Genomic DNA, 121,896 nt, shown 5'->3' with positions numbered 1-121,896 from the left:
TAGTCTCTAGCCATTATGTCCCCAAAAATGTGGGATTCAATTTCGGATCTGGAGGACCACCTAGGGGTTGCTTTCCATGTGGCGGTTGTATTACATGCCCCAATATCAGTCGTGAAGCCACATTTGAGTCTGCAGATGGTGGAAGGACTTTCACCATCAATTACCATATTACGTGCAATACTACACAAGTTGTATATTATGCCGTATGTGGATGTCCTAAAATATATATCGGACTAACATCTCGCAGACTAGGTACACGAATACGGGAGCATATACGCGACATAGTGGCAGCTAAGGAGGTGTTGGATCCATCAAAATTGAAAACTATACCACGCCATTATAGGCAATTCCATGACTGCAACCCTAAATCCTTCAAGGCACGTGGAATTGATCACATCCAATGTGGCATTAGAGGTGGGGATGTGAAGCGTATTTTGGCACAACGGGAATGTCGCTGGATTACTATTCTTGGCACCCTCACACCAAAAGGTTTAAATGAGGCACATGGATTTTCCTCTTTCCTCTAGATTATTGCCCTGGAATAATATGTTCCAATTGTCTCTGTTGCATACTTGTCAGTTTTTAATTTGGTATCTTTGTTCCAATTTTAGTGTGCTTATGTTTCTGATCATGTCCATACCATTCTCGATGTTGGGAGGAGGCATTGGGGAGGATGCAATATGGAAGGATACTTAAAAAGTCTCTGGATGAATATTAAAGGATGAAAATGGACTCCCTTTTCAGAAAATATTTATTAATGGACACTGAGTATTATTTATTTATGAGATATGTTCTATTGAAGTTTTTTGCCCCCATATACTGCCCTCATGCTGAATATGTATGTGCTGGTCTTTAGCATATTTTAGTGTTTTGTTAATTGTTGTTTATATAATTTATATTGTGTAACTCATCATATGTATGATATCGTATTTAATCATTTATTCACTAATTTAGAATTTTAGGATATCTGCTGCGCGGCCCATTTCCTATATGATCTGGTTTATCTGAACGATGTGTGTCATCGGGCAGTGTTATACTAGATTAATGCATTTGTTATGCGCAGCATTTACTTAATTATTTTTTTCATTCTATTGATCGATATCTCTTCACTGGCACAAAACACTTGTCACTTTATGCGCTGATATACGCCGTGCGCTGTTACTTGCCTGTCTCTTGGTAGCGGTTCCCCGCTGCGTGGTGTGGGCGTGGTGCCGGCCCGCTCACGTGACGGGGACCTCTTGCTGGGAGGGAGGCTTGGAACTCAGTGTTGGCGTCTCTCTGCGGTTCACGCATGCGCACCGGTTACTCCTTTTAAAGTCACATGACCGGATGTAGTCACTATATGAGATGGACATTGATCCCTTATTAGCCACGCCCCCTGAGGAAGCGGTCACACATTTAAACGCGAAACGCGCGTCGGGGTAGTTTCCAGGACCTGGACGGACGGTTACAGACATCCATGGGTAAATAACCTTTTGTACACTATTTATACATTTAATTTTGCGGATAGTTGGGATGCGATGTGCGGCTGATACAGCGAGGGTGCACCATTGATATAGCTATACCTTTTTACACATCGCAACCAAGTGCTAGTTTGCACATGCATATGGAGCGCCCCCACACCGCCGCAGGGCCGAGGGGCACCCGGAGCCGGGCCTCTAGGTCTCAGTCTTAAGTTTGTCACGGTGGCTAGACCCGGTCCGTGGCCCTGTCCGTCAGTGGGGGACGTCCGGTGAAATAAGTCGTGTTGTAACGGTGCAGTTGTGGGGTGCAGGTCGCGGTAAATAACGAGGACACCAGGTTGCAGTCTCTTTACCTCTTTACTGGAGATCTCTGAGTCCTCAGTCCAGAGTACGGCTCACCAGGCTGCGCAAGTCCGGCCGGTCCAATGGCACCTCCAGAGTCCTCTTCGCAGGTGGAAATCGGTGCCTTCCTTCTTAGCGCTATGTGTTGTAGTCCTCCCCTGCTGTGCTTACGGAAAGTACCCCACAACTGTTGTGTCTGTTTCTTAAGTTCCCTCACAACTCGATTAAATGATGTTCTTCTAATCGTCCGTCCCTCCCTGATGTTACGGTTAGAACGGCACCCGTTTGTCGGGTAGGCCTGGAGTTCTTCCGGGACCCTAGAGACGCCCCTCTCCCGCAATTGCCTCCCAAGACTTCATAGGTGATATGTGTTAGACAGCTCGCCTGAGACTGACTGCCCTGCCGCTGTTTAGAGTATTGCTTGAAGCTGAATGTTATAATACTCCCTCGGCGTTCCGGCCACCGGTAGTGCGCCTCAGTAGGGTGTTGCTTCGGTCTTACAGCACGACCCCTGCTGGAATTCTCCTATCGCTTGATCTCGTTTCTCACTCAGCACAATCTATCTCGCTTCTAGTCCTTTCTTGGGTCCCGCCGCTTCCCGGAGCTGGCGCGGACCCGTTACGTTCTTTCCAATGCCAAGCCTCTGTCAGGATCCCACCCCTGACAGAGACCCTACTGTCTCTTTCTCCACAACACCCTCTGCCACTGAGTGTTGCTTCATCCAATCCAGTCAGCTTTCTCTCTAACTTCCTGCCTGACCCCCAGTTTACCCACTATGGTGGGGAGTGGCCTAATGAATAGAACCCTTAGCTCCCCCCGGAGGCCCTGCTGTGAAACATATTGGTGTCTGTGATACCTGATCAGATGAACTCCTTCAGTGCCATCGGACGCACCATGGCTCCCCATAGTGGCGGAGCCACAGTACTGCAACGACCAGGACTCTGGGGCGCTGCACATATAGACTATAAAGCACCGCAATAATATGTTATTTAATGCTCCGTTCATGGTTCCTGGAACATCTGATGCACCTTGTATGTAGTCACTAATCACTATTTTGACACTTTTGCATATTATTGCATATGATGTGTTTTTAATGGATTCTAAATAAAATACAATTTCATGGTACTTTTCATCTTCTTAGCCATTTTTTTGACTTGTGTTTCTCCTGTATATATTATGTGCTATTGAGTCGTGGCATATGGCAATTTACTGACGCCCCCTGTTTATATTTACATAACATTGCTGTCATCCATAGTGCTTACAAAGTTGGAGGAAATCAAGCCCTTGTTCAATTTTTGAAGAGTCAGCCTGTCTGCATCTTCTGTTGACAGCCATGTGCGCCTATCCTTTTATCATAGTAATAAGGCAAACTGAGAAAAGGAAGAGCGCACAATAGAGCTTTAAATGTTAAAACAACACCTAAACCAACATGGATCTGCTCACCTGGTAGTGTTGCAACAAAGCAACATGTAACAAACTCATAGGTGAGCTGCTGCAAGACACGAGTCCAAAGGACTTAGAGAAAGAGCATATCCAGGTGAAGTGTCACTGGATGCGCTGCTGATAATAGAATTCCATGAATATTTTCCTTAGACGCTTTATTTTAACAGGTTTACAAAGTCAACGCGTTTCGAGGTAAACGCAGGACCTCTTCATCAGAAACCTAGTGGATTCTTGTAGTAGATAAAGTTATTTATATGTGGTCCTTCTTTAGAAAAAAAACACCAAACAGGCACATGATAATGTCAGAGTTCATCATATCAAAGAAGATTAAACCGAAAGACGAAATCATCTTACTTATTTTAAAAGGAAATGCATTAGGATATAAAAACAATGAGCTGAAATTACTGAGAAACAACAAAATAATTCATATAAATTTGTGCCTTGCCATCATCAATAAAAACACATGATTGGGCTTATGTGTGTCTGGGAAAAAGGGGGATTCGAACAGGTATACATATGGTCTCTAGAGTGAATAAGTGCAAGATCCATTCTTGCGAGCCACTGAGAGGATGCCTTGAATAATCCTAAAACACACACGTGTAAAATGTGTAACGAACCAGAACACCACTGGAAATATTTTGTCAAAAATTTATCGCTACAAAATTATTTCAACTATTTGTATAAGAATTGTGTAATAAAATTAGTTAGAACGCATTATGACTTATATAAATATAAAAAAGTATATAAAAAGAATAATGAAACTGTATATACAGTATTTGAAGAAATGGAAGCAGCGCAGAATATAACCAAATAAGGCTTATTATACTCCTTAAGCCAGAGTTCTCAATGAACAAAAAATGTGTAAAGGGTGATGGACAGAATTTAAACTTCTGTCTCACAGTAAAACAATCAAGAAACAAAGGACTTGCCTGGCGGCGAGCCAGGAGACGTGCGTCGGGCTATATGAAGAACCTTGCAATGTTATGAGAGACAACAAATGGGCTATAGAACATCCAAAGGGAATAATGAGGGGATACTACAATCAAAAAGTGACTCCATGTGAGTATATTAGTTTTAAAGAAATAAAGTGCAGGGGCAAGTCTAGATATATTATAAGAGCTTCTTGTCCCTTTCTTATTTTCATTCACGATACACATACACTATGCAATTGAATTCATCAGCTTCTCCTAAGCCCCTGCACTTTATTTCTTAAAAATTATAGCACGGCTGATATTGTGTAACACGTGCTTATATAATGCGGGGAAGGCACACCGGGAAAAATAGTGTCAGCTGGGAGTCGAATACTGTGGGGCTATCACCTCCAAGAGGTCGCGGAAAGACTCAGTTCCCACAGGTTGAAACAAAAACAATTCCAGAGCTAGCAATCTGGCAATGTGGGTTTTTAGTGTTTTGGCCTGTGGGTGGGTGGCTGGATATTTTTGCTTTCTAGTAAATGTCTGGGGCAGGGACAACTGAACGCTGCGCTGGGACAACGAACTGGACGTGGTTGCTGACTGTTGTGTCTGTGCAACTGCTGGTTGTGGGCAGGAGGCATCAGCGCCTGCTTCCTGAACAGCAGATTGGAAAGGCCATAACCCAAGGGATGGGGCAGTGGTTTGACCCTCAGACACAGATTTGGTATCCAGGCGTTCTGCCCACCTACTGGGGTGCTTGACTGCCATGTGATCCTGCATGCTGGTGATGCTCAGGTTGGCAGTGTTCTTACCTCTTCTTAGCTTGGTTTGGCAGATGCTGCACATTACAGTTGTTTTATCTGAAGGACTTTCAGAAAAAACTGCCATACAGGGGAACAACGCACCCTTAGCCTGTTATCTAGCCGAGTTGGGGGGCTAAGTGGAACAGTTGACCAAGTTCTACCTCTGATCAAAGAGCTACCTCTTCTTGCCTGTTTTCTTACTACGGATCCATCCCTCTCTGCACCGCTGTGCTTGCTAGGCATGCCACTGTGCCAGGTTGGGTCAGTGGCCTAATCATCAACCACATCGGCTTCCAATTCCTCAATCTGATCCTTCTTGTGAGCTGCAATTTGAGGCTGATCTGATGGCAACTGTGCCTTATGATTATCCTCTACCACTTCAGACATCAATTGACCTTCCCTAATATGGCTTTCTCCAGGCCGCGGGTACTCAAATGTTTGGGCATCACTGCACTCCACCTCCTCGTGACCCTCTTTAATGGTGTACATTGAGAGGACTGACAAATTACAAGGGAACGTAAAGAGTTCCTCAGAGTGGCCAGCATTGGGGTCATATGTCTCCTTGGATTTTTTATGGTGGGAGGAAGAATGTTGAGGATTCAGAGGCCCAGCATCTTAACTTCTGAGACAGGACCATGTGGAAGACTTCGTGGTGCTGCTTGTAAACACACTGGAGCCTTTGTCTGCCATCCAACCCACAACATCGTCGCACTTGTTTGGGATCGTTAGTGGTGTAGTGCGCTGACCAAATTTTGACAGGAACCTAGAACTAGATACAGTCACCTTCAGATCTGTCACACTGCCTTGGCACACACCTATTGCAGCTGACATCCGGCGCTATGTGCCAGGAGCGGTCACGGACCGCCCTGGGCACATTAACCCCGGCTTCCCTGAGACCCTCGCAGCAATGCGATGTGATCGCGTTGCTCCGAGGGTCTCCTACCTCCTTCCTCGCTGCAGGTCCCGGATCCAAGATGGCCGCGGCATCCAGGTCCTGCAGGGAGGGAGGTGGCTTACCGAGTGCCTGCTCACAGCAGGCGCTTGGTAAACCTGCAGTGCTCTAAGTCAGATCGGTGATCTGACAGAGTGCTGTGCAAACTGTTAGATCACCGATCTGTGATGTCCCCCCCTGGGACAAAGTAAAAAAGTTTTTAAAAAAATTTCCACATGTGTAAAAAAAAAATAAAAAAAAAAATCCTAAATAAAGAAAAAAAAAATATTATTCCCATAAATACATTTCTTTATCTAAATTAAAAAAAAACAATAAAAGTACACATATTTAGTATCACCGCGTCCGTAACGACCCAACCTATAAAACTGTCCCACTAGTTAACCCCTTCAGTAAACACCGTAAGAAAAAAAAAAACGAGGCAAAAAACAACGCTTTATTATCATACCGCCGAATAAAAAGTGGAATAAAACACGATCAAAAAGACAGTTATAAATAACCATGGTACTGATGAAAGCGACATTTTGTCCCGCAAAAAAAGAGCCACCATACAGCATCATCAGCAAAAAAATAAAAAAGTTATAGTCCTCAGAATAAAGCAATGCCAAAATAATTATTTTTTCTATAAAATAGTTTTTATCGTATAAAAGCGCCAAAACATAAAAAAGATATAAATGAGATATCGCTGTAATCGTACTGACCCAAAGAATAAAACTGCTTTATCAATTTTACCAAACGCAGAACGGTATAAACGTCTACCCCAAAAGAAATTCATGAATAGCTGGTTTTTGGTCATTCTGCCTCACAAAAATCGGAATAAAAAGCGATCAACAAATGTCACGTGCCCGAACATGTTACCAATAAAAACGTCAACTCGTCCCGCAAAAAACAAGACCTCACATGACTCTGTGGTCTCAAATATGGAAAAATTATAGCTCTCAAAATGTGGTAATGCAAAAAATATTTTTTGCAATAAAAAGCGTCTTTCAGTGTGTGACGGCTGCCAATCATAAAAATCCGCTAAAAAAACCTGCTATAAAAGTAAATCAAACCCCCCTTCATCACCCCCTTAGTTAGGGAAAAATTAAAAAATTAAAAAAAACGTATTTATTTCCATTTTCCCATTAGGGTTAGGGTTAGGGCTAGGGCTAGGGTTAAGGTTAGGGCTAGGGTTAGGGCTAGGGTTAGGGTTGGGGCTAGGGTTAGGATTAGGGTTAGGGCTAGGGTTAGGGCTAGGGTTAGGATTAGGGTTAGGGTTAGGGCTAGGGTTAGGGCTAGGGCTAGGGTTAGGGCTAGGGCTAGGGTTAGGGCTAGGGTTAGGGCTAGGGTTAGGGCTAGGGTTAGGGTTGGGGCTACAGTTAGGGTTGGGGCTAAAGTTAGGGTTAGGGTTTGGATTACATTTACGGTTGGGAATAGGGTTGGGATTAGGGTTAGGGGTGTGTCTGGGTTAGAGGTGTGGTTAGGGTTACCGTTGGGATTAGGGTTAGGGGTGTGTTTGCATTAGGGTTTCAGTTCTAGTTGGGGGGTTTCCACTGTTTAGGCACATCAGGGGCTCTCCAAACGCGACATGGCGTCCGATCTCAAATCCAGCCAATTCTGCGTTGAAAAAGTAAAACAGTGCTCCTTCCCTTCCGAGCTCTCCCGTGTGCCCACACAGGGGTTTACCCCAACATATGGGGTATCAGCGTACTCAGGCAAATTGGACAACAACTTTTGGGGTCCAAGTTCTCCTGTTACCCTTGGGAAAATTCAAAACTGGGGGCTAAAAAATAATTTTTGTGGGAAAAAAAAAGATTTTTTATTTTCACGGCTCTGCGTTATAAACTGTAGTGAAACACTTGGGGCTCAAAGTTCTCACAACAAATCTAGATAAGTTCCTTGGTGGTCTAGTTTCCAATATGGGGTCACTTGTGGGGGGTTTCTACTGTTTAGGTACATTAGGGGCTCTGCAAACGCAATGTGACACCTGCAGAACAAACCAACTAAGTCTGCATTCCAAATGATGCTCCTTCCCTTCCGAGCTCTGCCATGCGCTCAAACGGTGGTTCCCCCCACATATCAGGTATGAACTTACTCAGGACAAATTGTACAACAATATTTACGGTCCAATTTCTCCTGTTACTTTTGGAAAAATACAAAACTGGGGGCTAAAAAATAATTTTTGTGGAAAATTTTTTTTTTTTTTATTTGCACGGCTCTGCGTTATAAACTGTAGTGAAACACTTGGAGGTTCAAAGCTCTCACAACACATCTAGATGAGTTCCTTAGGGGATCTACTTTCCAAAATGGTGTCACTTGTGGGGGGTTTCTACTGTTTAGGTACATTAGGGGCTCTGCAAACGCAATGTGATGCCTGCAGACCATTCCATCTAAGTCTTCATTCCAAATGGCGCTCCTTCCCTTCCGAGCCCTCCCATGCACCCAAACGGTGGTTCCCCCCACATATTGGGTATCAGCGCACTCAGGACAAATTGGACAACAACTTTGGGTGTCCTATTTCTCCTGTTACCCTCGGAACAATACAAAACTGGGGGCTAAAAATTAATTTTTGTGGGAAAAAATTTTTGTTTTATTTTTACGGCTCTGCATTATAAACTTCTGTGAAGCCCTTGGTGGGTCAAAGTGCTCACCACACATCTAGATAAGTTCCTTAGGGGGTCTACTTTCCAAAATGGTGTCACTTGTGGGGGGTTTCAATGTTTAGGCACATCAGTAGCTCTCCAAACGCAACATGGCGTCCCATCTCAATTCCTGTCAATTTTGCATTGAAAAGTCAAACGGCGCTCCTTCCCTTCCGAGCTCTCCCATGCGCCCAAACAGTGGTTTACCCCCACATTTGGGGTATCAGCGTACTCAGGACAAATTGTACAACAACTTTTGGGGTCTAATTTCTTCTCTTACCCTTGGGAAAATAAAAAATTGGGGGCGAAAAGATAATTTTTGTGAAAAAAATGATTTTTTATTTTTACGGTTCTGCATTATAAACTTCTGTGAAGCACTTGGTGGGTCAAAGTGCTCACCACACCCCTAGATAAGTTCCTTAGGGGGTCTACTTTCCAAAATGGTGTCCCTTGTGGGGGTTTCAATGTTTAGGCACATCAGTGGCTCTCCAAACGCAACATGGCGTCCCATCTCAATTCCTGTCAATTTTGCATTGAAAAGTCAAACGGCGCTCCTTCCCTTCCGAGCTCTGCCATGCGCCCAAACAGTTGTTTTATCCCCACATATGGGTATCGGCGTACTCAGGACAAATTGTACAACAACATTTGGGGTCCATTTTCTCCTGTTACCCTTGGTAAAATAAAACAAATTGGAGCTGAAGTAAATTTTTTGTGAAAAAAAGTTAAATGTTCATTTTTATTTAAACATTCCAAAAATTCCTGTGAAACACCTGAAGGGTTAATAAACTTCATGAATGTGGTTTTGAGCACCTTGAGGGGTGCAGTTTTTAGAATGGTGTCATACTTGGGTATTTTCTATCATATAGACCCCTCAAAATGACTTCAAATGAGATGTGGTCCCTAGAAAAAAATGGTGTTGTAAAAATGAGAAATTGCTGGTCAACTTTTAACCCTTATAACTCCCTAACAAAAAAAAATGTTGGTTCCAAAATTGTGCTGATGTAAAGTAGACATGTGGGAAATGTTACTTATTAAGTATTTTGTGTGACATATCTCTGTGATTTAATTGCATAAAAATTCAAAGTTGGAAAATTGCGAAATTTTCAAAATGTTCGCCAAATTTCCATTTTTTTCACAAATAAACGCAGGTAATATCAAAGAAATTTTACCACTATCATGAAGTACAATATGTCACGAGAAAACATTGTCAGAATCACTAGGATCCGTTGAAGCGTTCCAGAGTTATAACCTCATAAAGGGACAGTGGTCAGAATTGTAAAAATTGGCCCGGTCATTAACGTGCAAACCAACCTTGGGGGCAAAGGGGTTATAAAGGTTGTAGTGCAGCGGCATCCACGCTGTGCAGTGATGAGGCAGTGACTCAGGAAAGTTTCAAAACAAAACATGTTGTAATGTTCATCTCACAGCAATACACAGCAAATGATATTCTCCGGATCACAGCTGGGAAACATATCCTCCAGTTTGCAGCCAATATACACGCCAGTCCACCTCCAAGACCAGTTGACGTGGGCGACTGCACCACCATGTACGCTGTGGGTGCGAGGCCTTTCAGCTCCCTTGGCTGTTTGGCTCCATTTGCCTGTGTTGCCTTCTGCTCTGCACTCTTGCAAACACCAGACTTACACTGACAATGACCATGAAACACCCAAACCCTTTACTGCAGGGTTTTTAACTGGAATCTATGGGTTTGGCCACATGGAAAACCCGGCCAGAAAGGAATTGGACTGCCCCACTACCATCCTGTAGTTTGCTTCAAAAATTAAAGCCCAGCACTTTTTCTTAAATCTGCCCTGGACAAATAGTTTGCCCAAGATTAACACTTACTCCACATTTCAATCACAACTATGCCTGTGATTGCAATGCATTCCCATGGCCTCAATACACCTCCATGCGCATCCTGGGGGGAATACACAGCGACCCTCACATGTAACACCAGTCACTGCCTCACATACCCCCTCCCTCTGTTCAAACCTGTGGGGTTGAACACTTGTCACCCCACATGGGCGCGTGACAGGGCATCGGCATGACCCTGTGACACCCCCACCCGACACTGTACTGAGAAACTAAAGTAGGGACCGGAACCATCGGTTGGTGCAAGCATCCTTCCCCTTTGCGTTTCTCCTCCATACTTCATTATCCGACAAACCACCTCCATGTTCTCTGTTGCAGATGACACACCCGCTTTCCTGACTGACAGTAGACTTGGGCCAGTTTCGGGTGGCCTCAACCTGGTTTATTTGGGGTTTACTAACCCTGCAGCTCATCTCGTAACCTAAGCACCCGCCTTCGGGCACTTTGTACCATTTCCTCTGTACCCTTACCCATGCATTGATGACTACGTCCCGCCGAAACGCCGAGGTCCGCCCCGACAATTCTGGGCATACATCTGTACCATGTCGCACCCGAACCCAAGCCTCCCAACACTGCTGTCTAGCACGAGCTCTTTCCATTTTACTCTGATCCCGGCCACATCATTGGCCGGTGCCAGAGGGTTCCTCATGCGTATGTCCCTAATCGCCTCCGAGACCACACACTGCCAGTTGCTCCAGGCTTTCTTTTTACTCGCATGTTTCTGCATGAGTCCCTGGAACTGGACTGTGCTGAACTTACCAGGGAACATTTCCAGCTCAGGGTTTGATGGGTCTCCACGACCTCTCCTGCCAAAACCTCTAGGGGGAACCTATTGGTGTTACACTATATCTCTAAGTTGGCTACCCTTATGGCAGCTATCCCTGACTTGGGATCTTTGGGTTCCATGCCTGGAATAACATTTACCTTTGGAGAGTTAACCCAGGACTCCCACAAGGACCAGAACAGGGACAAGTCTCTTCTCAACACAGTCCCATATGGAACGGTCTTCACCACTCCCACCATATGTTTAATGTCCCCACATGGTGTGGAAAAATTAACCTTTGCTGTTGGGTACTTCTGGATTTCCCCATGGATACCCATCACCTCCACTTTCTGTCCTTTGGGGTTGTCCCCAACGGCAAAGGACCCATGGACCAAAGTCACTACACTCACCGAGTCAAGGAGAGTCTCTGTTTGGTACCCACTACCGAACTAACACTTTTATTCCGCATTGCAATCACAGCTACCCCTGTGACTGGAATACACTTCCATGGCCTAAATATATTTGCACATCCTGGAGGGAACACACAGCAACCCTCACATGTAACACCAGTTACTGTCTCACAAAGCTTTATGTACAAATTCACTGAATCTAGCAATGTGTGGCTATTTTTTTTAGATTGTCTAGCTGACACACTGTAAATGCGGAGTAATGAAGATTATTGCCCCTGCTAAATTGTCACGTACGATTATCTCTACCCGGATTGCGCCAGTCGCACAGCTGCTAGACAAATATTAGGTATTTTAAGTCGAAAATAGCAGAGAGCTGCAGCATGTACTTCCAAAGATGCCTGCCTTTCACCCACCCTCCCTCGCTCCCTCCATATATAATAATAATTTTATTTCTATAGTGCCAACATATTCCACAGCACTTTACATTTTAGAGGGGACTTGTACAGACAACAGACATTACAGCATAACAATAAACACATCAACATATACCACGAGGAATGAGATCCCTGCTAGCTAGCTTACAATCTAGGAGAAAAAAATAAATCTCTCATAATAAATCCCTACCTAACAAACAAAAACAACTAATCTTGACAATCTTCAGCTAGTAAAAGAGACTTTTGGAATAAATAATGCTCACTATAACTTTCTATCCCTACGCTCCTTTCACTCTCCCTACGCTCACACTGTGCTCTCCCTACCCTGTTTCCAGCTGCAATTTGCCAATATGGCATCAGCTGGGATTAAATATCCATTATGATGCTGTATGGAAAGCCAATCACAGTAATGCCACACCAAAGATGGTTCCGGCATTACTGTGGTTGGCAAGCCAGCACAGCATGTTCATTGGCTGCAAATAAAGCGCCAAACATGCTGGGTGGATCACTCGAATATACAGAGTCAAATAGACCCTATCACAGTGATCAAAATAAAAAAAATAGTAACTCAATACCCCCTACATCACCCCCTTAGTTAGGTAATAAATAATAAAATAAAAAAATGCATTTATTTAAAATTTTCCATTAGGGATAGGGATGAGCTAGGGTTATGATTGGAGCAAGGGTTAGGGTTGGGGCTAGAGCTAGGGTTAGGGTTGGGCTAGGGTTGGGCTAGGATTAGGGTTGTGGCTAGAGTTAGGGTTGGGGCTAGGGTTAGGGTTGTGGCTAGAGTTAGGGTTGGGGCTAGGGTTAGGGTTGGGGTTAGAGCTATGGTTAGGGTAGGGTTAGGAATGGGGCTAGGGTTAGAGCTAGGGTTAGGGTTGGGTTAGGGTATGGGTAGGGGCTAGGGTTAGAGTTGGGGCTAGTGTTGTGTTGGGGTTAGGGATGTGTTGGGGTTAGGGTTGTGGTTAGGTTTATGGTTAGGGTTGGGATTAGGCTTAGGGTTGTGTTGGGTTTGGGGTTGAGGTTAGGGCTGTGTTAAGGTTGGAGTTAGAATTGGAATCTGTTTAGATACATCAGGGGTCTCCAAATGTGACATGGCACCCGCCATTGATTCCAGCCAATTTTGCATTCAAAAAGTCCCTCCCTTCTTAGCCCTGCCATGCATCGAAACAGTGGCTTTTCCCCATATGCGGGGTATTGAAGTACTCAGGAGAAATTGCACAACAAATGTTGTGGTCCATTTTCTCCTGATACCCTAGTAAAAATAAAAAAGTTTGGTTCCAAAGTAAATTTTTTGTGAAAAAAAGTAAAATGTTCATGATTTCCTTCCACATTGCTTTAGTTCTTGTGAAGCACCTGAAGGGTTAATAATGTGGTCTTTAGCACCTTCAGGGGTTTAAATTTAAAGTTTGAAAATTGCTAAATTTTCTAAATTTTTGCCAAATTTCAATTTTTTTCATAAATAAATGAAAGTCATATCAAAGAAATGTTGCCAATAACATGAAGTACAATATGTCACGAAAAAACTTTCTCAGAATCAGTGGGATCCATTGAAGCTTTCCAGAGTTACAACCTCATAAAGTGACAGTGGTCAAAATTGTAAAAATTGGCCTGGTCATTAAGTACAAAATTTTATCTGTCGCTAAGGGGTTTATTCTGCTTGTGTCTTTATATCATCTTTCTGATTGTTGTTGTAACGATTTTAGCTTCTTCAATGTCGTTTTTGCATGTAAAAATGTGATGTAAATGTCATATTAACATGGTTAGTATCACTTTACACTGAGATACCCAGCCTAGGCCCTGATGTGCTAGTGGACCAAAGCCGCAAGAATAGCAGATGTACACCAGTATTGAATAACTGATGGTTGGTCCACCAGTCATACACCTCCTGTGGAGGTCTCAATGCAGTTTGGTATGACCCCAGTATGGTTGGAGAGTTGATTAAATAATTCTAGTTAAGTTTTGATTTGATCTAGGAGAAAAAAAAAAAGTTTTTAAAACATTTGCAGTAACCGATAGACCGTTGCATTACAGCTATTCTGCAGATTTTATTGATATAGGATAATGAGGTGTCACTTGGGATATTTAGTTGTATTAACATCATCCATTCCATTTGCAGAAGGTTCCAATAATATCTCTTAACCCCCCCAGGACTAATTATCTAATATGTATATAGATCCCTATTCCGACTGATCCTCTCGCTGTCTGTGAGATGTGTGCTGTGTGTCTGGTGCAAGCGTGGAAGACATTACACATGTGACTGAGACTTTGCTGCACTAAGGTGCCTGGGACTGGCTTGTTGTAGATTTCTTCTAGGCTTAAATATGTTTCTTGAAGGGGTTTTTGTAAGAGTAGAATAAAAGGACTTTTTTTTGAGAGATCGTAAATATAGTATCTTATTGTTTAGGTGGTTTTAATTTGAAAAAAAAAGGGAAAGTGGCAAAGGGAAGTAAGGAGAAGGGAAGGAGAGATAAAAAGGAAGGGAAGGGGAGATAAAAAGGAAGGGAAGGGGAGATAAAAAGGAAGGGAGGAAAATAGAAAGCGGGCAAAAAAAAGAGCAAAGAAAGTGAGGGAAGGGAGGAGAAGGGTAGGGAGGAAGAGAAGAGGAGGACCAAAAGTTAAAGGAAGAAAAAGGAAGAGAGATGGAGGAAAGGAAATGAAAGTAAGGTAAGGAAGTGGGGAAAGGAAAAGGAGAGGAACAAGGAAGGGAAAAAATGAAAGAGTGAAGAAAGTAAAAAGGCAAAAGGGAAGATGAAGAAATCTGGGAAGAGAAATACAGAAAGGAGAAAAAGAAGAATGTTATAAGAAAAATAAAGAAAGGGGAAGAGGAATTAGAGAGGGGAAAGGGAGGAAAGAAATAAAATATAAAGAGGAAAGAAGCAAAAGGGAGTCAAAAAGAGAGGAAGGGAAAAGGTAAACAGAAGAGAAAATAAAGAGGGAGAAAAGAAAAAAGGGGGAGGAGGATGGGATCTGTAAAACCGTTTACTCCAATATGGCCATTTTTCTGTGAGGTAGGTCATGTACTATCTATATAAGACTGAAGGAAGTCATCTACAGGTCTTGCATTTTTGAGCATGTGACAATTCCTTATGACATTACTTAGGTCTATAATATCTCTTATTGGAATTTTTTACAATTTGAGTAGAATATCGAATTGATTGTGGCTCTCTTGGTGGTCTTATCAATTTTTAAATCTCTATGTGAAAGCCAATCATGACATGTTATCCCATTTTTGACCTCCTAGTTCTGATTGTAACCTTACGACATATGCAGTGGCTATATAAGATCACATACTTTATGCTTTGTGAAGTTTGGCTTTTGTCTACCTGCGCTGTGCAAGTGTGTGAAGGCGTGACGTCCACTGCAGGCTGCCAGATACCTGGGGGCAATATCAGCGGGTATCTAAGTCAGCTTGGAGACCTGGTCATAGGAGGCATGTTCCCCATTCATGTGGACAGAATCTATACAGAAACTCATTTTACAAGCAAACCGGAAGATCTTAGATGCCAACTGTAAGTCTGCTGAAATTAGTCAATAGTTACATTTATTTTGTTTTATCAGTAAGTAGTTTTTAAGTCAAGCACTTTGGTGGAAAGGGCTCATTGACACCAAATATCCAAAACAAGCCTGTTGTAGAATGGCAAATGGTACAGGAGAACCAAAAGCATAAGTGCATATTGTGATTCATCATAGAAAATCTAGATGGAAAATATCTATGGCCTATGCAAATTAAGTTATTGAAGGACCATGATCCATGGACCTCAACATATATATTTATTCCGCATATGAATCCACTTTAGACTGAATGTATGAATTCCCAGCATAGTAAGCTTCATTGACCAAACCTTCAGTTAATGTCATGCCATGGAAACATTGAATCACTATTTGTGGAAAGTGGAAATCTGAGCTAAACCCTAAATAGGCTGAGGGCACTGCTAACAATTAAATAAAGGATTGTTTTTAAAGTTCTCTGATTGCATGTAAACTCTGACTTGGCCCAGAAACCCAATAATAGTAATGTGGAACTAAACCCATGCTATTTCAGTCCTACTAGAAATAAGGAGCTATCTTCTTATGGAAGTTGTGGTCAACCTATCTAGGCTAGTCCTGGTTTAACCTTAAGATAATAGTACCACCCTCAAGACAAGAGTGACAAAAATGCCATACTGTCAGCTTAGGGTAATTAGCAAAAGGACTTAGACATGGCAGTAGAGCCGTACAACCATAGAGGGAGTCAGAGTATCATGATGCTTCAAGGATGAGGGATCCTTGTAAGGAAAGGACATGGTTTCAATACGGTTACTAGATGAGTGTTTTCTACTACATTAATACATATATATGCAAAAATATTTCAACCTTCTACATTTTTACTCCATTAGACTTGAAGTTCAAAACTACCAGATCATGCAGGCTTTCATATTTGCCATGGAGGAGATCAATAAAAATCCAGATCTTCTTCCCAATATCACTCTGGGATTCCAGATTTATGACACTTGTACAGTCTTGAGAAGAGCAGCAGAAGGCACCTTGTGGATGTTATCTGGAAGGGAACCAAGTGTCCCAAATTATCATTGTGCTGAAGAAGGAACACTGGCTGGGATTGTTGGTGATTCTGGGTCTACACGCTCAATCTTCATGGCTCATATCTTGGGTCTATACAGGTATCCGCAGGTAAGGTGAACATTATCCTCACTGGAGGAGCAGTTTAGGCCCCAGAGCTTTTCTTTCCATAATAAATAATTTTAGAATGTACACAAAGATAAAGACACTTCACTGGTGTTTGCCTATATACCCCCCATGTTGTATGTTTTCTTGGACCTGCTTGGATTGGTTCACTATACAGCAAAGTCCATATGACAGGCATTATGTAGCAGAAATCAAAATTTGGCAGACTGGATTTTTCCAGTGCTTGACTCCCAAGATTTGATTAGTGGATGTGACCAATTTCAATATTTACATAGTCAATATGGCCCCTGTATTGAGCCAAAACAGGCAAAATAAATCCCTGATGGTTCTCATACAGATGAAGACCACATTGTACAGTGTTTGTTAAAAAAAAAATTGTTCTTGTTTAATTTGTCTACAGATAAGTTATTTTTCTACCAGTCCGTTCCTCAGCAATCGGAATTTGTTTCCCTCATTCTTCCGCACAATACCAAGTGACACATTTCAATCTCAAGGTCTAGCTGAGCTAATCTTGTACTTTGGGTGGACATGGGTCGGGTTACTTGCAACTGATAATGATTATGGTCAATTTGGCATTCAGATAGTAAAGCAAGAAATAGTCCAAGCTGGAGCTTGTGTGGCCTTCATTGAGAATATCATGACAGGACAACCCAACAGAGGTGCCCCACGTATCGTTAATGTTATCAAAGACTCATCAGCCAATGTGGTGCTAGTCTTGTCTTCAGATTCTGATTTCATGCCTGTGGTGGAAGAGTTGGCCAAACAAAATGTAACCAGGAAAATCTGGATAGCCAGTGAATCATGGTCAACTACTTCCCTTCTTAATAAAGAAAAGTTCCAACCAGTCTTGATGGGTACTATAGGTTTTGCTATTCATGGTGGACAGATGGCTGAATTTGTAGAACATCTAAACAACCTAAACCCCTCAAAGTCTCCTAGTGATCACTTTTTACTTGAGTTTTGGGAGGAGACATTTTTTTGCAGGTGGATCGACATCCATACTGGAGCTGATGGCATGCTCAACCAAACCATCAATGAATGTATTGGGAATGAAAAATTAGAAATTGCCATGACTAATTTGGACCTTAGAATAACATTTAATGTCTACACAGCAGTTTATGCCTTTGCATGGGCCATACATATCTTGCTGCAATGTGAACCAGGAAAGGGACCTTTCCTTAATGGTACTTGTGCCAACATCTCAACCTTACGTCCTTGGCAGGTAAATAAGTCTCATATTTACTTTTGTAACTTCTAAAGGCTTCTGACCTCCAGCAGATGAGCATCGTTGCATTCTCGCAACACATAACAACTGAAATAGCACCATACTTTAATAATAAACCACAGTATTAACATTAATAGTACCAGAATACAATGACCATATCGTGGAAAGCATCAGTATATTCTGTACAGGTAACTTCAAACATTCACCTGTGATACCTCCAATTGGAGAAATACATTGTTATTTTTTATCCGACGCAGACTATGTCATCTTTCAGGCAGGACTTATCCATGCAAAATGGAAGACCCAGAAATCTCTGGATGATCACCTCTAGATCACCATTGACACTTCCCCAACTTCTACAGTAACATAACCTTACTTTCGTTCCACAAAAATAGTATCCCGCTAAAAAATAATATCGTAGTGATGCTCCCTTTTGTGTCCCACATATAGAAATAATTGTCCCCAAATACAGTAGAATTGCCTCTGTAACATGCAGTAGTATTGTCCACTTATTATGCCCCCATAATGTCCCTCTTTGTAGCCTCGATATAGTAGTGATATTCCCATTGTGGCCCCATACATTAATAATATATGTGACCCCCATAGAATAAAAATGTCCTCCAATGTGGACTCTGCATAGTAATAAGGTCACTCTATGTGGCTCCATATAGAAATTAAGTCCCCATATGTGATTCCATAAAAGTAAGGCTAGGGTCACATTGCGTTAGGGCAATCCGTTAAGCGCATAGCGCTAGCGGGTTGCGCTAACGCAATGCTTCCCTAGGGTCCGCGTTCGGCGTCCCCGCTAGCGCAGATCCCCGATCTGCACTAGCGAGGAACGGACCTCGGGCGCGCCGCGGACGCTGCAAGCAGCGTCCGAGGTCCGTCACTCAAATGACGCGACATCGCTAGCGCCCGCCCAATGTGGGCAGGCGCTAGCGACGCGCTCACTATTACAGGCTATGGCGGCGTTAATGGACTACGTTAACACCGCGTTATGCCGCGGTGTAACGTAGTCCGTTAAACGCGGTCACATAACGCAATGTGACCCTAGCCTAATATAACAGAATATAATGTTCCTTATGAGGCCCCATATATTAGTATCGCCCCCTTATGTGGCACCATGTAGTAATAATGTCCTCTTATTTAGTCCTCATATAATAATATTGCCACCCGATTTGGCCTTCATCCAGAGGTAAAGCTCCAATTGTGCCACAATGGTCTGACCCCTCAGTGCTGTACTATTTATCTCAATAACCTGGCCACCACACCGAGCAGATATGTCTTGAGAGGCTTCGAGCTTCACAGCACATCAGCACCACATCGCAGGCAGCCTAATGAGGTCTCAACAATTGCCATCATTACAGTGGAGTGATGGCCACTGTGATGGCCCCAGGGGCCCTCTGCATCTCAATATTTTTCAACTGGAGGAGTGCCTGAGGACACCTTTCCTGTTGAAAATAGTGCTGGCCCCGATGGGCTCACCTCTTCCATGGGCTGGTTTACAACTGCGACAACCACGATCATTATGGGTTGGAGCCCTCTGAAATAGATTTTTTTTACTAGAGCCCAGTGGTTCTTTGTTTTGCCAGTGTATTTTCCATAAGCTTCAGAGATGCTAATAAAGACTTTTTTGGAGAGTAAGTTGGGGACACATCTCCTTCGGGAGATAGAGTGCACCTTAGATGTGGTGCTTGAGTGAAAAGAAGATGATCTCAGCCATTAAAAATTGTACATTTGTGACTTAGTGAATTAGAAAATAAATTAATGAATCTTTTGTATTTCTTCAGCTCCTTCAATATATTAAGACTGTAGATTTTCAGACTAAAGAAAATGCTCACATATTTTTTGACGATAAAGGAGATCCTCCAGCCCTCTACGACATTGTAAACTGGCAGATGAGCAACACTGGTTCCATGGAGCAGAAGATAGTGGGAAGTTATGATTCCAGATTGCCGGAAGGAATTCGAATGAAAATTAACAATTCAGATATTATATGGAGTACTGAGGTAGGACATTATATTCTTCACAGGTTTAATCCCACAAGTAAGTAGGTTGGAGTCAAGGTTTGGCAAGTGAAGCCTTGTGATACTTTCTTTTCAATTAAATTTAGATATGAGGTATTATTTGGCCAAGTCTTCATAGAGTGGGTCAGTTTAGCTGTCTCTCTACCCCACTATCACATGGAGGGAAACGGATGGATGATTTTGTATCCTTAGCTAATGCAATACTTGTTAAATAAACCTTGTTTGTTAAGGAAAGTAAAGAAGTGTAATGCTATGGAGAGCAGAAATTATTGTCGCACTTGGTGATTGAAGTCTAGAAGATTTCTGCCCATATGAATGCAATCAAGGGTACACAATGATTGGGAAAAAAGCTTGTTAATGATTTTCTGTTGAATTCTGGACCTGCTTTACTAATTCTTAGGTCTTGGGAGTTTTAGAAGTCTTCTTTCATGCCAATTTAAATAATTAGATAATAATTATTTAAATAATTAGAAAATGAGGCATGGGGACCCCTCTATTTTTGATAACCAGCCTTGCCGAAGCTGGCAGCTGAGGGTTGCAGCCTGGCTGGTTATACAAAATACAGGGGAACCCACACCGGTTTTTTAAAATTATTTATTTAGTCCTGCTCTCGCTGTTGTTAACGACAGCAGGCTTCGGATGATGGGAGCTGTAGTTCCATCAGCTGACACCAGTGACCGGAGGTAAACTTTACACCTACGATCACAGCTGAGCACTCACGCGGTCTTTTGACAGTGTGGGAATCACGGCTCTCTGGCTGGCGGGGATGATTTCACCGCCGATCAGAAGCAGTGTTTGCTGCACTGTCATGCATATGACAGCGCAGCAAACACTGGTTGTTCGGGCCCCCCATTCAAGTGAATGGGGTCCGGGTTCGTGTTCGGGTCTGGGTACTGTTAATGGTACCTGAACCTGAACTTTTTGTAACTTTTTGTAACCCGAACATCCATGTGGCCGCCCATCTCTGTACGGGATATAACTTTTATGATTTAAAAAATCCTCTAAAATTGGCCATACATTTCAGATAACTCTCCACCTTACAGGTGTTCTTCCCTTCTTGGGGAAAAAAGAGTAAACCACTTACAGCTTACACTATGTTCCTTGTGAGCAAGCTAAATCCAACAATCAGATTCTTATTTCCAATGACATCTGCCGTTGATGAAGGTTGAAACACCTTAAAACACTTGGTCTTCTGACAATAATCACATGTGTCTGGCCACCTTCATACATGTGAAGCAATAAGATGACGTGGGCTGCCAGGAGAGAAGCTGCAGGAGCCAGTGGACTATATTATCATGTAATGGTATGATGGACATGTGGCCTGGGATATTGAACTGCACATGTGCGGAGGGAAATGTGGAGTATGTGTTAGAAATAATTATGTGCTAGGGATCAGTAGAGAAGGGGACATGAGACAGGGATATCAATGTCCATCAAACAGGTATTTATCTGTACAAATCCAAACAAAATTACGAGAAAAGATTTCTGATGATGCTACACTAAGTTTATTTTTCCTCCAATTGTGTGTACATGTAGGAGAAAAGTTAAAATATTGGTAAGTTGCTTAGCAATCTCCTTGTAGCCCTGGAACAGGCTGAGAACCACTGGTGAATAAGCTGCTGCGAGCACAGCCTCAGTGACTAGAGGTGATGTCATCTAGGCTACTACAGGTCACTGAGGCTGCGTTCCCAGCCGGGATAAACTGCGGTGTCCTCGGAGAGATCCCCTCTAGCACCGTGAGATCAACCCCACAAATATTAACCCCACTTGCCACTGCTACAGGGCAAGTGGGAAGAGCTGAGCAAAGCGCCAAAATTGGTGAATCTAATAGATGTGCCTTTTCTGGGCGGCTGCTATTTTTAGGCTGGGGGGGCCAATATCCATGGCCCCTTACCAACCTGAGATTACCAGCCCCCAACTGTCTGCTTTAGCAAGGCTGGTTGTCAAAAATGGGGGGACCCCACGCCATTTTTTTCATTATTTATTTAAATAATGAAAAAAATACGGCATGGGGACCTCTCTATTCTTGATGACCAGCCTTGCTGAAGCTGACAGCTGAGGGTTGCAGCCCCCAGCTGTGAGTTTTGCCTGGCTGGTTATCAAAAATACAGGGGAACCCACGCTGTTTTTTTAAACTATTTGAATACACCCATCAGCCGCTCCTGTTCTCGCTGTTGTTAGCAGGCATTAGATGATGAGAGCTGTAGTCCTATCAGCTGACACCAGTGACCAGAGGTAAACTTATATCTCTGATCACAACTGAGCACTCACACTGTCTTTTGACAGCATGGGAACTGCAGCTCTCTAATCGGCGAGGATGATTTCACCGCCCATCAGAAGCGGTGTTTGCCGTGCTGTCATGCACATGACAGCGTGACAAACACCCAATGTTTGGGTAGCCGAACCCAAATAGTAACACGGACTTCCTGGTGAAGTCTGTGTTCTCTGACCATGCCCGAACAGTAGGTGTTCAGTACAGAAGCCGAACTTAATGTTCAGGTTCGCCCATCTCTAATCCCATACCCCCAAATGGATCCCTAGGCACCTAGCTATTCTGTTTACTTATTGCATACTAACCCACTTAGTTAAACATCTGTTCTCCACAAGCTTTTGCAGAAAATTTACAAGTAAAATATGAAGCTCTACTTTGTAGGTCTGTAATAGCTTGTTTTCAAGGTGTCAGTGTGTAATTGTCCACATGTTGAATTCTTTTATCTAGACTCCTCAATCAAAATGCAGTCCGAGTTGTCCTTCAGGATCCCGAAAGGCAGTGCAGCGCCCCAGAGTCCTGGTCGTTGCAGTACTGTGGCTCCGCCACTAAGGGGAGCCACGGTGCGTTCGATGGCACTGAAGGAGTTCCTCCAACCAGGTATCACAGACACCAATATGTTTCACAGCTGGGCCTCCGGGGGGAGCTAAGGGTGCTATTCATTAGGCCACTCCCCACCATAGTGGGTAAACTGGGGGTCAGGCAGGAAGTTAGTAGAGAAAGCTGACTGGATCGAACGAAGCAACACCTAGTGAGAGAGGGTGTTGTGGAGGAAGAGACAGTAGGGTCTCTGCCAGGGGTGGGATCCTGGCAGAGGCTTGGCATTGAAAGAACGTAACGGGACCGTGCCTGCTCAGAATAGCGGCGGTGCCCTAAGAAAGGATTAGAAGCGAGATAGATTGTGCTGAGTGAGAAACGAAATCAAGCAGAAGGAGAATACCAGCAGGGGTTTTGTTGAAAGAGGCAGCACCTTGCTGAGGCGCATTACCGGTGGCCGGAACGCCGAGGGAGTGGAATAATATACAGCTTTAAGCCATACTCCAAACAGCGGCAGGACAGTCAGTCTCAGGCGGGCTGTCTACCACATATCACCTATGAAGTCTTGGGGGGCAATTGCGGGAGAGGGGCGTCTCTAGGGTCCCGGAAGAACTCCAGGCCTACCTGACAAACGGGTGCCGTTCTTACTGTAACATCAGGAAGGGACGGAAGATTAGCAGAAGATCAGTTAATCGAGTTGTGAGGGAACTTAAGAAACAGACACAACAGTTGTGGGGTACTTTCCGTAAGCACAGCAGGGAAGGACTACAACACAAAGCGCTAAGAAGGAAGGCACTGATTTCCACCTGTGAGGAGAACTCTGGAAGTGCCATTGGACCGGCCGGACTTGCGCAGCCTGGTGGACCGGATTCTGGACTTAGGACCGAGAGATCTCCAGGAAAGAGGTAAAGAGACTGCAACCTGGTGTCCTCGTTATTTACCGCGACCTGCACCCCACAACTGCACCGCTATACCACCGTTAACAGCACCTATTTGCAACGGACGTCCCCCACTGACAGACAGGGCCACGGACCGGGTCTAGCCACCGTGACAACCCCAGGACTGAGATCCCAGAGGCCCGGCTCCGGGTACCCCTCGGCCCTGCGGCGGTGTGGGGGCGCTCCAAATCTTGGCGTCACGAACAGGATCTACTTAAGCCTGAAGAATCAGGTCATGTGTGCCTTGGAACTGTGATTTATCGTGCTTGGACTGTGCTTTATTACAAGGACTGTGTGTTGCCACTTGCCGCCAGAAGTTCCCGCCAAAACCGCCGCCATTACAGCGCTAAGGAGAGCGCAGGAGAAGAAGAAGGGCGTGGAAGTGGGCGTGAACAAGCTGAAGAGCGCGAAAGACAATGGCCGCCCAGTCTAAATATCTCGGCCCCTTGAGGACGTGTCCGTCAGCAGCCGAGATCCGCCTCCTGATCCTTAATGGTGGGCAGAGACAACGAAAACGAAACCGCCCACGAAGAAGAGAGCGGGAAAAGGACCAGGAAGAAGGAGCGAGCGACATGGAGGACGCCATGGCGAGCCGCCCGGAGCCGGAGCGTGGGGTCGGAGCAGAGGACTCCCCCAGCCACCCGGAGGGGCACCGCAACCAGGCCTCCACCGCTGATGCTGAATTCCTGCAGGCCGGAGTGGACGAGCTCAGCGACCGACCCCGGCGGACGCAGCTGAGCACCGAGGGCGGGTGGAAGAAGGCCATCATCAGGAGCCTCACCGGACATCTGTCGGCAGCCTCATCTGGTCCGGAGCAGGGAAGAAGTCCCAGTGCTCCGAAGCTGGAAAGCAAGGCCCTGCCGGAAAGCGAGGTGCTGCAAGCAGAGATGACAGCGTCGCAGAACAAGGCCCTGCAGCCAGCGTTCCAGACCCCAGCGGAGACGGAGCAGACCGGCACCGGAGGAACCGCATCTGAAGCAGGTAGGAAGAGCCACCCTGCCCTGACGACCGACACCACCCCAGCGACTGCTGGTGCCACAGCTGCTGACTCCGTTCCAGTGACTGATCTTGCAGCAGCCGCTACCTCTGCTGCAGCAGATGCCCCTACTCAAGCTGCGCAGACCTCCATCGCTGCGCATGATTTAATCGTACATGAAAGACGGATTAACGGCGTTTGTCCAGCACTGGGTGTAACCCTGGACCTCACTTTGCCCAGGCCAAGAAGGGTTAAGTGCCAGGTGCAGCCCTGGAAGCCGTCCAACTAAGCCTCGGAAACCTGAAACTGTAAATAGTTAACTGTTTATTTCCTTGCTGTTTTGCTGCTAAAACCCGTCCTGGGTTAACTCTTAAAGGGATCCCTTTGTTTACCCGGGATCCCTATTGCTTTTTATTTTTGCTTTCACTTTCATTTTTGCTTTTTGTTCCACAATGTTATAAAAACTGTTGAATCATGAACAGTGCATGATTTGAACTTTCTTGTAAATAGTTTGCACCTTCTTAAAGGTGCTTCCTACTGGTTTTGTTTAAAGACATTTTGCGAAGATACCATTCCGGAGCCTTTGCATGGACTGGTAGGCTGAGAAGAAGAGCTACCTCAGAAAGACTTGATCTCCTCTTAAAGGGGAGGTTAGAATTGAACTTGAAAGTGATACTGTTTTAGAACAGTAATGTCAAGATAATGCTTTGAAGGAAATGTAACTGTTTTTCATGGAAAAGTTATGTGTGTTTAATTTGTTTAAAATGTGAAACCTAGATAATGTTCTTTGAAGAGAAAGATGTAGGAAGCCCATAGGGGTAGATGTAGAGTTCCGTTTAACTGAAAGTAAAGAAGTAATAACGAAGGTGAGGATAGAAGGTAAACCCTGCGTCCCCATAGAAAGTTAGTTCGTTACTAAGGACAGAAAGTAGACCCGTAGGGGTTAGTGAGTGAGTCCTTATAGAAGCCAAGCAGAGTGGGCTCCATGCTCTCAAATTGAAAGGAATGTTATGTCTATACTATGTATAGTAGAGAAAGGCAGTAGGCCCTGGCTGAACGGGGCGGTCCTGTAAAAGAAAGGAGAGGCAGTAGGTCTGGTGCCATAGGGACAGGCGGTCCTGCAGGTTCAAAGTAGGAGAATGTGAAGTTACCTTGCCCTGTAATGTGATTATAGGAAGGCCTTTGGTAAACTAAGAGTGTATGTTTCCTAAAGGCAATGTTAATTTATTGTTCCAGCATTTGCACTTAGTAGAATACCCGGTTGGGTAATGAGAGTTAATTGTAGCCTGTTGCTATGATATTTGATTATGTTTTGTAACGTTAAAGTGTCCTCACCTCCCATAAAGGGAAGCCTGTTCAAGTATGCTTATTGTTTTGCACTCAACAAATTTGTATGTCTTTTTGCTAACCTGTATTGTTGTTTTCTTCCCAGTCCCGGAGTACTGTGTTTAACCAGGGGGGAGTGCAGCGCCCCAGAGTCCTGGTCGTTGCAGTACTGTGGCTCCGCCACTAAGGGGAGCCACGGTGCGTTCGATGGCACTGAAGGAGTTCCTCCAACCAGGTATCACAGACACCAATATGTTTCACAGCTGGGCCTCCGGGGGGAGCTAAGGGTGCTATTCATTAGGCCACTCCCCACCATAGTGGGTAAACTGGGGGTCAGGCAGGAAGTTAGTAGAGAAAGCTGACTGGATCGAACGAAGCAACACCTAGTGAGAGAGGGTGTTGTGGAGGAAGAGACAGTAGGGTCTCTGCCAGGGGTGGGATCCTGGCAGAGGCTTGGCATTGAAAGAACGTAACGGGACCGTGCCTGCTCAGAATAGCGGCGGTGCCCTAAGAAAGGATTAGAAGCGAGATAGATTGTGCTGAGTGAGAAACGAAATCAAGCAGAAGGAGAATACCAGCAGGGGTTTTGTTGAAAGAGGCAGCACCTTGCTGAGGCGCATTACCGGTGGCCGGAACGCCGAGGGAGTGGAATAATATACAGCTTTAAGCCATACTCCAAACAGCGGCAGGACAGTCAGTCTCAGGCGGGCTGTCTACCACATATCACCTATGAAGTCTTGGGGGGCAATTGCGGGAGAGGGGCGTCTCTAGGGTCCCGGAAGAACTCCAGGCCTACCTGACAAACGGGTGCCGTTCTTACTGTAACATCAGGAAGGGACGGAAGATTAGCAGAAGATCAGTTAATCGAGTTGTGAGGGAACTTAAGAAACAGACACAACAGTTGTGGGGTACTTTCCGTAAGCACAGCAGGGAAGGACTACAACACAAAGCGCTAAGAAGGAAGGCACTGATTTCCACCTGTGAGGAGAACTCTGGAAGTGCCATTGGACCGGCCGGACTTGCGCAGCCTGGTGGACCGGATTCTGGACTGAGGACCGAGAGATCTCCAGTAAAGAGGTAAAGAGACTGCAACATGGTGTCCTCGTTATTTACCGCGACCTGCACCCCACAACTGCACCGCTATACCACTGTTAACAGCACCTATTTGCAACGGACGTCCCCCACTGACAGACAGGGCCACGGACCGGGTCTAGCCACCGTGACAACCCCAGGACTGAGATCCCAGAGGCCCGGCTCCGGGTACCCCTCGGCCCTGGGGCGGTGTGGGGGCGCTCCAGCAGCAATTCCAGGAAAGCCCACATGTTGCTTCAGGTGTGTCCAGTGCCCAATAGGAGAGATTGCATATGAGACAGGTACCATTAACACATTAAGAAGGTATCATGTATCTTATATGTGGAATTTACAAAATATTTGACAGCATGTTCTTCTCTAGATTCCGTGGAGTGCAAAAAATGCTCTTGGGACACTTGGCCAAATATCCAGCAAGACATGTGCTTACCAAGAACAATTGAATTTCTCTCCTATGATGAAGCCATGGGTATCAACTTGGCATCCCTGTCTATTGTTTCATCACTCATCCCAATTGGAGTTCTTGGAGTCTTTATTCATTATAAGACAACACCAATCGTCCGAGCCAATAATTGGTCCCTTAGCTGTCTTCTCCTCATTGCCTTATTTTTCTGCTTCCTCAGTTCATTAGCTTTCATTGGATATCCACATCCTGAAAAGTGCCTGTTGCGTCAGGTGGCATTTGGCTTGGCTTTTACTCTTTGCATCACCTGTGTCTTGGCGAAAACAATAACGGTAGTTATTGCTTTCAAGGCCACCAAGCCTGGAACTAGTTTACAACGATGGACTGGGGCAAGAGTGTCTTACACTCTTATTGTGATTTGTGTTCTCCTCCAGATATCTGTCTGTGTGACTTGGCTTTCTTACTCTCCTCCGTTTCCTGAGTATGACATACAGACTCAATCCAGGGTCATCATTCTTAACTGTAATGAGGGGTCTCCTGTTGCATTTTGGGCTATGTTGGGTTATTTGGGTCTTCTGGCCACTGTCAGCTTCATTATGGCCTTCTTGGCTAGAAGACTTCCTGACAGTTACAATGAGGCCAAGTACATTACATTTAGCATGTTGGCCTTTCTTTGTGTCTGGATGTCCTTCATCCCAGCAACTCTCAGCTCCCGTGGGAAGTATACAGTGGCCATGGAGATCTTCGCCATCCTTTCCTCCAGTTGGGCTGTTGTTTTTTGTATATTCTTACCCAAATGTTTTATCATATTGTTTCGACCTCACTTGAATGTAAGGCAAAATCTAATTAGAAAAGAGATTGGCCACCTCTAGAACATCAGAGTTCCATCCTTGGCCTCAAACGTATGTGATCACTTCAGATCTACCAGCAAACCCTACTAGATATTGCTTAAGTACAGACAAAATGTCATGTAAAACTGAGCATTGCAGCTATAAATACATGTTTCAAAGTGTAGTTATCTCATATCATGTTATATACACTGTGGATACAATAGCACACAGTGTGCCCATGATAATCTTTCAGATCCAGGTAGACTTCAACATTGATTTTCACATCATTAAATATTTAATTAATGTTTGATATGATGAGGATAATGATGTGGATGGTGATCTGGATCTACACAATGCCACTGTGACTAAATTCTGATATCGGAGGTTCAGAAGAGGAAGTTTTCTATTGAGACCAACATGTATAATAGACTAAAGTCAGCCATATCAGCGGGATCTGCGAAAAGTCCACTTAGTTTGGGGCCTTCCCAACTCTCTCAATACATTATGATTGAAGACAGAAGATTCCAGCCTGCTGAACTTTAGAGGCTTGGTCAGAGAACACAAATACATTCTGCCTAGTTGAGTGTTCACGTATGTGGAGGATACGTCATGAGAGATAGCTGTTGGCTGAACAATCAGTTGGCTTTCTGTGATCTGGTGCCATCTTACATTTTAGTATCTCCGATTCCATTTTCATTAGTCATGGCTCAGTCTTAAATAAGACTAATAAATACATCCAGGTTAAAACCAATATGTTTTTGTTCTGTTAATGAAAATTTCTACTTGTTTCAAAAAATAATCAGATTTTGGGTGGGACCCACTAATGGCGATTATTACACTGCCTATAGGCAGGGGCATTGGTAGCCGTAGCATCTGGACTCTAGTGCCTGAAGAAACCCAATGTTGCTTTCACATGTAAAATACCAGAATAATAAATGACACTTGATACGTAAAAATTAGGTATTTTCCTTTGGCACCAAGGGAACCCTCTGCTCGTAGGGTTGTCAGTTGATCAGTTTTCCACAGATCATAAATTCCCACATGCTGTTGCCTCCCGTCTACTGCTGTAACATCCATAAAAAAAGGGCTAGGATTGAAGGGCAGGTAAGTAACCTATATTATAATCATTGAAAGGCAACTGTCCTTCTACATTACCACTTCTTATTCTTCACCTCAACCACTAGGTTTAATTTTTCGTAACATGTCGTCCAGATCCAAATGTGGGCAATGTACAGTATATGGCTGGTAAGAAGGACAGGTTTTTCTTAATCTGGAGATATGGAAGCCATTGTTATTGTCCACTGTATGATGACATTAAGGATGGCATCATGGTTAGCATACAGCACGAACACCAAGGTCACGAAATGAGGAAATGATGAGCCTTACTATAAACTGTAATGGATCTGAATCATCTTTGGTGGAATCCTTAGGGAACTACTTGATTTTAGTTGTACGAGGCTCTCAACGATAACTGACTTTGTTGATCCATATTTTTAAATCACATCTGAATGTTCCTCCAAAGATGACGTCATATTCTAAATTATGATGTGTCCATAGGATTATAGACAACAGAAAAATGCACCAATTTTTCATGGATCCAAATCAAATAGGGCCATTCTCATTAGACAGTGGCCTCCTAAGTGGCCATATGCTCCCTTATGTTGATCCGTATCACCATAAACATCAATGATTACTGTCATTTTCATGTGTCACATAGGCTCAGATCATATGAGCCTGGGGTTGCACTACTGAGATATTCTAATGATCTTGTACGCACTTCTGATTTTTATCGGAGCACAGTTTTTATCGAGACTTAGAGTGGGTCTAATTCGCCACATTACACCACAAAGTGAGTAAACATTGATGATTGGAACAAGATGCTTTGGGATCCTGTTGCTCAGTGGACCATCTGTTCTATTAACAAAATCCAGAGGAGTGCGGCAATGGCCTGTAGCTAGAGGATGGCGGAACACAAAAGAAAATTTACTGATCGCAGAAATTAATAACCTTGTCAAAGGTGATATTGTAACACAAAGAAGGAAAATTCAGGAAATTATGAAAATCACATGTTGGATATAACTGTTACTGGTCTGCAAATGGTGAAAAAATGGAAACTACATTTCTAAAACCTACAGTCATATGAAAAAGTTTGGGCACCCCTATTAATCTTAAGCTTAATGTTTTTTAAAAATTGTTTTTTTTGCAACAGCTATTTCAGTTTCATATTTCTAATAACTGTTGGACACAGTAATGTTTCTGCCTTGAAATGAGGTTTATTGTACTAACAGAAAATGTGCAATCTGCATTCAAACAAAATTTGACAGGTGCACAAGTATGGGCACCCTTATCATTTTCTTGTTTTAAATGCTCCTACCTACTTTTTACTGACTTACTAAAACACTTTCTTTGGTTTTGTATCCTCATTGAGCTTTGAACTTCATAGCCAGGTGTATGCAATCATGAGAAAAGCTACTTAAAGTGGCCACTTTTCAAGTTGTTCTCCTGTTTGAATATCCTCTGAAGAGTGGCATCATGGGCTCCTCAAAACAACTGTCAAATGATCTGAAAACAAAGATTATTCAACATAGTTGTTCAGGGGAAGGATACAAAAAGCTGTCTCAGAGATTTAACCTATCAATTTCCACTGTGAGGAACATAGTAAGGAAATGGAAGAACACAGGTACAGTTCTTGCTAAGGCCAGAAGTGGCAGGCCCAAAAAAAATCAGAAAGGCAGAGAAGAAGAATGGTGAGATCAGTCAAGGACAATCCTCAGACCACCTCCAGAGAGCTGCAGCATCAACTTGCTGCAGATGGTGTCACTGTGCATCTATCAACTATACAACACACTGTGTTTTTTTGCCGCCATGCATAACGCCTTTTTGTATTACCAAACAACTCAATCTTGGTTTCATCAGTCCACAGGACCTTCTTCCAAAAAGAAATTGGCTTCTCCAAATGTGCTTTTGCATACCTCAGCCGACTCTGTTTGTGGCGTGCAGAAACGGCTTCTTTCGCATCACTCTCCCATACAGCTTCTCCTTGTGCAAAGTGCGTTGTGTAGTTGACCGATGCACAGTGACACCATCTTCAGCAAGTTGAATTGCTCGGTACTCCTCCCTGCAATTCTGGTGCTTTTTAGAGCACCAATGACAATGCAGGGGTTGTCAGCCATGCACTGTAATGCCGCAGCCATCTTTGTTGTAGTATTACAGTGATTGGCTGGGCCGCACAGCGTCATCAGGTCTGTAAGAGACCTGGCACCACCCTGCTCGCCGCATTCTGCTCCGGACGTAGCGAGTGTAGGGAGAGCTGCTGCTGAGATAGGGTCAGAATCGTGTTTTTAATAGTGAGTGTAGGTCTGCAACTGTTCCACAACTCCTGAGAAACCAACAGTCCTTTTTAGGGCTAATTCATGGGTCCAGAGATTGCAGCGCTAGGTAGGCAGGGGAGTCTATGTGCGCATATCCACATCAGTGCAAGGCCTGCAGGCACTGTATGTGAGTACATAGCTCTCACTGCATACCCCCAAAAGCTCCATAACTGTCTGCTGCTGCCTATTTAATATATATCTAACTGCAGTTTTCTGTTACTTTTTTGTTCTTCACCTTATACCTGCTCCTTTAATTCCAACGCAATCCATAGCCCCCTTATTTTAACATGTATTTGCTTGTTCACGCTGCAGACTACAGCCAGGTTATTGAAATCTAACAGCGTGCAAATGTAAAAAATTTTTTGGTCCCAGTCACCATGTGAGTGCACCATAAAATCTTTTTTTTTTTGTGTCATAGCCACAATTTAGTTGTGCCCCCCTGTCATGGTTCTCAATGGCAAGAGAACGTAGTAAAGCATACAAAAAGGACTAGCTCTTGGAAGATGGGAACTCGAGCTGACTGTGAGCTAAACCTACCGCACAACTAACAGTGGCCGGGTAGCGTGCCTACGTTTTATCCCTAGACGCCCAGCGCCAGCCGGAGAACTGACTGACCCTAGCAGAGGAAAATACAGACCTGGCTTACCTCTAGAGAAATTTTCCCCAAAAGGCAGACAGTAGCCCCCACATATATTGTCGGTGATTTCAGAGGAAATTGACATACGAAGTATGAAGATAGGTTTAGCAAATTGAGGTCCGCTTACTAGATAGTAGGAAGACAGAAAAGGGAACTTCACAGTCAGCTGAAAACCCTTTCAAAACACCATCCTGGAATTACTTTAAGACTCTAATATCAACTCATGACACCAGAGTGGCAATTCCAGCTCACAAGAGCTTCCAGCCTCAGAAATAAACAATCACAGAGAACTGGAACAAAAATGCAAAACAAACTTAGGACTACAAGTCCAACTTAGCTGATAGTAGTCTAGGAGCAGGAACATGCAACAGAAAGGCTTCTGGTAACATTGATGGCCGGCATAGAAATGACTGAGGAGCAAGGCTAAATAGACAACTCCCACATCCTGATGGAAACAGGTGAACAGAGGCGATGAAGCACACAAGTTCAGTACCACCAGTGACCACCGGGGGAGCCCAGAAACCAAATTCACAACAGTACCCCCCCCTCAAGGAGGGGGCACCGAACCCTCACCAGAACCACCAGGGCGATCAGGATGAGCCCTATGAAAGGCACGGACCAAATCGGAGGCATGAACATCAGAGGCTGTCACCCAAGAATTATCCTCCTGACCGTAGCCCTTCCACTTGACCAGATACTGAAGTCTCCGTCTGGAAACACGGGAGTCCAAGATCTTCTCGACAACGTACTCCAACTCACCCTCAACCAACACCGGAGCAGGAGGCTCAACGGAAGGCACAACCGGTACCTCATACCTGCGCAACAATGACCGATGGAAGACATTATGAATAGAAAAAGATGCAGGGAGGTCCAAACGAAAGGACACAGGGTTAAGAATCTCCAATATCTTGTACGGGCCGATGAACCGAGGCTTAAACTTAGGAGAAGAAACCTTCATAGGGACAAAACGAGAAGACAACCACACCAAGTCCCCAACACAAAGACGAGGACCAACACAACGACGGCGGTTGGCAAAATGCTGAGTCTTCTCCTGGGACAACTTCAAATTGTCCACCACATGCCCCCAAATCTGATGCAACCTCTCCACCACAGCATCCACTCCAGGACAATCCGGAGACTCCACCTGACCGGAAGAGAAACGAGGATGAAACCCCGAATTACAGAAGAAAGGAGAAACCAAGGTGGCAGAACTAGCCCGATTATTGAGGGCAAACTCCACCAAGGGCAAAAAGGCAACCCAATCATCCTGATCCGCAGACACAAAACACCTCAAATAAGTCTCCAAGGTCTGATTAGTTCGCTCGGTCTGGCCATTAGTCTGAGGATGGAAAGCAGACGAAAAAGACAAATCAATGCCCATCCTAGCACAGATTGCTCGCCAAAATCTAGACACGAATTGGGTTCCCCTGTCAGACACGATATTCTCCGGAATACCATGCAAGCGAACCACATTTTGAAAAAACAGAGGAACCAACTCGGATGAGGAAGGCAATTTAGGCAAGGGAACCAAATGGACCATCTTAGAGAAACGGTCACACACCACCCAGATGACAGACATCTTCTGAGAAACAGGGAGATCAGAAATAAAATCCATGGAGATGTGAGTCCAAGGCCTCTTTGGAATAGGCAAAGATAACAACAATCCACTAGCCCGAGAACAACAAGGCTTGGCCCGAGCACAAACATCACAAGACTGCACAAAACCTCGCACATCTCGCGACAGGGAAGGCCACCAGAAGGACCTAGCCACCAAATCCCTGGTACCAAAGATTCCAGGATGACCAGCTAATGCAGAAGAATGGACCTCCGATATGACTCTACTGGTCCAATCATCAGGAACAAACATTCTACCAGGCGGGCAACGATCAGGTCTATCCGCCTGAAACTCCTGCAAGACCCGACGCAAGTCTGGGGAAACAGCAGATAATATCACTCCATCCTTAAGGATACCTGTAGGTTCAGAATTACCAGGGGAATCAGGCTCAAAACTCCTAGAAAGGGCATCCGCCTTCACATTTTTAGAACCCGGTAGGTAAGAAACCACAAAATTAAACCGAGAGAAAAATAACGACCAGCGCGCCTGTCTAGGATTCAGGCGCCTGGCAGACTCAAGATAAATCAAATTCTTGTGGTCAGTCAATACCACCACCTGATGTCTAGCCCCCTCAAGCCAATGACGCCACTCCTCAAAAGCCCACTTCATAGCCAAGAGCTCCCGATAACCAATATCATAATTTTGCTCAGCGGGCGAAAATTTACGAGAAAAGAACGCGCAAGGTCTCATCACGGAGCAGTCGGAACTTTTCTGCGACAAAACCGCCCCAGCTCCGATTTCTGAAGCGTCGACCTCAACCTGAAAAGGAAGAGTAACATCAGGCTGACGCAATACAGGGGCGGAAGAAAAGCGGCGCTTAAGCTCCCGAAAGGCCTCCACAGCAGCAGGGGACCAATCAGCAACATCAGCACCCTTCTTAGTCAAATCAGTCAACGGTTTAGCAACATCAGAAAAACCAGTTATAAATCGACGATAAAAATTAGCAAAGCCCAAAAACTTCTGAAGGCTCTTAAGAGAAGAGGGCTGCGTCCAATCACAAATAGCCTGAACCTTGACAGGGTCCATCTCAATGGAAGAGGGGGAAAAAATGTACCCCAAAAACGAAATCTTTTGAACCCCAAAAACGCACTTAGAACCCTTTACACACAAGGAATTAGAGCGCAAAACCTGAAAAACCCTCCTGACCTGTTGGACATGAGAGTCCCAGTCGTCCGAAAAAATCAAAATATCATCAAGATACACAATCATAAATTTATCCAAATATTCACGGAAAATGTCATGCATAAAAGACTGAAAGACTGAAGGGGCATTTGAAAGACCAAAAGGCATTACTAAATACTCAAAATGGCCCTCAGGCGTATTAAATGCGGTTTTCCACTCATCCCCCTGCTTAATTCGCCCTAAATTATACGCCCCACGAAGATCAATCTTAGAGAACCACTTGGCCCCCTTTATTCGAGCAAACAAATCAGTAAGCAGTGGCAAAGGATACTGATATTTAACCGTGATTTTATTCAAAAGCCGATAATCAATACACGGCCTCAAAGAGCCATCTTTTTTAGATACAAAGAAAAAACCGGCTCCTAAGGGAGATGACGAAGGACGAATATGTCCCTTTTCCAAGGACTTCTTAATATATTCCCGCATAGCAGCGTGTTCAGGCACAGATAGATTAAATAAACGACCCTTTGGAAACTTACTGCCCGGAATCAGATCTATTGTACAATCGCAATCTCTGTGCGGAGGTAGTGAACCAAGTTTAGGCTCCTCAAAAACGTCACGATAATCAGATAAAAATTCCGGAATCTCAGAGGGAATAGATGACGAAATGGAAACCAAAGGTACGTCCCCATGAGTCCCCTGACATCCCCAGCTTAACACAGACATAGCTTTCCAGTCGAGGACTGGGTTATGAGATTGCAGCCATGGCAATCCAAGCACCAACACATCATGTAGATTATACAACACAAGGAAGCGAATAATCTCCTGGTGATCCGGATTAATACGCATAGTTACTTGTGTCCAGTATTGTGGTTTATTACTAGCCAATGGCGTGGAGTCAATACCCTTCAGAGGTATAGGAACTTCCAGAGGCTCTAAATTAAACCCACAGCGTTTGGCAAAGGACCAATCCATAAGACTCAAAGCGGCGCCAGAGTCGACATAGGCGTCCGCGGTAATAGACGATAAAGAGCAAATCAGGGTCACAGATAGAATAAACTTGGACTGTAAAGTACCAATTGAAACAGACTTATCAACCTTCTTAGTACGTTTAGAGCATGCTGATATAACATGAGTTGAATCGCCACAATAGAAGCATAACCCATTTTTTCGCCTAAAATTCTGTCGTTCGCTTCTGGACAGAATTCTATCACATTGCATAATCTCTGGCGTCTTCTCAGTAGACACCGCCAAATGGTGCACAGGTTTGCGCTCCCGCAAACGCCGATCAATCTGAATAGCCATTGCCATGGACTCATTCAGACCTGCAGGCACAGGGAACCCCACCATAACATCTTTAATGGCATCAGAGAGACCCTCTCTGAAATTCGCCGCCAGGGCGCACTCATTCCACTGAGTAAGCACAGACCACTTACGAAATTTTTGGCAGTATATTTCAGCCTCATCTTGCCCTTGAGACAGGGCCATCAAGGCTTTTTCAGCCTGAATCTCTAAATGAGGTTCCTCATAAAGCAACCCCAAAGCCAGGAAAAACGCATCCACACTGAGCAACGCAGGATCCCCTGGTGCCAAAGCAAATGCCCAATCCTGAGGGTCGCCCCGGAGCAAGGATATTACAATCCTGACCTGCTGTGCAGGATCTCCAGCGGAGCGAGATCTCAGAGACAAAAATAATTTACAATTATGTTTGAAATTCTGGAAGCGAGATCTATCCCCGGAGAAAAATTCAGGCAAAGGTACTCTAGGTTCAGATATAGGAGCATGAATTACAAAATCCTGTAAACTTTGAACCTTCATAGCGAGATTGTTCAGACCTGTAGCTAAACCCTGAGGATCCATTTTCATCAGGTGAAGTCAGAACCATTCAAGGATTAGAAGGAGAGAGAGACGAAGGCTGCAGTAAGCAGAGAAGCTAGTAAATCAACTAATGAGCAAACTCAGAAAAAAAAAAAAAAAAAAATTCTCTGCAGACTTCTTTTCTCTCCTTTCTTCTGCCAATAATTTTAACCCTTGGCCGGCCAAACTGTCATGGTTCTCAATGGCAAGAGAACGTAGTAAAGCATACAAAAAGGACTAGCTCTTGGAAGATGGGAACTCGAGCTGACTGTGAGCTAAACCTACCGCACAAATAACAGTGGCCGGGTAGCGTGCCTACGTTTTATCCCTAGATGCCCAGCGCCAGCCGGAGAACTGACTGACCCTAGCAGAGGAAAATAAAGACCTGGCTTACCTCTAGAGAAATTTTCCCCAAAAGGCAGACAGTAGCCCCCACATATATTGTCGGTGATTTCAGAGGAAATTGACATACGAAGTATGAAGATAGGTTTAGCAAATTGAGGTCCGCTTACTAGATAGTAGGAAGACAGAAAAGGGAACTTCACAGTCAGCTGAAAACCCTTTCAAAACACCATCCTGGAATTACTTTAAGACTCTAATATCAACTCATGACACCAGAGTGGCAATTCCAGCTCACAAGAGCTTCCAGCCTCAGAAATAAACAATCACAGAGAACTGGAACAAAAATGCAAAACAAACTTAGGACTACAAGTCCAACTTAGCTGATAGTAGTCTAGGAGCAGGAACATGCAACAGAAAGGCTTCTGGTAACATTGATGGCCGGCATAGAAATGACTGAGGAGCAAGGCTAAATAGACAACTCCCACATCCTGATGGAAACAGGTGAACAGAGGCGATGAAGCACACAAGTTCAGTACCACCAGTGACCACCGGGGGAGCCCAGAAACCAAATTCACAACACCCCCCAAAATCAAAGCCACATTTAAATCAGTCTGTTATCTGAGGCAGACAGCTGGTGTATCTGTGGTGGAAAAATTGTAGCTTTGCAGGAATACGTATCATAGTTCTGTGTGCTAGCCTTGTTCAAATTTTTTTTTCTAAAATTCACCAAAAAACAAAAAATAAAAATTTATACAAAACACTGTAAAGTAACACACTGGCGCTATGTATTGGCCTGAACCTTCAGCTGCAAGCACCTTGGCACGTAGTGTGCAACCCTGCCACCCAATATTAAAATTAGAATAAAATCAACAAACAGGTGCTGCGCTAGCAGGAGGAACTGTGACTAGGAATACATCTCAGTCACCTACCTCACTGTTATGAACTGATGTGTCCACTTGGGACAATGAGCTGCTGCAGACCGTCCTCTGCTATCTTGGAAGATCTGTGATCAGGGGGATTGGCCCCTGTTAGTGTCCGTCATACGGACTGGTGACGTCACCTAGTAAGCCACGCCCCCCGCTCACCACGCCACTGCACGGCGGCGCTATCGGCCGTAGCTGCCTGCCGGACACTACAGCGGCGAGACTGGTGGGGTTTTCAGCACTACGGGAGGACGCTCCCCGGATGGTAGTGCATCGTTCACGTGGCTGCACTGTTCTAATCACAGATCTTCCAAGATAGCAGAGGACGGTCTGCAGCAGCTCATTGTCCCAAGTGGACACATCAGTTCATAACAGTGAGGTAGGTGACTGAGATGTATTCCTAGTCACAGTTCCTCCTGCTAGCGCAGCACCTGTTTGTTGATTTTATAAAAATTTATACAAGCTATTTCAGGCTGAGTCCTGGTGTATCTGTGTTTGAAAAATTGTATTTTCTTAGCCATACATAGCATAGTTCTGTGTGCTAGCCTTGTTCAAATTTTTCTTTTTATAAAATTCACCAAAACCCAAAAAATAATTTATACAGTCTATGTCAGGCTGAGTCCTGGTGTATTTTTGTTTGAAAAATCGTATTTCTGCATGCATACATAGCATCGTTCATAGGACACAATACACTTCATATAAATTTGATAAAGCAATGCTGTTACTTTGCCTCGGTAGTTCATTACAAATATTTATTTGTCCACTATATTAGTTTCTCTCCTTGAGAACCATAACTTTGGCTGCATCAAATGGTAATGTAAAACATTAAGGTTTACTGAAACTATGCCTGTGGTGGTTTTATCTAAATCCTTGTGGCTTTTATATTCTAAGGATTTATGGCCCCTTGTCTGATGATGCCATGATATCTCAGTTTCATCCGACCTTGAAAGCTGGCCACTTGAAGGGCTGGATGAAACTAGAGTTACTACATAGTGTAAATCACTATATAAGACCAGAGAAACATGTCTAAGACAGATGCCAAAACTGGGGTACCTGTACATGTACAGTGTGCTGATATCTGCATAATTGGGGGACGCCCATGCAGTGTAGGTAATCTCCTAGTGGTTCTCTGTCTTGGTGTTGCCTCTGATATTCCAGACGGATGATGTTTAAAAGCCTCTTGGTGATAATGTAAGTATACTGTATGTAGTTAATCTTTATATATACTTAATCATTATATGTATTTAATCCTAATATGTTCTTAACCTTTGTATGTTAGCATATACAAAAGTGTACGCACTCATACTATTCAAGCATACTATTCCTTGAATTTTGTCCTTTGAAATAAAATTGCGCTGTATTGCAAGTATTAGCCTTCTTTAAAGCCGTATCTGAACCTTAGTGTTAAAAGCTTGGAAAATAAAATTGCCAAATTCTCCTGTAAATCATTCTGCAAAGAGGGAACCATCATACCATTAAAAAATACAAAATGTTGATCGTCCTTCAATGTAGTGCATCCTGCTCTCAACATATTGTCGGGATTCCATTACCATTTGAAAACCAAGAAAGGGTTTGACAGCTTGAGGTTTCATGGTACACAATTTTTTTTTTTTCAAACTAACAGTCTCCTGTCTCCCATCACGTCATTCAGATTCCATTGTTGGGTATTCTCAAAAGCTTAACTGAAAACAGAAATAATTTTCTGTCACATTAGTAAACTTTATAGTCTTACAAGGATTTAAAGGAATCTGTTTCACTCGCTTTTGGACTAATTGGTGATATTTTTATCAGCCACAACTCTGAACTGTTAGCAAGAATTGGTGGAAGAGATACAGGTTCTTTCCTTTTTTTCCTTGCAGTCAGTTCTCCTTAACTCTGTGTGATTTTATATGTGATTTTTTTATTTGAACATTGAGAAATGGATTTGGTAGGGCAAGAACGCACTTTTATTAAATTTGAAAAAAAAAAACTTTGGGAACCATGCCTTGTTTAACGTCCACCATCTTTCAATGTACGATCTTTGCCTACAGTTTAACAGTTCACTGAATGATTTTCTTTTCCATCAGAAGACGATTTCAGGGAAGTAACATTATGTTCTTTATCTGATACAATAACAGTCGAAAAAAATATAATGATCTTCAAGCGTTTGTGTGGAGAAAACGCTCAATTTGCATGGAGGTGTAATTAATTTTTTTGGCGTGGAAATGCCATTTACTGTTATATGTTGGAAATCTTGCACTGAAGCCCCATTAATAATCACTTGGGTAGATTAAGTTAGACCTTTTACATCTATCGTTGGCGACTTATGGATGTACAAAGTGCATATTGTGAAGTGGATTTTCATGGTCCCATCCAGTATGTGGGTTCCAAGGCCTAATGGGTAGCAGGGCAGGTCTTGAATTCAATGCAACACTTTTTCAGGAGTCCCCCCTGGACATCTTATGACAGGGGTATTGTGGTGCGTCGTAATTCTTGGGAGTCCATCCACTCACAGCATAGGCTACAACAGCTTAGGAGACCCACAGTTTAATAATGGCCCTTTAAGAAGATTAATGTCGCCTGATGCACCAGTAAAAATACGCTCTGTGACTTTAAGAGTCCCTCCTTCGTAAATGAAACAAGATGGGTCTGCTTCTGTGTCACACACCACATGGCCAGCTAGGGGGGTTAAATGTTACAATGACATTTCCCAAAGAATGCATTTGTAGTGGTTGAAAGCAATGTTAAAGTTGAAAAATGCAGCATCTGAACTAAGCCCAAGTAGGAGAGGAACATTTTGGTCTGGGGTTAAATATTTGGCCTTACAGGCAAGTCATTAACCTGCAAAGGATGTACCTTGACATATTTCCAAGCAAAACCCATTTTGGTTTCGTTTTAGTGTGTTTTTTGTGGCACCAGGAAAATAGCATGAATCTCGGAAAAAATAGTTTACAGCTGTGAACTAGGAGTCAGGAATGCTTCCAGGGGCGATCCCCATGATGTTCCTGTGTCATTTGAGCAGTGTTTCCATCATTTTCACACGTCTTTAGACCTTAAAAGGACCCCTGGAGGGATCACGGTAAAAATATTCGGGTCTCCCATAGACTTACATTGGGCTTGTTTCTCGGGTTGAGTACCCAAGTATTCCAATCTGCTTGACCCGAGCAACGAGAACCCGAGCATTTTAGTGCTCGCCCATCACTAGTTATGATGTTTTCTAGGGTTCACCAGATATTATAGAAAATTCATTAGGTGTTTTTCCCAGATTGCTATACTTCTTACTGATCTCACACATAAAGGGGAAGATTTCAAAGTTTGGTCACTGGATGCTGTTAAGGCTTTAAAAAAAATTTCTAATCCAACCGATGTCCAAGAGTCATTCATTGTGGAGGTGTATACTTCGGAGGTCGAGGTAGGTGCCATATTATTTCAGGAGCCCAAAAGTCTGACAAACCTGCAGCCATGTGCATTTTTTTCAAGAAAATTTTCGTCTACTGAAAATAATTAATTATGTTGGGAATCGTGAGTTACTCGCCATTACATGAGCTTTTGAGTTATGGAGACATTTTTTGGAGGGGGCAGTTCATCAAGTCACTGTGGTCACTAATCATAAGAATTTAGTTTCCATTGAAGAAGTCAAGCGGTTAACTCCAAGACTGGCCAGATGGGGTTTGTTTTATCCGGTGGCCCCATTAGAAGAGGGGGTAGTCTCACGATTTCACCATGCTGTGAGTGACAGCTAAGCTGCTCTATAGGATAGGGAATGCTGAGTTCTCAGTATTGTCAGTGTCAGACAAATCACCTAATCTGAGGCAGGGTTGTGCTTGGCTGTCGGTATTGTGATTGACTGCCTAGCTGTCCAATCTGGCCTGGTAAGCAGGGTCTTCCAGGTGTCACCCATTCTGGGTGATTACCTGGCTATTTAGCTGGCTTATTATTATTAGGCCTTGCCAGCTCTAGCTTTTAACTCAGCGGTGTGTTTGCTCTGTGCTCAGTATTCTGATGTCATGAACTTTGTTGCCGGAACTTGGAATTTCCTTTTTGACTACCAATTTTTATTACCCATTTTGCCTTGATGCACTCTGACCTCAAACTTTTCCTTTGACTGTCCGTCTGTGTTATCCCTTTGTCTATGACATACAATCCTCCTGACATTTTGACCTCGGACTCCTCGACTTTCCCGCCTCACGAGTTGCCCATGAGAAGCGACTAAGCATCACAACTTAAATTAAAAATTCTGGCAAAGCTGTGATTTAATTTCACTTATTTATAATATTTAAAGTAAATAAGATCATCTTCATCTTCATCAAAAATGTTTCAATGATTCCAACTTTCTTTTTAAAAGATCTCACCTAATGCCTCCTAGTAGGGAAACATTTCTAATATTTGTTTTATTATAGTTGGATGGTTGCATTATGAACCGGCTGTAAATTGTATTAATATAAGATGATGACAAGTCACTTGGGATGGTTAATTGTACTGAAATCATCCTTTCCTTTTGCAGCCGGTTACAATAATTACACTCCAGCCCCCCAGGACTTATGTTTCATGTATATAAACCAGAATAACGACTGATCCTATTGCTATCTGTGAGATGGCATTATGTGTGTCGTGGGTGCATGAAATACTTTTCCAAATGTGACTGAGACTGAGCTGGACTAAAGTGCCTGGGATTGGGGGTGTTATAGATATTTTGTAGACTTCAATGTATTTTTGGAGGAGGATTTTCGCGTTGGTGGAATATATGGTTCTCGGACAGTAAAAACAATACAAGGATTATTGACTTTTTGTGACACTAAAAATACATTTTATAAGTGACCAGACATAGAGAATCTCATTGGTTATGTGGCTCTAAGTTTTTCAAAAAGGTAAGAGGCAAAGAGAAGGGAGGAGAAGGAAAGGGGAGATAGAAAAGGAAAGGAAGAGATGGTAAGGGAGATGGAAAAAAGATGAAAGGGAAAGATAGGAAAAAGTGAAGGGGACAGAAAAGGAAGGAAAAGGGAAGCTAGAAGAAGGTAAAGGGGAATAGAAAAGAGAAGGCAGGAGAAGGTAAGGGAGAAAGAAGCTAAAAGGGCAAAAGGAGTGAAGGAAGGGAGAGGAAAGGCAGAGGAGAACATAAGAGAATAGTGGAACAGGAGGGAGTGAAGGGAAGAGTAGACAAAAGAAGAATTGGTATGTAGGAAGAAAGGGGGAAAGAAAGGAAGGGCGACAAGAGAGTACAAAAGGAAGGGGAAAGAAGGAAAAGAAAAACAGGAAGGGGAGGAACTCTGGGAAGAGAAAGAGAAGAAGGAGGGTGAAAGGACAAGAAGAAAAAGACAAGAAAAGTGCAAGGAAAGGGAGGAAAGAGAACTAAAAAAGAAAGGAAAGAAACAAAGAAGAATAAAGGAGAATTAAAAAGGGCAAAGAGATTAGAAAATAAAGAGGAAGAAAGAAAGGGACGGTAGAAAAAAGGTAAGGGACGAATAATGGATAAATTTACTTGAATGTGCCTGGTTCTCACTTACTATCTATGTGAGACTAAAACTATTTTCTTATTGGAAGATTTTCCACTAATTGTGTAGAAGATAGAACTGACTGTGGCTCTTTGGGTGGTCTTCCTCACCTTATTATCATTCTAGTCCCATATCTCTATGTAAAATCCGATCATGACATATTATCTGACTGTTCATCTGCTATATCTGATTGTAACCTTACGACATATGCAGTGTCTATATAAGATCACATCCCTGTTGCTTTGTGGGGTTTGGTTTATGTATACATGTGTTGTAAAAGGGTGTGAAGGAGTGATGTCCACTGCAGGTTGCCATACACCTGGTGGCAATATCAGCGGGTATCTAGGTCAGTTTGGGGACCTGGTCATTGGAGGCACGTTCCCGATTCATCTGAAAGGAATTTATTCAGAAACTCAATTTACAAGCAAACCAGAAGATCTTAAATGTCAAATGTAAGTCTATCAAATATCTAAAATGCTTATAATTGTTTTGCTTTGGCAAGATTTGGTAGATATCAAGTCTTGCACTGGTATGGAGGGTTCATCAATACCAAATATCCAATACAAGCATGTTGTATGATGAAAATTGATACATCAAAACCAGGAAACAAGGACCAGGTATCGTACTTCATAGTAGATATATATGTAAAGCACAATGGCCTACGCCAATGCTCGGTATGTGGACTTTCTAAGGGAGAGGAGCAAATTAGAGCATTGAAGAATCATGACCCATGGACCGCTATACAGTATGGTTATTCCATATGTGATCACTTTAGATTGTATGTATGAATTCCTTCCATAGTAAGTTTCAATGACCAACCAGTGACCAAACGATCAGTTAATCTTGTACCATGGAAGCCATGTATCACTATTATTGTAAAGTGAAGTTCTCAGCTAACCCTAAAACCTGAGTAGTCTGTGTGCAGCGTCAACAATGATACATAGGTCAGCATTACCAAATGTTTTGGTCTTAACTTTCTTGGATATCAAAAGACTGACTGTCACTTCTGTCACCTTCTGCTTGGAAGTGATGATGAGTCTTTTGATATTTGTGTGCACAGGCTTTCTGACTGAGCTCTCCACCCATCAGCCTATGGCAGTTTTAAGCATAGCTTGATCCTACCTACCCATACATTTGTTGGCTTTCACCCGGGAAGCGATACTTTTCCCAAATTTCAAATGGAAAGATGAATTGTGACAGTATGTATAAATAAACCTTTTTCTGATAAAGTCCTAATTTGTTGCACTGATCATCATGACTAAACTAGTCCTGGTCATACCCTCAAATCAATACTTATAGTGCCAGCCTAGAGTATTTTAGAAAAGGAAATGGGCATGGTATATCTATAAGAGGGATATAAAGAACATAGATACAGATGATACAGATATATGTAAAAAAATAACTTTCAAGCATCTACATTTTACTCCATTAGACTTGAAGCTCGATCCTACCAGATAATGCAGGCCTTTATATTCGCCGTGGATGAGATCAATAAAAATCCAGATCTTCTTCCCAATATCACTCTGGGATTCCAAATTTATGACACTTGTACAGTCGTGAGAAGAGCAGCAGAAGGCACCTTGTGGATGTTATCGGGACGGGAACCAAGTGTCCAAAATTATAATTGTGGTGAAGGAACACTGGCTGGGATTGTTGGTGACTCTGGGTCTACATGCTCAATCCTCATGGCTGAAATGTTGAGTTTATACAGGTATCCGCAGGTAGGTGAACATTGTCATACTTTTTTGAGGAGTAGTTTATCCCTCAGAATTGTTCTTCCTAGTCTAAATAAGTCCTTGTCCTTCATCCATTCCTCACCACATGTACCTAAGTCCACATATCCCCCTTTCCTCACCACATGTTGTTTTTAAGCTACTATAAACTTTACACTTCTGAGTTTTTATCTGAACCTGCTTGAGTTGACTCACACATACTGAAAGAGCCACATGAAAGCCTACATGTAACAAAAATCAAGATTTGTCAGGTCACATTTTTCCATTGTCCAACTGTATAGATTTGTTTATTCGATGTGACGAATGTTACTGATTAAGTAATCAATATGGCCACTATATTGATCCAAACAGGACAAAACAAAATCCTGATGGCCCACAAGTATGAGTAGGCTACATTGTATTTGTTAATACATTTGTTTTTGTTCCTTTCATCTACAGATAAGTTATTTTGCTACCAGTCCGCTACTCAGCAATCGGAACTTGTTCCCCTCATTTTTCCGCACAGTACCAAGTGACATGTTCCAAACTAGAGGTCTAGCTGAGCTAATCTTGTACTTTGGTTGGACATGGGTCGGGTTACTGGCTTCTGATAACGATTATGGTCAAATTGGTATTCAGATAGTAAAGCAAGAAATAGTCCAAGCTGGAGCTTGTGTGGCCTTCATTGAGAATATCATGACTGGACAACCCAACAGTGGTGCTCCACATATCGTTAATGTTATCAAAGACTCATCAGCCAAAGTGGTGCTAGTCTTGTCTGCAGACGCTGATTTCATGCCTGTGGTGGAAGAGTTGGCCAAACAAAACATAACTAGGAAAATCTGGATAGCCAGCGAAGCATGGTCAACTTCTATCCTTCTCAAAAAAGAAAAGTTCCAAGCAGTCTTGATGGGTACTATAGGTTTTGCTATTCATTGGGGGCAGATGGACGGATTTGTAGAACATCTAAACAATTTACACCCCTCAAAGTTTCCTAGTGATCACTTTTTACTTGAGTTTTGGGAGAAGACATTTTCTTGCAAGTGGACCGATATCTATACTAAAGCTGATGATATGCTCAACCAAACCATTAATGAATGTATCGGGGATGAAAAATTAGAAAGTGCCATGGCTAGTGTGGACCTTAGCATAACATTTAACGTCTACACAGCAGTTTATGCCTTTGCATGGGCCATACATAACTTGCTGCAATGTAAACCAGGAAAGGGACCTTTCCTGAATGGTATATGTGCCAACATCTCATCCTTACATCCTTGGCAGGTAAAGAAGTTTCATATTTATGTTTGTGACTTTGAACGATTTCTGAGCTCCAGCAGATGAGCACCGAGGAGTTCTCACAATGGTGTCTTGTCATTCTAGAACGTAGATAAATAACAGTTAAACCCAATCCTTGGTATGTGGGAAGACATAAAAGGATTTGCATAAAATAAGTAGACAGCAATATTTTACATTACATGCCGCATAGTAAGTGGAAGACATCTTATAGATAATGGTCGAACAATGTTACAGCATCTATGTCACCCAGCTCTACAATACCCAGGAGAGCCAGAAATTTCTGTGTTTCCCATGAGAGAGATGTTGCCAAACATCTTTGGTCGCAGGCTCGCAGCATATCTTTTAAGAACTTAAATATCAGCGGTCCAAAATCAGAAATGCTGGATACTTAACTCCACCATCAATCATCTGTCGGGGGCACCCATACACATTAGACTGTCAGACAAACATGTTGATATCAGCAGGCTCAGCCAACATTAGTCTAATGTGTAAGGGAGCTTTCAGACATTTTCCATTGGCGTATAGCAGATTCAAGTTGTGCCTCCAGGATATGTGTAAGCATTAGAGAATCCAGCATAGACTTCTGACTCAGTGGGATGGAGAATAGGTTGGGGAATCCTCTCGTAATGTAGAGAGCTCGCAGTAGACAACATTTGCATGAGCTCTTCTCTCTGGTACTTCCTTGAAGAGAAGATGATCTCAGGCTTTAAAAATGTTACATTTGATGAATTAGAAAATAAATGCATTAATCCTTTGTTTTTCTTCAGCTTCTTCATTATATTAAAACTGTAGATTTTGAGACTAAAGACAAAACTCAAATATTTTTTGACGATAGAGGTGATCCTCCAGCCCTCTACGACATTGTAAACTGGCAGCCAAGCCCGACTGGTTCCATGGAGCAGAAGATAGTGGGAAGTTATGATTCCAGATTGTCTAAAGAAAATCGAATGAAAATTAACATTGCAGATATTATATGGAGTACAGAGGTAGGACATTATATTCTGCACAGTTTAATTCCACATGCAAGTAGATTGGGACGAGGGTGTGGGAGATTTGGCAAGTGGAGAGTTGTCGTACTTTTGTTTCAGAAATTGTATGTTGTTATTTTGAGTTTAGGAAGCAAATTCCAAATGTTCCCATATAAATTCCATTGATTATTAGTGTAAAGCTAGGTATCTGATTGATTTTCTCGTAATCCCTACAATTCTTAGTTATTATAACACATAATCCACATTTTCTTCTACCCTGTACTTCCTCCACACATAAAGTTGGAAGGGGTGTATGTAGGGCTAGCTTATGCCCTGCATGCCTTTGCACACTTTCCTAATAAAGCGGGTACGTTCCACATGTTATATACAACTAATCCCACATAACTTTTTTGTGGGAAGAACGAAGAGATCCCAATATTAAAACAAAAATGTTTATTTAGTATTATTAAAATTTCACAATAAAAAAGCAAAATTACCGTAGGGAACACCAAAATTAGACAAGGCAAAATATTGACGCCCCCGGAAGAAGCAGGAGGCGAAACGCGCGTCGGGGTGAGGGGACGCCATTAGTACAAGGTAATACCATCCTCTTATTGGTCTATGGATATTATGGTCAGTTAGTCTGCCCCAGTGTGGTTAGTTTAGGATTTCCAACAGCTACTGGTACTGTTTATTTAGCCACTGTGTCAGTGATTTTAATGCTGCCCCATGGTGGGTATACGGGGATCTGTAATCGCCACATATATTGGATAAATTAGAGCAATTGTGCTAATTATTTGTTATTATTTATCTGGAGTTGAATATCCATTGATAATATCTAATGTACTATTGAGTATGGATTATTAATATTTTGCCTTGTCTAATTTTGGTGTCCCCTACGGTAATTTAGCTTTTTTATTGTGAAATTTTAATAATACTAAATAAACATTTTTGTTTTAATATTGGGATCTCTTCATTCTTCCCACAAAAAAAGTTATGTGGGATTAGTTGTATATAGTGTTGTGAAGTGCCCTTTTCATGGTATCTTTAGACATACGTGGAGCTGCACGTTCCACATGTTGTATTGTGTATTAACATGTCAAACAGTGTGCTTATGTATATGTACTGAGTAAGTTTTATATATATATATATATATATATATATATATATATATATATATATATATATATATATATATATATATATTTATGGGTTAGGGATAGAGATAGGAAGGTATAGTGATAGAGTAAGGTTTAGTATTAATGAAGGGTCATTTAGGAGTTAGAACAATGGGGGGACTGTAGAGTAGGATATTAGATTGAGTTAGGGTCAGAACTGGTTTCAGTCAGAGAAGTGTAAGTTGAGAAAGGGGGCAGGGCCAGGTTGCGGGAAGAGTGTTTCCCTGAGGTAATCAGTCAGAAGAGTTGAGCAAAGCTGTCAAGTTGCGAGAGGAGTGAGTCTGAAGAGAAGCTCAAGAGTCCAGGCCCTATGGGAGGTATGAGACAAGAGGTGGAGAGGATCAGAGCATGAGAGAGAGAGCAGCTGCGCTAAATTATAAATCCTGGAACATCCAAGACCTACGGTCTGACAAGGATTGGCAGTGGCATTCATTAGTTTCGCCCAGGATGGGGAAAGTGGACGGGGAGCATCAGGAAGAAGCTAGCATGGCTACTCAGGGAGCTGCAGTACCTGGTCCCCGTTACGCAGTTTCAATGCATCATCACGTGTCCATCATGCCATTACGTTGTGTGAGGCTGTGAGGGGAGTCATATATGAGGGTCATTATGTGTCCCCCAGGATGTGCATAGAAGCATACTGAACCTGCTGGAGAGCATTGTAATTACAGCCATGCATGTGGTTACAATGCAAAATAAAAGAGAGAGTGGATTTGATAAAACTATTTGACCAAGTCAGATTTAGGAAAACCCGACATGGCCTTTTTTTTGTTTTTGGAGAGATCTGCAGGATGGTACTGGGACAGATCTCTCCCTCCACTCCAGGTCTTGTCCACAAAACCCAATTAAACTTTAAAAGTTCAGGAAGCTCTTTTCAGACAGGTCTGTGTGAGTCTGAACTCAGGCCAAAGAAGACAAAGGTACTGATGCACCCACAAAGGATACAGTGGTGTAGTCTCCCATGGCAAGGGACTGCTATGGACACTTGGACACTCCGGCTGAGAACCGGAGAATAAAAGTTCTGGATTTATTTTGTAAGTTTGAAAATAAGTTGAACTTTTTGGGGTCACTGACTCATTGCTGCACGGACACAAAAAGCCGCTGCTTTACAGTTGTAATAGAGTCTACTGGCTCCTGCAGCTTCTCTTTCTACATTTTCTCTATAGGTTTTAGGTAGACAGTTATCTGAATGGTATGGCCAATTTTAGAGTTACTTTAGTCTATAAATTTGGTTTCCCCACTTAAATGGCGTCCTAGGCACCTGCCTCTTCTGTTTAATGAGTTTTTAATATATTGTTCTCCAGTTTTCAATGTGTAAATGTCCATATGGTGAATTCTTATATTTAGACTTCTCAATCAACGTGCAGTCCAAGTTGTCCTTTAGGAACCAGAACGGCAACAATTCCAGAAAAGCCAGCATGCTGCTTCAAATGTGTCCAGTGCCCAAAAGGAGAGATTGCAAATGTCACAGGTACCATAAATACACTCATAAGGTAAAATGTATCTTATATGTTGAATTTACAAACAATTTGACCCCCATGTTCTTCTCTAGATGCGGTGGAGTGCCAAAAATGCTCTTGGGATACTTGGCCCAATACCCAGCAGGACTTGTGCTTACCAAGAACCGTTGAATTTCTCTCCTATGATGAAGCCATGGGTATCAGCTTGGCAGCCGTGTCTATTGTTTCATCTATCACCCCCATTGGAGCTCTAGGCATCTTTATTCATTACAACACAACACCGATCGTCCGAGCCAATAACTGGTCCCTTAGCTGTCTTCTCCTCGTTGCCTTATTTTTCTGCTTCCTCAGTTCATTAGCTTTCATTGGATATCCACATCCTGAGAAGTGCCTGTTGCGTCAGGTGGCATTTGGCTTGGCTTTTACTCTCTGCATCTCTTGTGTCTTGGCCAAAACTATAACAGTGGTAATTGCTTTCAAGGCCACAAAGCCTGGGACTAGATTGCGACGATGGACTGGGGGGAAAGTGTCTTACTCTGTTATTGTTATTTGTGTTCTCATCCAGATATCTGTCTGTGTGACTTGGCTTTTTTACTCTCCTCCATTTCCCGAGTATGACACCCAGACTCATTCTAGCATTATCATTCTTAACTGTAATGAGTAGGGTTGAGCGAAACGGGTCGATCATTTTCAAAAGTCGCCGACTTTTGGCTAAGTCGGCGTCTCATGAAACCCGATCCGACCCCTGTGCTTGTCGGCCATGCGGTACGCGACTTTCGCGCCAAAGTCGCGTTTCAATGACGCGAAAAGCGCCATTTCTCAGCCAATGAAGGTGAACGCAGAGTGTGGGCAGCGTGATGACATAGATCCTGGTCCCCACCATCTTAGAGAAGGGCATTGCAGTGATTGGCTTGCTGTCTGCGGCGTCACAGGGGCTATAAAGGGGCGTTCCCGCCGACCGCCATCTCACTGCTGCTGATCTGAGCTTAGGGAGAGGTTGCTGCCGCTTCATCAGAAGCAGGGAGAGCGTTAGGCAGGGTCCACTAACCACCAAACCGCTTGTGCTGCAGCGATTTCCACTGTCCAACACCACCTTCGGTGTGCAGGAACAGTGGAAGCTATTTTTTTTTTTTTTTCCCCTCAGCGCTGTAGCTCATTGGGCTGCCCTAGAAGGCTCCGTGATAGCTGTATTGCTGTGTGTACGCCACTGTGGAAACCAACTGCTTTTTTCAAAGCACATATCCTCTTGTTCCTTCCTTTCTGCACAGCTATCTTTTTTGTTTGTCCACACTTTTTATTTAATTTGTGCATCAGTCCACTCCTATTGCTGCCTGCCATACCTGGCTTACATTACTGCAGGGAGATAGTAATTGTAGGACAGTTTTTTTTTTTTTTTGTTTTTTTTTTGTGGGAGATTAAGATTGGCATTTCTGCTACAGTGCCATCCCTGTGTGTGCCATCTCTCACTGAGTGGGCCATAGAAAGCCTATTTATTTTTTCCGTGATTTGTGTTCTAAAATCTACCTCAACACAGAAACACTACATCAATCAGTGGGAGAAAAATATTGGCCTCAGTCAGGGCTTGTGTGCCACTGCTGTGTGTGCGCTATCATTCAGTGGGCTATAGCAAGCCTATATTTTTTTTTTTTTTTTTTTTTTAATATTATTTGGTTTCAAAAGTCTCCCTGAAAAAAAAAAAAAACCTAAAAAAACAGTGGGAGAGTAATATTGCCCTTTCAGCTTGTGTGCCAGTCTTGACTCCTGGGTGTGCCACCTCTCTCCCTCTCATTCAGTGGGCCATAGAAAGCCTATTTATTTTTTTTTTTAAATATTATTGGGTTTCTAAAGTCTCCCTGAAAAAAACAAAAAATACATAAAAAAACAGTGGGAGAGTAATATTGCCCTTTCAGCTTGTGTGCCAGTCTTGACTCCTGGGTGTGCCACCTCTCTCCCTTTCATTCAGTGGGCCATAGAAAGCCTATTTTTTTTTTTTTAATATTATTTGGTTTCTAATTCTCCCTGAAAAAAAAAAAAAAACCTAAAAAAACAGTGGGAGAGTAATATTGCCCTTTCAGCTTGTGTGCCAGTCTTGACTCCTGGGTGTGCCACCTCTCTCCCTCTCATTCAGTGGGCCATAGAAAGCCTATTTATTTTTTTTTTTAAATATTATTGGGTTTCTAAAGTCTCCCTGAAAAAACAAAAAATACATAAAAAAACAGTGGGAGAGTAATATTGCCCTTTCAGCTTGTGTGCCAGTCTTGACTCCTGGGTGTGCCACCTCTCTCCCTTTCATTCAGTGGGCCATAGAAAGCCTACTTATTTTTTCCGTGATTTGTGTTCTAAATTCTACCTCAACACAAAAACACTACATCAATCAGTGGGAGAAAAATATTGGCCTCAGTAAGGGCTTGTGTGCCACTGCTGTGTGTGCTATCTCTCATTCAGTGGGCTATAGCAAGCCTATTTTTTTTTTTTTTTTTTTTTTTTTAATATTATTTGGTTTCTAAAGTCTCCCTGAAAAAAAAAAAAAACCTAAAAAAACAGTGGGAGAGTAATATTGCCCTTTCAGCTTGTGTGCCAGTCTTGACTCCTGGGTGTGCCACCTCTCTCCCTCTCATTCAGTGGGCCATAGAAAGCCTATTTATTTTTTTTTTTAAATATTATTGGGTTTCTAAAGTCTCCCTGAAAAAAACAAAAAATACATAAAAAAACAGTGGGAGAGTAATATTGCCCTTTCAGCTTGTGTGCCAGTCTTGACTCCTGGGTGTGCCACCTCTCTCCCTCTCATTCAGTGGGCCATAGAAAGCCTATTTATTTTTTTTTTTAAATATTATTGGGTTTCTAAAGTCTCCCTGAAAAAAACAAAAAATACATAAAAAAACAGTGGGAGAGTAATATTGCCCTTTCAGCTTGTGTGCCAGTCTTGACTCCTGGGTGTGCCACCTCTCTCCCTTTCATTCAGTGGGCCATAGAAAGCCTATTTTTTTTTTTTTAATATTATTTGGTTTCTAATTCTCCCTGAAAAAAAAAAAAAAACCTAAAAAAACAGTGGGAGAGTAATATTGCCCTTTCAGCTTGTGTGCCAGTCTTGACTCCTGGGTGTGCCACCTCTCTCCCTCTCATTCAGTGGGCCATAGAAAGCCTATTTATTTTTTTTTTTAAATATTATTGGGTTTCTAAAGTCTCCCTGAAAAAACAAAAAATACATAAAAAAACAGTGGGAGAGTAATATTGCCCTTTCAGCTTGTGTGCCAGTCTTGACTCCTGGGTGTGCCACCTCTCTCCCTTTCATTCAGTGGGCCATAGAAAGCCTATTTTTTTTTTTTTTAATATTATTTGGTTTCTAATTCTCCCTGAAAAAAAAAAAAAAACCTAAAAAAACAGTGGGAGAGTAATATTGCCCTTTCAGCTTGTGTGCCAGTCTTGACTCCTGGGTGTGCCACCTCTCTCCCTCTCATTCAGTGGGCCATAGAAAGCCTATTTATTTTTTTTTTAAAATATTATTGGGTTTCTAAAGTCTCCCTGAAAAAACAAAAAATACATAAAAAAACAGTGGGAGAGTAATATTGCCCTTTCAGCTTGTGTGCCAGTCTTGACTCCTGGGTGTGCCACCTCTCTCCCTTTCATTCAGTGGGCCATAGAAAGCCTTTTTTTTTTTTGGTTTTTTTAATATTATTTGGTTTCTAAAGTCTCCCTGAAAAAAACAAAAAAAACATAAAAAACAGTGGGAGAGTAATATTGCCCTTTCAGCTTGTGCGCCAGTCTTGACTCCTGGTTGTGCCACCTCTCTCTCTCTAATTGTGGGCCATAGAAAGCCTTTTTTTTTTTTTTTTTAATATTATTTGGTTTCTAAAGTCTCCCTGAGAAAAAAAAATAAATAAATTAGGTGGGAGATTAATATTGACATTAGTGCTTGAGTGACAGTCCTGCGTGTGTGTCATCTCTGTGATTTTGTGCCACAGAAAACAGAGTGTGTAACATTGTGCCTGATTTTCCTTGTGGTCTCACCAACCTGTTAAGGGATATTGAAATCATACTGAAGTTATAGCTCACCGTGTAAGTTGTTTGATAGCAACAAATAAAGTTACTTTGGTTAAGATTTTAAAACAATGAGGAAGTCTGGTGCAAGAGGTCGTCGTGGGCGTTCATTGTCAGCTGGTAATGATGGTAGTGGTAGTGGAGCATCAGGTGGTCGTGGGGATAAAAATATTCCACCTAAGTCTGGAGCTGTGGAGCCAGTTTCGTCGTCAGGCTACACAAGGCCTCGAACGCTCTCTTTTCTGGGAGTAGGAAAACCGCTTTTAAAGGCGGAGCAGCAACAGCAAGTTTTGGCTTACATTGCAGACTCAGCCTCTAGCTCTTTTGCCTCCTCTTCCGAAACTGGTAAATGTAAAAGCAGCGCGTCGCTTGTGGATGTTCACGGTCAGGGACAAGTCGCTTCCTTGTCCTCCTCAGCAAAAACTACAACAAGAGAGAAGGATGCAGCAGGCGACACAACGGGTCACTCCATGGAGCTCTTTACACATACCGTCCCTGGCTTAGAAAGTGAAACATTTAACAGGCCATGCCCATTACAAGTATATTCTGACATGGAGTGCACTGATGCACAGCCACAGCCAGAGTACTATGCTGCTCCTTTGACTCAGACCACCACATTGCCCTCTCAGGGTACAGATCCACAATCAGACCCTGATGAGACTATGTTGCCCCGCCACGAACGCTATACCACCGACCGACACAGTGACACAGACGAAGTTGCACACGAGCTCGAAGAGGAGGTAATAGATGACCCAGTTATTGACCCCGATTGGCAGCCATTGGGGGAACAGGGTGCAGGCGGCAGTAGTTCAGAAGCGGAGGTGGAGGAGGGGCCGCAGCAGGCATCAACATCGCAACAGGTTCCATCTGCCGGGCCCGTATCTGGACCAAAACGCGTGTCAAAGCCAAAACCTGTTGGAGCACAGCGTTGCCATCCGGTTAAAGCTCAGTCTGCAATCCCTGAAAAGGGATCAGAGTCTAGGAAGAGTGCAGTCTGGCATTTTTTTAAACAACATCCAACTGATCAGCGCAAAGTCATCTGTCAAAAATGTTCAACTAGCTTAAGCAGAGGTCAGAATCTGAAAAGTCTAAATACTAGTTGCATGCATAGACACTTAACCACCATGCATTCTCAAGCCTGGACTAACTACCAAACGTCCCTCAAGGTTGTAGCACCCTCGGCCAATGAAGCTAGTCAGCAACGCAACATCCCTTCCGTCACTGTAAGGCCACCATTTTCCGCACCACCGGCAGTATCTGTGCAGGTTTCTTTGCCAGCCAAAAGCAGTCAGGGTCAGGGAATCACCAGTTTTGTAGGAGGAAATATTGCATGTAGGGCACCGGCGGAAACAATACCGTCTCCAACCGTCTCTCAGTCTGCCATGTCCACCGGCACACCCGAAAGTTCCACGATCTACAGCTCTCCAGTCCAGCTCACCCTACATGAGACTCTGGTTAGAAAAAGGAAGTACTTATCCTCGCATCCGCGTACACAGGGTTTTAACGCCCACATAGCTAGACTAATCTCGTTAGAGATGATGCCCTACCGGTTAGTTGAAAGCGAAGCTTTCAAAGCCCTGATGGAGTACGCTGAACCACGATACGAGCTACCCAGTCGACACTTTTTTTCCAGAAAAGCCATCCCAGCCCTGCACCAGCATGTTAAACAGCGCATCGTCCATGCACTCAGGCAATCTGTGAGTACAAAGGTGCACCTGACTACAGATGCATGGACCAGTAGGCATGGCCAGGGACGTTATGTGTCCATCACGGCACACTGGGTGAATGTGGTGGATGCAGGGTCCACAGGCGACATCAATTTAGGGACAGTTGTGCCTAGCCCACGGTCTAGGAAACAGTTGGCTGTAGGCGTTCGCACCCCCTCCTCCTCCTCCTCGTCCTCCTGCAGAAGCTACAGCTCTTCCACAGAACGCAGTCGGCCAACCACTCCATCGGCAGATGACACTGTTGCACACCAGTTGTCCCATTATGGGCCAGCTACTGCCAAGCGTCAGCAGGCTGTATTGGCTATGAAGTGTTTGGGCGACAACAGACACACCGCGGAAGTTCTGTCCGAGTTCTTGCAACAAGAAACGCAGTCGTGGCTGGGCACAGTAGATCTTGAGGCAGGCAAGGTAGTGAGTGATAACGGAAGGAATTTCATGGCTGCCATCTCCCTTTCCCAACTGAAACACATTCCTTGCCTGGCTCACACCTTAAACCTGGTGGTGCAGTGCTTATTGAAAACTTATCCTGGGTTCTCCGACCTGCTCCTCAAAGTGCGTGCACTTTGCTCACATATCCGACGTTCGCCTGTACACGCCAGCCGTATGCAGACCTATCAGCGGTCTTTGAACCTTCCCCAGCATCGCCTAATCATAGACGTTGCAACAAGGTGGAACTCAACACTGCACATGCTTCAGAGACTGTGCGAACAGAGGCGTGCTGTTATTTATTTGTGGGAGGATACACGGGCAGGCAGTAGGATGGCAGACATGGAGTTGTCAGGTGTGCAGTGGTCGAAGATACAAGACATGTGTCAAGTCCTTCAGTGTTTTGAGGAATGCACACGGCTGGTTAGTGCAGACAACGCCGTAATAAGCATGAGCATCCCCCTAATGCGTCTGCTGATGCAAAGTTTGACGCACATAAAGGAGCAGGCGTCTGCACCAGAGGAAGAGGGAAGCCTTGATGACAGTCAGCCATTGTCTGGTCAGGGCAGTGTACAGGACGAGGTAGCGGGCGAAGAGGAGGTGGAGGACGAGGAGGATGATGGGGATGAGTATATTTTTAATGCGGAAACTTTCACGGGGGCACAGGAAATTGGTTGCGTGTCACGGCCGGGTTCTGGTTTTTTGAGGGACACAAGTGACGTAGATTTGCCTGCAACTGCCCCTCAACCAATCACAACCGGAGATTTGACAAGTGGAACTTTGGCCCACATGGCGGATTATGCCTTACGTATCCTACAAAGGGACACACGCATTACGAAAATGATGAACGATGACGATTACTGGTTGGCCTGCCTCCTTGATCCACGCTATAAAGGCAAATTGCAAAATGTTATGCCACATGAGAACTTGGAACTAATATTAGCAACCAAACAATCAACTCTTGTTGACCGTTTGCTTCAGGCATTCCCAGCACACAGCGCACGTGATCGTTCTCACACGAGCTCCAGGGGGCAGCAGACTAGGAGTGTTAGGGGTGCACACATCAGAAGTGGCGTTGGACAGAGGGGTTTTCTGACCAGGTTGTGGAGTGATTTTGCTATGACCGCAGACAGGACAGGTACTGCTGCATCAATTGAAAGTGACAGGAGACAACATTTGTCCAGTATGGTTACTAACTATTTTTCATCCCTTATCGATGTTCTCCCTCAACCGTCATTCCCATTTGATTACTGGGCCTCCAAATTAGACACCTGGCCAGAATTGGCAGAATATGCATTGCAGGAGCTTGCTTGCCCGGCAGCAAGTGTCCTATCAGAAAGAGTATTCAGTGCTGCAGGGTCAATATTAACCGAAAAAAGGACTCGTCTGGCTACCCAAAATGTTGACGATCTAACATTCATTAAAATGAACCACAACTGGATTTCAAAATCTTTTGCCCCACCTTGCCCGGCCGACACCTAGCTTTCCTATGAAAAGCTCTTGCCTGTGAATTACTTTTCTAATGTCTAATTTGCTGCTGCAGATTGTACAGCATACGACATGTTTACACCTCCCTAAATGGCCAAACTCCCCACACGGGGCCGTGGTATCGCGACTTGGCGCAAGCACCCGTGAGACTGCTGTTTGTCTGAAGAGGTGGGTGTGCTCGCTTTTGGTTGACGGCATTGCTACTGGGTCCCTCATAGTACAATGTAGTGTCTCTGGCGGTGGTGGTGCGCACCCAACGTCAGACACACCGTTGTAACATGAGTGGCCCTGGGGCGGTCCCGCCGGCCTCAAGAGAGTTCCCCCCTACCCCAGCTCAAACTGGGCTCTACTACGTGCAAAATTATGTCGCACAGCTCCACCAATCTTTAGTCTATTCGCTGACATCATTCAATGTCTGGCACTGACAATACAAATTTGTAGACATCTATGATGCAACTTAAAGTAGTCTGTGTCTGTGTCCTATATTGGCACCATTAAATAGTTACTGCCAAATTACTATGTCAGAAACACAGCAGATGAGCCCACCCCTGTACCTAAGTATGCCATCTTTTTTTTTGTTTTGGTTGTTTTGCGAGACATTAACATCTATTTATATTTTGGGAGTACTGGGACAGACACTCCTTGCACTACTCCTCCACTCAGCACCAAGCTGCCTGCCCGTGTATCCATGTAACCGCTGTAAAACTGCCATGAGCCTATTGTTTGTTATTTTAGGCCTTTGATAGCCTGTCTGCGGTCCCTACTCCTCCACTGACCACCAAGCTGCCTGCCCGTGTATCCATGTAACCGCTGTAAAACTGCCATGAGCCTATTGTTTGTTATTTTAGGCCTTTGAAGCCTTTCTGCGCTCCCTCCTTCCACTAGTCCTCCACTGACCAGACCACTGCTGCCCGTGTACCCCTGGAACCAATTTTAAAGTGCCTACAGCCAGCCCATTTTATTGTGTTAGGCCTTCGAAGCCTGTCTGCGGTCCATACTTCCACTAGTCCTCCACTGACCAGACCACTGCTGCCCGTGTACCCCTGGAACCAATTTTAAAGTGCCTACAGCCAGCCCATTTTATTGTGTTAGGCCTTCGAAGCCTGTCTGCGGTCCATACTTCCACTAGGCCTCCACTGACCAGACCACTGCTGCCCGTGTACCCCTGGAACCAATTTTAAAGTGCCTACAGCCAGCCCATTTTATTGTGTTAGGCCTTCGAAGCCTGTCTGCGGTCCCTCCTTCCACTAGGCCTCCACTGACCAGACCACTGCTGCCCGTGTACCCCTGGAACCAATTTTAAAGTGCCTACAGCCAGCCCATTTTATTGTGTTAGGCCTTCGAAGCCTGTCTGCGGTCCCTCCTTCCACTAGGCCTCCACTGACCAGACCACTGCTGCCCGTGTACCCCTGGAACCAATTTTAAAGTGCCTACAGCCAGCCCATTTTATTGTGTTAGGCCTTCGAAGCCTGTCTGCGGTCCATACTTCCACTAGGCCTCCACTGACCAGACCACTGCTGCCCGTGTACCCCTGGAACCAATTTTAAAGTGCCTACAGCCAGCCCATTTTATTGTGTTAGGCCTTCGAAGCCTGTCTGCGGTCCCTCCTTCCACTAGGCCTCCACTGACCAGACCACTGCTGCCCGTGTACCCCTGGAACCAATTTTAAAGTGCCTACAGCCAGCCCATTTTATTGTGTTAGGCCTTCGAAGCCTGTCTGCGGTCCCTCCTTCCACTAGGCCTCCACTGACCAGACCACTGCTGCCCGTGTACCCCTGGAACCAATTTTAAAGTGCCTACAGCCAGCCCATTTTATTGTGTTAGGCCTTCGAAGCCTGTCTGCGGTCCATACTTTAAATACTCCTCCACTCACCACCAAGCTGCCTGCCCGTGTATCCATGTAACCGCTGTAAAACTGCCATGAGCCTATTGTTTGTTATGTTAGGCCTTTGATAGCCTGTCTGCGGTCCTTACTTTAAATACTCCTCCACTCACCACCTAGCTGCCTGTGTATCCATGTAACCGATGTAAAACTGCCATGACTGCCTACTGTTTGTTATTTTAGGCCTTTGATAGCCTGTCTGCGGCCCCTACTTGCAATACTCCTCCACTGACCACAATGCTGCCTGGAGTGCCTGCCTGTGTATCCATGTAACCGATGTAAAACTGCCATGACTGCCTACTGTTTGTTATTTTAGGCCTTTGATAGCCTGTCTGCGGCCCCTACTTGCAATACTCCTCCACTGAGCACAATGCTGCCTGGAGTGCCTGCCTGTGTATCCATGTAACCGATGTAAAACTGCCATGACTGCCTACTGTTTGTTATTTTAGGCCTTTGATAGCCTGTCTGCAGCCCCTACTTGCAATACTCCTCCACTGACCACACCAATGCTGCCCGTGTACCCCTGGAACCTATTTAAAAGTTCATAGAGCCTAGTTATATATTTTATTTACTATTAATAAGGCCATGATGGACTACGCTGTACCACGCTACAAGCTAACCAGTCGACACTTCTTTTGCGAGAAAAGCCATCCCAACCCTCCACCAGCATGTAGAAGACCGCATTGTCCATGCACTCTGGCAATCTGTGAGTACAAAGGTGCACCTGACAACAGACGCATGGACCTGTAGGCATGGCCACGGAAGATTACGTGTCCATTACGGCGCAATGGGTTAATGTGGTGGATGCATGGTCCACAGGGGACAGCCTACTAAGTCTGTCTGCAGTCCCTAATTCAAATTGTCCTCCACTGTCTAAATCGGAACTTCCACCTTCTGGCTTTCGGCCTATAGTATCAGAAATTAAACTGCATTTGGCCTTCAACTTTGGTTAGGGCCTACTAACGGCTTCTGCCCCTCCCTGGTGTTGTCCTCAACTAAATAAAGCTGAGCTTCAACCTTCCGGCTCTCATTAAGTGGTTTTAAAAAAAAAATGGTGGTTAGGGCCTACTAACGGCTTCTGCCCCTCCCTGGTGTTGTCCTCAACTAAATAAAGCTGAGCTTCAACCTTCCGGCTCTCATTAAGTGGTTTTAAAAAAAAAAAAAATGGTGGTTAGGGCCTACTAACGGCTTCTGCCCCTCCCTGGTGTTGTCCTCAACTAAATAAAGCTGAGCTTCAACCTTCCGGCTCTCATTATGTGGTTTTAAAAAAAAAAATGGTGGTTAGGGCCTACTAACGGCTTCTGCCCCTCCCTGGTGTTGTCCTCAACTAAATAAAGCTGAGCTTCAACCTTCCGGCTCTCATTAAGTGGTTTTTAAAAAAAAATGGTGGTTAGGGCCTACTAACGGCTTCTGCCCCTCCCTGGTGTTGTCCTCAACTAAATAAAGCTGAGCTTCAACCTTCCGGCTCTCATTAAGTGGTTTTAAAAAAAAAAAAATTGGTGGTTAGGGCCTACTAACGGCTTCTGCCCCTCCCTGGTGTTGTCCTCAACTAAATAAAGCTGAGCTTCAACCTTCCGGCTCTCATTATGTGGTTTAAAAAAAAAAAATGGTGGTTAGGGCCTACTAACGGCTTCTGCCCCTCCCTGGTGTTGTCCTCAACTAAATAAAGCTGAGCTTCAACCTTCCGGCTCTCATTAAGTGGTTTTAAAAAAAAAATGGTGGTTAGGGCCTACTAACGGCTTCTGCCCCTCCCTGGTGTTGTCCTCAACTAAATAAAGCTGAGCTTCAACCTTCCGGCTCTCATTAAGTGGTTTTAAAAAAAAAAAAAATGGTGGTTAGGGCCTACTAACGGCTTCTGCCCCTCCCTGGTGTTGTCCTCAACTAAATAAAGCTGAGCTTCAACCTTCCGGCTCTCATTATGTGGTTTTAAAAAAAAAAATGGTGGTTAGGGCCTACTAACGGCTTCTGCCCCTCCCTGGTGTTGTCCTCAACTAAATAAAGCTGAGCTTCAACCTTCCGGCTCTCATTAAGTGGTTTTTAAAAAAAAATGGTGGTTAGGGCCTACTAACGGCTTCTGCCCCTCCCTGGTGTTGTCCTCAACTAAATAAAGCTGAGCTTCAACCTTCCGGCTCTCATTATGTGGTTTTAAAAAAAAAAATGGTGGTTAGGGCCTACTAACGGCTTCTGCCCCTCCCTGGTGTTGTCCTCAACTAAATAAAGCTGAGCTTCAACCTTCCGGCTCTCATTAAGTGGTTTTTAAAAAAAAATGGTGGTTAGGGCCTACTAACGGCTTCTGCCCCTCCCTGGTGTTGTCCTCAACTAAATAAAGCTGAGCTTCAACCTTCCGGCTCTCATTAAGTGGTTTTAAAAAAAAAAAAATTGGTGGTTAGGGCCTACTAACGGCTTCTGCCCCTCCCTGGTGTTGTCCTCAACTAAATAAAGCTGAGCTTCAACCTTCCGGCTCTCATTATGTGGTTTAAAAAAAAAAAATGGTGGTTAGGGCCTACTAACGGCTTCTGCCCCTCCCTGGTGTTGTCCTCAACTAAATAAAGCTGAGCTTCAACCTTCCGGCTCTCATTAAGTGGTTTTAAAAAAAAAATGGTGGTTAGGGCCTACTAACGGCTTCTGCCCCTCCCTGGTGTTGTCCTCAACTAAATAAAGCTGAGCTTCAACCTTCCGGCTCTCATTAAGTGGTTTTAAAAAAAAAATGGTGGTTAGGGCCTACTAACGGCTTCTGCCCCTCCCTGGTGTTGTCCTCAACTAAATAAAGCTGAGCTTCAACCTTCCGGCTCTCATTAAGTGGTTTTAAAAAAAAAAAAAATGGTGGTTAGGGCCTACTAACGGCTTCTGCCCCTCCCTGGTGTTGCCCTCAACTAAATAAAGCTGAGCTTCAACCTTCTGCTCCAAATTACCATTTTAAAAAATGCAATAGGCTTTTCCGGCCTACTAAAGGTGTCTGCCCCTCCCTGGTGTTGTCCTCAACTGAACAAAGCTGAGCTTCCACATTCTGGCTTTCGCCCTATACTATCAGATATTAAACTGCATTTGGCCTACTAGTGTGGTTAGGCCCTTGAAACAGTGTCTGCTGCTCTTGGGTTTGCTACTCCACTGAACAAAGCAATGCCGCCTGTTTAGTCCTGTTACCAATTTTGAACTGCATGTAGCCTACTTTATTCTTTGGCCCTATATCTGTTTCCTCCTCATCCTGCCCATTGCCCAGCCACTGCTAAATGAGTCTGCTGGTACATTGACCTAGACCACTACATTCCCCTTGTACTCTACACAGCCAGAATCTGACCCTGCTGAAAGTAAGGTTCCCCTTCCCGCATGTTATACCACCTTACACAGGGACAAAGAGGAAGGTGCAGATGAAAGTGCAGGTTCCTTCATCAGGTGGGGGGGCATACTCGTTGGCGACGTCACTGGCACAGGGCCCCTCAGAGTACGCAAAAGTGTCGCTGCTGGTGGGAGGCGCCCCCGCCATGCAAACACACCGCCGTACTTTGAGGGGCCCTGTGCCAGTGGCAATGCGAACGAGTGGGCCCCCCCTGCTTGCTCAGGATCACAGCACTTGCAACTTTTAAATACTTACCTTTCCCTGCAACACCGCCGTGACGTAGTCCGCATTTCCTGGGCCCACGAAAAACTTGAGCCAGCCCTACTCCCCCCACAACTTTCCCCCAATTCCTTATGCCCAACTATTATTATACAGTTAATTAAGATTGGCAAGCTTCAGAAACAAGAATGGATGTTTTTGGCATTAAAATGGGCACTGTAGGTGTTTTCCTGGCCTCCACTCACTGCCGACTATGCTTCCCCATTGACTTGCATTGGGTTTCGTGTTTCGGTCGATCCCCGACTTTTAGCGATAATCGGCCGACTGCACTCGACTCGACTCTGGACAAAATCGGGTTTCCCAAAACCCTACTCGATCTTAAAAAAATGAAAGTCGCTCAACCCTAGTAATGAGGGGTCTCCTTTTGCATTTTGGGTTATGTTGGGGTATTTGGGTCTTTTGGCCACTGTCAGCTTCATTGTGGCCTTTTTGGCTAGAAGACTTCCTGACAGTTTCAATGAGGCAAAGTACATTACATTTAGCATGTTGGCCTTCCTTTGTGTCTGGATTTCCTTCATTCCAGCAACTCTCAGTTCTCGTGGGAAGTACACAGTGGCCATGGAGATCTTTGCCATCCTTTCCTCCAGTTGGGCCATAGTTGTTTGTATATTTTTTCCCAAATGTTTCATTATATTATTTCGACCTCACTTGAATGTGAGGCAAAATATGATAAGAAACGTGTTTGACCAAAGTAGGACATCCGAGTTTTATCCTTGACCTGAACCATATGTGATCACTTCACTTCTACCAACAAACGTTACTAAACAATGCTTAAGAACATACAAAAAAAATCATCATGAGCGATTCTAATACAAATGTGTCTAAAAGTGTGGTTATCTTACTTATTCTATACACTAGATAGAAACATGGAAAACATATATGGCTTCTAACAGGATAAACCAACATGGTACCATATATAGAAGCCAAATGGAGATAATGTGCAGGACACACCAAAATAATATATTACTGTTGAGGGAGGATTTAAAGTGATCATTCACGGTTAACCCAGTGATTTCCAAATTAATATATAAGGTGTTGCCGGCAACTGAAAATGACCAGACGGAGACGTGTGTCTCTGTATGGGGGATCGAGCAGATCTCTGGCCCCCGTTTATTCTGCATGACTTTATCATAGTCATAGAAATTACACTTCAACCAATCAGCATAAGAACACGCTCACGGTTCTTAGCCTATAAGAATGCAGGAACAATCTGTGCGTCAAAGTTTTGTAGAACAATACACCCTCAGTCTCATGTTCTACCGAGGTTGCAACAATCAAGGTCTCATCAAAATCTCATAACAGCTGTAACCTTTAGCCTACTAACAAAATTTATATCAAAACAACAAAATGGAGTCGAAAAGCACAAAATGGAGAACCTTTCTTAATTTCTTCCTTCACATTCCCCCCTAGATAAATTTTGTTAATTAATGTCCAGCATCAGAGGTACTATCCCAAGCTATAAGCTCGAGGGATACTGGTCTTCACATGACTGGTGCCATGTTACCAGCCATGGCTGTTGCGGCGTACCCGTCCCCCCTGTATACTAGAATTTACGAATAACAATTATTGATAACAGTAGTGGGGATCTTTTGAAGACAGCCATGCGCTTGGCTTCAACATCTTCATCAGGTAACTTTGTGAAATCGGTGTAGAGAAGAACAGGGGTGGCAACGCTTTTGGTTTCATCATTAGTTATCCTAGTACAGAATTTCCTAATACACACAGAAATACACCAAAAAACAAGTTTTAGTATTACATACATGACAAAGATAAAGGTGAATACTGGCAGCCATTTTAAATACAGTTATATCTGCAAGCATAGGAAAAAGTTATTGTTTCACAGTATAAGAGTATAGCAGTACAAAAAGGTATAAGAAAATATATTTTCACCTTGACAATCCCCCCTAAACACAACATTTTTCCCTTAAGAAAGATCCTTCGAGACTGTCCATGTGATGGGAAAAGGGGAGGTGGATTTCTTCATCCAGACACCTCAGAAACTCTCCCCTAGCGAGAGGCCTCCAGGCAGCTGAACCCTTCACTAACCTCACATGGAGTTCTCCCACTGTCCCTAAACTAAATCTCTTAGCATCATCTGAGAATGGGGGGTTCTGTCTATGGAGCGCCCCCACACCGCCGCAGGGCCGAGGGGTACCCGGAGCCGGGCCTCTGGGATCTCAGTCCTGGGGTTGTCACGGTGGCTAGACCCGGTCCGTGGCCCTGTCTGTCAGTGGGGGACGTCCGTTGCAAATAGGTGCTGTTAACGGTGGTATAGCGGTGCAGTTGTGGGGTGCAGGTCGCGGTAAATAACGAGGACACCAGGTTGCAGTCTCTTTACCTCTTTACTGAAGATGTGGGAGACCTCAGTCCAGAGCGCTGTTAACTGGGTTTTCAGAGACCGGCCGGTCCAACGACACATCAGGAGCTCTCTTTACAGGTGGGAATCAGTATCTACCTTCTAGCGCTGTGTGTTGTAGTTCTTCCCTGCTGAGCTCCCGGGATAGTCCTCACAACTGTTTCTTTCTGTCTCTACTGTTCCTTCTCCGTCCTCCAGTTGATATGGTAGGACGCACCCGTATGACGGGGTAGGCCTGTAGTTCTTCCGGGACCCTAGAGTCGCCCCTCTCCCACAGCTGCCTCCGTTGTCTGCTTAGGTGTTAAGTGAGACAGCCAACCTGTAGTTAGCTGCCCTGCCGTGGTTTGCAATGTACTTAAAGTCTCTTACTTGCTCGGCGTTCCGGCCACCGACTGTTTGCGCCTCAGAAGGATGTTGCCTCGGTCTAACAGCAAGACCCCTTCTGGTATTTCTCCTTTTCTGTATTCCCGTTGTTTACTGGTTAGTTCTGCTCTGAGGAGTCTGCCAGGATCCCATCCCTGACAGGTCCTCTCACTAGCTCTTCCCAGCTACTTCTCCCTGTCTTCCTGTCCAACCCCCAGTTTTACCAGAGTTGTGAGGAGTGGCCTACTAGATAGGACCACCCCCCCTGGTGGCCGGAGTGTGAAGTGTGGTGTGAGTGTACCTGATCAGAGAAACTCCCTAGTGCAATCAGACGCACCATAGCTCCCCGTAGTGGCGGAGCCACAGCACTGCAACAACCAGGACTCTGGGGTGCTGCACTCCCCCCCGGTTAAATCCAGTACTCCGGGACTGGGAAAACAAGAACAATAATACATGTTAACAGAAAACACACAAATTTTTTTGAAATAGCATAACAATTGAACATAACAGAGCTTCCCTTTACGGGAGGTGAGGATTCTTGAACGTTGCGAAAGTTTGGTCATGCACAGTTTATGACTCTCAGTTCAGTGGTTGAAACAGCGGGGACCCCGGGTAAACAAAGGGGCCCCCCTTGTGGAAGTTTTTGAGCAATTCACCGTCCATTACTCTAGTGTCCATTTAAAAACCTGTAACAAAAGGATATGCATACAAACATTTTCAATTACATAGCAGCCCTATCAATACCTCCAAGTTTTGTAGCGGAGGGGAGTTTGATTTTGAGTGCTGCGTGTGGACCTTCGCAGCGCAGGGGTTGCTATTGGTCTAACAGGGCCCGCTACGCTTGCTACCGCTGGTGTAGTGCGCTGTTTTCTAACTACACTTCTAGTGAGTCTGGGTAGCACTGGCAGGTTGGGGCTCTCAGAGCTGCTGCTATCAACAGTGGGTACGGCAGGCTCACTGATAGCAGAGGGAGGATTTGCCGGTTCAACGGTTGGCATGGCTTCTTCAGGCAAGGCTTGTTGAGGTTGCGGGACCGGATGATCTGGTACCACCATTGTTTCTGGTGGGTCCGGCTGTGGAAACGTTAGAACAGGTACCGCGATGGCCTGATTTATCTGAGTCCAGGACTGGGGAAAGTCACCAAGGACAGTATGGAACATCTTCTCCTTTTCCACCGGCGGGGAGATTTCTGGGGCCGTGCCCCTCTCTTTCAACTTATCGGGGCAGACCTTAAGGTGATCCCTGGATACCGCTGTCGAGGTCTCCCCTCTGTCCTTGCTGATGAGACAGACCTTAGTGTTGTCGAAGTCAGATGGCAAGATGGTATACGGTTCCGCTTCCCATTGGTCATCAAGCTTGTGTAACCTCCTCTTTCGTTTAAGCACTTGCTCACCAGGTGACAGGGGAATCGCAGGAGCGTGTTGATTGTAGTCCCTTTCTTGTTTCTGCCTAGCCTGGGCGAGACTTCTCTCCACACACTCCTGTACTTCGCGGTATCTTCGCTGCCTTTCTGTATCCCAATCTGCCTCCGGCGAGGTATCTTCGGGTACTAGGACCCCCATGTCCAGATCAACGGGTAACCGACTAGACCTTCCTCGCATCAGGTACGCTGGAGTACAGTTGGTGGAACTTACTGGGATGTGGTTGTACATATCCACCAAGTCAGGCAACTTTGTCGGCCACAGGTTCCGTTCCTCCACAGGCAAGGTCTTCAATAAATCGATTACTACCTGGTTCATCTTCTCGCACATCCCGTTGGTTTGGGGGTGGTACGGTGTAGTTCTGATCTTCTTACACCCGTACAACTGGCAGAATTCTTGGAACACTTCCGCTTCGAATGCAGGCCCCTGATCGGTCAGTACTTTCTCTGGGTAGCCATGGGGTCTACAAAAGTGCTGCTGGAAGGCCCTGGCGGCAGTCCTAGCTGTTAGATCCTTGACAGGCACAACCACCAAAAACCTGGAGTAGTGGTCCACGATGGTAAGGGCGTAGATATAGCCCGACCGGCTAGGCGTCAGCTTCACATGATCCAGCACGACCAGTTCGAGCAGCCGTTTGGTGATGATAGGCCGCAGGGGAGCCCGTTGACTGTCACGGTCCTTCCTTCGCAGACTACACGGACCACACTCTCGACACCACTTCTCAATGGTTCTCTTCATGCCAATCCAATAGAACCTCCCTCGGAGCAGCTTCTCCAGCTTCCTCCATCCGAAGTGTCCGGCTCCATCATGGTAGGCTCCCAGAACCATGGGCGCATCTCGCCTTGGCACCACTATCTGCCACACCAATTCATGAGTACGTGGGTCGATGCTCCTCCTGCACAACTTGCCATCATGGATAAACAGTTTGCTTCTCCCCTTCCACAGCTGTTGAGTTTCTTGTGGATCATCTGGGCCAGGGTGCAACCCAGCCTGCGTCAAGAGTTCCTTCACCTGACGGACCGCGGGGTCACTATCCTGGGTTTCTGCCCATCCGTGGTGGGGCAGGGGATTCAGCGTGGCATCCGGTTGGTTCTTGTGCCTGTTCTTCACATGGTGAGAGTTCTGAATGGCTTTGGGGCGATGGAAGGCAGGCAGCTCCACCTCTTCAAGTGCCTCCGGGTCTTCTCCCACTTCTGGTAGATTGGGCATTCGGGACAGAGCATCGGCATTGGCATTCTGGTGTCCTGCCCGATATTTGATGGTGAAATCATAGTTGGACAGCCGGGCCATCCACCGCTGTTCCAAAGCCCCGAGTTTGGCAGTACCCAGATGCGTCAGCGGATTGTTGTCCGTGAAGACGGTGAATTTCGCGGAGGCCAGGTAGTGCTTAAACCTCTCTGTCACTGCCCAGACGAGGGCCAGGAATTCCAGCTTAAAGGAACTATAGTTGTCAGGGTTCCTTTCCGTGGGACGGAGTTTCCTGCTGGCGTAAGCGATCACCCTTTCTTTGCCGTTCTGAACCTGGGACAGCACGGCTCCTAATCCCACATTACTGGCATCTGTGTACAGCACAAACGGTTGATCGTATTCGGGGTAAGCCAGTATCTCTTCTCCCGTCAGTGCCGACTTCAAACAGGTGAAGGATTCCTCCAGCTCTTCGTTCCAATCAAAGGGGGTTTTCCTCCCCTTGGTCTTCTTTGGTTGGCCCACCAGCAGATTTTGCAAGGGTGCGGCCTTCTTGGTGAAATCCTTAATGAATCTCCGATAGTAACCTACCAACCCGAGGAACTGCCGGACTTCGTGGAGGTCACTAGGCTTTGGCCAGTCCTTGATCACTGTGACCTTGTCGGGGTCTGGGGCCACTCCTTCAGCGCTCACCACATGGCCCAGGTACTGCACTTTAGGTTTGAGCAGATGACACTTGGACGGTTTCACCTTTAAGCCGAATTTGGACAGGGCTTCGAACACCTCGGCCAGGTGCTTCAGATGGTCTTCGTAGGTCTTAGAGAAGACAATGACATCATCCAAATACAGCAGCACAGTTTCAAAGTTCATGTGTCCTAGGCAGCACTCCATCATCCTCTGGAACGTTCCTGGAGCATTGCACAGTCCGAAGGGCATGTAGTTGAACTCGCAGAGACCCATTGGTGTCGTGAAGGCCGTCTTCTCCTTGTCCGCCTCCGCTACAGGAACCTGCCAGTACCCACTGGTGAGATCTAAGGTAGAGAAGTAGTTAGCAGATTTTAAAGCAGCCAGAGATTCCTCTATCCTGGGCAGTGGGTATGCGTCCTTATGTGTAATGCGATTCAACTGCCTGTAATCAACACACATCCTCATTGTACCATCTTTCTTTTTAACGAGGACTAACGGAGCTGCCCAGGGGCTACAGCTGTCTCTCACCACCCCAGCCTCCTTCATTTCCCGCAACATGTCCTTGGCACACTGGTAATGAGCTGGGGGTACAGGGCGATATCTCTCTTTTATGGGTCGATGATCTCCCGTGGGGATGTGATGTTGGATCCCTTTCACCTGCCCAAAATCTGAGGGGTGTTTGCTGAATACCTGCTCGTACTCGTGTACCACCCTGTAAGCCCCCTGTATTTGATGAGACGGGGTGGAGTCAGTGCCCACATGCAGTTCCCGACACCAGTCTTTCGAGTGCTCTGCAGAACCTTTGTTCTCCGCCACGTTTGACGGGACCAAGGGTTCAGGTGTCTGTATTACACTATTATTGACAGTGAACAATTTGGCGAGCGTGGTATACTTGGTTAGGTGGACCTCTTCCTCCCCACAATTGAGGACACGTACGGGCACTCTCCCCTGTCGGACGTCAACCACCCCCCGGGCTGTCAGAACAGTAGGCCTATTGTCTGAATATACAGGTTCCACCAAGGCCTGGTAGTCCTTACCCCTGAGGCCTATGGCTGCTCGACACCATATTAACATTTCACTCTTGGGAGGTATCGCGATGGGGTTTGAATCACTTACAGTGACACGACCAATCTCACCACCAGTCAGCTCTACCTGCTGTCTCTGCATCAGAGCTCTGATTTCCTTCTGCAGGGCACGTTGCTCACTGTGGCCAGCATTTTCTGCCACCTGTTGCAACAAAACAATCACTTCTGCAAGACAATTTTCTATAACATTAGTACCAAGAGTCATCATGGGATTACATTCTCGACGATCAATATCTACAATCACAATCCCTTGGGCTTTCAATTCCACCCGCCCCACTTTGATGGTGACCTCCTTATACCCCACTTGTGGCAACGGCTGACCATTACTGGCGATTATGGTGAAATCATCGTCAGGGCCACGAGTAATATCAGCGTCCTCCCAATACCGTTTGTAGAGCACGTAAGGTATAGTCGTCACCTGAGAACCGGTGTCCAGCAAAGCATTCAAGGGGATTCCATCAATCACTACAGGGAGAACTGGTCGTCCTCCAATATACTTGGTTCTCCAATGCTGCGGGCCTGACCGTCCTACTCCTGGGGGCTGGCCCTTTGCCCCAGGGGTTGCTCGTTTAAAGGACAGTACCTTGCAAGATGGCCCACCTGATGACAGCGGCGGCAGATAGGTCGTCCATCCTGGTGGAAGCGATCGTCGGGCCGGCTCCTGGTCGGCGGAGTCCTCCTCCGTCGCATCCAAGGGACATCCTCCGGGCTGGAAGCCAACTGAATCTTCTCCTTGGGGGCCTCCTGTAGGGACTGCACCGTCCGGGCCAGGGCAGCAACGCTCTTGGTTAGCTCTTGCATCTGGAGACGGAGTCCTGCAGGGGAGTCGTCCTCGAAGCTCTGGGCGTCGGCCTCCGTGGCAACTGGGGTATCCGATGCCACCTCCTGGTGGTAGGTGAGAGCGGGGCGCCTGGGTGGCACTGCGCGGCTGGGCTGCCGCTCCTGCAATGCCTGGATAGCTTTATCTTTAAACTGCGCAAAAGTCAAGTCTGGATTTTGCATGGCCAGGAAGTGCAATTGGCCCCGCTGGTGACTGCACAGGAGCCCCTCGATGAACCGCTCCTTCAGGATTTTATCCTCATCCTGCATGCTGCCGGGGTCACTCTGCTTAATGGCCCGCATCGCTTCCTGGAGATTAAGGGCATAGTCCCGTAAGCTATCCTGCGACCTCTGTTTGCATCCATAGAAAGTCAGTTTAATCTCTGTGGCAGTGCGAGTATCAAAGGTGGCTTTAAGCTTGGCAAAAATCTGTTGTGCAGTTCCTTTATCCTCAGCGGGCCAGGATTTCGCTTCTCTCAGAGCCGCCCCAAAGAGTTGACCGGTTATCATATGGACCTTCTGAGGCTCGGTTAGGGGATAGAACTCGAGTAGGCTGCAGAGCCCTTCTTTAAAGTCAGTGAATGTATGCGCCTCCCCAGAGTATCGTGGGAGCCAGGTCGCTCCGGGCAGGTAGGGCATGGAGAAGGGCATTATGGCTTTTGCGTTAGGGGCGGTGTCCGACTGGCTGATGGGGGCAGCGGGCTCTGCGGCAGCCAGTGGCGGTATTAGGGCCGCGGCTTCGCCCGCTGCGGGGACCGGAGCTGCCCCTGCGTCCGCGGCTGCGACCGCCACCTCCTCTCCTCCCGACTCGGACATGGCCGTCCCTTCCTCCCACTAACCTGCTGGAGGTCGGAGTTCCTCTTCCGGGATTGGCGTCTCACCGCGCTTTCCGTTCCGCGCTTCTTTTGGCCGATCCCGCCCACGTAGCTAAGGCTCCTCCCTCCGCGCGCGGCAATGGCGAATTTTGGCGGTAACTTTCCGCGGCAAGCAGTAGCACACAGTTCTCTCAATAAAGTACAGTTCAAGCACGACAAATCACAGTCTCTAGGCACACATGACCTGATTCTTCAGGCTTAAGTAGATCCTGTTCGTGACGCCAAGTTAGAGAGCGCCCCCACACCGCCGCAGGGCCGAGGGGTACCCGGAGCCGGGCCTCTGGGATCTCAGTCCTGGGGTTGTCACGGTGGCTAGACCCGGTCCGTGGCCCTGTCTGTCAGTGGGGGACGTCCGTTGCAAATAGGTGCTGTTAACGGTGGTATAGCGGTGCAGTTGTGGGGTGCAGGTCGCGGTAAATAACGAGGACACCAGGTTGCAGTCTCTTTACCTCTTTACTGAAGATGTGGGAGACCTCAGTCCAGAGCGCTGTTAACTGGGTTTTCAGAGACCGGCCGGTCCAACGACACATCAGGAGCTCTCTTTACAGGTGGGAATCAGTATCTACCTTCTAGCGCTGTGTGTTGTAGTTCTTCCCTGCTGAGCTCCCAGGATAGTCCTCACAACTGTTTCTTTCTGTCTCTACTGTTCCTTCTCCGTCCTCCAGTTGATATGGTAGGACGCACCCGTATGACGGGGTAGGCCTGGAGTTCTTCCGGGACCCTAGAGTCGCCCCTCTCCCACAGCTGCCTCCGTTGTCTGCTTAGGTGTTAAGTGAGACAGCCAACCTGTAGTTAGCTGCCCTGCCGTGGTTTGCAATGTACTTAAAGTCTCTTACTTGCTCGGCGTTCCGGCCACCGACTGTTTGCGCCTCAGAAGGATGTTGCCTCGGTCTAACAGCAAGACCCCTTCTGGTATTTCTCCTTTTCTGTATTCCCGTTGTTTACTGGTTAGTTCTGCTCTGAGGAGTCTGCCAGGATCCCATCCCTGACAGGTCCTCTCACTAGCTCTTCCCAGCTACTTCTCCCTGTCTTCCTGTCCAACCCCCAGTTTTACCAGAGTTGTGAGGAGTGGCCTACTAGATAGGACCACCCCCCCTGGTGGCCGGAGTGTGAAGTGTGGTGTGAGTGTACCTGATCAGAGAAACTCCCTAGTGCAATCAGACGCACCATAGCTCCCCGTAGTGGCGGAGCCACAGCACTGCAACAACCAGGACTCTGGGGTGCTGCATCTACTCTCTTGAGGGGGACATACTTAGGGATCTCCCCTGGATCAGTACCATCGTACTCTGGTGGGTCTACTTCTTGATTGAGGAAGGTGCCAGTCGGGATTGCTTTCACTAACTACCTAGGCCTGCCCAGGTGCACTTATACATCCATCATATTGTCATTATTTGTTTGTAAAATGAGAGAGGTTGGTTCTCAGGGTCAGCCAATTGTTTTTGCATAGCTAGTCAGAGGGCCTCCAGGGATAATACTCCTGTATCTGTCTTACCCTTCCTGATGTGGTTGGTTCTCTGGTGGTGGGGGTGACATGACATGCTGGTCTACAGCTCCTTCCCAAAAGGATTACTGTCAGCCTACTCCCAAAAGTTAATGTCTCCAGTATCCACCAACCACAATCCTGTGTCAGCTTCTTATGTCACTGCATGTGATCTTGTCTGGACAGGATTCAGTGTAATTCTCTTAGGTCGGGTTGCAGCACGAGTCATACAAGTGTTAGGGCCCAAATCCTCAACTATACCCTAAAAGGCATCACAGCTATAATTGACAAATCTTTGTTCACTGTAATATATATATATATTTGATCCATTCAACATTTTTATTAATCTGCACCTGTGGGATTATAGAAACAAAGCCAGCATAAATCTGGTTCTGGGCTTTAAACTGGTCAGGCACCCCCCTTGGCACTCCAATGGCATCAATATATACTAGTGGATCTTCTTCATAACTCATGTGGAGCTGATCGAGACTTCTCCTCTTTCTGGTAAGTTCATCAGGTATCTTTGGATCCCAAAAATAAAATCTTGAACTCCATGGCTAGTTTAACAGGGGTGCATTGGCCTATCCAGGCATTAGGCAACCTAGGACGGAGCTTACCATCTCCACATAACCAATAAATGTCGTACATACATTGTGTATGTTTGATTAGCAAATCAGTATCTAGAGAACTGTTCCCTTTGCAGAAACCTGTCTCGAAGATCCCTACTGGTGTACCTGTGGTGTCGTGGGAATTATAGCAGGTATAATTGTCAGCTAATACGGTTACTTCTCCTGGAACCTTTAGTTTGGGTTTCTCATGAATTAGTAGGACATAATCTGGACAATCAGTGGACTTCAGACCTTTCAAACGATTCATGACACAGGCAGTGGTGTTGTCATCAGGGAAAAGCAATGCATGTGTGTAGAGATGTATTCGCAGCAGCACAAGCAATACATCCTACAGAGATATTCTGGACTCTTACATTGTATCTCACCCATTCCAACCACAGGTTTTTCCTTGGGGCTGTTTGTGTTTCTATGGAGAAAACCTCTTGCTAACTGAGACCTGGAATGGGGATCACTTCATTGACTACATTTTTCAAACGCTCACCTGGGCCTGTTTAAGTGTACTGGTAACAGGGGCTTTGGTTGGTCTGAAACTAATATCCTGGAGCTGTATATGGCCTAAATTCCCATGGTATCCACTACTAAATACATAATTATAATGCCTTCCCAGTACAAATGTCTGCAGGTCAGCAGATTGGGGCTTTCGAGATTTAGGAGGAGGGGGTGACAACTTTTACCCCATTTACAGCCCCTAAATGGTTGCAGAAAGGCTGTTAGATGCATTCTCTCATGAAAACTCCTACCCGTCCCATCCTTGGAAACATGGCTTCACTAGATTTATATCCCCAATCATCTCCCGTATTCCAGGCAGCATCTGACCAATAATAACAGTTATTGTTGTCATTTCTGGTAACACACATATAAAACTGGATGATCCCCTCTACCACCCGTTCAGTCTTGGGGCACTTGACTACATCACAGAAATCAAATCGCCAGATATTCACCGGGGCTGTCAGGTTTACCCAGAGAATAGAGGGACCAGAATTCTTATTTTTACAATAGGGACCAAAGAGGTAGGGGCGAGGATAGCCCTCAGTTCCAGGATCAAAAACAACAGTCTCTTTTACAGTGTGAGGCATGGATCCAGGTGCTCTTTCCTTCGAGTTTTACTGCAGTGGGGGTAACCAGGATCACCGTGTGAAGTCCTTCAAATCTCGGCTGGAGACAATCTCTGCGCACAAACTTTTTCACATACACCAGGTCTCCTGGCACAAAGGGATGGTGTCCAGGAACCTTGTCTGGGTCTGGAAGAGAACTGAAAACGGTTAAATGCACTTTGGCAAGGTGTCCATGTAAGGCCTGCACATAGCTAGTCAAGTCCTGGTACTTGATCTGCAACTGTTGTGGAAAGAAACATTCAAGATTGGGGCTCCTGCCAAACAGAATCTCATATGGTGACAGTCCTGTTTTCCTGTTTGGGGTATATCTTACTGAAAACAAAGCTAGAGGAAGGCATTCTGTCCATGGTTTACCAGTCTCTGCCATTGCCTTCTGGATTTTAAGCTTAAGAGTTCCATTTAGTCTCTCCACTCTTCCACTGCTCTGCGGATGGTATGGAGTATGCAATGCTTGACTTACCCCCAGTGCTACCATTACCTCTGACATGATCTCTCCAGTAAAATGGGAGCCCCGATCGCTTTCAATGACTTCAGGAACTCCATACCTGCATATGATCTCAGCCATCAGTTTCTTCACCGTTGTCTTAGCCGTAGCTTTGGCAACTGGGTAGGCTTCTGGCCAACCTGAAAATAAATCAATGCAGACCAACACATACTCATACGTCCCTACCCTGGGTAACTGAATTTAATCAATCTGCAGTCTCTGGAATTGGTTAAAGGGCCGGGGAGTGTGTTTGGATGGGGTTTTCACTGTCCTACCCTGATTATGTGTGGCACATATCATGCAGCTCTGTACCTGGCTTTCTGCGCAGGTGGAAAACCCGGGGGCAATCCATTGTTTCTGTAGGGTGTCACACATGGCCATCTTCGAGTGGTGCACATTCCCGTGCAGAACCTGTGCCATCATTGGGTACAGTACCTGTGGTAGGCAGACCTTTTCACCCCTCCCCCATAGTCCAGTGACGGTATCAGAGCAAGCCCCTATCTTTTGCCACCTATCTTTCTCCTCCTTACTTGCCTGTTCTTGTAACCGGGCTAAGATGTCTTTCAACACAAGTGGAGATGGTGGGGTGTCTAGGTGATGTACTTTAGAGGCTACAGGAGTGCTTGCTGCTTTCTTGGCAGCCTGGTCTGCCAGTGCGTTACCCTTTGTCCGTCCATCAGTGCCTTTGGTATGTGCCTTTACCTTTATAATGCCTGCTTGGGTGGGAAGCTGTAGTGCATTCATAAGTTGCTGGACTGCCTCAGCACGTTTAAAGGGGTGGCCATTTGCTGTCAGGAAAGCCCTGGCTCTCCAGATAGGCCTATAACCGTGTGTAATGCCAAAAGCATACCTGGAATCAGTGTAGATATTTACAGTCTTACCTTCTGCTAGTTTGCACATTTCTATGAGCTCTGCTTCTTGTGCAGACATATGAGCTGGCATTGACTCTGCCTTGATTACCTCATGTTCTGAGACCACAGCATATCTGGTACAGTAGCGTCCTTGGTCATCTTGGTGACGGGATCCATCTACAGAAAGCTCAAAATCAGCATTAGAATAGGCACACTAGAGACCAGCCGTTTCCTGAGATATCAATTCTAGACAATCATGGGGTTTGGAAACCTAATCTTGTTCCTCTGGATCCATTCTAGAAAGAAAAAGAGTGTCCTTTTTCATGTCACCTACTCCTCCCCCCTTTGGATCCATAGGAACTAGGGGAAGAGTAGCGGGGTTTAGGACAGTGCACCTTTTTAAAGTCACATTAGTAGGCATGAGAATAGCACACCGAAGTCACAGCTGTCTGGTCATGGACATATGGCTAGATTGTACTTGGTTAAGGATACTATATACATCGTGTGGGGTATGGACCGTCAGTGGGTGATCCAAAACAATCTCTGAAGACTTGTGTAGCAACAGCTGGACAGACAACACAGCCCAAACACATAAAGGATTTCCTCTTGCCACCTTAAGCAACAGGTCACTGTTTGTCGCCATGAAGCTGAATCAGCACACCTATAACATATCCTGCATAGATGAGCTCTGTCTGCAAGGCAGTCTGCAGACATAGGGTTAAAAGAAATATTTGAGTAGGGGACTGAATTCATATAAGGTGGGAGGACTGGAGTTAGAGTTTGCTGCTGGGCAGATAAGGAGCCAGCTGCATGCCTGTACCTGGGGTGGGGACTGGAATTGGAGCAGAAACTGCTGTGGCTGGTTTTAACCCTTGATCTTCCTGTTGATGCAGAACGTGCTAAATTCTTTTGAAAACTTTTAATTACTTTTAATGCATCATCCGGAGTGGAAATCTCAATATCGGGTCTGACCGACATTATTGCCTCCTTCAATTCAGATTTAAGGCCGGACATTAAAGCTGCCACAAATAGGTGTGAATGGGCTTTATTATACAATGAGAATCCCAAATCTTTAAACACTACCACAAGACGCCTATAATACTTCTCGGCAGTCTCCCCCTTGTCCTGTGTGACATCTGTGAGGGAGGTAGCTTGGTCCGCTAATCTATCTTGTGCCCAAACTTTTAAAGCATTACAGAATTGCATTCTGGACAGCCTCAGTAAGTAACTGTTTGGACCTGGGAATGTTGGCAGGATTATACCGTGGCCCCACTGCATATATTACATATTGACACGGAAACTGTCCTGTTTCTACCTGGCCATAAGTTTGTATATATGAATTAGATTCTTCCTGTATCATGGGTCCACCTTTCTGTGAAATCACTGCAGCCAGTCCTCCAGCATGGCAGAACTGGTGCTGGCGGTGGCTGATAAGTGCCGTCAGCGTTTAGCAAGGGAAAGGTGGGGGCTCACCAAGTTTTGGCAACCCAGTATATATATTGGTGTTTTGGGATTGAGGGGACAGAGCTTACAGTCGGGAGAAGAGGCTTGATTTCCTGGGGAGGGACCTTATCATCAAGCAGGGAGACCCCCTGTTCCAGATCATCATTTTTAATTGTTTGTCTTTCTGACACATTATTCATCAGAATTCACTTCCTCTGTTGATCCTCTATTTGCTATATATCAACCACTCAACTTGCTTTTACCAATCTTTCAATCACTTACAAATTTCCTTCTAAAACTAGACACTAGATTTCACTTTCAATTTTCCAGATTATATTTCTTTGTACTTCAAACAATATTGTCGCCTTAAACAAAACACAAATCTATCAGCGTGTACTACACTGAGAAAATAGAGACTCAAGAGCGCAGCCACATGCTGCTGCCCCTCCCTACTAGAACACAGAGATAGGAAAAATCACAACATTCCTCAGCACAGAAGAAAGCCATAACGCAGCTGTATGACTCCCCCCGCCCATCGGATATTTTAGAGACAAACACAGAAACAGAATCACAGCAGTTCTTAGACTTAATTAATTTCTACAAAATCTTCATCGCACAATTCACATACCAGATTGAGAATATTTTCCCTGCATTCCTGACAGATTTCTTTTCCCTTCTTTGGGCTAACAATATCAAATTTTCATCACACAATTCAAAGTCTTCTTCTTCCACGGACTGATTCTCCTTTAAAGCGAAATACCCCTACTTAGTCGTGTATAGATACCAGAGCGGCCGCTTAGTCTATTCCACTGGGGTTTTTACCTGTCCCCCGCTGGGACAACCCAAAATCGCGGTACTCAGCGAAAGGAGGAGGGCGTCTCAGACTAAACCCTCCGGACACCTCTGGATATATATATTGTATACCTATATATTCCTGAGTTACGCATCCTACCCAATCTTCGATCACCTCACCGCGCCTGATTCTAACAGTGATCAGGAATTCAGGATATTTTGACTGTAAAGAGAATTACATCACTGGTTAATCTGGGGTGTCCGTCCCTTATGAGGTACGGTTCGAGCACTGGGCTTCCAACGGAACTACACCTCTATATGATTCCACCCAAGAATCATCCCACTCCGGGGACAAACCTCAGATCCTCTTTGCAGCAACAAACACAGGAAAACCACACCAAACGGTTAGTCTGAACAGTATAACTGCCAACTTACCGTGGTTGTTGTGGGGGATGATCAGTCCCAATTTTCCAGTGCCTGCGTCCGGTCCGAGGGTCCTTTGTCTTGTTGTCCTCCGGGCGGCAGAGGCGTTCCTGCTTGGAGCCCCACGTTCAAGGGCGCCAACTGTTGAGGGAGGATTTAAAGTGATCCTTCACGGTTAACCCAGTGATTTCCAAATTAATATATAAGGTGTTGCCGGCAACTGAAAATGACCAGACGGAGACGTGTGTCTCTGTATGGGGGATCGAGCAGATCTCTGGCCCCCGTTTATTCTGCATGACTTTATCATAGTCATAGAAATTACACTTCAACCAATCAGCATAAGAACACGCTCACGGTTCTTAGCCTATAAGAATGCAGGAACAATCTGTGCGTCAAAGTTTTGTAGAACAATACACCCTCAGTCTCATGTTCTACCGAGGTTGCAACAATCAAGGTCTCATCAAAATCTCATAACAGCTGTAACCTTTAGCCTACTAACAAAATTTATATCAAAACAACAAAATGGAGTCGAAAAGCACAAAATGGAGAACCTTTCTTAATTTCTTCCCCCCAATCTGCTGACCTGCAGACATTTGTACTGGGAAGGCATTATAATTAAGTATTTAGTAGTGGATACCATGGGAATTTAGGCCATATACAGCTCCAGGATATTAGTTTCAGACCAACCAAAGCCCCTGTTACCAGTACACTTAAACAGGCCCAGGTGAGCGTTTGAAAAATGTAGTCAATGAAGTGATCCCCATTCCAGGTCTCAGTTAGCAAGAGGTTTTCTCCATAGAAACACAAACAGCCCCAAGGAAAAACCTGTGGTTGGAATGGGTGAGATACAATGTAAGAGTCCAGAATATCTCTGTAGGATGTATTGCTTGTGCTGCTGCGAATACATCTCTACACACATGCATTGCTTTTCACTGATGACAACACCACTGCCTGTGTCATGAATCGTTTGAAAGGTCTGAAGTCCACTGATTGTCCAGATTATGTCCTACTAATTCATGAGAAACCCTAACTAAAGGTTCCAGGAGAAGTAACCGTATTAGCTGACAATTACACCTGCTATAATTCCCACGACACCACAGGTACACCAGTAGGGATCTTCGAGACAGGTTTCTGCAAAGGGAACAGTTCTCTAGATACTGATTTGCTAATCAAACATACACAATGTATGTACGACATTTATTGGTTATGTGGAGATGGTAAGCTCCGTCCTAGGTTGCCTAATGCCTGGATAGGCCAATGCACCCCTGTTAAACTAGCCATGGAGTTCAAGATTTTATTTTTGGGATCCAAAGATACCTGATGAACTTACCAGAAAGAGGAGAAGTCTCGATCAGCTCCACATGAGTTATGAAGAAGATCCACTAGTATATATTGATGCCATTGGAGTGCCAAGGGGGGTGCCTGACCAGTTTAAAGCCCAGAACCAGATTTATGCTGGCTTTGTTTCTATAATCCCACAGGTGCAGATTAATAAAAATGTTGAATGGATCAAATATATATATATATTACAGTGAACAAAGATTTGTCAATTATAGCTGTGATGCCTTTTAGGGTATAGTTGAGGATTTGGGCCCTAACACTTGTATGACTCGTGCTGCAACCCGACCTAAGAGAATTACACTGAATCCTGTCCAGACAAGATCACATGCAGTGACATAAGAAGCTGACACAGGATTGTGGTTGGTGGATACTGGAGACATTAACTTTTGGGAGTAGGCTGACAGTAATCCTTTTGGGAAGGAGCTGTAGACCAGCATGTCATGTCACCCCCACCACCAGAGAACCAACCACATCAGGAAGGGTAAGACAGATACAGGAGTATTATTCCTGGAGGCCCTCTGACTAGCTATGCAAAAACAATTGGCTGACCCTGAGAACCAACCTCTCTCATTTTACAAACAAATAATGACAATATGATGGATGTATAAGTGCACCTGGGCAGGCCTAGGTAGTTAGTGAAAGCAATCCCGACTGGCACCTTCCTCAATCAAGAAGTAGACCCACCAGAGTACGATGGTACTGATACAGGGGAGATCCCTAAGTATGTCCCCCTCAAGAGAGTAGACAGAACCCCCCATTCTCAGATGATGCTAAGAGATTTAGTTTAGGGACAGTGGGAGAACTCCATGTGAGGTTAGTGAAGGGTTCAGCTACCTGGAGGCCTCTCGCTAGGGGAGAGTTTCTGAGGTGTCTGGATGAAGAAATCCACCTCCCCTTTTCCCATCACATGGACAGTCTCGAAGGATCTTTCTTAAGGGAAAAATTTTGTGTTTAGGGGGGATTGTCAAGGTGAAAATATATTTTCTTATACCTTTTTGTACTGCTATACTCTTATACTGTGAAACAATAACTTTTTGCTATGCTTGCAGATATAACTGTATTTAAAATGGCTGCCAGTATTCACCTTTATCTTTGTCATGTATGTAATACTAAAACTTGTTTTTTGGTGTATTTCTGTGTGTATTAGGAAATTCTGTACTAGGATAACTAATGATGAAACCAAAAGCGTTGCCACCCCTGCTCTTCTCTACACCGATTTCACAAAGTTACCTGATGAAGATGTTGAAGCCAAGCGCATGGCTGTCTTCAAAAGATCCCCACTACTGTTATCAATAATTGTTATTCGTAAATTCTAGTATACAGGGGGGACGGGTACGCCGCAACAGCCATGGCTGGTAACATGGCACCAGTCATGTGAAGACCAGTATCCCTCGAGCTTATAGCTTGGGATAGTACCTCTGATGCTGGACATTAATTAACAAAATTTATCTAGGGGGGAATGTGAAGGAAGAAATTAAGAAAGGTTCTCCATTTTGTGCTTTTCGACTCCATTTTGTTGTTTTGATATAAATTTTGTTAGTAGGCTAAAGGTTACAGCTGTTATGAGATTTTGATGAGACCTTGATTGTTGCAACCTCGGTAGAACATGAGACTGAGGGTGTATTGTTCTACAAAACTTTGACGCACAGATTGTTCCTGCATTCTTATAGGCTAAGAACCGTGAGCGTGTTCTTATGCTGATTGGTTGAAGTGTAATTTCTATGACTATGATAAAGTCATGCAGAATAAACGGGGGCCAGAGATCTGCTCGATCCCCCATACAGAGACACACGTCTCCGTCTGGTCATTTTCAGTTGCCGGCAACACCTTATATATTAATTTGGAAATCACTGGGTTAACCGTGAAGGATCACTTTGAATCCTCCCTCAACATTACCACAGAAGAAAGATGTAAGAAAGAAACGCCTCCCTTGAGGAAGGGACATCCGAAACGCGCGTCGGGAGGAAGGGGACACCGCGGCGCCTGTCCGGCATTCACCTTATTCTGGTATGTTTTCGGCCCCCATACTTCCTAAGTCCTACTTTTCCTATATCCCCACTGCTGGGTTATTGTGATCATATAGGTATATTGGGCTATGGTGGACTTTGTATGGGTTTGGCACTTCATTTTATTGTTTGCACTATGGATGCCGCTCTGTTCCCCTTACATGCGACTACGGCTAGAGGGCCGGTTTTAACCCTTTACTGTTACTGTCTGAGCTGTTCTTATTTGTAATCCAATAAAGTTGTTATTTATATTTACTTCGGGACGAGTACATCTTTCTTCTGTGGTAATATAATTTATTCTATACACTGTGAACAAGGCCATATTTGGCGTCTACATTGTATGTGGTGCTTAAAATTATCACACCCCTTCTTGAATGTCAGAATAAAAGTGCATATACCCATTGGATTGTAATTAAGTCCTCAATACACATTGGACTAACACCAGATGAATGAGCCCATATTGATGGGTTTGGCTAAGAGTCTAATGTGAATGGAGACCCTATCAGAAGAGATAAGGATACAGATTGATAAGGTTTAAAATACAGATACTTTTTTTCTCTAATAGATAAGCTGCTACTAAAGATGCCTGACAGTGGCTCTCAAAGAGCGCACAGAAGTGTTCAGCATATCGAGTGCTTCTGTGTTTGGGAGAATTCGGCGGTTAGCTGCCAGCCAAACAATCGGTCAAAATATTGTTCGGCTGACAGCTGTCTAAAGTGTTTGTTGGCCTTAATGAAATACTTATTGAACTGACAACATTTGACAGGAATACAGCACCAGAACCACCATCAGTACATGAATACATCACTAGAACCACAATCAGTAGATGAAAACAGCACCAGAACCACCATCAGTACATATATACATCACCAGAACAGTTATCAGTACTGGAATACATATACATAACTACCTGCAGTCAATTAAAAATCTTGATTGCCCATTGTATTTGTACCTTTCATCCAAGTACCGTAAAGCCAAGATCTTTTCTAATTCAATCAGCTTTCATCCTTTGGTCCTGACAATAAGATGACTTTTCACATCCACAACTCGTCTCTACAAACTTCTCTCTTCTTCAGTCTTCGGCAGCACGTCCGACACAGTGCCCTTAAAAATAACAGTTTTATTACAATGCCCTGTGAATAAAATATCCTCCATACTGTGCCCCAAATGAGGTCTATGCTGTGCCTTGAAATATATGATTGCCCCTCACTGTGATGCACAAATAATGACCTCCTCGCTATTCCTCATGGTACATAGACTCCACGATGTTCTCTTCTAAAGAATATTGCCTTGACATTGTCCTCCCTCATGTATTTTGTGCTCCATTTTGCCGCTTATGAATTATATTCTACCACATCATCCTCCTTTACAAATTTTGGATTCTACACTGTCCATACTTCATGGACTTATTATGCCCACGCTGTTTCCTGTCAATATTGCGCCCGTTCTCCATATTGTGCACTGTCTCCACACTAAGCCTCCCCATACTGTGCTCTCATTCTGTCCCTTCACGTTTACTGTCCCTTATATTGTTTCCTCACACTATATACTGCCTTCACAATCTGGGCGCTCACACTACATACTGTCCAACCATATTGCGCCCTTATGCAATATAGTTTCTTTCTGTACAGTAAGTTCACTTTCTATACTGATCCCTCAATACTGTGCCCTCGTTCTTTATATTGATTTCCATAGTGTCCTCACTCTCTGTACCGACCTTCAATACTGTACCATCACTCTCTACCCTGTCCCCCCTACTGTGCCCTCATCCTCTATACTGATGCCTCCATAGTTGTGTTCTAATTCTCTATACTGAACCCCATATTTTGCTCTTACATTCTATACTGACTTCCCACCATACTGTACCCTCCCTCTTTATACTGACCTCCCCAAAATTGTGCCCTCACTCTCTTTACTGAAACCCCCATACTGTGCCCTCACCACCAATACTGCCCCCATACAGTGCCTCATGCTCTGTTTCTACCCCCATAGTGTGAATTCACTCTCTATACTGATATAGTGAATCCCAATACTGTGCCCAGCTCACTATACTGACCTCCCCATACTATGCCCTCAGTCCCTATACTGTTGCCCCCATATAGTGCCCTCATCCTCTATGCTGATCCCCATACTGTGCCCTCACTATCTATACTCACCCACAGATAGTGTCCTCACTCTATGCTGAGTCTAGTCTAGTGGGCATGGCTTTGCTCCATACAAGTGTATGGAGCAAGGGGGTGGCTGTCTAGTGGGTGTGACTGTCCAGTTAGTGTGGTCATCTAGTGGGCGCAGTCTCGCTCAATGCACTTGTAATGGAGCAAGGCTGTGCACACTAGATGGTCTCTGCTCGGGTGTATGTATATCGCATACATCGCCACTGCTTCAGTTCAGAAACCGGCGAATCCTCGCAGCACTTGGTGCATGCGCGGAGGGGAGTCAAAAGTCTGTCTGCAATCACACAGAGTGCCTTATTTTAGACGGGACAACCCCTTTAAAATTTCATATTTGGTCTAATATTTTCCAATCTCATATGCAATGCTATGAGAAAACTGTGTTATTGGTAGCATACAGAGAAAGATATAATATCCTCCCAAGACCTCCTACTCTCCACCACACTTATTCGTTCCTTACACAACCGCCTCCAATTATCCACCACCCTCGGATCCTTCAGACGGAACCTGAAAACCCATCTCTTCATGATAGCCTACAGTCTGCAATAACCATTCTGCTGCCTCACCAACCGCCCAAGCTGCTGCCTCACCAACCACCCGAGCTGCCGCCTCACCAACCACCCGAACTGCCGCCTCACCACCACCAGAGCTGCCTCCTCACCATCACCAGAGCTGCCGCCTTACCACCACCAGAGCTGCTGCACCCCCGACCTCCTGTCTCTTCCCCAATATCCCGTAGAATGTAAGTCTGCAAGGACAGGGTCCTCTCTCCTCTGCACCAGTGTGTCACTGTAAACTTGTTTACTGTAAACGATATCTATAACTCTGTATATAACCCCTTTCTCATGTACAGGGCCATGGAATTAATGGTGCTATATAAATAAATAATAATAATAATAATGGCTAACAAAATCTCAGAACATGTTTGTGAGCAGAGGACAGCTGATGGGAATTTCCAATGGGAACTACATTTGTCAGTAAATGGTATAACAATCTTGCTCACATGGTAATAAACATAATTGCTTAAGTTTACAACAGTGTGCACTTCTTTTCTGCAAGTGCTCATGATTGAGAGGGTCGAGTCCTTCAATTTGGCCTCACTGGTGATTGCGTAATCTTACTTTAAGTTAAGATACACAGCTACAACATGAGCACCAACAGCAACATAAGGAACTTGAGGAACATGAGGAACATGAGAGACATGAGCAACATGAAGAACATGAGCACCTTCAGCAACATGAGTAACATGAGGAACATGAGCAACATGAGCACCATGAGGAATATGAGCACCATGAGGAACATAAGAAACATGAGGAACATAAGAAACATGAGGAACATAAGAAACATGAGCAACATCAGCAACATGAGAAACATGAGAAACATGAGAAACATGAGCACCATGAGCACCATGAGCACCATGAGGAACATGAGGAACATGAAAAACATGAGGAACATATGAAACATGAGCAACATGAGCCCGCCAATGCATGTTGGGGCAGGGAGCTGAATGAAGTTCCACTGACCCCAAAAGTGCTACCACACGTGGAGGTTCATTTGAGTCTTAAAGATGCAAATACTAATTAATGCATCATGCCTGCCCAACTCCGATACCTAGTGAAAAATATGGGTCTGACTGTGAGTACAATTGGATGCGGCATGCTCATGGAAATCCTTTAAATCCTATGTCTTGCAGTTTACGTTTGTCATATTGACATTGTTCAGATCCAAGTCAATGTCATCATGAAGTTTCACATCATTAGAGGTTTAATTAGCGTTACATAAGATGTTGACATTGATGTGGATAGTGATCTGGTTCAAAACAATCACTGAATTCTATTACCAGAGCTCAGTAGAGGAAAAGTTCTACCTAGGGCCCCATCATGTTAGACTCAGGATCTTGCCCATATAGTTGGGATCAGCCAACAGGTTAATTTCTATGGCGTCCACCAGACTCTCACTTGTCAGACAATGTTTACAGAGAAAATTGCAGAGGATGGATCTTTTGTTTGCCACAGAGATAAGTTGCTACCAGAAGAGTCTTTCAGTCAGTTTCTTAGGCCAGTCTCATAAGTCCAGATAATTCCGGTACCAGAAAAATCGGTACCGGAGTTATCCGTGTCCATGTGTCCGTGTGCTCACGTGGCACATCAGTGTGGCACACATGCGTCAGCCGTGTGCCGCCCATGTGCTGACTGAGGATCACACGGACCGTGCAGGAGACAGCGCTAGAGTTAAGCGCTGTCCCCTGCATGTGGTGCTGAAGCCGGCATTCATTCCTTCTCTCCAGCAGCATTCGCTGGAGAGAAGGAATGAAAAATCAAGGTTTTCTTATTTTTTTTGTGTTTAAAATAAAGTTCACGGTCACCTCCCGCCTCCCACCCCCTGTGCGCCTGCCCGCTTGCATTAAAATACTCACCCAGCTCCTGCGATGCCTCCTCTCAGCGCCGGCAACTTGTCCTGTGTGAGCGGTCACGTGGTACCGCTCATTACAGTGATGAATATGTGGCTCCACATCCAGCAAACTCTGCTGGGGAGAAGGAATGAATGCCGGCTTCAGCACCACACGCAGGGGACAGCACTTAACTCTAGCGGTACGTGCACACAGAGGAGAGTGCATACTGTTCTCCGTGTGCACGTGTGCAGGAAGCATTGCGGACCGTGCTGCTGGAGACACGTAGACATGTCTCCGTGTTTTGCACACGGACACACGATCCGCGAAAAATCACTGACATGTGCAGAGACACATTGATTTTAATGTGTCTACATGTGTCAGTGTCTCCAGTACGTGAGGAAACTGTCACCACACGTACCGGAGCCACTGTCGTGTGAAACAGGCCTTAGAGAACACAGGAGCATTTAGCTGAGCTGAATATCAGGAGAGATAGCTTTTGGTCAATCAATCATTTGGCCAGCAGTTATCTAATATACAGTATATAGGTGGCCTTCAGTGATCTGGTGCCATCTTCTATTTTACTATCTCAATTCCATTTTTATTGAACACCTCTGTCATAAATAAGGCTAATAAATACATGCAGTATAAAACCAGTTGGTTTCTTTTAATGGAAAAGTCTACTTTTTTGTTTCCTGATCCTGAATCAAAAAATCATCAGATTTTGAGTGAGACTCACGTAAGGTAACTATTAGGCCACGTTCACACGCTGCGGGTTCCTCTGCGGGTTAATCCCGCAGCGGAATTGAAAATCTGCAGGGCAAAACCGCTGCGGTTATCCCTGCAGATTTATCGCGGTTTGTTCCGCGGTTTCCGCTGCGGGATTACTGCTGTACTATTGATGCTGCATATGCAGCAATATGCAGCATCAATAGTAATGTAAAAAATAATAAAAATTGGCTATACTCACCCTCTGACGTCGCGATCTCCCCGGCGCTGCAAGCGGCTGTGCCGACAAGGACCTTCGTGACGTCACGGTCATGTGACCGCGGCGTCATCACGGTCATGTGACCGCGACGTCACCACAGGTCCTGTTCGGCACAGCTACTGAGACCGGCCGGCCGCGTGCAGCGCAGAGAGGTGAGTATAGCATGATTTTTTATTTTAATTCTTTTTTTTTACACCCAAATATGGTTCCCAGGGCCTGGAGGAGCGTCTCCTCTCCTCCACCCCGGGTACCACCCGCACATTAGCCGCTTAACTTCCCGCAACGTGGGCACAGCCCCATGCGGGAAGTTAGCGGTTCAATGCATTTCTATGGGTGCAGAATCGCTGCGATTCTGCACCAAGAAGTGACATGGTCCTTCTTTTTTTCTGCAGAAAATCCGCGCGGATGTTCCACAGAAAAAAAGGATCGTCGGCACAGCGGGTTTTGTTTTCCATTAGGTTACATTGTACTGTAACCTACATGGAAAAAGGATGCGGACCCGCAGCTGCAAAACAGCTGCGGGTCCGCAGCAAAACCCGCAGCGTGTGAACATAGCCAAACAGTGACTACATGAAGGGGCATTGGTAACAGTCCCAGCTAGACCCTTGTGCCTGAAGGAGCCCAATGTTCATTTGGCTTTGTAAGACACCAGGATTATAAATGACACTGATAGGCAGGGGGTGTTAGCGATTTTGTTTTGATAGCCATGAGCTTCGGGTTACGCATTTACTCATAGAGTTGTCATCCAGTTTTCCAGAGACTATAAATTCCCTCTTTGTTTTCTCTCCCTTCTACTGCTGTTACATCCAGAAAAGAGTGGGCTACAAATGAAGGGAACGCAGATAACCTGTATCATTATCATTGAAAGGCAACTGCCCATTCGGACACAGTCATTTGCAAATGCCGAAAGCACATTTTGAAATCACTTCTCAATGTTCAACCTAAGGCAACATCATGTCCAAAAGTAGAATATCAATGGCTGTTCTCCTTACCCTGCGTAATGTGTCCAATTATAGACACAATTATAGACGTAATTATAGACAACCGTAAAATACCATTTTTTCATGGACGTGTATCAATTGTGGCCATACCCATTAAGCAGTGCCTCCTAAGTGGCCCTATGTCCCTGTTTTATCTCTGAAGTTCCTGAAATTGGAAGTCTATGGGGTAACGTCTTCTGAGAAAAAGAGGAATTAAACTCTAAGGCAATTTCCATATGAAATTGGAGGTGTCACCGAGACTGACTGATCAAAAAGGGTCCCCTATCAAGATAACACTTGGATGGGGTTGTCACCACTGGGGATTGAATATTGCAAACAATGACAGACAATTCAGGTTAAATGCTTAAAATTTAGTATCTTGGGCTTAGGTTCTTCATTTTACACCTCTGGTCCTGTGTGTAAAGAATTACATAGTGTCTATTAGACATTAGAACGAAAGATCGTTCCCCCCGCACTCTTCTTATCACCGAATCGACCTTCTCTTAATTCAGTCCCAGGCCTTGCACTTAACTAAGTCTGCCGATATAGGTTCGATCACAATCTCTGACCATGCCCCAATCTTTATTGATATCATCATAAATACTTTACCCCGTCCCGCAGCGTCCTGGAGATTAAACGAATCTTTACTGGACATCCCACAGAATTTTGTAAACATAAAATCTATCATCTCACACTATTTTGAAGAAAATATCACAGAGGGCTTCCTCACACCTAATATTTGGGAAGCGCATAAGGCAGTACTTAGAGGCGACCTCATCTCTATTGGTTCTTTTACCAAGAAAAAGAGAGAAAAGGAAATTATGTCCCTTTTACACCAAATAGGTACCGTAGAGCGACTCCATAAAAAGTCTGGCGCACAAAAGTTCCAGCAGGACCTCTCCTCCCTTCGCAGTAAGTTAAAAGACCTACTCAATGTTAATTCTTCAAAAATATTTTTGCACTGTAAACATAGATGCTATGTCCACGGGAACAAGAGCAGTAAGCTGAAGCTCACTTCCCGATTGCTCAAAAACCAAAATGGAAATAAATTTATAAAACATATACACACAAATTCTAATTCAAGGGTGGACAGGTCTGATGAGATTGCGGAGGTGTTCAGACTTTATTATGAATCCCTTTATAACCTAGACCCACCTGAACCTATGAAGGACCCAATGACCGCGGTTGAAAGGATTCAGAAATTTTTGTCCCCCCTCTCCCTCCCTAAAGTTCAACCCAAAGATTATTCAGCTCTACTCTCTCAAATCACTCCTCAAGAAATTAAAGACACCTTACAATCAATGGCAAATAATAAACCTCCAGGGCCGGACGGTTTCCCTGTGGGTTACTATAAGAAATTCTTAGACTTGCTTCTCCCTCAGCTTGTTTCTCTCTTCAACACATTCCTGGCAGGAGACATCCCATCTAAACAGACTCTAGAGGCTCACATTACTGTTATTCCTAAGGTGGGGAGAGATGGCAGTTTTTGTGGTAATTACAGACCTATTTCGCTGCTTAATACGGATATAAAATTATGGGCAAAAATCCTGGCTTCCAGAATTAATACTGTTCTGGACTCTTTAATCCACCCTGATCAAGTTAGCTTCGTTAAAGGCCGTGAGGGTAAAGATAATGCCACAAAAATTCTCTTAGCCATTTCCTATGCAAGGCATTCTGGTACCCCTTTGACCATTCTATCAACAGATGCCGAGAAGGCCTTTGATAGAGTCAGCTGGCTTTATATGGTAAGCACCTTACGGAAGTTTGACTTCCCCCCTCCCTATGTCGATGCCATCATGACTCTATACTCCACCCCGACTGCTAAGGTCAGGGTAAATGGTGTGCTTTCGGACCCCTTCGTGAAATGGCACCAGGCAGGGCTGCCCTCTCTCCCCTACTCTTTTCGTGCTGGTGATGGAGACCCTGATTCAGAAACTAAGACAGGAAACAGAGGTTAGAGGTCTTGTAATAGACCAATACGAATTTAAGACAGCAGCCTTTGTAGATGACCTCTTGCTTCTTGTCTCGAACCCTAAAATAGCCTTTCCCAATCTCCTGGCCTTGCTTGAAGAGTTTGGAATTGTTTCCAATTTCAAGGTCAACATGAACAAATCCGAAGCCTTGAATGTCTCGACATCGGAGTTGGTCGTATCCAGACTAAAACAACTCACCCCTTTTAAGTGGCCTTCTGAGAAGGTGAAATACCTAGGTGTTTTCCTAACGGCAGATCCCTCTACGCTATATAAACATAACTTCCCTCCTCTGTTAGATAAATTGCAATCCTTGCTCAAATCATATGATTTGCCCTACCTTTCCTGGATCGGCTGGATTAATATAATCAAATCCTATATTCTCCCCAAAATTTTCTACCTTACGAATATGATCCCCATACCTCTCCCTAATTCGTTCTTCTCACTTTTAAATAAACTGATATCCAAATTTGTATGGAGAGCTAAGAGAGCCAGACTTCCCTTCAAAATCCTCTCCCTACTGAAAAATGCCGGAGGTCTTGGCCTTCCCAACTTCAGGGCTTACTACCAGGCAATATACATAGCCCGTTGGATGAACCTGGTTAAACCTAGGCCCGTCCACGTAGCTTCTAACCTTGAAGTTATGCTGTTAGGTAAGAAAGCGGAGATTTATCTCTGGACCTCTGTTGTCCCCCCTCCCCACTCAATAGATGCAATAACAAGGAACACTTTAGCTATTAGATGAGATCTTATCCCCAATAGACTACCGCAGTGCCTGTTTCTGGATAACATCCCTTTAAAAATTATCCCTTGACTCACGGACTCGAATTATAGGGATGTATATGACTTGTGGGAATCCTTACCTAATCTACCTATTTCGCATCTTCTCTCTAATCAGATTCAGTGTGAGGAGGTGTGGCCTCAGGAGGCCATAAAATGACCTTGTGACTTCCTTCAAAAATACCATATACAACATATCATCTCTAAATTCAAGTCCGAAGTCACACATAACTCTGGCTTGAGTTTTTTCTTAGGTTAAAATCCCTACCACCAAAACTTGTCTCTAAAATATCTGTCAACCTTATTTCTCCCTCCTCTCATTTCAAACCACTATATCTATCCTCTTGGGAAACAGAACTTAACTTGTCTTTGTCACCTAGTGAGACAAAACAGATTCTAGGTAAAGGTACCGTCACATTAAGCGACGCTGCAGCGATAGCGACAGCGATGCCGATCGCTGCAGCGTCGCTGTTTGGTCGCTGGAGAGCTGTCACACAGACCGCTCTCCAGCGACCAACAATGCCGAGGTCCCCGGGTAACCAGGGTAAGCATCGGGTTGCTAAGCGCAGGGCCGCGCTTAGTAACCCGATGTTTACCCTGGTTACAAGCGTAAAAGTTAAAAAAACAAACAGCACATGCTCACCTGCGCGTCCCCCAGCCTCTGCTTCCTGACACTGACTGAGCTCCGGCCCTAACAGCACAGCGGTGATGTCACCGCTGTGCTTTCACTTTCAGTTTAGGGCCGGCGCTCAGTCAGTGTCAGGAAGCAGAGGCTGGGGGACGCGCAGGTGAGCATGTACTGTTTGTTTTTTTAACTTTTACGCTTGTAACCAGGGTAAACATCGGGTTACTAAGCGCGGCCCTGCGCTTAGTAACCCGATGTTTACCCTGGTTACCAGTGTAAAATATCGCTGGTATCCTTGCTTTTGCTGTCAAACACGGCGATACACGGCGACCTAGCGACCAAATAAAGTGCAGACCTTCTAGCAGCGACCAGCAATTTCACAGCGGGATCCAGATCGCTGCTGCGTGTCAAATACAGCGATATCGCTATCCAGGTCGCTGCAACGTCACGGATTGCTGGCGATATCGCCTAGTGTGACGGTACCTTAACTCACACGGTTTTTCCAGATGTGTTTTTGTTACAGGAAAACGCCTTTAAAATCCTTTCACGCTGGTATAGAACCCCTGAAAGACTACATCACTTAGGCTTATCTGATTCCCCTCTCTGTTAGAGATGTTTGAGTTCGGTAGGTTCCTTTTTCCACATCTTCTGGCAGTGCCCAATAATTGCTAATTACTGGGATGAAATATTTAAATACCTCCGCAAGTTGGGAATAATTAAAAGAAATTTAACTCCCCAAGAAGTCCTGCTGTCTCTCCCCACAAACTCCTATAACCCTAAGAAACACGAATTACTCCCTCTATTGGTGGCCACAGCTAAGCACTTGGTTTCATTGCATTGGAGACAAACGTCTCCCCCTTCATTGAGTGGATGGATAACTAAAGTCAATGACATACGTAGGATGGAGGAATTGTCCAGTTGGGATTCTCGTACACATGACAAATTCCTAACTATATGGCTTCCTTGGCTACTACGCTTCTCATCTTTGCCCACTTGATTTTTGCGCTCCTCTCCCAGTAATCCATTTTTTCTCGCCTTTTTGTGTTGCCCTAAAGTCGCAGTGATCGGACCCGAACTCTTCATTTAATTTTGCTTACTCAGCTAAGTTTACATCTTACTCTCTATTACTCACCATGTATCATACCTGATTTCAGTGCCTTAATTGTTCTATTATGTCTCTGCCCTGTAAATAGCTCTGGTTTTTGTGTTCCCGTTCCCCAGAGCTACTGTTCTTAGACTATTTGTTCATTGCTATATACCTGACGGTTGTGTTGTTGAGTTTGTCACATTTATTGACTTTCATCTGCTGTCATTTCAATGGGTTTATGTAACTCCACTGCACCCCTATTGTGACTTTTTTTCCAGATGTAAGACCTTGCATGTTTTATTTTCTTTATAATTTGAAATTTCGAAATAAAGAATTTAAAAAAAAGAATGAAAGACAGTCCATTGACTTCAGAGGACATTGGATCTGGTGCCACTTTCTAATGGATTCCTTATGTTGATCCTAATCATCATAAACATCAAAGTCTACTATGATTTTCATGTGTTAGTGACAGTGAGTGATGAGGCCTAGAAATTATTCACTACTTTAACTGATTTTTTTTACTTTTCAATAAGTCTTGCTCCTCTGTGTCTCTAATTACATCTGTATTCTTATTTTATGAGGATTGACCTTTTTTCATGCATTTAGCAGCACTTCCTCTTTGCCAGCTGCTGTTTTGATGCTTCTTGTCTCCTCGCTTCCTGGGTTCTTCCTACAAGTTCCATCATGCTTTGCACTGATCTGTACGCCACCCACCTGCTCGAAACTCCACCTGAACCCCTCATTCCCTCTCTACATACTGACAGTGACACATTTCGAGCACTCACTGTTGCTGATGAGGGTCAGGTCACATCAGTGTCACCATGTCCAACACTGCAGCGCCCAGTCCTTCACTCAGCCATGGTAAATATCGCTTTTATCTGTTCCCTTTACTAACAAAGTATTTGCTAATCTTTATGCAGTGGGACCCTTAAGTGGACACAATGACAAGCGCAGGCACTAAGCGTGTCTATCGGACCCTCATCTCTATGCATCTACTCCCTAGAATCGGTGAAGCACCCATGCAGCATTTGATTTCGGTCTATTTGGCTATCATCATTGATGGGACTGACAGAAGCAGCTAAAGGACTGGATGTGACAGCCTGGGTGCAATTTACCCTGGTTTAATATGCATCATTGCATTGTTATGCAATTACACTGGCATGTAAAAGTATGGGCACAGTTAAAGGGAACCTGTCAGCAGTAAACTACAGACAGTGTCAGGTTGGTGCCGTTATACTGATTAGGCCGGGGCTCTGCACAATTGGAATTATCTCTCTCTGCTGTGATTCAGTATGAAGTCCCTGCTGCTCTAATCCCTTCTGGGACAAAGGTTTCCTGGAGTCTGAAACTTCCAGTACAGCCACGTACTCACTGTGTTTTCTCCACCGGCAGCCCACAGTGTGACTCCTATGTGAAGTACGTGTTTGTTCTTGCACAATCTCTTACTGATTCTCTGTTGCTATGAAGCTCCTGGGAAAAACACTTCACTGCTGGTTATGAAAACCACACAGCATCTCCGCTTACCACCCGACTCTGGAAGCCTGGATGGCCTAGGGGCTAATACCCTGATCCTTCTCAGCACTGTCCCTGGAGAGAGAACATGTCTCTCTTCCATGAACATTCTCCATTTTCTTTTCACACACTGTCTCCTCACAGACTAACTATGCCTCTCCCCTCGCAGTTAGGGTATCTCTGCAAAGCTCTAAGCTTCATACAGAGTAAAGGGGCGGGGTAAATTGTGTGTGCAGTTGTCCCCACAGAAAGCATAACTCCCATAATTTACAATACACTTATAAAATAATACATATCTGACCATTTTGTGGCGACACAGACACAGGGCGCCACACATGCAGCCACACGCTCCGGTCCCGAGTGCCGGTGGCAGCATCGGGTATTGATGCGAGTTTCTCGCAACACACTCGCAAATGTGACCCCAGCCTTACAATGATACCTGGTGATGAAATCCGTCTTGTGGTTGTTGTTTAACCCCTTAACAACCAGAGGTATTTTTGATTTTGCATTTTCATTTTTTGCTCCCCTTCTTCCCAGAGACTTTTTGCATTTTTCTGTCAATGTTGCCATGTGAGGGCTTGTTTTTTGCGGGACGAGTTGTACTTTTGATTGACATCATTGGTTTCAACATATCCTGTACTGGAAAATGGGAAAAAAATTCCAAGTGTGGTGAAATTGCAAAAAAAAGTGCAATCCTATAGTAGTGTTTTTGTTTTTTGTTTTTGCCATGTTCACTAAATGCTAAAACTGACCTACCATTATGATTCTCCAGGTCAAACATGTCTAGGTTCTTTTTTATTTAAGTGGTGAAAAAAAATTCCAAAGTTTGTTTAAAAAAAATGGCACCATTTTCCAATACTCATAGCATCTCAATTTTTCTTGATCTGGGGTTGGGTGAGGGATTATTTTTTTGCGTACCGAGCTGACATTTTTAGTGATACCATTTTGGGGAGATACGATTTTTTGATTGCCCACTATTGCATTTTAACGCAGTGTTGAGACGACCAAAAAAACTTAATTATGGCATTTTTAATTTTTTTCTTCAGACTCTGAAGTTGCGGTACATTGTTCTACTGATCTGAGACACCTCAAATAGGGCCTTCGTGGAAGAGTCATTAGAAGAAAACCCCACCAGCATCCTCACCATAAAATTCAGCAGTATGCAACTGAACATCTACACAAGCCTGATGCATTTTGGAAAAAGCTCCTGGGGATCAATGAGGTTAAAGTTGAACTCTTTGGCCACAATGATCAAAGCTATGTGTGGAGAAAAAAGAGCACAGAATTTCAGGAAAAGAACATCTCGCCAACCATTAAGCATGGGGGTGAATCAATCATGCTTTGGGGTTGTGTTGCAGCCAGTGGCACGGGAAACATTTCACGGGTAGAGGGAAGAATGGATTCTATAAAATGTCAGCAAATTCTTGACACAAACATAACACCATCTGTAAAAAAGCTGAAGATAAGAAGAGGAAGAGGAAGAGGATGGCTTCTACAAATGGATAATGATCCTAAACACCTATCAAAATTCACAATAGTCAACATCAAAAGGCGCAAGCTGAGGATTTTACCATGGCCCTCACAGTCCTCTGATCTGAACATCATTGATAATCCGTGACTAGACCTCAAAATAGCAGAGGAAGCAAGACGACCCAGGAATCTCACAGAACTGGAGGAATTCTCCAAGAAGAATAAATGAAAATCCCTCAAACAAGAATGTAAAGATTCTTGTCTGGCTACAAAAAGCGTTTACAAGCTGTGATACTTGCAGAAAGGGGTGCTACTAGGTACTAACCATGCAGGGTGCCCAAACTTTCATTGGCTTGCTTTCCATTTTGTAATTTTTAAAATGTAAAAGATGAAAAAAATATTTTTAATTAAAATATAAAGGAAATTTGTCTTCTGTAGTTTTAGGCCTTTTAGAGATCATTTAATCTTCAACTTGCCTAACTATTCGCAATAACCGTAATTTTAACCAGGAGTGCCCAAACTTTTACATGCCACTGTACACCTCATAGGGTAGCAAGGCATTAGATGACTGACACCTTATCTTCCTGTGAAGCCTACAGCCGGGCTTTATAGGAAGATGTCATTTTGTCTATACAGTTGTGTTGCAGTATTAACAAGAATTGATCAAATGGTCACAGGATCAAGGACTTTCAGGTCATATAAAACACTGATATTTTAAAAATTCTGTGTACAAAATATACAGAGAGTAAAAATATGTGCCATATATACAGAATGTATTGTTGAATGGCTGTTTTCTTCCATTCATCATTACTTTTATACCTTACTGTTCACAACTGAACCCTTGTGTAATCTGATTCTGGGGACCCATTACTATGCCCTTTTAATTGTTTTTATTACACACATGTTTGCTGTGTCAGTATTTATATAATAATAAAATTGTTTCATATATTTTTTACATCGGAGTGTGCACATCTTTTGGGTAGTCTTTTTCTTTGCTTTCTGGTTCCTCAGGAGCAAATAACAACTAGTTGGTAGGTGTGCCAAACTGCCACTAATCACAAGAATCGGGCCCATGTGAATGAAGCAGTAGTCTATCATCCGGACCAGGGCTGGCTCCAGGTTTTCGTGAGACCGGCACGAAAGAGTCTCAGTGGCCCCTTTAACACATACCACGATTCATGATGCACAGATACGGCAGAGAAATATAGATATGGTACAATGCCAAACATTTCATTGACTTCTTACAATACATGAAAAATGTCAATAGCTCGGAAACCGGACAGTATAGTCCTCCATACAGTATTATGGGCACCACATAGTGCTCCATATAATATAATGGCCCCATACAGAATAATTAGCCCCATATATTGCTCCATACAGAATATTGAGCCCCATATATTGTGTCATAATTAATGGACCAAAAAAGAAAAGAATGTCCAGCTTCACCGAATCCGTAAAAAAGAGTTTTCTTTATTCACATACTTTTAAGTATAGAGGATACAGACTTCAGCACAAGCCATATGGGTAAGAATCTCAACGCGTTTCTGGAGACTAAGCTCCCTTAATCATGACATTCTGGGACTAAGTCCTGCTTTTCACGCACTGAGCATGCCCACAGGAGGACCTCTCATTGGAGGTCGGGGTCACACCATCAGGTTTGTGCCGATGTACACCGGCGCCCCGCTCCGACCTTCGCTACTGGCGACTTAGTGTGGCTCTCCGCCCGTAACATCAGGCTGCGAGTTGAGTCCACTAAGTTTGCGCCTCACTACATTGGTCATTTCAAGGTTCTGGAACAGGTTAAACCTGTGGTCTACAATTTGGCTAGTCCTCCGCGTCTTGGTATCACCGACACCTTTCATGTTTCCCTCTTAAAGCCCGTCTATATATCCCGCTTTTCCGAGTCATCTGCCGGGACATCGGGTTCATCCACAGATGAGTACAAGGTGAACTCTATCATGGGGTGCAAGGTGGTATGTGGCAAGAAGTACTATCTGGTGCACAGAAAAAGTCACGGCCCAGAGGACAGAACCTGGGGAGCACATTCAGGCTCCGCTGCTCATTGCAGCCTTTGAGCGTAGCGAGGCTCAAGGAGGAGGGGGCCCTGGGAGGGGGGGTAATGTTAGGTGTCGAGTCCCCACCGCTGCACAGGCAGAATCTCGAACCATGTCCGCTGCGGTCTCCCATTCTTCTCCAGCCACAGTGGAACCTGCTCAGCCGGGACATCGGTCCCAGCATCTGGCTCAGCCTGATACTGTGCGAATGGTTACTGATGCTTTTCCAGGCTCTGCCTTTGTAGCCAGCACTGGTCAGTGGTGAGCAGGCTTTTCTGGGACTAAGTCCTGCTTTTCACTCACTGAGCATGCCCACGGGAGGACCTCTCATTGGAGGTCGGGGGTCACACTCTCAGGCCCTGTAGCAGCTCCCATTTTTCCACCAGGAAGGTCCTGAAAGAGCTGCAGCTATAAAAGGTTTGCATGGCCGCACAGCCATGCACTAGTATCAAATTTATTTGGCTTATGCAAGTGGATACTATACCACTCTATATATATGTAGTTTGAGGCTGTAGCTTTGGGACTGTACACTCAGGCAGGCAGCTAGCACCAGTGGGGGCAATTAGCCTTGGCTTAGCATCTGGTTCCTTCATGTGTGCATTTAGCACAGAAGAGTTCCAGAGCAAGCACAACCCGCAGTCAGGGTAATAGTTTTGTGTACAGCGCGACTCTGTGATTCAACAGAGATTGCTTCCAGTTCACACAGGGTGAAGCTTAAAGGGAACCTGTCACCCCCAAAATCGCTGGTGAGGTAAGCTCACCGGCATCAGGGGCTTATCTACAGCATTCTGTAGATAAGCCCCCGATGTTACCTGAAAGAGGAGAAAAAGACGTTAGATTATACTCACCCAGGGGCGGTCCTGGTGCGGTCTGGTCGGATGGGTGTCTCCGGTCCGCTCCGGTGCCTCCCATCTTCGTTCCATGATGTCCTCTTCGGGTCTTTACGCCGCGGCTCTGGCGCAGGCGTAATTTGTCTGCCCTGTTGAGGGCAGAGCAAAGTACTGCAGTGCGCAGGCGCCGGAAAGGTCAGAGAGGCCCGGCGCCTGCACACTGCAGTACTTTGCCATAGCCGTGGCGTAAAGACCCAAAGAGGATGTCATGGAATGAAGATGGGAGGCGCCGGAGCGGACCGGAGACACCCATCTGACCGGACCGCAGCGGGGTGAGTATAATCTAACGTCTATTTCTCCTCTTTCAGGTAACATCGGCGGCTTATCTACAGCATTACAGAATGCTGTAGATAAGCCCCTGATGCCGCTGAGCTTACCTCACCAGCGATTTTGGGGGTGACAGGTTCCCTTTAACCCACGTGTGAACTCAGATGTTATCCGCCATTACTTTGCAACAGATATCTCTGCACGGTGGACCCCAGGCTGCGAACGCACCTTGTAGCTTCCTATCTATACTCGGTGCGTTCCGCTGGCCCTAACGGTATACTAGCGCCAGGGTCTGGCTAAGTAATGGTCGACAAACAGCGATTGCAGGGGTACATCCAGCAACTGGAGGGCAGGTCGGCGGCTCTCGAGCGTGCAACCTCAGCTGTGGATGTTACCGCAATAGCTGTTCAGGCTGCTAGCGTGGCTGCAGCAACTTTAACCCCTTAAGCCCGTATGACGTACTATACCGTCGAGGTGGGGTGGGCCTTAATTCCCGGTGACGGGATAGTACGTCATACGCGATCGGCCGCGCTCACGGGGGGAGCGCGGCCGATCGCGGCCGGGTGTCGGCTGCATATCGCAGCTGACATCCGGCACTATGTGCCAGGAGCGGTCACGGACCGCCCCCGGCACATTAACCCCCGGCACACCGCGATCAAACATGATCGCGGTGTACCAGCGGTACAGGGAAGCATCGCGCAGGGAGGGGGCTCCCTGCGTGCTTCCCTGAGACGATCGGTACAAGGTGATGTACTCACCTCGTACCGAACGTCTTCTCCCTGCAGGCCCCGGATCCAAAATGGCCGAGGGGCTGTATCCGGGTCCTGCAGGGAGCACTTCCGGGTCGGAGCAGGCTACAGATGAAAGCTGCAGCCTGCTCCGATGAAAGTATGATCGCGGATCTGATAGAGTGCTGTGCACACTATCAGATCTGCGATCTGTGATGTCCCCCCCTGGGACAAAGTAAAAAAGTAAAAAAAAAAATTTCCACATGTGTAAAAAAAAAAAAAAATTCCTAAATAAATAATAATAAAAAAAAAAATATTATTCCCATAAATACATTTCTTTATCTAAAAAAAACAAACAAAAACAATAAAAGTACACATATTTAGTATCGCCGCGTCCGTAACGACCCAACCTATAAAACTGGCCCACTAGTTAACCCCTTCAGTAAACACCGTAAGGAAAAAAAAAAAAAACGAGGCAAAAAACAACGCTTTATTACCATACCGCCGAACAAAAAGTGGAATAACACGCGATCAAAAAGACGGATATAAATAACCATGTTACCGCTGAAAACGTCATCTTGTCCCGCAAAAAACGAGCCGCCATACAGCATCATCAGCAAAAAAATAAAAAAGGTATAGTCCTCAGAATAAAGCGATGCCAAAATAATTATTTTTTCTATAAAATAGTTTTTATCGTATAAAAGCGTCAAAACATAAAAAAATGATATAAATGAGGTATCGCTGTAATCGTACTGACCCGATGAATAAAACTGCTTTATCAATTTTACCAAGCGCAGAACGGTATAAACGCCTCTCCCAAAAGAAATTCATGAATAGCTGGTTTTTGGTTATTCTGCCTCACAAAAATCGGAATAAAAAGTGATAAAAAATGGTCACGTGTCCGAAAATGTTACCAATAAAAACGTCAACTCGTCCCGCAAAAAACAAGACCTCACATGACTCTGTGGACCAAAATGTGGAAAAATTATAGCTCTCAAAATGTGGAGACGCAAAAACTTTTTTGCTATAAAAAGCGTCTTTTAGTCTGGTTTTACACTTGCGTTTTTATCTGCATGCGTTTTTTTAAAAAACCGCATGTGTGAAAAAATGCATGTAAACGCGGTAAAACGCATGCGTTTTTATAGAAAAACACAAGAAAACAAGAAAAAAACAAAAAACCCTAACCCTACCCCTAACCCTACCCCTAACCTGAAATACGTGGCACTGAAATACGTGGCACTGAAATATACGTTTATATACGTATATACGTATATAAGTGCCACGATATTTCAGTGGCCACGTATATAAGTGCCACGTATTTAAGTGCCACGTATTTAAGTGCCACGTATTTAAGTGCCACGTATTTAAGTGCCACGTATTTACGTGCCACGTATTTACGTGCCACGTATTTTTCAGTGCCTGAAATACATGGCACTGAAATACGTGGCACTGAAATATCGTGGCACTGAAATATCGTGGCACTGAAATATCGTGGCACTGAAGTATTTACGTGCCACGTATTTTTCAGTGCCTGAAATACGTGGCACTGAAATACGTGGCACTGAAATACGTGGCACTGAAATATCGTGGCACTTAAATACGTGGCACTTAAATACGTGGCTCTTAAATACGTGGCACTTATATACGTGGCACTTATATACGTGGCACTTATATACGTGGCACTTATATACGTGGCACTTATGACTGTCAGAAAATGTTCAGTAAACGGTTAGGGGTGAGGTTAGGGGTAGGGTTTCAGGTAGAATTGGGGAGTTTCCACTATTCAGGCACATCAGGGGCTCTCCAAACGCGACATGGCGTCCAATCTCAATTCCAGCCAATTCTGCGTTGAAAAAGTAAAACAGTGCTCCTTCCCTTCCGAGCTCTCCCGTGCGTCCAAAAAGGGGTTTACCCCAACATATGGGGTATCAGCGTACTAGGGACAAATTGAACAACAATTTCTGGGGTCCAAGTTCTCTTGTTATCCTTGGGAAAATAAAAATTTGGGGGGCTAAAAATCATTTTTGTGGGAAAAAAAATATGTTTTATTTTCACGGCTCTGCGTTGTAAACTGTAGTGAAACACTTGGGGGTTCAAAGTTCTCACAACACATCTAGATAAGTTCCTTGGGAGGTCTAGTTTCCAATATGGGGTCACTTGTGGGGGGTTTGTACTGTTTGGGTACATCAGGGGCTCTGCAAATGCAACGTGACGCCTGCAGACCAATCCATTTAAGTCTGCATTCCAAATGGCGCTCCTTCCCTTCCGAGCTCTGTCATGCGCCCAAACAGTGGTTCCCCCCCACATAGGGGGTATCAGCGTACTCAGGACAAATTGGACAACAACTTTTAGGGTCCAATTTATCCTGATACCCTTGTGAAAATACAAAACTGGGGGCTAAATTTCATTTTTGTGAAGAAAAAAAAAAAAAATTATTTTCACGGCTCTGCGTTGTAAACTGTAGTGAAACACTTGGGGGTTCAAAGTTATCACAACACATCTAGATAAGTTCCTTGGGGGGTCTAGTTTCCAATATGGGGTCACTTGTGGGGGGTTTGTACTGTTTGGGTACATCAGGGGCTCTGCAAATGCAACGTGACGCCTGCAGACCAATCCATTTAGGTTTGCATTCCAAATGGCGCTCCTTCCCTTCCGAGCTCTGTCATGCGCCCAAACAGTGGTTCCCCCCCACATAGGGGGTATCAGCGTACTCAGGACAAATTGGACAACAACTTTTAGGGTCCAATTTATCCTGATACCCTTGTGAAAATACAAAACTGGGGGCTAAATTTCATTTTTGTGAAAAAAAAAATATATATATTTTCACGGCTCTGCGTTATAAACTGTAGTGAAACACTTGGGGGTTCAAAGTTCTCACAACACATCTAGATAAGTTCCTTGGGGGGTCTAGTTTCCAATATGGGGTCACTTGTGGGGGGTTTGTACTGTTTGGGTACATCAGGGGCTCTGCAAATGCAACGTGACGCCTGCAGACCAATCCATTTAAGTCTGCATTCCAAATGGCGCTCCTTCCCTTCCGAGCTCTGTCATGCGCCCAAACAGTGGTCCCCCCCCACAAATGGGGTATCAGCGTACTCCAGACAAATTGGACAACAACTTTTGGGGTCCAATTTATCCTGATACCCTTGTGAAAATACAAAACTGGGGGCTAAAAAATCATTTTTGTGAAAAAAAAAATAATTTTTATTTTCACGGCTCTGCGTTATAAACTGTAGTGAAACACTTGGGGGTTCAAAGCTCTCAAAACACATCTAGATAAGTTCCTTAGGGGGTCTACTTTCCAAAATGGTGTCACTTGTTAGGGGTTTCAATGTTTAGGCACATCAAGGGCTCTCTAAATGCAACATGGCGTCCCATCTCAATTCCAGTCAATTTTGCATTGAAAAGTCAAATGGCGCTCCTTCCCTTCCGAGCTCTGCCCTGCGCCCAAACAATGGTTTACACCCACATATGGGGTATCAGCGTACTCAGGACAAATTGCACAACAATTTTTGGGGTCCAATTTCTTCTCTCACCCTTGGGAAAATAAAAAATTGGGGGTGAAAAGATCATTTTTGTGAAAAAATATGATTTTTTTATTTTTACGGCTCTGCATTATAAACTTCTGTAAAGCACTTGTTGGGTCAAAGTGCTCACCACACATCTAGATAAGTTCCTTAGGGGGTCTACTTTCCAAAATGGTGTCACTTGTTAGGGGTTTCAATGTTTAGGCACATCAGGGGCTCTCCAAATGCAACATGGCGTCCCATCTCAATTCCAGTCAATTTTGCATTGAAAAGTCAAATGGCGCTCCTTTGCTTCCAAGCTCTGCCATGCGCCCAAACTGTGGTTTACCCCCACATATGGGGTATCAGCGTACTCAGGACAAATTGTACAACGACTTTTGGGGTCTATTTTCTCCTGTTACCCTTGGTAAAATAAAACAAATTGGAGCTGAAATAAATTTTGTGTGAAAAAAAGTTAAATGTTCATTTTTATTTAAACATTCCAAAAATTCCTGTGAAACACCTGAAGGGTTAATAAACTTCTTGAAAGTGGTTTTGAGTACCTTGAGGGGTGCAGTTTTTAGAATGGTGTCACACTTGGGTATTTTCTATCATATAGACCCGTCAAAATGACTTCAAATGAGATGTGGTCCCTAAAAAAAAATGGTGTTGTAAAAATGAGAAATTGCTGGTCAACTTTTAACCCTTATAACTCCGTCACAAAAAAAAATTTTGGTTCCAAAATTGTGCTGATGTAAAGTAGACATGTGGAAAATGTTATTTATTAAGTATTTTGTGTGACATATGTCTGTGATTTAAGGGCATAAAAATTCAAAGTTGGAAAATTGTGAAATTTTCCAAATTTTCGCCAAATATTCGTTTTTTTCACAAATAAACGCAAGTTATATCGAAGAAATTTTACCACTAACATGAAGTACAATATGTCACGAGAAAACAATGTCAGAATCGCCAAGATCCGTTGAAGCGTTCCAGAGTTATAACCTCATAAAGGGACAGTGGTCAGAATTGTAAAAATTGGCCTGGTCATTAACGTGCAAACCACCCTCGGGGCTTAAGGGGTTAACCACTGCCATCCCTGTTCCGACCTTATCCCACCTTCCGCTGCCAGAGAAATACTCTGGTAACAGTAAATCATGTAGGAGTTTCGTGAGCCAGTGCTGTATACACCTTGAGCTCCTGGCTGCACGTTTTCCCACAGAGCGAGCAAAGGTGGGATTCATTATTTCTCTTCTGTCGGACAGGGCGTTGGAGTGGGCTACGTCGCTGTGGGAGTGCGACGATCATGTGGTGCAGAGTGCTCCTCGGTTTTTGATACTCTGAAACAGGTCTTTGTAGGACCTCGAGTAACCCATGATGCGGCGCTCAAACTGCTGGCATTGACTCAGGGTTCGTCCATGGTCAGCCATTTTGCTGTCCACTTTCGGACCTTAGCTTCCAAGCTGGAGTGGCCGGATAAAGCCCTCATCCCGGTATTTTGGAGGGGACTGGCTGACCATGTGAAGGATGCTTTGGCCACTAGGGAGATTCCCACCACACTAGAGGAGCTCATGGCAGTATCAACTCGCATAGACCTTCGTTTTAAGGAGCGAAGGTTGGAGCGAGCCCTGTGTAGGCAGAGATTTCGGCTGGCTCCCACCTTCGCCAAACCTCTGGAATCTCCGGTCCAGGCGTCCGATTCACATGAGGCCATGGAGGTGTAACGAGGGGGATCTAAGTCCCGGACCTCTCGTGCACGTAAGGTCTGTCGTGTTTGCCGGCAGTCAGGACACCTTGCCTCCAGGTGTTCTCAGCGGTCGGGAAAACGTCTAGTGGTAGTCGGAGGAGGTACACTAGGCACGGTGACGTTTTCCTCCAAATTGTCCTTCAAGGGGACAATTACCATAGGCCTATCCACTCTTACGGTAGAGCTTTGCATGGACTCCGGGGTGGAGGGCAATTTTATGCCATCTGCTTTCGCCCAACGACACGCAATACCCCTGGTGATGCTCTCTAAACCTGTGACCGTTCGAGTGGTAAATGGGTCGACCATACCCTCACAGATTACACATCAAACCATTCCTTTCACTCTTTCCATGTCTCAAACTCAACAGGAGATTACATCCCTACTAGTCATTCCCGAGGGAATTAATGAGGTCTTGTGGGGGATACCATGACTACGCTACCACTCTCCGCATATAGAGTGGTCTGAGTAAATCCTGTGAGGGTAGATGTCAGAGGGAGTGTGTTCAGGTTGCTACAACTGAGGTACCCGCAGATCTTTCCTTTCTCCCCAAGCACTATTGGCCCTATTCGGACGTGTTCTCCAAAAGGGCTGCGGAGATCCTTCCGCCTCACCGCCCCTATGACTGTCCTATTGATCTCTTGCCTGGTGCAGAGCCTACCTGGGGTCAAGTCTATCCGTTATCTCTTCCGGAGATAGAGGCAAAGTCCAAGTATGTCCGAGAGAATCTGCAAGAGGATTCATAAGGAAGTCAGTGTAACCTGCTGGGGCTGGGTTCTTCTTCGTGCAGAAGAGTGTAGAACTACATCCATGCATAGAGTACAGGGGTGTTAATGCCATCACCGTTAAGAATAAGTACCCACTACCCTTGATATCTGAGATCTTTGATAGGTTACGGGGAGCAAGGGTATTTACTAAATTAGATCTGCGGGGTGCTTACAACCTGATTCGCATCCGTGAGGGGGATGAATGGAAGATGGCTTTTAACACCAGGGATGGGCACTATGAATATCTGGTGATGCCCTTCGGGCTCTGTAATTCCCCCTAAGTTTTCCAAGACTTAGTGAACGACGTCTTCTGGGATATGCTCACCACCTCGGTTGTAGTCTATCTGGATGATATTCTCATCTACTCTCCAGATATTGACTCCCACCGGAGAGATGTTTGCAAAGTCTTCAACCTCTTAAGGGCAAACTCCCTCCATGCCAAGTTGGAGAAGTGTGTATTTGAGCAGGAGTACTTGCCTTTCCTTGGCTATATCATCTCTGCCCAGGGATTGGCTATGGATCCTGCCAAGCTACAGACTGTGATGGACTGGCAGGAACCTCATTCTCTTAAACGGTGCAGCGCTTTATGGGGTTCATTAATTATTATTGCCAGTTCATTCCCCACTTCTCAACTTTGGTAGCTCCCTTGGTTGCCCTCACCAAGAAGGGAGCAAATCCCAAATTGTGGTCGGAGGAGGTCTCCAAGGCATTTCTCGCTATTAAGTCACACTTCGCTAGTGCTCCCATCCTACATCGCCCCGATGTAGATAAGCCGTTTATAATGGAGGTGGATGCCTCATCCGTTGGTGCTGGAGCAGTCCTCTTCCAAAAGGATGCTCAAGGTCGGAAGCATCCTTGCTTCTTCTTTTCCAAGAATTTCTCACCAGCGGAGAGGAATTATTCCATCGGGGACAGGAAGTTGCTAGCTATGAAGTTGGCTTTCTCAGAGTGGAGACACCTACTGGAGGGGGCTCGCTTTCCCTTCCAGGTTTTTACAGACCACAAAAATTTGGTGTACTTACAGACAGCCCAGCTGCTAAATTCTCGCCAGGCCAGATGGTCCCTGTTCTTCTCCCGGTTCCATTTCACCCTCCATTTTCTCTCCGGGGAAAAGAACATTCATGCTGATGCTCTCTCCCTCTCCGTAGTGTCATCAGAGGAGGAGGAGCCTCGGCTTATTGTCCCTTCTGAGAGCCTGACAACCGTGGCTCCGGTTTCGCTAGGGTCTGTGCCCCCGGGCAAGACTTTTGTACCATCAAATTTGTGACTGGAGGTTCTCTCTTGGGCTCATTCATCCAGGGTGGGTGGACATTTTGGGACCAAGAGGACATTTAATCTTCTGTCGAGGACATACTGGTGGCCGCATATGGCTCGTTACATCGGGGATTATATTCGGGCGTGTGTCTCCTGCGCCAAGAATCGGTCTCCTCGACAATGGCCTGCTGGGCTACTTTACCCCCTGCCGGTGGCAGGCAGGCCCTGGGAGATGGTCGGGATGGACTTCATGGTGGGCTTACCTAAGTCTCGTAGCTGCACCGTTATCTGGGTAGTCACCGATCATTTTTCTAAAATGGTGCACTTGGCGCCGCTTCCACGGTTACCTTCTGTGGAGCGCCCCCACTGCCACAGGGCCGAGGGGTACCCGGTACTGGGCCTCTGAGTCTCTGTTCTGGGGTTGTCACGGTGGCTAGACCCGGTCTGTGACCCTGCTGAGGGGCGTCCAGTGAAAGGTGGTGCTAAATGGTGGTGATGCTGTAGTGTGGTGCAGGTCGCAGTAAATAACGAGGACACCAGGTTGCAGTCTCTTTACCTCTTTACTGAAGGCTTCTGGATCCTCAGTCCGGAATACGGCTAACCGGGCTGCGCAAGTCCGGCCGGTCCAATGGCACGTCCAGATTTCCCTTCTCAGGTGGAAATCTGTGCCTACCTTCCAGCGCTAGTGTGTTGTGGTCCTCCCCTGCTGTGCTTACGGAAAGTCCCCACAACTGTTGTGTCTGTTTCTCGTGTTCCCTCACAACTCGATTCTGATTCTGATGTTCTTCTTCGTCCCCAGATGTTAAGATTAGGACGCACCCGTATGACGGGGAGGCTCGGAGCTCTTCCGGGACTCAAGCGTCGCCCCACTCCTGTTGTTACCCCCCTGAGTCTTCCTAGGTCAATTGGGTGAGACAGCCCGCCTCTAACTGACTGTCCTGCCATAGGTTTGAAGTCTGGCTTGGAACCTAGTACTTCCTCGGCGTTCCGGCCACCGGTTATGCGCCTCAATAGGATGTTGCCTCGTCTTACAGCACGACTCCTACTGGTATACTCCTTGTTGCATTGATCTCGTTTCTCACTCAGCACAATAAATCTCGCTTCTTGTCCTTTCTTGGGGCACCGCCGCTATATCGTGCAGGCGCGGTCCCGTAACGTTCTCTCTGGTTGCTAGGCCTCTGTCAGGATCCCACCCCTGACAGGGACCCCTCTGAATCTTCCCCCTACAACACCCTCTGCCACAAGGTGTTGCCTGGTTCCAACCCAGTCAGCTTTCTGTCTCACTTCCTGTCTAACCCCCAGTTTTACCAGACTGTGAGGAGTGGCCTAATGAATAGTACCCTTAGCTCCCCCTGGAGGCCAGACTGTGAAATGTATTGGTGTCTGTGATACCTGGTCAGGTGAACTCCTTCAGTGCCATCAGACATACCACAGCCCCCCTTAGCGGCGGAGCATCAGTACTGCAACGACCAGGACTCTGGGGCGCTGCATTCTGCATGGGCCTTAGCGGCGTTGTTCATTAAACATATTTTCCATCTACATGGTATGTCTGAGAAAATTGTCAGTGACCGAGGTCCCCAGTTCGCATCTCGGTTTTGGAGAGAGCGCTGTCTTTACTCAGCATTGAGCTGAATCTCTCTTCTGCATACCATCCCGAGACAAATGGGTTGGTAGAGAGAGCCAACCAGACTCTGGTCACATACCTGCGACATTTTGTCTCTGCGAGGCAGGATGACTGGACATCTTTGCTACCTTTGGCGGAATTTGCTCTGAACAACGCCGTAGCCGACTCCACTGGGCAGACTCCATTTCTCCTTAACTACGGCCAGCATCCGCATGTCCCTGTGCCCATGCCCGTGTCATCCACTGATTCCAGGGTGGCAGACTGGGCAGTGGAGGCACGTGACTTTTGGGACTGCACACAGGATGCCATTCGGGCCTCCAAGGAGAGAATGAGGGTTTCTGCCAATGCATACCGGGGCCCCGCTCTGACCTTCGCTACTGGCGACTTAGTGTGGCTCTCCGCCCGTATCATCAGGCTGCGAATTGAGATCAACTAAGTTTGCGCCTCGCTACATTGGTCCTTTCAAGGTTCTGGAACAGGTTAACCCTGTGGTCTACCATTTGGCTAGTCCTCCGCGTCTTGGTATCACCGACACCTTTCATGTTTCCCTCTTAAAGCCCGTCTATATATCCCGCTTTTCCGAGTCATCTGCCGGGACATCGGGTTCATCCACAGATGAGTACAAGGTGAACTCTATCATGGGGTGCAAGGTGGTACGTGGCAAGAAGTACTATCTGGTGGACAGGAAAAGTCACAGCCCAGAGGGCAGAACCTGGGAACCTGTGGAGCACATTCGGGCTCCGCTGCTCATTGCAGCCTTTGAGCGTAGCGAGGCTCAAGGAGGAGGGGGCATGTTAGGTGTCGAGTCCCCACCGCTGCACAGGCAGAATCTCGAACCATGTCCGCTGTGGTCTCCCATTCTCCTCCAGCCGCAGTGGAACCTGCTCAGCGGAGACGTCGGTCCCAGCGTCTGGCTCAGCCTGATACTGTGCGAATGGTTACTGCTGCCTTTCCAGGCACTGCCTTTGTAGCCAGCACTGGTCAGTGGTGAGCAGGCTTTTCTGGGACTAAGTCCTGCTTATCACACACTGAGCATGCCCACGGGAGGACCTCTCATTGGAGGTCGGGGGTCACACGCTCAGGCCCTGTAGCAGCTCCTACTGGTCCACCAGGAAGGTCCTGAAAGAGCTGCAGCTATAAAAGGTTCGCATGGCCACACGCCATGTGCTAGTATCAAATGTGTTTGACTTATGCCAGTGGATACTATACCACTCTATATATGTGGTTTGAGGCTGTAGCTTTGGGACTGTACAGGCAGGCAGTTAGCGTCAGTGGGGTCAATTAGCTTTGGCTTATCATCTGGTTCCTTCATGTGTGCGGTTAGCACAGAAGAGTTCCAGAGCAAGCACAACCCGTAGTCAGGGTAATAGTTTTGAGTACAGCGTGCCTCTGTGAGTCAACAGAGATCGTTTCCAGTTCACACGGGGTGAAGCTTAACCCACTTGTGAGCTCAGAGGTTATCCGCCGTTACTTTGCAGCAGATATCTCTGCACGGTGGACCCTGGGCTGCGAACGCACCTTGTAGCTTCCTATCTATACTCAGTGCGTTCCGCTAGCCCTAACATAATGAACCCCATATATTGCCCCATACAGAATAATGGACCCCATAAATTGCTCTATACAGAATACACCTATTACAAGCCTAAATTCAAGGCACTTCCATTAATGAACAGATAAATCTTATAAGGACAATGAAGCTTATGCTAATTAAAAACAAATATATTTTATTAAATCAAGAAAAGATTAAAAACCTTTAGAAAATAAGTAATTCAAGGGAGATACAAATGCAAAATAAGCTGCCTGCACTAGTAATATACTGAAGCCTAAAAATTGAAGCATCAGGAAGTATAAAGTAGCATACAATAATACGAATTCAAATACTTTCAATTAATATAGTGTAATAGCAAAATGTAGGGGAATTACGGAGACCGAGGTCTTAGTCAAAACTGCATGAAGAAAAATTATAAAAAGACCCAAAGGTTCATATGCATATCCACTGATGTATAAGAATTCATATCACAAGATGGCAGTATGAAGATAATAGAGACATAATAGCAGCAATGCTATGTGAAAGTCTGGTGCCCACAGACTATTTGTAACAACCATATATAAATAAGGATAAAAAATAAATAAAGTGCATTTGTATAGGGCACAATGATCCAGTGTGACCAAGTGATCAGGTAGACAGTAATGGCTCCTATATAAAGCGTTGTACACTACAGAAATATATATGTGCAAAGCGCAAAAAGTAAAGTGTCTCTAGTGCATTAGGTTAGACAGCTACCCCCCAGGATGAAGCATCACGCGAAACGCGCGTCGGGGCTCAGCGCTGCACTGCCATGTAATATACACTGTCTAACCTAATGCACTAGAGACACTTTAATGTTTTGCGCTTTGCACATATATATTTCTGTAGTGTCCACCGCTTTATATAGGAGCCATTACTGTCTACCTGACCACTTGGTCACACTGGATCATTGTTGTTGTGAATTAGACTTTTTGGCTCCCTCTTGTGGTTACTAGTGATATGACTCTGGGATTGTCTTTCCTCAGTTTGGCACCCACCTGGGTCGTTAGTCCAGGGGTGTTGCTATATAAACTTCCTGGATCCTTAGTCCAGTGCCTGGCATCGTTGTAATCAGATCCTTTCTGTTTGCTCCTGTCTGCTGGTCCTGGTTCGTGCAAAATTAAGCTAAGTAGTGCTTCTTTGTTTTTTGGTTATTTGCTTTCCTCTTATCTTTTGTCCAGCTTGTACTAAATGTGATTCCTGACTTTGCTGGAAGCTCTAGGGGGCCGGTGTTCTCCCCCCGGGCCGTTAAACGGTTCGGGGGTTCTTGAATATCCAGCGTGGATAATTTGATAGGGTTTTTGCTGACCACATAAGTCATCTTACTATATTCTGCTATTAGCTAGTGGGCCTCTCTTTGCTAAATACCTAGCTCATTCTTACGTTTGTCTTTTCCTCTTACCTCACCGTTATTATTTGTTGGGGGCTTGTATCCAACTTTTGGGGTCTTTTCTCTGGAGGCAAGAAAGGTCTTTCTTTTCCCTTCTAGGGTTAGTTAGTTCTCCGGCTGGCGCGAGACGTCTAGAACCAACGTAGGCACGTTCCCCGGCTGCTGCTATTTGTGGTGCTAGGATTAGATATATGGTCAGCTCAGTTACCACTGCCCTATGAGCTGGTTTTTTGTGTTTGCAGACTTAGTAATTATTTCTGAGACCCTCTGCCATTGGGGTCATAACAGTATGCCAGGCCAACATTGAATGTTTAATGCATTGCAGAAGTGGGATTATAAGAAAGGAAATTCTGAGTTTTTTTTTTTTGTTCTTTTTTCCTCTCTTCCTCCCCTTTACCTCTGAGTGGCTTGTGCTTGCTGCAGACATGAATGTCCAGACCTTGATTACAAGTGTAGACCAGCTTGCTGCTCGTGTGCAGGGCATACAAGATTTTGTTACCAGTAGTCCAATGTCTGAACCTAAAATACCTATTCCTGAACTGTTTTCTGGAGACCGATTTAAGTTTAGGAATTTCAGGAATAATTGTAAATTGTTTCTATCTCTGAGACCCCGTTCATCTGGAGATTCAGCTCAGCAAGTTAAAATTGTTATCTCTTTTTTACGGGGCGACCCTCAGGATTGGGCTTTCTTGCTAGCGCCAGGAGATCCGGCATTGGCGAATATTGATGCGTTTTTTCTGGCGCTCGGATTGCTTTACGAGGAACCCAATCTTGAAGTTCAGGCAGAAAAAGCCTTGCTGGCGATTTCTCAGGGCCAGGATGAAGCTGAAGTGTATTGCCAAAAATTTCGGAAATGGTCCGTGCTTACTCAGTGGAATGAGTGTGCTCTGGCCGCAAATTTCAGAAATGGCCTTTCTGAAGCCATTAAGAATGTGATGGTGGGTTTCCCCATTCCTACAAGTCTGAATGATTCCATGGCGCTGGCTATTCAAATTGACCGGCGTTTGCGGGAGCGCAAAACCGCTAATCCTATGGTGGTGTTGTCTGAACAAACACCTGATTTAATGCAATGTGATAGAATTCAGACTAGAAATGAGTGGAAAAATCATAGATGTCAGAATGGGTTGTGTTTTTACTGTGGTGATTCTACACATGTTATATCAGCATGCTCTAAACGCCTAACAAGGGTTGTTAGTCCTGTCGCCATTGGTAATTTGCAACCTAAATTTATTTTGTCTGTGACTTTAATTTGCTCATTGTCTTCTTACCCTGTTATGGCGTTTGTGGATTCAGGTGCTGCCCTGAGTCTTATGGATCTGTCATTTGCCAAGCGCTGTGGTTTTGTTCTTGAACCGTTGGTAAATCCTATTCCTCTTAGAGGTATTGATGCTACGCCATTGGCGGAAAATAAACCGCAGTTTTGGACGCAGGTAACCATGTGCATGACTCCTGAACATCGGGAGGTGATTTGTTTTCTTGTTCTGCATAAAATGCATGATTTGGTCGTTTTGGGTCTGCCATGGTTACAGACCCACAATCCAGTGTTGGATTGGAAGGCAATGTCTGTGTCAAGTTGGGGCTGTCAGGGAATTCATGCTGATTCCCCGCCAGTGTCTATTGCTTCCTCTACTCCTTCGGAAGTTCCTGAGTATTTGTCTGATTATCAGGATGTATTCAGCGAGTCCAGGTCCAGTGCTCTGCCTCCTCATAGGGACTGTGACTGCGCCATAGATTTGATTCCAGGTAGTAAATTTCCTAAGGGAAGACTATTTAATCTGTCTGTACCTGAGCATGCCGCAATGCGTTCGTATATCAAGGAGTCTCTGGAGAAGGGGCATATCCGTCCATCCTCTTCCCCTCTTGGTGCGGGATTCTTTTTTGTGGCCAAGAAGGACGGATCTTTGAGACCTTGTATTGACTATCGGCTTCTGAATAAAATCACTGTTAAATTTCAGTATCCTTTGCCTCTGTTGTCGGACTTGTTTGCCCGGATTAAAGGTGCCAAGTGGTTCACCAAGATAGATCTTCGTGGTGCGTACAACCTTGTGCGCATTAAGCAAGGAGATGAATGGAAGACAGCATTTAATACGCCCGAAGGTCATTTTGAGTACTTGGTGATGCCTTTTGGGCTCTCTAATGCTCCCTCAGTGTTTCAGTCCTTTATGCATGATATTTTCCGGAAGTATCTGGATAAATTTATGATTGTTTATCTGGATGATATTCTGGTTTTCTCTGAAGATTGGGACTCACATGTGGAGCAGGTCAGGATGGTGTTTCAGGTTTTGCGTGAGAATGCTTTGTTTGTTAAGGGCTCAAAGTGTCTCTTTGGAGTACAGAAGGTTCCCTTTTTGGGGTTTATTTTTTCCCCTTCTGCTGTGGAGATGGACCCAGTCAAGGTCCGAGCTATTCATGATTGGACTCAACCCACGTCAGTTAAGAGTCTTCAGAAGTTCTTGGGTTTTGCTAACTTATACCGTCGTTTTATCGCTAATTTTTCTAGCGTTGTTAAACCTTTGACGGATATGACCAAGAAAGGTTCTGATGTTTCTAACTGGGCTCCTGCAGCCGTGGAGGCGTTCCAAGAGTTGAAGCGCCGGTTTACTTCGGCGCCTGTTTTGTGCCAGTCTGATGTCTCACTTCCCTTTCAGGTCGAAGTGGATGCTTCTGAGATTGGGGCAGGGGCCGTTTTGTCGCAGAGAGGTCCTGGTTGCTCGGTAATGAGACCATGTGCTTTCTTCTCTAGGAAGTTTTCGCCTGCTGAGCGGAATTATGATGTTGGCAATCGGGAGTTGCTGGCCATGAAGTGGGCATTTGAGGAGTGGCGTCATTGGCTCGAGGGTGCTAAGCATCGTGTGGTGGTCTTGACTGATCACAAAAATTTGATGTATCTCGAGTCTGCTAAACGCCTGAATCCTAGACAGGCCCGCTGGTCATTGTTTTTCTCCCGTTTTGACTTTGTGGTCTCGTATTTACCAGGTTCAAAGAATGTGAAGGCTGATGCTCTTTCAAGGAGCTTTGTGCCTGACTCTCCTGGAGTCGCAGAGCCAGTTGGTATTCTTAAAGAGGGAGTTATCTTGTCGGCCATTTCTCCTGATTTGCGACGTGTGTTGCAGAGATTTCAGGCTGGTAGACCTGACTCTTGTCCACCTGATAGACTGTTTGTTCCTGATAAGTGGACCAGCAGAGTCATTTCCGAGGTTCATTCCTCGGTGTTGGCAGGGCATCCGGGAATTTTTGGCACCAGAGATCTGGTGGCTAGGTCCTTTTGGTGGCCTTCCTTGTCACGGGATGTGCGGTCATTTGTGCAGTCCTGTGGGACTTGTGCTCGAGCTAAGCCTTGCTGTTCTCGTGCCAGTGGGTTGCTCTCACCCTTGCCTGTCCCGAAGAGGCCTTGGACACACATTTCCATGGATTTCATTTCAGATCTCCCGGTGTCTCAGGGCATGTCTGTCATTTGGGTGGTATGTGATCGCTTTTCTAAAATGGTCCATTTGGTGCCTTTGCCTAAGCTGCCTTCCTCTTCCGATCTGGTTCCTGTGTTCTTTCAGAATGTGGTTCGTTTACACGGCATTCCTGAGAATATTGTGTCTGACAGAGGATCCCAGTTTGTTTCCAGGTTCTGGCGATCCTTTTGTGCTAGGATGGGCATTGATTTGATGTTTTCGTCTGCCTTTCATCCTCAGACTAATGGACAAACGGAGCGAACTAATCAGACTCTGGAGGCTTATTTGAGGTGTTTTGTTTCTGCGGATCAGGATGATTGGGTGACCTTCTTGCCGTTGGCTGAGTTTGCCCTTAATAATCGGGCTAGTTCCGCTACTTTGGTTTCGCCATTTTTCTGCAACTCTGGTTTCCATCCTCGTTTTTCCTCGGGACATGTGGAGCCTTCTGACTGTCCTGGGGTAGATTCTGTGGTGGATAGGTTGCAGCAGATCTGGAATCATGTGGTGGACAACTTAAAGTTGTCACAGGAGAAGGCTCAGCGTTTTGCCAACCGCCGCCGCGGTGTGGGTCCCCGACTTCGTGTTGGGGATTTGGTATGGCTGTCTTCTCGATTTGTTCCTATGAAGGTCTCCTCTCCTAAATTTAAGCCTCGCTTCATCGGTCCTTACAAGATATTGGAAATCCTTAATCCTGTGTCCTTTCGCTTGGATCTTCTGGTGTCGTTTGCCATTCACAACGTGTTCCATAGGTCTTTGTTGCGGCGGTACGTTGTACCTGTGGTTCCTTCTGTTGAGCCTCCTGCTCCGGTGTTGGTTGAGGGCGAGTTGGAGTACGTGGTGGAGAAGATCTTGGATTCTCGTCTCTCCAGACGGAGGCTTCAGTATCTGGTCAAGTGGAAGGGCTATGGTCAGGAGGATAATTCCTGGGTGGTTGCTTCTGATGTGCATGCGGCCGATTTAGTTCGTGCCTTTCACGCTGCTCATCCTGATCGCCCTGGTGGTCTTGGTGAGGGTTCGGTGACCCCTCCTTAAGGGGGGGGTACTGTTGTGAATTAGACTTTTTGGCTCCCTCTTGTGGTTACTAGTGATATGACTCTGGGATTGTCTTTCCTCAGTTTGGCACCCACCTGGGTCGTTAGTCCAGGGGTATTGCTATATAAACTTCCTGGATCCTTAGTCCAGTGCCTGGCATCGTTGTAATCAGATCCTTTCTGTTTGCTCCTGTCTGCTGGTCCTGGTTCGTGCAAAATTAAGCTAAGTAGTGCTTCTTTGTTTTTTGGTTATTTGCTTTGCTCTTATCTTTTGTCCAGCTTGTACTAAATGTGATTCCTGACTTTGCTGGAAGCTCTAGGGGGCTGGTGTTCTCCCCCCGGGCCGTTAGACGGTTCGGGGGTTCTTGAATATCCAGCGTGGATAATTTGATAGGGTTTTTGCTGACCACATAAGTCATCTTACTATATTCTGCTATTAGCTAGTGGGCCTCTCTTTGCTAAATACCTAGCTCATTCTTACGTTTGTCTTTTCCTCTTACCTCACCGTTATTATTTGTTGGGGGCTTGTATCCAACTTTTGGGGTCTTTTCTCTGGAGGCAAGAAAGGTCTTTCTTTTCCCTTCTAGGGTTAGTTAGTTCTCCGGCTGGCGCGAGACGTCTAGAACCAACGTAGGCACGTTCCCCGGCTGCTGCTATTTGTGGTGCTAGGATTAGATATATGGTCAGCTCAGTTACCACTGCCCTATGAGCTGGTTTTTTGTGTTTGCAGACTTAGTAATTATTTCTGAGACCCTCTGCCATTGGGGTCATAACACATTGTGCCCTATATTTTATTTCAGTTGGATGATTGCATTATGAGATGGCTGTAAATTATACTAGTATAAGATGATAACGAGTCACTTGGGATGATTAGTTGTATTGACATCATCCTTTCCAATAATTATCCTCAAGCCTCCCAGGACCTATTCATCTTTTAGGTATTTAAACCACTGATCTTCTTGCTATCTGTGAGATGGCATTATGTGTGTTGTGTGTTGGTGGAATACTTTTGCACATGTCTGAGAGTAAGCTGCACTCAATGATTGGGACTGGTGGTGTTCTAGATATGTTCTAGACTAAGATATAATTTTTGAGGGGGATTTTGTTGAGGTGGGAAATTTTATTCTCGGCCACACAAAAAAAACACAAGGATTATTTACATTTCTGGCACTAAAAGGACATTTTACAAGTGACCGGATATAGAGAATTTCAAGGCAAAGAAGGAAAGAAGTTAAAAGAGCAAAGGGAGGTAAGGAAGAAAGAGGAGAACAAGGGAAAGGAAGAGAGGTGAGAGAAAAGGATAAGGATAGAGAACGAGAAAGTGACTAAAAGTAAAAGATACAAAGGGAAGGGAGACAAGAGAATAAGAGAAAGAAGGAAGGAAAGGAACCCTGGTAAGAGAAAAAGAAGAAGAAAAGGAGGGAGAAAGGACGAGAAGGAAAAGGCAAGAGAAGAGTAGAGAAAGGAAATAGAGGAAAGAGAAGAAGAAATAGAATGACAGAAGAAGCATAAGGGAAAGAAAACGAGAGGGGGGGGAAATAAAAAAAGTCAAAGCCAAGAGAAATTAGAGGGACAAAAAAGGCGAAGGAAGCAAAGAAGGGGAAGGGAGGTATAATGGGGCATATAAACCTGTTTCTTGAATGTATCTGGTTTCTCTGAGGTGGATTTCTTACTATGTATGTGAGATTAAGACTATTCTCTTATTGAAAGATTTTACACCATTTGAGTAGAAGATAGATAGAAAATAGAAGATTGTTGCTCTTTGGGTGGTGTTCTTCACCTCATCAACTCTCTAGTCCCACCATATCTCTATGTGAAAGCCAATCATGACATATTATCCAACTTTTGATCTGCTAGATCTGAATGTAACCTTACGACACATGCAGTGGCTATATAAGATCACTTACCTGTTGCTTTGTGAGGTTTGGCTTTTGTATATCTGCACTGTGCAAATGAGTGAGGGCGTGACATCCACTGCAGGCTGCCAGATACCTGGTGGCAATTTCAGTGGCTACCTAGGTCAGTTTGGGGACCTGGTCATAGGAGGAACATTTTCCATTCACGTGAAAAGAATTTATTCAGAAACTCATTTTACAAGCAAACCAGAAGATCTTATATGTCAACAGTAAGTCTATCGAACATCTATAAGGGTTATATTTGTTTAATTTGGCAGTAGGTAGATATGAAGTCTGGTACTGGTGTGGAGAGCTCATCAATACCAAATATCTGGTACTAAGATGTTATATGAATGGTAATTGTTACAGCAAAACCAGGACACAAGGACCTTGCGTTGTTCTTCAAAGTAGAAGCACAATGGCCTTTGCCAATGCCTAGTATGTGGACTTTCTCTGCCGGAACCCAATGATAAAAATAATGTTGCGGAAGAGAAATCTTCTAACTTGCTCCAGTCTAAGTGGAGATATGAAGCTACCTTCTTGTAGGAGAAAATACCAATTCTATTTCTGCCCTTTCTCTGTTTAGAAGTAAGTTACTAGTGGAAAATAGCCATCATCTTAATTTTTAAGAAAGGAGAATGTTACTTGAGAAGGAGCTATGTTTGGTTTTGAGAGGTTTATTGGGTTTTCTCCTGGGGAAGAAGTCCTGTGTGACTTTGAAACGCGTTGACTTTAAAACCTGTCCAAATAAAACTTTTTCAAGGAACTTCTCGATATTCTGGAATCTCCATCAGGAGTGCAGGTACAGACACATCTTACCTGGATCAACAATTGAGAAGGATCTACGGAGAGATTATTAATGGGGTGAATATCACTAGTCTGGAGTTAGTGATACATTTCTCAAATTTGAAATGGAAGGATCAATTGGGACAGTATATATAAAGGCTTTTCTCATAAAATCCTAATGTATTTCTCTATCATATCTAATCTAGTCCAGGTTATACCCTCAAATTAATACCTACAGGGCTAGCCTAACACATTTTAGAAAAGAAAGTAGGAATTGTAGATCCATAAGACCAAAGGGATGGTTAGGGAGAATAGTACGACATGTTCTACTACATAGATACAGATATATGCAAAAAAAAAACTTCAACCATCTACATTTTACTCCATTAGACTTGAAGTTCGAAACTACCAGATCATGCAGGCCCTTATATTCGCTGTGGAGGAGATCAATAAAAATCCAGGTCTTCTTCCCAATATCACTCTGGGATTCCAGATTTATGAAATTTGCACTGTCGTGAGAAGAGTGGCAGAAGGCACCTTGTGGATGTTATCGGGAGGGGAACCAAGTGTCCCAAATTATCATTGTGGTGACGAAGGAACCCTGGCTGGGATTATTGGTGATTCTGCATCTACACGCTCAATCCTCATGGCTCAAATCTTGGGTCTATACAGATATCCACAGGTAAGGTGAACATGGTCCTCCTTGTTTGAGGAGCAGTTTATGTCCCAGAAGTGTCCTTCCTAGCCGAAATAAGTCCTTGTCCACATTTCCACATATCTCTTTTTCCTTAAGGTACCTTCACACTAAACGATATCGCTAGCGATCCGTGACGTTGCAGCGTCCCGGATAGCGATATCGTTTAGTTTGACACGCAGCAGCGATCAGGATCCTGCTGTGATATCGCTGGTCGTTGAACAAAGTTCAGAACTTTATTTGGTCGTCTGACCGGCGTGTATCGTCGTGTTTGACACCAAAAGCAACGATACCAGCGATGTTTTACACTGTGGTAACCAGGGTAAACATCGGGTTACTAAGCGCAGGGCCGCGCTTAGTAACCCGATGTTTACCCTGGTTACCAGTGTAAAATGTAAAAAAACAAACTACATACTCACCTTCGCGTCCCCCGGCGTCCGCTTCCCACACTGACTGAGCGCCGTAAAGTGAAAGTGAAAGTACAGCACAGCGGTGACGTCACCGCTCTGCTGTTAGGGGCGGCGCTCAGTCAGTGCAGGAAGCGGACGCCGGGGGACGCGAATGTAAGTATGTACTGTTTGGTTTTTTTACATTTTACGCTGGTAACCAGGATAAACATCGGGTTACTAAGCGCGGCCCTGCGCTTAGTAACCCGATGTTTACCCTGGTTACCCGGGGACCTCGGCATCGTTGGTCGCTGGAGAGCGGTCTGTGTGACAGCTCTCCAGCGATCAAACAGCGACGCTGCAGCGATCAGCATCGTTGTCGCTATCGCTGCAGCGTCGCTTAATGTGAAGGTACGTTTACCACAAGTTTTATCTACAAATTTTTCACCTCTGTGTTTTTATCTGATTTTTCTTGAATTGGTTCACACTACTAGAAAGGGGCACATGTAAGCCCACATATACAGTATGTAAAAGTTTGGGCACCCCGAGTTAAAATGAGTGTTATTGTAAACAGTTAAGCAAGTAGAAGATAAAATAATAATAATAATAATAATTTTTATTTATATAGCGCCAACATATTCCGCAGCGCTTTACAACTTATAGAGGGGACTTGTACAGACAATAGACATTACAGTATAACAGAAATCACAGTTAAAAACAGATACCAGGAGGAATGAGGGCCCTGCCCGCAAGCTTGCAAACTATGAGGAAAAGGGGAGACACGAGAGGTGGATGGTAACAATTGCTTTAGTTATTTGGACCAGCCATAGTGTAAGGCTCGGGTGTTCATGTAAAGCTGCATGAACCAGTTAACTGCCTAAGTATGTAGCAATACAGACACAGAGTGCTATTAACTGCATAAAGTGTATGAGAACATGATGCAAGGAACCTGATTATGTTTTGTTTTTTGTTTTTTTTATTTATAGGCCACACAGGGATAGTTAGGTTAATGCGTTGAGGCGGTAGGCCAGTCTGAACAAATGAGTTTTTAGGGCACGCTTAAAACTGTGGGGATTGGGGATTAATCGTATTAACTT

The 121,896-nt window shown here is 44.9% G+C and overlaps 3 protein-coding genes across 3 annotated transcripts in view; all 3 read left to right on the top strand.

Annotated features, from left to right (window-relative positions):
* Nucleotides 1–15,452: 15,452 nt before the first annotated feature.
* LOC143774790 (extracellular calcium-sensing receptor-like) lies at nt 15,453–28,365 on the top strand. Its single transcript, XM_077262558.1, has 7 exons — nt 15,453–15,529; nt 16,397–16,688; nt 17,284–17,925; nt 19,719–19,937; nt 22,675–22,740; nt 27,317–27,374; nt 27,455–28,365. Exons 1-7 carry the CDS (start codon nt 15,453–15,455, stop codon nt 28,363–28,365), a joined length of 2,265 nt encoding a protein of 754 aa, XP_077118673.1.
* A 1,159-nt stretch (nt 28,366–29,524) lies between these two features.
* LOC143774789 (extracellular calcium-sensing receptor-like) lies at nt 29,525–64,166 on the top strand. The gene is made up of 7 exons (XM_077262557.1): nt 29,525–29,552; nt 45,072–45,382; nt 45,833–46,654; nt 47,437–47,655; nt 50,160–50,283; nt 50,365–50,932; nt 63,797–64,166. Exons 1-7 carry the CDS (start codon nt 29,525–29,527, stop codon nt 64,164–64,166), a joined length of 2,442 nt encoding a protein of 813 aa, XP_077118672.1.
* Nucleotides 64,167–118,864: 54,698 nt separating this feature from the next.
* LOC143774788 (extracellular calcium-sensing receptor-like) overlaps nt 118,865–121,896 on the top strand; it is an 11,497-nt gene continuing 8,465 nt past the window's right edge. The window contains exons 1-2 of the mRNA XM_077262556.1: nt 118,865–119,163; nt 120,110–120,401. Of these exons, the coding sequence (XP_077118671.1) occupies nt 118,865–119,163; nt 120,110–120,401 (591 nt within the window). The remainder of the gene's footprint in view (nt 119,164–120,109; nt 120,402–121,896) is intronic.

Source organism: Ranitomeya variabilis, chromosome 5, assembly GCF_051348905.1.
Source record: "Ranitomeya variabilis isolate aRanVar5 chromosome 5, aRanVar5.hap1, whole genome shotgun sequence".
NCBI classification, from domain to species: domain Eukaryota; kingdom Metazoa; phylum Chordata; class Amphibia; order Anura; family Dendrobatidae; genus Ranitomeya; species Ranitomeya variabilis.
This window is presented reverse-complemented; position numbering and strand designations above follow the sequence as displayed.

Bases quoted from the DNA above. Each gene is read 5' to 3' on its own strand.
- LOC143774790 (XM_077262558.1), top strand. From the start codon at position 15,453: ATGTTCCCCATTCATGTGGACAGAATCTATACAGAAACTCATTTTACA. The intron at 16,689-17,283 runs GTAAGGTGAACA...TTTGGCATTCAG, and splicing joins GTCTATACAGGTATCCGCAG to ATAGTAAAGCAAGAAATAGT. The intron at 17,926-19,718 runs GTAAATAAGTCT...GTATTTCTTCAG, and splicing joins CAACCTTACGTCCTTGGCAG to CTCCTTCAATATATTAAGAC.
- LOC143774789 (XM_077262557.1), top strand. From the start codon at position 29,525: ATGTCGTCCAGATCCAAATGTGGGCAAT. The intron at 29,553-45,071 runs GTACAGTATATG...ATAACTTTCAAG, and splicing joins CAGATCCAAATGTGGGCAAT to CATCTACATTTTACTCCATT. The intron at 50,284-50,364 runs GTACCATAAATA...GTTCTTCTCTAG, and splicing joins AGAGATTGCAAATGTCACAG to ATGCGGTGGAGTGCCAAAAA.